This window comes from Cydia amplana, chromosome 8, assembly GCF_948474715.1.
Source record: "Cydia amplana chromosome 8, ilCydAmpl1.1, whole genome shotgun sequence".
NCBI lineage: Eukaryota > Metazoa > Arthropoda > Insecta > Lepidoptera > Tortricidae > Cydia > Cydia amplana.
The window spans coordinates 17,229,188-17,373,366 of NC_086076.1; the positions used below are offsets into that span (position 1 = coordinate 17,229,188).

A 144,179-nucleotide genomic window follows, 5' to 3' on the forward strand; every position below is an offset into this window, starting at 1 on the left:
CTTGACAAAATGTTCATATGACAGTATCGATAACTTGTCGGTATATTAATAGCTATGTAATTATTTCTACACAAGACATCATTAAGATATTAGCTTTTATAACCGACTTCAAATAATAACGATTGTTATACCTTTTTGAAGGTGCTCATGTTTAGCGGTAAATTTAAACTTCACTTTCCAACACAGTAAGAGTTACATTAAGATAAGTCTGCAACGATTTTGATAGCACACGCAGTGTAAGTGTTATTTATACGTCATAATGTCGTAGAATTTAAACGTTTAAAATAACACATTTGAAAAAGTAGTCGATAAAGCAATTAAACATCGACAGATTATTAATTTGTTGTAACATGACATCACTATTTTTGATCTCACATAGACAATTTACGCACACACTTGCATTTCATTTTTGGTCGCACTTTTGAAGATTGACAGTTGTTCTAGTCATATTAATTCTATGAGTAATTCACATACAGGAGATTATGTACAGTCACGAGCTTTAATTTGGGATCCAAATAAGGTTGAATATCGTGTAGCAAACTATTTAGAGCTAATATTTTAACGCAGTGTCATAATTCATTGACATAATGTTTACCATCGACATTTACTTACGTTTACGTTTCTAGGGGCAACCACTCAATTACGTCAATTTGTGAAATAATCATAGATATAATATTTGTAAAGATGAACCCTAAGCGAGCTGTCACTGTTGCCACTTTGTTTTTATGTACGATTAACAATATGTAACCACCTTGCTGTGGCCATGTCGATAAAGTCATATCGATAAACTATCGACATTTCTTGCAATTTGAATTTTACTTGAAAAGTTTACTGATACCTAAAATGAACAAAAAACCCTTTTACTCTTTATCGTGGTTATCAGATCACGATTTTATCGTCACGCCACAGCAGGGAACAAAGGGAAAGTTCAGATTTTTCATTAAAATACATAAATACGTACTAAAATATGTGTTCCTCAATAATTGAATCATTTTATTATGTTATAATATATTCATAATCCATTAGCATTTACATTTTGTTTATTTTTAACGAAGAAATTGAAGCTTTAATTAATCGCTTTTCCGTTCCGCTGTGTAGCGTTTATCGATATATAACATGATTAAAATCGACTTTTCACGTCCCTAAAAATGCACACATAGACGTTTTTACGCACACATACATAGCTTTGTAACCACCAAAATGGCAACAACTGGATTTGAAGTTCGTCTTGTCAACAGTATAGTTGTCCTTTTTTGACAAGTGGCATTTTCACAAGAGGGAGGAGAGAGAAGTGATACTAGTTCCTGCGCCGTCAAAGAGAACAGACACGTTGGGGCCTTGGAAATAATATTTTTGAAAAGTCACTTTAAACAGATTATAAAACCGAAGTGATAACTTTTTGCAATGAGGTTATCATTTCAAGGGGACTTTTAAATGTCTTAATTTGACATTTCAACACCATTGAACTGAAGTTTCAACCTTATTGCATTACGAATGTTCTAACAACATTTAATGGAAATGGGTCCCAAATTAAAGCTCGTGACTGTACCAGTTTTATAATTAATTAGGGTAATATTCCGATAGCAACTGTAGCTGCTTTACTTACTGTTGCGACATTACTGCGGCGGCTTTGATGCCACCGCTTTATCTTTCAATTTCCTTGATAAAATGAGTGACGGACTGAACCTCATAATCGTGACTGCAACGCGGCGCTGAACTCATGTGACAGATACAAAGGCGTCGTTGATGCCGCAGCAGTAATGTCGCAACAGTAATACAGCTGTGAATCAGAATGTCATATTTAGACGCGAAAACAGTTTCAATAACTACACGGATCGGACGAAGCAAAATTATGGGGCCTGCGCATTCATTAGACCTACTACAGCCAACATAGAAAAATCGAAAAACGTTATCTGCCTCATACCATTCATACCGAGACGTAAGAATAGCACTGCTACTGATATTTGAACTCACTGATTACTTACCAAACACATTCGACGGACAGTCGAACAATGCTTGTTGAACATGTCTGATCTCCAATTACTAATAGCTGTTTACGTATCTCGAGATCACTTTACAATGGCTTGTCTGTAGCAGAACTGGCATAGTGATCTTGAAATCAATTTCTATCATTATCTAGGTTACGATAAATACGAGTGCATGATACATTTAAACGGATAGACGATTGATAGTACAGTTGCCATCAGATATATCGGAGCGGCCAAGGCGCTCACAGATATCTGAGCAGGCCTCTATTGTCAGGGCATTAGAGTAACGTGCGTGTTCAGATATTGTGAACACCTTGGCCACTCCGATATATCTGATGGCGACTGTACAATTTAGTCGCTAGCGAATTAGGTATGTTAGTGTCAAACTCGTCGTGGTAAGGGTACCAGATATACCATAATCCAAAATAAAAGTTAGGGTTAGTAAGTAGGTAGGTTTATTCCTGGTAAACTAGAAAACACAAACAGTTAGAAAAGTTGATAGACTCGTTGCATAGAACGCCCTAAAATATGGACTATTCCCATCATAAACTCGACCAAGTTCCATGATACTCGTAGCACTAAACACATCACGGCTAATAAATCTTATAGTTGGGTGCTTGACGAGATTGGATAAGTTTTTACGAGCCTGCAAATTGTTTAATTAAGTCCGTAATGACAGTTGGCGCGTGTAAGCTTACCCACGTGGAGGCGAGTCGAGCGCTCAGTCAAAACGCGCAACAAGCGTAGCCGATAACATGAGAACACCCGTATGTAGCAAAAAGTTCAGTGCCAGCGCGAGCTACGCGCTACGAGCGCCGGCAACTCTGGCCGTGCGCGTTGACCGACCGATATGGGAAGCGGCGCTGACGCAAATAGCATCCCAAAATCAGTACTGTCCGTCTCCAATGGCAACAGCGTCAGGCCATCAGGGCCTTTTACCATCCGTACGGCTAAGGCCAAAGGGCCTACCGCAGACACCGAAGTCTTTCTCTGTTATTACTTTAATTACGCCTTAATTGGAGTAGAGAAGATGCCCGCAATTACGAATTTCTGTATTTGAGGTAGGCCCTCACATTACAAGTTATAAAATCAGAATCGGCCTCATGGTTTGCATGTGCATTCGACTCGCTTACGTTTGGTATGACAGAAACTTGTTTATGGTCATCCCCGCTTAACAACTATACATAATCAAATAATTTCATATCAGCATGGTTTCGTTCAACGTCGTTCAACAACTACGAATCTTCTTGTCTATACTACGTATCTATTCGAAAGCCTAGACAATAACATACAGGTAGACAGTGTTTACACTGACTTCAGGAAGGCCTTTGACAGGGTGGACCACCAACTGCTTCTTGAAAAGTTAGCTTTTAATGGCATACGTGGAAACTTATGGCGTTGGTTCAAGTCTTACATTACAAACCGCACTCAAAAAATCACCATAAAAGGGTACGAGTCACATGCTACTACAATTAGTTCCGGAGTTCCACAGGGATCCATTTTGGGAGCTCTGCTGTTCGCAATATTTATAAACGATATAAGTTCCTGCTTTAACTATTGTAATATCTTACTCTATGCAGATGACCTCAAAATATATCATACTGTTAGTAATTACAACGACTGTGAGAAATTTCAGCAGGACTTAAATCGCTTCACGGACTATTGTCATGCCAATAAACTTAGCCTCAATATGGACAAATGTAAACTTATCAAATTTACAAAAAAAAGATTAACCCTAGATGACTCATATTATTTATGTAACACCAAACTAGCCATTGTCCATTCAATAAGAGATCTTGGAATTACATTAGATTCAAAGTTACACCTTGATCAACATGTTAATAACGTAACCAGCAAAGCTTTCAAGATGTATGGTTTTGTAATGCGCTCTAGTATCGATTTTCGTCTCCCAGGCACATATCTGCACCTTTTCAAATCACTAATTCGCCCCCAACTGGAACACAATGTAGCTGTTTGGAACCCTTATTATAGTAAATATAACGAGGCCCTCGAGACCGTTCAAAAAAAATTTCTCAATACTATGTACTATCGTTGTAATCGCAGTAGATTATCTTATCCAGAGTTACTAAAAAAATATTGTATGTTAGATCTTAGTTCCAGACGCTCGTTACTTGAAGCAAAAGTATTATATGGCATCTGTAATAATCAGTTTGACTGTATTGCTCTTAACAACAAACTCAGTTATAGAGTACCCAGTCGCAGTAGGCAGCGAGAGGCGCGCCCGCACCAGCTGTTTGTAACCGGCCGCTGCCGCACGCACGCTGGTGAGCGCGCTCCTCTACGCAGACTTGTCTATACTTACAATAAAAAATTTAATCACGTAGATATTTTTGGTTGTAGTTTAAGTGTTTATAAAAAACGTATTATTGATGTTTTAACAAACCCTACAATTTAAGTAGGTACTTCTTACAGTTTCTTACTTATAATGTATTTCCAGTACCTACCAAATATATAAATATAACTAACCATTCTATGTTGTTGTTGACACCGGGAGCCCTTAAGACTAACGGTGATTAGTTTAGCTCTGAATGAACATTATTCATAGTAATTAGTGGTAAGCGCCGTGGGCCACACATATGGTAGATATTATGGTAATTAGTGTAATAAGTATAACTTGTAGTGGCTGTTTGTTTACCTAAATAAATGAAAAAAAAAAAAAAAAAAAAACCCGTGCGAAGTTCGGGTTCAGGCAAATTTGACTTGTTTTATGGCAGACATTAGTGAGAATGATTAGTGATGTCACCGGTCAACTGTCCATTTATGTATAGTAGACCGAGGCCAATCGGAACACAGGACAAATCGGGTCAGATTAAAAAATGTTGATAGGTATTGAAAATATTGCTTATACTGTATGACTGGCGTCGCACGCTATCAGAAGAAATGTACTAATAACAGTGAAACGCACTAGGTCTTGATTAAAGGATTTATTTTTAACTGGATACACGACAATGCCTTAGACCGACGCTACCATGGTTTTCGCGGGAAGCCATCTTGACAGAATGCCCCGATGACAGCTGCATGCGCTGTCATTTAGGGCTACGTTCGAAAATGCCGCTAACAGTACAGCGCTATTTTAGTGCACACATATCAATTCCATATTTTAAATATCAACGGATTTTCATTATGATTCCATTCACCCTGTGATCCGATTCGCCTCGATCGACCCACGTTGTATACATATTGCATTGAGTAATAACAAATGAAATTATTCTCGCATTTGTTCAATTTCAATTCACTCTACCTATAGATACACGTTCTACTCACTAGGTACATAATACCTATAGATACATTTTCTACTCACTAGGTACATAATACCTATAGATACATTTTCTACTCACTAGGTACATAATAGCACCAAATGTATGAAAATTTAGTGGTCCTTTGACTCCTCTGGTAGGTGTATAAGGGTGTTTTCTAAACTAAATATTGAAAACGTAAAAAAATCTCACAAATCTTGGTGTTTTAGGGTTCTTGTAACTTAGAATCACTAGCATATTCAATCCTGATACTAATAAAAAATGTCCCAAAAAATTGTATGAAAATTGTACCTACTTTCCACTACGTCGCGCATAAGTGAAAAAAAATCAGACTAAAATGCGACGTAATGGAATGGACATTTTGGGACGTCTTTTTTTAATGGTAGGATGGACAATGCTGCCGATTCTGAAGAATGAGCCCAAGAATGTCCAGATTTTAAAGAATCAGGTTTCAATATTTATTTTAGAAAACTACCATAATATATAAATGCTGTTTAGAACTTATTTCCGCCTTGCTAACAGCTTAATCTATTTTAATGAAAGTTGCAGTTTTCCAGTATAAAGCCGTAGCTCGCACCACTTCATTAAGACCTCTCGTTTAACGATAAATATTAAAAGACCTAGGAGCTTTGGCCGAGGATTAGATTAAGTCACTCTACCTATTACTTTGTTATAGATATTTGCATAATCATACTGTTCTTAATAATTATTAGTGCATAAATCGAAGCAAAATCTTTGTAGAAGACAAAGTGAATGGAAAACTAAATTATATGCCGTTTCCAAACAAACTTATACCGAATTGGTATGATCACATATTTAATTGAATTTTATAACAAATTCTATTTAACTAAATGAGCAATTTATCACATTATATTGCACACTTAGGCTAATTAAATGACGCTATATACCTAGGCTATTTTATTTTTATTTAAATGGCGGCTTGACAGAGGCTTTGTTCAGATATTTGTGAACGCATTGGTCGCTCCGATATATCTGATGGCGACTGTAAATCTGTGTAGGGAAATTCATTAAGGGCAACTCAACTTTTTTGTCACGCACATAAAATCGTTATCAGAATCTGAGATCGTTAATGTTTTATGAAAATTATGAATAATTTAATTTATGCTAGTGCTCAAGCATCAGTTTTTATACATCAGTAATTTATCATCAGAAAATACTTGAACACAAATGCGACAAAACAGAAATAATTAATTCTCCGTTTGCGTGATTTCATTTTGGCGTTGAACATTAATTTTATTGTATTGGTCATAATACGAAGGGGCAAAGTATGACTGTTAATAAGAAAATAAAATATTCTGGTCGTTCAGTTGATCAACTGAAACTTATTAAAACATTATTATTTATCGCGAATTTATTTTGTTACTTACCTACCTTTATTTCCGAAGTTTCTATACATTTTTCACTGGGCTCGTCGTGGTCGCGGATATAAGTTATCTAATACTTATAATTATGTTTTAATATGTGTTAAAAACATGAAAGTTTAAAATGTTATAATTGAAACTTGTTTATAAAATGTACATTGTAACACAGCTATTCGCCAACAGATGTCGCTAGTAGTATTGTCCTATTCACGCTAAACACAACAGTACCAGTGATAGTGCTGATCACCGATAGATGTCTCTGCCTGTATTTTAGATGGCGCTAACGTTTGTTTCCCGTAACTTCATGACCATCGGCTTTCAACCCAGTAAGATTTGTCCCAGTTGGTTACGCCGACATTGAGCGATTTGTAGTGACGTTCGGATGGCAACTGCAGCTGCATTACTGTTGCGGCCTTGAGACGTTGTTCTATCTGTCAATTTCCTTGATTGAACGGCAGTAATGCGGAGCGAACGTCCTCCATTTTATCAAGCAAATTACCAAGGCAATACGCACGCCGCTGCAGTAATGCAGCTGCTGCAGTTGACATCCAAATGACACCTTTATTATCGACGTTGCTGCTGCAACTGTTAAAAATCCAGGCATAAATATTGATTGACATTTGCAACCGCAATGCAGTCGGCAGAAATACCGCGCCGCAGAAACGCTGGTACAGTCTGTATCCGAATGGTGCCTGCAGTAGCTTTCGCGATAATCGCGGTCTTATTTACGGCTTTCATGTTTTTAATTATTACCTGTTACTTTGCATTTGAATAGAATATTGGTGCCCATTAATTAAAATTGAAATTTAATTTGAAATGCGACTATATTTGGAGGTTTACCGCGAGTCGTTAAACGGATGCGTAGTGGTGATTATGGGGTTTCCGTTAATTTATTGCAGTTTTAATTAAATTTAAAAGTAGTGAATGGATTGAATTATGAATAATTAATAATAATGATAATTATGTCGTCATTTTTGTAATAACTAATAACTGTTATTTATTCTCTATTCTATTCATATATTGTTTCTTGGTATTGTATAATTGTTTAATTTTAAGTTTTGAATTGTATACCGTTTTGGTTTAAACCTATTAGCTTAATATGTGTCAAATTAATAAAATGAAATGAAAGAGCGGAATCATCCTGAAAGATATAAGATAAGAATAATAAAATGTCCGGAGTGTGCAATATCGCCTCGCTGTCATTTGGGAAGTAAAAAACTGGCCAAGTGCGAGTCGGACTCGCGCACGGAGGGTTCCGCACCATCAACAAAAAATAGAGCAAAACAAGCAAAAAAACGGTCACCCATCCAAGTACTGACCCCGCCCGACGTTGCTTAACTTCGGTCAAAAATCACGTTTGTTGTATGGGAGCCCCACTTAAATCTTTATTTTATTCTGTTTTTAGTATTTGTTGTTATAGCGGCAACAGAAATACATCATCTGTGAAAATTTCAACTGTCTAGCTATCACGGTTCGTGAGATACAGCCTGGTGACAGACGGACGGACGGACGGACGGACAGATAGCGGAGTCTTAGTAATAGGGTCCCGTTTTTACCCTTTGGGTACGGAACCCTAAAAACACCCTAGATAAGCGTAATTATAATTATTATGGGCCCGATTCGGATTTTGTAATAGACATCTATTAGATATCTTTTAGACATCGCCAAGATACGATAAGGATATGTTTAAGACATAACCTGTCAAATTTGACATTTCCGCGATTCTGGATATACTCTTGAACGATTTCCACAAGATATCACTTAGAGCTCTAATTCACATCTAATAGATATCTAACACGATCTATCGTAAAAGTGACATTGGTTACCCGAATTGCGCTGCAAAAGAGAACTAGTTGAAATCTAAACTATAACGTATCTAGAATGGATCTAGTACGTGTCGTCTCTTGTGAATATCTTGAAGTTCGAATACGGCAGTTTGTCTTGTGTTATGACTCAATCATATAAAATGTTTACATTTTTATTATTTCTTCTGCCAGACATTATAATTTAAAGTTTCCGTATAAAAGCGGGTTGTTTCATACATCTCTAGTATCTCCATTGCGCTATTTTTGCCAGTTTATTATCAGACTCTGAATAATTTAGTTATCTGGTTGCAGTGAATTTTCACTGTAAACTCCGTCAGTATTTTAACTTTAGGTCATGACTTAGGTACTAGTTTTAATATATTCAGTATTTCATAGTATAATAATTTAACGAGTGTTCCATGAAATATGTTGTTTAAGAAGTTTAAAAATTCAACATATAAAAAGTTATGATATTTACTATTAAAGTATCCGTGTAAAATTTAACTAAGTTGACTACCATAACAAGCAAGTTTCTACAATGAATTTTTTCAGGCATGCAAATTAAAATTCAATGAGAATTCCAGAAACTTATATCGACCGGGATACCCGAAAACCCGTGGGATGTTACCCGTGCGATGAATGTAAGTGCGTCGAAATATCGGGAGCTCGAAAACAATACAAAGGTAATCACGGTTCATATCCCGGTCGATATAAGTCTAGTGAAACTAACCGTGATTCATTCAAAACTATTAGGATTTCACAGGATTAAATAATACTTATTTTCATAAAAAAGTACATATTTAAGTAGGTACTTCAAAATTAGATGACTTGATGATCATGGTACGCCTTACAAAATCGTAAAGCCGTTAGGCGACTACGTGTTTTTATGTGTCTACCGACAACAGCTACACTCAATAAAACGTGAAATTTCATTTCATTTTATTAATTTAACACATATTAAATTAACAGGTTTAAACCAAAACGGTATACAATTCAAAACTTAAAACTAAACAATTATACAATACAAAGAAACAATATATGAATAGCATAGAGAGTAAATAACGTGAAATCGTCACCTAACACGGTGAAAACAACCGTGACAATACCTAGTTATTTGTTTTACAAGGGGTCAAAGTTGTTGTTTGGCTCCTCGTGAAATATTTATAACTGAGCTAGCGAAATCCAAAATTAAAATCTTTAGCAAATGAACGCTATTAAATATTCATCATTAAAAATCATGAGAATACAACTCACTCTAGACTAAATAAAGAGAGCCTTTACGAGTTGGTGTGGTGAAAAAATAAAAAGAACAATAAAAGTTCCGTTCCACGGCAGTAGATTACAGCACGTATGTACGTGACTTTGGTAGCGATCCCCGAAGATGGTGGCTTGTGTGGTTTTGGTTGCATGTATGTGAAGTATCACAAGAGATTAGAAGGATCTTGTTTACAACTATACCTATAAGTTGTACTAAGGCAGTTGGAAATTGATTTCAGGACCATTTTACAGCGCTTAACTTGTACTTAACAGTTTTGAATGATTCACGGTCAGTTTCAATAGACTTATATCGACCGGAATATAAACCGTGACTACCTTTTGTATATATTCGTGAGAATATAGTATGTACAAGACAAGGGAGGCCTTTGCCCAGCAGTGGAACACAATATAGGCTATTTAAAAAAACCGGACAAGTGCGAGTAGGACTCGCCCACCACTTAGTATTTGTTGTTATAGCAGCAAGTGAAATACATCATCTGTGAAAAATTTAACTGGCACGGTTCATGAGATACAGCCGTGACAGACAGACAGACGGACAGTGGAGTCTTATTAATTTTTATCCTTTGAACGGAACCCTAAAAGACGAAATTTTGAAAATGCATTGAAGACAGGACACAATACTCGTGGAACCTATGGCCGATGGGGCAGGAAAATTAGAAATACTCGCCTTTTTTACTGCGACATTGAGTTCCCTAGCAGACTAAGGCCAATTCAAAACAAATGAAGTTTTGATTTAATGATATTATATAACCATAGATAAGTTATACTCATACTTAAGGAGAACCAAAAATACTGCCATACTTATTTCTGTGCCTACGAAGAAATCTGATATTTTTGATTAATTTTCTCATTCCATCCATCTTTGTCACACTCATTGTTAAACAAGCTCGTCTCTTTCTCTTTCGATGTGCGGGAGCTGGTTAGCACGTGCACAATTCTCGCTTGTCCAGCCGCGTATAAAGGCAACTTGTCACAAGGTAAGTAAGCGCTTCAATTTTGGAACGCCTATAACCTATCTTGAGTTATAAATCATTGTTTTGATTTAGTAGACTTAGCTTCAAGATACGACAATCACCATATCAACGAGAATGGGATAAAATAGAGTCGAAAATACATTTTCATTTGGATTTTGTATAAATATAAAATTAACAATGTATTTTTATGTGAAACGTGAGTGTTATGTCTATTAAAAAGTTTTAAAAACCCGTAGGGGTCGGATCAAAAACTATGTTCCTAATTAAGTCCGACTCACGCTTGACTGCATATTTTTAATAGGTTTTCTTGTCATCTATAGGTAAAGATCTATTTAGTGTATTTTTTTCAAAGTTTTAGACCCAGTAGTTTCGGAGATATAGGAGGGGGGGGGGGGAATAGTATTTTTTTTCCTATTTTCTTGAATAACTGCTGAACTATTTATCTTAATAATATAAAAATAGTTATTTGTACAACAAGAGATCAAAGTTTGATATTTCTTCAAGTGCTTATTTTGAGTCCCGTGCAAGCGAAAGATTCTATAATAGAATCTAATTTAGAATCTTGAGCGTAGTAAGGGACTCAAAAGCGCACGAGATGTAAATAACTTTGATCTCGTGTAGTACACAACATTTTTCACCTCAGCAGTGAGAACATATTAGAGAACCCGAAAAATGTATTCCTTCTTCATCACTTACCTCTATTCACTCATGTTTTCTTAAGATATACCAACAATTAAATTTTCACCTCAGCAGCTCGAACAAGGGTACTTTGCTACTTAAAAACAGTGAGCAAAATCGCATTTTACTCATTTTGTCTCACTCAGTGAGCAAAATGCGATTTTGCTCACTGTTTTTAAGTAGCAAAGTACCCTTGTTCGAGCTGCTGAGGTGAAAAAAATATATTTGAGATTCTTACAATGAGCGCTTTCATTTTGATATGTAACACGATACAGTTTGAAAAACTTTATTTTTTAATTTGCTCATCCCCCCAAAAGTGGCCTCCATATTTAAAATTCATTTGTTTACGTTACATGTCCGTCTTTGGGTCACAAATTGACATATGTGTGCCAAATTTTCAACTTAATTGGTCCAGTAGTTCCGGGCCAAATAGGCTGTGAAAGACGGACAGACGGACGGACAGACGGACGGACAGACAGACGCACGAGTGATCCTATAAGGGTTCCGTTTTTTCCTTCTGAGACACGGAACTCTAAAAAAACGTAAGGATACGAATAGTAGGTACATTTTATCCAATTAGAAAGTAAAAAAAAACTTAATTATTGAAACTCTTGAGGTTATGTATTTCTTCATCATTTTAATTAAGTATATATTTTTAGGGTCCAATTTATTGTGATAAATTGCTTTTGCTTGTTATTTATTATATATATTATCTATTTAACTAGATTATGTTACATTATTCAATATTTGTTATCATCCCTATTCTGTAAGAACGTCCCACGTTGAAATATATTATAAACGCGTTTAGAACCCTAAATTACTTACTAAACTTTGGAATAGTTCATCCGTGCACGCTTTCAATTTATCACGCCGTCATGGCTTCGGATGAGTTTAGAGGAAAATTGTTGTACTCGGACGTTATTTGAAATACTGTAATATAGAAAAGTTCAGTGTTTTGTTAATCCCTACTATGTCTACTACTTATAATATTAACTCTATCTATCTGTTAGTGTATAATCACTTCAGACGAAGTCGCAGGCAGAAGCGATTGTATATAAAATAAACGACAGTTAAATAAGAGAAATCACATAACATCTATAGGTAGGTAAATACCTAAGTTAACTTTAAAATTTACCGTGATACTTGTTGCCCAAATGAAACTGAAAAGTATATTGAGAATTTAAAATCAATAGATATAAATCGTACTATCGTTGAATTTACAAGAAATTTTTATCGCGATTGAACAATGTCCTTCAGAACGATCTTGGGGTTTTGAACAAGTTAGGATAATCACCCAGGTTAGACGAGACAAGATCTTAAAGTTATTTCAGAGCAACAAATTAAGTAATGCAACTGCAGTTGACATCCAAACGTCACCTTCTGTTGCAATTTATTGCTATGGCATAGACGCGAGCAATACTCACAATTTCTTTAAAAAAAATGCGCTGATCTCATTGCTGCACGTGTATCGCGATGTAAATGTTAAATCCGTCACTCAATTTATCAAGGAAAAGCCAAATGTACCGACTACACTACTGCCTACAATTCGCAGTTTTAATACAGTATATTTCAATCATTATTCAACAGTATTTTAAGTATCTGTTAATTAGCTACGTCTATCCCGTTCCATTATATTCACCTCACAATAGAAACCTCAAAGTTTAAAAATGTTGGATGAAATAATGAACGGGCTGAAATTTTCGCAAAGTTTGCAGAGAAACTTGCCATACCTAGCTTTTAAGGTAAAGATTGGTCGCTCGGTAAATTAGTTGACCGTCCGACTTGCGGACTGTTATTCCATCGCCCGACAACTTAAGGCGAACGATCGCCTTTGGAAAGCCATCATCTTTTGTCTTAGCCGAATCTGACCATCATCAACAAGGTGTCGAGATATTTTTTGACTTGCTGATTCGCAAACTTATCAATTTTTCACCACCACACCACACCACACAAGACACCAGTCTACAATAGAAAACTTCCTTCGCTGTATTTCTTTACAGCTAGACAGAGAGAAAGCTAAAATTAACGTACCATTGCCACGCATTACGAGGGCTGTTTGATAAGTACCCGTTTATGAAAAAAATAATCAGTTGTTTTTGTTTATATGCATTTATTTTTCTTCATAGTCTCCTTTTAACTCTATACACTTGTTCCACCTATATTCAAGCTTCAATAAACCATCCAAAAAGTATGATTTCGGAAAGTCATTAAAATAGGCCTCTGTGGCGGCAATGACTTCGTCATTTGATTCAAATCGCTTACCACCGAGCCATTTTTTCAGGTTGGGAAACAAAAATAAATCGCATGGGGTCAAATCTGGAGAATACGGGGGGTAAGGCAATAGGGCGTAGCGTAATTGTGTTAATTTAGCCATCACAACTCTAGACGAATGAGCTGGTGCGTTGTCGTGATGAGACAGTACTTTTTTATTTTTTAAATGGGGTCGTTTGTCCTTCAACCCAGCGTCAAATTCATCCAATAAATTGGCATAGTACTGCCCTGTTATCGTTTTCCCCTTTTCTAAGAACTCAATATGTATAATACCCTGCGAATCCCAAAAAACGGTCGCCATGACCTTTCCAGCCGATGGAACGATATTTGCTATCTTTCGCGCAGGTTCACCCGGTAAAATCCACTGCTTCGACTGCCCTTTCATTTCCGGGGGGTAGTGGTGACCCACGTTTCGTCTACGGTCACGAAACGACGCAGAAACTCCTTCGGGTTACGTTTGAACACGGCCAAACACTGCTCCGAAGTAGTCAGTCGGTTCCGTTTTTGCTCCTCCGTGAGTAAACGCGGCACCCACCTCGCCGATACTGTCTTCATACCCAATTTTTCTTCTAATATGTTTTGTACCCGCTCGATTGGGACATTTACAGCATCAACGATTTCTCGAAGTTCAATTCGGCGGTCGGCTAAAACGATATTTTCAATTTTCTTAACCATATCGTCTGTAGTCACCTCAATTGGGCGGCCTGGGCGATCCTCATCAAAGACGGTTGTTCTCCCCCGCTTAAACTCGTTAAACCAGTATCTGACGGTTGTCATAGAAGGAGCACATTCATGGTAAACCGCTTGCATTCTTACTTTTATTTCATCACATGTTTTTCCTTCTGTAGGGTTTTTGGTATTTAGCATACCTATTTAATTCGTTTTTAAAGTTACGGGTAGTTTGAAATAAGACCTAGCATACCTACTTAATAAGTTTTTAAAGTTAAGGGTAGTTTGAAATTGAAGACTGTTATTGGTTGGGTATAAAAAGAAAGACACTTGGCGGACAGCTCTCTTTGGTTGTTGAGTCGTGCTAGCAGGCGGTTGTCAAGAGAAGAGATTATTGTGAATTGGAAGAAGACAAGAAAATAAATGGATAAATATCTTCAAGGTGTTGTTATTTTTACACTTCAGAAGTGTGCAGAACGTAAGTACACGCCTACTGCTATTACTTATTGATTTAGTGAGATAACTGATAACATGACCCTTATTCTGAGCTTGGAGATAATTAATTAACTATACGAAATTCTAATGGATTACGTAAGAAATATGGTACTGGTAACATTTTTATTTAATTTAAATGAGTACCTGCATCATTTATTAATAATTGCATATCAGTTAAACTTAGGTTAGTTTGACCCATAAATGTAATTAAATGGACATAATATCAATGTGTAATCATAAGAATATATGCGTCAGTTGGTCGAGAATTCAAAGTATTTAACCACCATGCCACCGACAGCTAGGCATAATAATGTTCAGTTAACAAAATCAAGTACACGTGTTCTTCTTAATAAATAGATACGTGACTGTAGTTATTAACTTCTTTGCTACTTACTTACCCACACACATGTGGGAATTAGGCAGAATATGTTAACACGTGGGTCTTGATATGTGTTGGTTGGAGTATTCAAGGGTGCCTTAATTTTCATTATTTCTTCACTACGGCGCATAGTTTCAGAGATAAATTGATATTTATGATTTATAACCAGGTCTCGCAATTTAATTGAAGATTTTGAGTTTTGATTTTGATCCTTAATGTTAAAATTTGTGGAATATAAGTAGATGGCTTACTATGCAAACGGGGCATTGAATTTTCAGTCTTTTTTTTTTGCTACGACGCATAGTTTTTGAGATAAATGAATGTTTATAATTTGAACTACCATTAAACATTATTTTGTCATCATAATACCTTATTATAAGGTATTATGATATAGTATATAGGTATATGTAACACCGGATACTTTTACGTTTCATGCCGAGTTGTTGGAGAATATGGCTGACGATGACTCATGATGATCAACGGCGCTTGCGAACACCAGAAGCCTCGGTCTTCGCAAAAGGGAATGTAGCTGGAATAACAGCGGCAGTGAAAAAGGAATCCAGACCGAAGCAGAGTCCTGTTGTGAAAGTCGGGAGTAACCCCGCTTCGACAGCCTTAGCGAGAGGCACGCGCCACTGGACATCAGGTCATGTACACCTACTTTTACTATTATATTATGAATGATTTGATATGGTAATGTGTGTTAGATACCGTGAATTGCTTGACTTCATCTCGTTCATCGACATCTAGCACATATAACATAAGTATAAGATGAATATATTGCCAGAGGATAAGTTGAGAAAAATAAATTTGATGAACCGATAGAAACTATTACTTGTGTACCAATTATGAGAAATTTTTGCCTAAATATGTCAATGCGATATAATAACGCGTATATATCTTATCTTACTAAATAATAGATACGATCTATGAGTGGTTCTCAGCCGGTCAGACCTTTGACCAACTTTTGTGATTTCTATTTGAACTGCAAGGAAGCTCCACATTTATAATGCCATCTGATTATAAACAAAATTGGACAATAATTAGCTCATTAACGGCACATTTTCTGTGAATTGATTGATTTGTTGCTTTGTTTATTTATTGGTCGAGTATCGAGTATCGAGTATCGAGTATCGAGTATCGAGTATCGAGTATCGAGTATCGAGTATCGAGTATCGAGTATCGAGTATCGAGTATCGAGTATCGAGTATCGAGTATCGAGTATCGAGTATCGAGTATCGAGTATCGAGTATCGAGTATCGAGTGTCGAGTGTCGAGTATCGAGTATCGAGTATCGAGCGTCGAGCGTCGAGCGTCGAGTGTCGAGTGTCGAGTGTCGAGTGTCGAGTGTCGAGCGTCGAGCGTCGAGCGTCGAGCGTCGAGCGTCGAGTGTCGAGTGTCGAGTGTCGAGTGTCGAGTGTCGAGTGTCGAGTGTCGAGTGTCGAGTGTCGAGTGTCGAGTGTCGAGTGTCGAGTGTCGAGTGTCGAGTGTCGAGTGTCGAGTGTCGAGTGTCGAGTGTCGAGTGTCGAGTGTCGAGTGTCGAGTGTCGAGTGTCGAGTGTCGAGTGTCGAGTGTCGAGTGTCGAGTGTCGAGTGTCGAGTGTCGAGTGTCGAGTGTCGAGTGTCGAGTGTCGAGTGTCGAGTGTCGAGTGTCGAGTGTCGAGTGTCGAGTGTCGAGTGTCGAGTGTCGAGTGTCGAGTGTCGAGTGTCGAGTGTCGAGTATCGAGTATCTAGTATCTAGTATTGATAGTCATTTGGTTTATTGGATTATAGAGTCATTTGGTTTATTGAATTATAGAGTCATTTGGTTTATTGAATTATAGAGTCATTTGGTTTATTGAATTATAGAGTCATTTGGTTTATTGAATTATAGTCGTTTGGTTTATTGAATTATAGAGTCATTTGGTTTATTGAATTATAGAGTCATTTGGTTTATTGAATTATAGTCATTTGGTTTATTGAATTATAGTCATTTTGTTTATTGAATTATAGAGTCATTTGGTTTATTGAATTATAGAGTCATTTGGTTTATTGAATTATAGAGTCATTTGGTTTATTGAATTATAGAGTCATTTGGTTTATTGAATTATAGAGTCATTTGGTTTATTGAATTATAGAGTAATTTGGTTTATTGAATTATAGAGTCGTTTGGTTTATTGAATTATAGAGTCGTTTGGTTTATTGAATTATAGAGTCGTTTGGTTTATTGAATTATAGAGTCGTTTGGTTTATTGAATGATCGAGTCGTTTGGTTTATTGAATGATCGAGTCGTTTGGTTTATTGAATGATCGAGTCGTTTGGTTTATTGAATGATCGAGTCGTTTGGTTTATTGAATGATCGAGTCGTTTGGTTTATTGAATGATCGAGTCGTTTGGTTTATTGAATGATCGAATCGTTTGGTTTATTGAATGATCGAGTCGTTTGGTTTATTGAATGATCGAGTCGTTTGGTTTATTGAATGATCGAGTCGTTTGGTTTATTGAATGATCGAGTCATTGGTTGATTGAATTATAGTCATAATTCATAGTCATTGGGCTTGAATTATAGTCATTGGGCTTGAATTATAGTTATTGGGCTTGAATTATAGTAATTGGTTGATTGAATTGTAGAGTCATTGGTTGATTGAATTGTAGAGTCGTTGGTTGATTGAATTGTAGAGTCGTTGGTTGATTGAATTGTAGAATCGTTGGTTGATTGAATTGTAGAATCGTTGAATTATTGAATTGTAGAATCGTTGAATTATTGAATTGTAGAATCGTTGAATTATTGAATTGTAGAATCGTTGAATTATTGAATTGTAGAATCGTTGAATTATTGAATTGTAGAATCGTTGAATTATTGAATTGTAGAATCGTTAAATTATTGAATTGTAGAATCGTTGAATTATTGAATTGTAGAATCGTTGAATTATTGAATTGTAGAATCGTTGAACTATTGAATTGTAGAATAGTTGAATTATTGAATTGTAGAATAGTTGAATTATTGAATTGTAGAATCGTTGAATTATTGAATTGTAGAATCGTTGAATTATTGAATTGTAGAATCGTTGAATTATTGAATTGTAGAATCGTTGAATTATTGAATTGTAGAATCGTTGAATTATTGAATTATTGAATCATTGAATTATTGAATCATATTTTTAATTCATAGGTTACTGCAGTTAATGTTGCAGCATTACATTGAAATGATTTTAATATGATGATTTTAATATAAGCGATAATGAAGAGTGCATGGTTGAACCTGTAGAACTCACCACAATTAAACCGAGATCGAGGAGGAGTGATGGCCTCCTATTGGTTATATTTTTATGTTTAAATATTATGTTTAAATTAAGACTTGATAAAAATAGATGTACAATAATAAACATTATCTCATTACTAGATAAGCTGATATATTAAATAATGCATGAACTATAAAAAACTCGTCAAATAATAGTAGATTACCATTGAGGCAGTTTTTAAGAGATAATTTAATAATAAGAGATATTAATTTCAACTGGGAGGTTATTAAAGACACGTATTGCGGTAAAGAATTCACTTTTATACTTTACTTACTGCCGAACTTGAAATTTGATAATTATATTTATACTAGTGCGCAAATCGTAATTAAAAGATTTATTCTTAATATTTTATGTTTACAAAAAGGCGAAGCTCCAGTATGTAGATCTCAATTAACTTTACAAAAAGGCGAAGCTCCAGTATGTAGATCTCAATTAACGCAAGTATTTCCTTGAAGAAATCTCTGAGTGGATATTGGTGATACATGTTGCGTGGGCAGTTTTCTTACAACCTAAACATAATTACAACGTCGTCGTAATCACCCCAGTAGTTAAATGATACCATATTTCAGTTACAAAATATGCGATTCCATGGTATACATTTTTGATTGTATTCTAGAACAAGTCGGAAGGTACGGATAGGTAAAACATCAGGTTTTTGCAGTTCTATCGTTTATGTCTGCCATGTAACATTTGAAACGTATAATTTATTTAATTCAACGTGTAGAGAAAATATTACTGGTCCTTTTTCTGCGGAAACACGCCTATTTAGGTGCTATGTTTATTCCCGAACTGCGGGATTTGGTATGCTGTAAAGACGTTTAGTGAATTAATATACTGTTCAAGTCTTTCATAAAACAATATGCATATTATAAAAAAATCTAATAGTCTGAAAATCCCAACGCGTCTTGCAATTGATGGACTAAGTACTTTGTCAGCTTGGATAAATCCTAACAAGCTAGAATATACGACCTTCTCTGAAAACATTGGGAGGGGAGCTATTAGGTATAGGTTTTTAGTACCAGATGATTAATGCATTGATAATGGGAACATAATAGGTCAAGTTGTACACAATAATTACTTAATTATCGCTGTTATTCATCATAGTAATATTTTATAAATTATAGTCAGGGTTAAAGTTACTGAAAGGTTCTCGGGAAATATTCCTGTCTCAAGAGTGAGGTTTATAATTGAAGATTTCTTGACATGATAATGGAAAATGATGTTGAAGCCACGAGAATTTGATTTGATTCGTGTGCTGACACAGCTAAGTACCTACTACCATTTTAGAAAAGATTTGAACTGGTTCATATTATATATGGCAGGAAGATTGATAGTGCTTCAGTCACGAGAATTGAATTGGTTCGTGTACTCTGTTGTTTCAGTCACGAGAATTGAATTGGTTCGTGTACTATCTACCTGCAGATAGAGATGATCATTACTCATGAAAATCGAATAATAAATGGCAATTAATGATCTGTTACCCTGAATTACTAGTCAAGGTGTACACTGTTGTGATTATTAACCCAATGTTGGATATTTTTAGCAAGTTGAGCGCCGCACCTCTACCGACGTCCCCCGCCTCGCGCCGCCTGAGTCCGATGCGAGCCGTCTCCAGCAGGAGCCCGCCTCGCGCCGCCAGAGTCCGGTGCGAGCCGTCTCCAGCAGGAGCCCGCCTCGCGCCGCCAGAGTCCGGTGCGAGCCGTCTCCAGCAGGATGTCTCCGGCAGAAGAGTAACAATTTTAACCCTTCGTATGCTTTAGTCAAAATTTACCACTGAATTAATAACCTTGAAACTGTAAATTCTAGTCCAAATTGTGTGGCAGGCATACGAAAGGTTATTTAGATGATGTTTTTGAGATTTTGACATGCTGATACCTGATTGAAACTGTTTCGTATCCTATGCGATTAGTGTATCCACTGTTAAGTAGTATACGTAGTCTGTCGGCCAAGTGTAGGGTTTCCACCTGGCACGTGTATGAGGACATACACGGAGTCAGGATGGACGAGTGTAGGGTTTTTGGTATTTAGCATACCTATTTAATTCGTTTTTAAAGTTACGGGTAGTTTGAAATAAGACCTAGCATACCTACTTAATAAGTTTTTAAAGTTAAGGGTAGTTTGAAATTGAAGACTGTTATTGGTTGGGTATAAAAAGAAAGACACTTGGCGGACAGCTCTCTTTGGTTGTTGAGTCGTGCTAGCAGGCGGTTGTCAAGAGAAGAGATTATTGTGAATTGGAAGAAGACAAGAAAATAAATGGATAAATATCTTCAAGGTGTTGTTATTTTTACACTTCCAAAAACAAGAATCTAATTACAGACCGATACTGCTCTTTCTCTATTTTCACAATTTTAAGTTCACGCTTTCACTGAATCGCTGTCAAATGAGAAAAAAACAAAAGAATGCTGTTTTTTTTTAAATTTTCCCACCTCTGAAAAATGGCTTAAAACGATTGTATACATATTTTCGGCCCGTGATATTAATACATTTGGAAAACGGGTACTTATCAAACAGCCCTCGTATTAACGTACCATGCGATTGAGTAATCACCAGCATTACTTAGTCTGAATCTGAACGGTAGGTACATTTACATGTCTTAGTGGCGTATCACACTTCAGCTTATTATCCTGACTACCTTAAGAGTATTATTAATTTTTATTATTACACTATTCTTATTTTTACGCGGTCGCGGCAAACGTCGACTGCGCTAGCGAGATCACCTTGACGCATTTGACAGGAACTGGGGGAGACGGGTCAAGACCGGGATACGTGGAAAGGAGGGAGGGGAAGGGGGAGGCCTTTTCCCAGCAAAATAAATAAATATTTACTTTCCCGGATGAGATGACTACCGATAATTCTGTGTATTGTAAGGGTCCAGCTATAGGTCATGAATACCCTGGGTTGCCTTAGTCCACCGCTCTCTATCGCTAGGAATACAGACCGCCACTTGCTAAATTTACTACGGACTATAGACCACTAACTATGAACATTGGCCCGATAAGGGCAATTTGCTAAGTCTGCAACTCACGGAGTTGGTCCTCGATTTATGCAGTTATACCTCTCCTTATATTCTGTAGATCAACCACTTATCTCAGGCGGTTGGCAAAGAAGTTTGCGTGATTATTTCCTAATAAATGGTAGCGAGGTTTAGGATTAAAACTAAGTTTTCAAGCCTTTCGTTCATTATGATTTACGATTCTTTTATATTATTGTTTTTTTTTTTAACTGGCCATAGCCGTTATTATTAAAATCCGGAGACATTAACCTACAGAATTCCAACTATCTCCATAATCTTCCCAGCCCCACATCTTCTCAAGCCGGAAAGCCAAACAAGACGAATACTTCAGTCCGTAAACATCAGATTTCGTTAGACGTTGTTTCTTAATTACACATTCCAGACGGAAACTTGCCGCGACCGCGAAATCTAAGCGTTCCCGTAGTGATGGGATGAGTTCAGGGAATTTTCTAAGGCATGGGAATGTTAAATATAACTTATAAGGTAGAACGTATATAAGTAAAGGTAGGTACGATTTTAAATAGAATAACGGATGCAAATAAAATTACAACTGAAGATTTAAAAAACAAACCACTCCCTACCGTTCCTGGCGCGAAAGTGCCCATGATGCAGCATTTCCACGCTGTATTACTATGGACAGCCTTTGCACCAAGAACGACAAGGAGCAGTTTATTTTAATTAAGTACCTAAAATATTTTTTCCTTAGATTAAGTAGTTCTATATTCTTTATTATTTAATAACTCGATGTTGACAAAGGTTTCTTTTTAAGAGCCATATACTAAGAACATGACAAGATTGACAAGTTCATTTATTATTTATGAATGTCCACTAAAGAGTCACGTAATTATCTTGATGTTGACCAGTTTTTCGCCGTTGAAAACAATCAAGCGCTATCTGTCATCTTGCCATTTTCAGTAAAATTCAAGAGGGAATATTACGCGAAACTCTGCGCAGGTAGCGCCTCTCCCACAATAAGTCACAATCTAAGGGTCTACCGCAAACGAGAGAGTCGAAATTTTGTTATCTATCCTCTCTATCGCTCTTGCGTATTCGAGCTGTAAAGAGGCAGTTAGCCGAGTTTCGATTTTGCGTTTCCCGGTAGGCCCTTTGTGAACAAACCACCTTGATGTATCAATGTCATATATTTGATTGTCTGTGAAAACTTGTCAAAAAACAGTTTAAGGTACAGTATGTATAAGTTGCTCTATAGTTTACTAAAGACGTTAGTGCTGCTGCATTCTGGCAGTAAAACATTGTAGTAATACTCCCTATCAGAGAGAGAGATTTGATTTTGTCAAGCTACAGTATGACCCTACAATTGTAATAACAAAACAAACCATGGGACTTAAAGTAATATGTTTCGTCCACTATTCGTGTTTCCCATTTATCTGTCTTCTTTTTCCTTTTTTCCTCATGACTCCGGTCGCGACCACATGATGTCGTTATTAAATGTATGAATATATAAAAATAATAACATCCAGGAGAATTCGGGAATATTCCCAAGAATTACGTCACTACCTCTAACACGCGCAGTTGATCTTAATTAAATCATCAGTATAAACGTCACTCAATGCTGTGGTTAGAGATCGTGATACGTTACTGTCGTAGGTGAAAACAACAGCCAACTTGTACCCGGCATTGTTAAATTTACTCAGCTGCTAATAGTGGAATTCGAATGTGATAGTGGCAGCAGAAACTAGTGAATAAGAAAAAACTTATTGATAGTTTCGGCACAAAAAATCGTTCCCCTTAAAAGATACTTTCTTCATACAATTTCCATTTCAGGAGAAAAGTTTTCCACTAACTAAATCCATCCACTAAATCCACTTTGATTTGGATGTCGATCGCTTCAGCGTAATATAGTCTAGGTTTATAGGTTTTGCTTTTAAAATTATTGTTTTTTGTATTGCTTAATAACAAAAATGTAGTATATTAAAGATGGAGTACAGGATTGGTGTAATACAAAATTACCATTTTTAGCTGTCTAAACTTTACTAAATTTACAAATTAGATCGACAAAATCAGTGTTTTACGCGCGTTTACCTAAACGTCCATCACAAAAAAAATCATTACTCATTTAGTGAGTCTGTTTTCAAAAAAATGTGTTGGGGGTTAAACTGGAAACGGAAACTGTTGGTGGGAATATTGCGGTAGGTGTCAGCCAATGGTGAACCGCTACATCATCTGTCAAACAGCATCGCTATCTATTTAAATACGCTTCTTCTATTCAAATAAAGTATTTCGCATAATAAGCGTATTGTAAGGTAAAACGCTGTTATTGTTTGGCTTAGGGTCACTTGCACCATCCCACTAACCCGAAGTTAACCTGAAGTTACCATGGTTACCAGTACAATTTGACACTGGGTCAACGGTTTAACTGATTAACCCCGGGTTACTGGGATGGTGCAAGTGGCGCTTAAAGATGTAGGAGCAAGGATGAAAAAAGAAAATGCAATGTAAATGACAAAACTTAATTAACAAATTTTTAAACCGAAACATTTTAAACCTGAAGTATTTTTTCGTCATCCGGTGACCTGTGAAGTGAAAAATAAATATTAGTCAAATATCAAGTAAAACATTAGTTTGATAACGTTAAATATAATTAGTTTTACTAAGCGTGAAAATTAGCACAATTTATTAGATGATCAAATGACACACAATGCTTAAAAGTTAAATTATAATACTTCTAAAAAACAGCGAAGAAAGAATGCGGACAAAAAACTTATACAATTAACCTTTCGTATATGTGTTTGTGTGTGTGGGTTACTAAAATCGTTAGTTCAAACCTCGATCGTGCCGTATAGTATAGGGTAAAAAAGTTATTTCTAAAAAAAAAGAAAAGGTGACTTAACAAACAGGTACATACGAAAGGTTAAACTTTGACTGTGACAATGTGGTTGCGTGCTGACATCTTAATTTTGGCAATAGATTTAGTTATAACCATGGACCTAGTCAGAGTAGAAGGTAGCTTTGGACTTGATCAATGAAATTGATCAAACAAAATTCGAAAAAAAAAAAAACAATGAATTACCTACCTCATTATGTAACTCAATACATACACAACCAAGTTATCTATACGTTTTACGACATGCCACTTTAGCATGTAAAAAAAATAAAATAATAATATGACCATTCTAGCAGTTTGAATAATTATTGTTTGTCAAAGGACTGTCTCATTTCAAACATAGATAGAATCATACTATCTTTGTCTTACACTAGTACTAGCACCCAAAAGAAAAGGATGAGTATAGTTTATTTTTGTTCGTATTTACTGACAATTTGGGTTGACCAACTATACCTATATGGCTACTCTACTAAGAAGTTTAATATTGTAGAATATGACGTAATGTTTTTTTTTTGTGTAGCATTGGTAGATGATGATAGCTTTCAGAATATTTGAAAACCTAAATTATGTAAAACGAACAAATACACATCAACAGAAAAAAATCGAACCAGAATGTAGACTATTTGGATACCACGGTTCACTTTCGTGTGCTATTTACGGGTTTGTTTCAATCAAATTCGCTGCAACGATATTGTGTCAGCTAAGTGACAAAGTTAAATATTATAAGTTTTATTCTAGTTTATAGTTTAAAAATCTGACTATATTATTATGCCATAAATTATCTTTGAATTGTGTTTATTTTGCTCATACCACGACCGTTGTTGTCACAGTCAAAGTTTTTTCATATTATAGAAATATTTATAAAATCACCTTTACGGCTGAGTTACTCTTCCAGCAAATACTATGGTATTTTTTATTTGAATGTAGTATAAGAAACCATGGTTACATCTAAATATATTTTCCCGTTTTACTGATCTAGTTTCTATTACGACAACTGAAAATATAAAATAGAATTATGCATTACTGTGTGTTTGGTTATAATTTATTTATTTATAGTACTTTGTCTAATTTTAAATGTTCTATTTCGTTTTGTCATAAGTCAGAACCACGTTATCACATTCGAGTTCGTTTATTTTTGCATTATACGGATTATAATAGGCTTTATTATACAAGATCACCTTTAAGGTTTAATAACTCTTCCTGCAAAAACTACGGTGTTTTTCATCTGAATATAGTATAAGAAGCTATGATCACATCTAAATATGTATGTTTTGGGTTCTATTGGGTGTATTGATGCTGTAGCTCGGCCCGTGATAACTGAAAGAAGTCAATGTGTTAATTTTAATACTGTGACTAGGATCTGCTCCTAACTTGGTTCACGCAGAAACCTCTAAACCCAATTTTTACCCCCCTTGGGCTTGAAATTCTAAAAATCCTATCGTCCAAAAGAATGGAGCGTTTTATGCACTCGACGCAAAATCATTCCTGTATGTGGGGCTTGGACTTACAATTTTAACTATTATTTTATCGATCCGATTTTGGGAAGTTCGTTTTCATTTTAAATAAGGCATCTATTATCTATCCACCTGTCACTTATCCAGGTTTAACCTTAACTATTAACTTCCTTCCTACACTACATTAATAATAGTATTACTGATATATTTTTGTCTCGCGAATGTTATATTGATGTTATATTCTAACTAATCTTTGTTAATTAAGCTGTGCTATGTGGTACTTGTGTCAGCAGAGTATATAAATAATTCAAATACATAGTAGCAAATGTATATGAAACACATAACACATAAGTGATATTGGCACAAGTAAAGCATCAAACACCACATTTTATTAATTTTCCAAATTACCATTTCTTAGATATAATTTGAACGGGGCTCCTATTCAGTTGATGGTTTGGCAAGACGGCCTTCAAATGTAACTATATCCTTTACTAAAACATAGTAGAGAAATTCGTGATCCGCTCTAAATATCTTTGTCGATGGCGGAGGTGGTCCGACCGACGTGGTACCAACGCCAATTACTGAAAAAAGTTTAAATTTATTTCCCTAGAATATATAGGACCAATTGTCGAAGAAGTGGGATTGCTAAGACGATTACCTGTTTTTGAATAAAGTTTGCTAAATATGAATTCAATAAGTACAGTCGCCATCAGATATATCGTAGCGGCCATGGAGCTCACAAATATCTGAACACGCCTCTATTATCGAGGCGTTAGAGGGTGTGTACAGATATTTTTTATATGTTATAAATGGAGTTTAGCTATTTAAAAAAAAATGTCTTCGCGAGTTATATGCCTTAGGAAATCACTAAATGCAACCACATTGTCACCTAGGAAAACAGTTAATTGATATAATATTTTTTTCTCAAAATTAGGTGATCCTAATTTTATTTAAGTACCTATATATAGTAATAAGATACTGTAATATGGATGTACAGAGCAGCAATTAAGAAGCTCACGACTACTATAACTATAACGCTTTTATAATCGACCTTAATGACGAAGTGCCCCGCTGAATACAGGTACAGAGCGAATATAGATGTAGTAAAGGAAAGAGTGGTCTGCTCTAAACTCCTTTGGTGGTAATGGCGGTGCTCCTGGACGTGGCCTTCCAACACCGATTACTGTAAATGTTTAATTATCACAATAGCTAATCGTCGTGTAAAGCGTCTTCCTTGCTTGTTATCTGACATAGTTTTAAATATAATAGCTCGCAGTGCCCTTCACTCGGCTCCATAAAATAAAAAAATCATTCATGGGTAATTGTGTAAGATTTTATAATAAACTTCCAAACCATATTACTGAATTATCTATTAATAAATTTAAGAATTATGTAAAGCGTAAACTTATTTCTAAAGCTTATTATGCCACACAAGACTACATGAATGATAAAACAACGTGGGATTAATTGTTATTCGAAATGATTATTTATTTATTAGGTGTATTTGATTAATTATGAGGAAATTGATATTCCGATGTATGTACTTCTTTTGCTTTTTTTTTATTTATTTGACATTTAGATTTTATTCTAGAAACATTCTAGACTAGTATTTTTTTATAAAAAATTTTTTGTCATGTTTGACGACCCTTTTGTGAAATTCTCAAATTTGTGTTAAATTTGATTTGTATAATAATCCAATATTATTATGGAATAATAACATCAATAAATTGCTCTGATAATTAGCTTAAGATAATATGTATGTTAACGATTCATAAGTGCTTGTTGCTAGGCCTACATGAATAAAGTATATTTTGAGTTTGAGTTTGAGTTTGATTCTAATAGTATGGGAAAATATCCAAACCAAGGAAAAATTATCAAAGAAACTATTGTTATAATTTTACTGAAGGAATGGCAGTTTCCTCGCTCAACGACAGCTTTTACGAGTAGCTATCAATCATATTCACCTTACATTGTAATTTGTTTTAACAGATATAAGTCTAGTGAAATTTGTTTTATTTCGTTTTTTTGTTAATTTACTTTTTGTGTATTATGCCATCGATGTGTTATAAAATTATTATATTAATAAGGATTGGTTTCTCGCCTTAAAATGTATTCAGGCCAACATCTTAGTTTGCATATAGTAGTTTGCATATTCAGGTAAACTTTAAATGGGTTGAACACTAAGGTAAAATATTTAACTCTAGTTTAAAAACTCGAACACAATTTTAGAACTAAAATTTTCAACCACATTACAAAAACAAAAGAATTTGGATGAACTTGTTAAATAAAATTGTTGAAAAAAGAAACGGTCAAACTTAAACCATATTTCAAAAATTATAAAGTCAACGAAGGCATATTTTAAGCATTAGATCGACTTCTTCTGTTTAAAAAGGTACTGAACTAATTTGATAAGGCAAAGGCTGGCCATCGCTATCTAACGTGGCAACGCGGCAAGTGTCATGGGCATCTTTGCACCCGGTACAACTCGCGGAGGTCTTTTAGATTAAAATATTTTAATATTTAGATATATTTAACCGCCTAGCGTGGTACGGACATGTGATGCGGAGGGATGAAAGTCATGTGACGAGAAAGGTATTACGAATGAATGTGGAGGGAAGTACAAGGAGAGGAAAACCGAGAAAAAGGTGGATCGACTGTGTGAGAGATGATATGAAACGAACGCAAGTGAATGATGAGATGACGGGTGACAGAGAGGTATGGAAGAGGAAGACATGCTGCGCCGACCCCAAGTAAATGGGACAAGGGCAAGAGAATGATGATTTAGATATATTTAAGTTATTTTTGTATGATTTTTTATATACCATTAACCTTTTGTATAATAAATAAATTGTAAACCTTTTTCGGATGAAAAAAAAATTGATAAGAAAATTATCGAGACCATAATTTTACAAAAGCGTAACAACATTTGAGATTCTGTACCTACAGATTTTAACTTTATAACATTTTCGAAATTAGACACATACTGCAATTGTTGTAGATGATGATGATGATGATGAAATTTATAATAAAGTGAATCATTCTTGTCATCGCTGTGTTTTCATTGTTTATCTTGTATTTAAGAATATATGTATGGATAATAATTATACAGTATCATATGATTACCGTTAGCAGCTGCAGCCTCTGTTCCTACTTCACTAAATTCGCACCAGGCTTTTTGCCTGGCCGCAGAAATGCAGATATCTTCTGGTTTGGCCAGAATTCCCGATAGACCAGAGTTGCGGCAATCAAACCAATGGGTAATACCAGCCTGAAAAATAAAATTCGTAGTTTTACAGAATCCATAATATATATTTGTCACCCGCATTTAACCCATGGAATGTTAATTAACATTAATCCCTTTATTTAATGTGTTATCTGTGTATCAATTGGCTAGTAAAGGTGACAGTCCATTTCCAACTGCAGCTACACTACTGTTCATTTTACTATGGAAATTGACAGTAACGGCGACGCGTTCAGTACCAGTAGTGCAGCTGCGGTCAGAAATGGAATGTTACCTTAGAGTCACATGAATCCGCTGCTAAAAAGTCATTCCAATACAATCGACGTTATGTATATCCATGTCTGGTAATTTTCATTCCCAAAAATTTTTATATAAAGAAAGTAGAGGGAGTAGAAGTTTCTTTGTATAACAATATCTCGCAACAAAAACTAGTACCAGACATAGATATAAGTTAATTGAATGTTCATGGAAAATATCATGTTATTTCAGAATGTTGTTATAAATAATTAAGAGCGTAACTTTAAACGTTATTTAAAAGTTTGGTAGCAATTACTTAGAACTTCTGAACATAAAAAAAATATTATTCGTATTACCTTCTGTAACAATTCCATCAAGTCTGTAGTTGTACTGATGACAAACTTTGGTAAATACAGTTCCACTTTTTGAGGAGAGAGGCTGTCTAAGACTTTCTTCCAATTTGCTGTATCTTGCAGGTCTTTTGCCAAATGTATTGTGCCATTAATGCTGTTTGGCAAAATGATGATCGCGGAGCTCTCTTTGCCGGTGTAAAGTATTCGAACCACCTGTATGGAATAATATTATTGAAATAATAACGACGACAAAATCTAACTAAGTTGTAATTCGTTTGGTAAAAGGCTGTGTGAATTTTTAATACGTTATAGTATTTAAGGAACGTCATAAACATGCATTAATAATCTTTATATTTGAATATGGTCATATTTAACACGGTAAACGGTGTTTTTATTGAATTCCGTAAACTTAAGGATATTGCTAAGTACATTTAAGGATACTAAAGTACCTTTATAAAAAAGAAAACAATTAAATTATAATATCGAAAATAAAATCAACCATTACACTACATACATATATTATGTTATTAACTAGTTTACATTTAAGTTCAACGACATGCTTCGTATTTTATATTACCTTGCAATCCAAGGAAGGAACTTCTCCGTACTCAAGATCCTTAAACTCTTGAAACATCAACTTTACTTTCCCAGTTGAACCATCACTCAAATAGAAATCTTCTACTTTCGTATTATTTTCATTAAATTTGTATTTCCAATCACCCTAAAAAGGAACAAGCGCATGATATAATCGCATATTGAAAGAGTTTGTATTATATTGATTACAATATATTGAACTACTGTTACCTTGAAGTAAATAGCATTGACCAGTACAAGTCTTGTTAATGGACTTATCATATCTGGTGCAACTATATCCTTAATACGATTGTTAGTTTGACTCGCAACCTGAAAAATATGATTAAATATTGAAACATGTATACGAATCACTCTGAGAAAAATACTCTAAACATTGTTGTTTTATTATACATTTTTCCAATACAACTTTTTTAGTGGATGACTTAAATGGATCAAACTTTAAATGAAAAAAAAAAACGTAAACAGAAACAAATGAACTTTTAGTTTGGTCCAAACAAATATCTGATGTATATGTGTGGTGTCGTTTGTGTAATTTTTTATTTACTGTGTTCCATTACCCATGAGTTCATTATAGCTGCCGCTTCAGCGTTTTTGCTAAAGTCAAGATTTTGTGCAGCGGCGCGGAAGACGGCAATGACATCTTTTATGAAATCATCGCTCAGCGGATACTTATCGTTAGCATATACTTTAGCAGCAGTGGTAAAGTTAACACTGGTCACACCTTCGTATAAGGAGGAGAAATTGGCAAAGGTATCTCGGATCTGAAATTCGAAATTTAATTAGGGCAGAAAATAAGGTTCTTACTGTACTATTATTACTTAAATGTGTACATTGCTAAATAAATAAACGCACTAAACCTCTAAAAAATTTTAACAAACATTTTCAGCGACAGTTACTCCATATGAAAATCAACCAACTGTCATAGGGATAGAGTCAAATGTGGAGAAAAAAAGTCTTGTGCCAAAAGAACATAAAAGTTACGATAAACAATGAAGTAAAAAATATATATTTACATCTTGTTTGTCCTTCAGGTTAAGTATTTTGATGCACTGATCAAAGGCGGGACCGTTCGTGTACATACAAAGTTGGGCTATCGGAGTGAACACCGACATGGCTGACATTATGATGTTCTCGTTAGGTGAGGATTGTATGCGATCCTGAAATCAAAATACGTACTCCCTTATTCATAAACGTCTGCTAAGTAAATCAGCTGATGATCGTCGTTTGTCCCTCTCTATGGCATAACGACGGATAAGGACAAACGATGATCATCAACTGATTAATTTAGCAGCCGTTTATGAATAACGCCAGTAGTAACTTTACAGCCGTGAAATGCCAATTAATAAATATAAATGATTCACAAACCATAAACTGTGATTTTTGATAGATACAACTTACAAGACTCAGTTAAACTTATTGAGACTTACATAAAGACTTTTTCCAGTAAACGCTGTGATGCCATCGAGCACGCCTGACAGTCCAGAGCCTCTGTCACTAGCGCTAGTTCTAGTAGTAGTCGTAGGAGGAGCCGTAGTTGTTACTGAAGCGTTAGGACCTGTAAAAAAATCATGTTAATGTCCGTCTCATATTTGTCGATCGGTGTAATACCTAATACGTATAATATTTAAATAAGGTGCCTGCACCAAAGGAAGCCCGCGTGGTTTTTAAGCTTACCATCTTCCAAAATTTCATAATATTATGTATGTATTATGGATTCAAATTTTGCGTCCTTGTTCGATAGTACCATAGACAACACTGCAAGATTATTATTAAATATAAGAAAGATAAATAATATAAATAACGATGGACATCTTCAGTTAGGCACCTCAGTGCCTAATAAAGTATATTAGTTTCGCCCTGTTTATCGAACTTTATATTTGAGAGGGTCTTATCATATTATATTCTATTCAAATATCCTGGCGAATTGGCGGTGGTGCGGGTTTTAATAAATGATAATTATATATTTTCGTTTGAGACCAACCTATATTTGAAGTAGTCCATACTTACAGTTTTTACTCGGTATGCAAGTTCCTTTAACGTTTCTAGAATATCCTTTACAGCATCTGCACTGTGGAATGCATATTAATATTCGTTTGTTCGGCGGGCAATCACCTCTTCGGGGCCCTGTGATGTAGTCAGAACAGGTCTCTCCGGGGCACGGCAGAGGACAAACTTTATACTCTTCATTGGGAGGACATGGGAATGGTGCTAAAAATATTTGTTCTTTGAAATATTTGGAAACTCAGTTTTATTACCTATGCAAAAAAATCACTGAATAATGAACGACTTGGCGGGGGCACTGCCGTGCCCTCAGATTCAGAGATATTTGCCGATGTTGTCCTTAAAATATTGTTTCATTTCGTCATTTTAAACTACTTAATGCCTAATTGCATTTATTATAAGGGTTACGAATATGCCAATCATAAATTATATTTTTCTACAGTTTTTAGGACCTCCTATGTATCTACGACACAGAAAGTACATAAAGAAAAGATAATCTCACAAAAGAATACTTACGACAATCAGCTATTGGTATACATTTGCCAGTCTTCCTGTCTCTCTTTTTATTTATTGCGCACACGCATCTCGGCGGATCACAGACTATCCCGATCGGGCATCTTGTGGGCGAGTCTTTATTCTTTGCACAGTAATCCGCATCGCATTTGATAGCCGGACACCAGTTCCATACCTCGCCAGGTGGACATTTCCCTGTGGCTGGAAGTTTCATGAAATAAATAAATATCATAGGACTATTTTACACAGATCGAACTAGTCCCACAGTTAATATTATAGAAGTGGAATAAATATTAAAGAGGAAGAGATGCGGCGGGAAATGGACTTAATAGATCCAAACCAATGTAATGTAGAAACGGCAGAAAGTAATAAAAGGACGGACACCAGTTCCATACCTCCCCTGGTAGACACTTCCCTTTGGCTAGAAGTTTTATGAAATAAATAAATATCATAGGACTATTTTACACAGATCGAACTAGTCCCACAAATCATATTAAAGAAGTTTAAAGAGAAAGAAGAAGGGAGAAATGGACTAAATAAGTAATCCCACAGTAAATAAGAAGTTTAAAGAGGAAGAAATGCGGGGAGAAATGGACTTAATAAGTAAATCCAACCCAATGTAATGTAGAGACGTCAGAGAGTAATAAAAGGAAGAAATTATTGAATACGAGTAGGTATGAAGTCGAAAATTATGTTTCGTTCCGAAGATGGACTTCTAAACACTGAGCTGTACTATGTCCGTCTCTTGTATTCGTGCGAATAGATTTTCTTTGGTATAATAATGATTAAATAAATAAATTTTAGAATTTTAGATCATTTTCTATTATAATTTAGAAGGAAACTGGATTTAATCACGTCCGAAACGTCAGGCCAAATAATAAAAGTTAGTGCACGTGATCAATTTATTATTTTACTTTTGATGACTTTATTATTAAAATTTACTTTTGATCTAAAGCACGGAGTTGTTCTGCAATGTAAATTTATGTTGCTAGATGCATCGTTACAAATTTAAAATTATAATAATTAAAAAGTATAGGTAATGAAAACATGTGCAAACTAAAAAAATCACCTGTGTTGTATCAAGTGTCCTTAGTTTTGTTAAAGTCGTATAATGCCGGCATTATTTACATTATAATGATTTAATTTCTTATTTTTCACAAATAATTTATTAATTTTATTACTCATGGTAAATGAGGTAAACATTATCGCAAACTGGAATTAATTTGGTTTGTTTAAAACTTTATTTTCCCCATAAAATTAAAGCATCGTCGTTTGAATTATAAGCAACACGCGTGGCTTCAACGAATACACAGAATCACAAGTAAAAGCTAGTAATAACATGGTTTACATACGGCACTGTTCTTTAATCACGCAAATGTTAGATCCATTCCTGTATGCACCCTGCCTGCATCGGCACCCCGAACCGCCGGGGCATATGCCTCCTGGTTTCTCAGGGCACTGGTTCACTTTGCCCGTGATCAGCTCTTCGCAAGTTTGCTTCGAACAGTCTCGGATGCAGTGCACCCAGTCTTCGTTCCTTTGTTCACATCTGGCTGTTAAATAAGATAAATTGAAAAATCCACCAATAGGCAACGTTAGCGAAAAGACACGTTCCAATTTTTTATTCTAATTAGTCTACACTTTAGTCAAAAAGTTGTCTCGAAGTTTTGTAATTAACTTTATTTTTTATAGTGTCCCATGTCGTATCGTAGCAAAGAAACGGTAAATATCATTGGCATTTTGGTCTATTGCAGAAGGTTTTGGTGGCTGAAGACTGACCGATGCGAGACCGACATTTTCTTGATTTTCTACCACAGGGTACCTAACTAGAACCTTGCAAAAATAGATGTCCATTACCTACTTGTTTACAAAGTTTATACACTCTATAGAATATGACTAAACAGGTCCTCAAGTGGTCAACCAGAGTACAGAGTGCATGTGCCGGTTTGATCCTACAGTATTCGTTCGTAATCACCAAGGCTCGGAATTACCCTGTTCCCTTTATTACAATGCAGTAAGGTGAAAAAGTGGATACATCTCTTTATAGTCGACTGTACAACACAGACTTCTTTATACCAATGTCAATGATTAAATATGCCCCAATGACATCCGCAGACCGTAAACGAACATTTTCGACTCATAAATGGATCCTAATTATGATTTTTTCAAAATGACGGGCCTTTTTCCGAGCTTTGGTAATCACTAAAGACCAAGTTAGTTTTACTTACGACATTCGCTCTCTGGAATACAAGTGCCGGTCCAATCCCTGTAGTATTTGGCCAAGCATCTGCAACCACTGTTGCACTGTCCTACTATCCGACCAGGGCAGCTCCCCGGCGGTTTGCCCAACAAGTTGCACGACTGATTTCTGCAGTCCTGGATACAAGGCTCCCAATATTCGTTCTTGCCGCAGCGTTTTATAGCTGTTAAACAAAGCATTCCTTTTTAAGACTAATCCTGCTAAAAAAAACTAAAATTAATTCATGAATTATCTTACTATTGTATTATCATAAAGCTGCCTATGTTTTAACTGTAGTAAACATCGAAAATATAATCGACTTGGCTGGGACTTCAAGCTAATCCGGTTTACCTAAGTCGATTATTTTTCAATACCTTTTGCAGCGCCAATGTAGGTATCTGTTTCTTTCTGCTTTATCAGGTCTGCTTTACAGAAAAAGAGATGGTGATTAAAACTACTAATACCCAGTTTTTATTTTAGGTTTTTGACCTTTATAATTTTATTTCATAAAAGTATAATTACTCTGGAATTTGTCATCAATAGTCTCGGGAATACAGGAGGATACAGGTATACAACATTCTATAGTCTTTTTCGAACACTACCTACTAAAAATAGGTAAAAGTAAACCTGACACCCACCTATCCAAATGACTGACCTGACCTGGAAGATGCCCAGCAGAGGAAATATGGTCGTCTTTAATTTATAGCGCCGTGGAGCAAGAGTTGTGTGTATTGAGGATGGGCTGGGAGGAGGTTACCCAAACTGCTCTGGACAGTGGAAAATTTAGTTTTGAGCCCTACATTCCAACAGAGGGTAACATGATAGAAAAAATAAGTATGTACTTACGGCATTCCTTTTCCGGAATGCATATCCCTTTCTTGTTCCTCCAGTATCCTACATCGCACCTGCAGCCGATCTGGCATTGCGGCCGCTTGGGGCAGGTCCAGTTCTTCCCGATATCATCGCAACTCTGACCAACGCCGCAGTTCAGGTAGCATGTGTCCCAGTGCTCGTTTTTACCACATTGTTTTGCTGTGCGCAATATAAAATATTGTTTAGCTTACTGCAAATTACTCAAAGTCAACACTAGCGCTACCATTAATAAACTATAATATAACCTTCAAGTTCGTTTCAGCATACACAAGGTTTAATCATGAGGTGCGCTCTTTCGTCTGTTTCGTATGATCTTGGCACTCATCCGCTGCCGCCTTACATTTCTGTTAAATCTTTCCTTTCCACCATTTAGGAAGCATTTTCATCAATTGGGATTCATTTTCCCTTTAATATTTCATGTCTATTCTTGCTCATGATCCCTGTTATTCTTGGTTCAACGACCCTGATATGCTGCCTAACATGCGTGTTAGGCATTGTTAGGCTATGATAATGATGCTTGATGAAAACTATCCTACGTCCTTCCTCGGTCCTCCCACTATCACCATATTAAAATACCAGAAATCTGTCAGTACTTACCTATATCTAGAGGTACTTTCGTATTTATTAATATTAACTAGTAAGGATTTTATGATTGAGTCGATTGGTTTCCGATTGACGAATTACAAATTTGGTGGTATTAGTATTTAAATAGGTATAGGTACCTAAGACTTATTTTATTGTCTTTCTTGATCAAGATAGGTATAGGTAGTTGATGAAATAAAACTGTATTTTGATAAGTCTTGTAAATATATAATTACCTACTAACAATCTTATAGATATTTATATGTCTGAATTAAATAAATTGATTGATTGATTGAATATTTGTATAGTTGTTTTAATAGCATGCGTTTCCTTCAATAACAAAAAACGTTACGTTACGTACGACATTGTTTTTTCGGTATGCACCTCCCGTACTTGTCTCTCCAGTATCCCTCGTCGCACCGGCAACCGCTTTGGCACTTCAGTTTTGCGGGACAGTTCCACTTCTTCCCAATGTCGTCGCAAGTCTGGTTGCCACCGCAGCTGTAGTAGCATTGCTCATAGTGTTCGTTTTTACTGCATTTCGGGGCTGTGGGTTAACAGAAAATTTAGTGGGCGGCTAGAGTTTGAAACCTATTTAAAAATCCATCCATTGATTCTATGCGATCCTAAATAACACTGTTTGACATACCACAAATACTACAAAGATTTTATTTGCCCGATGGGAGAGGATCACTTGTTTGGAGAGCAAGTGTAAGATGCCCAACGGATAAACGTCAAGTTGGTCGAGCTATGCCAAGCCCTTAAAAATCGGACCGCTGTTGTAAAAGTCTACTTACCGAACAACACTTAATCCGATAGATTTTGATATGCCAAATAAGATCAGTATAAATACATTTTTGTAATTCTTTGGCATAGGACATCAAACTGCCCCGGAGCTCCTACAAGAATAGCAGTAAAAAAGGGGTAACAGACAGAGGGGTTTAAAGACTTACGGCATTTATCTTTGGGGACACATTGTCTGGCATCATTCCGTAGTTCACCGTCCTTGCACACACAGCTTGGCTTACATCTAGGATCACCATATACCGGATTAGGCAGGCATAGAATCACAGCTGGGTTGACGCCACATTCTTGAGGAGGGCAGGTCATAGGACAAGGATCATAGTGCTCGTTGTGTGGGCAAGGAAAAGCTGTAAATTGACGAAATAAGAATAATATATTTTCTACTAAATAAAGCTATCTTTTTATTTGTGATTAGCAGGTAAGTAGTTTTAATATAGTTTGCCAAGATCTCTCAAAAACATCATCGTCACGATCCTCAGACACGAGGTACTGACTAAAAGTAAGTCAGGTCAGCATGAACTTGTCAAGCAACAAAATGTAGCTGTGTCACCAACGTAAACATATTTGCAAATATGACTTTTCCACACTTTGTCACTGCCAAGTCGGTGCTGACAAAGCTTGATCTTCTGTCCAAGTTCCCCAAATTACATTTTTATCACAAAATTTCACTAGAATCGATTGAAAAATGCGACCTGTAGAACATGGCCCATGAAAGCATTCAGACCTTCGCTTACTCAACTAAAAAATAATAAAACAATAAAATTACGTTTTTCGCAACGCTTCTTCAGCACACAGGATCCTGTAGCATTCCTGTAATAGTTGTCAGCACACCGGCATCCGGGTTTGCACTCGGGGTCGCCGGGTTTGGGCGGCGCCCTGCATCTGATGAGTGCTTCGTTGATGTTGCACTGCTTGGGCGGGCAGGGGGCGGGACATTTGTCGTAGACCTCGTTTGGCCCGCATTTTGCTAAAAAATATTTAAAAAATTACAACTGCCTGATGGTAACTGATCCCATTAAGATGTTATTAAGATTTTTGAAATAAAATTCAGAAGTTGCAAAATATTATCATGTGTGCTACGCTATAAAACAAATAATATCAAACTACTCGTACCTTAAAAAATATTGTTTATTAATGAGTATACAAACTAACACTGTGTTGTAAGATTTTTAAATGCTTATCTTCTGTATATTATTTACCTTTTTCAAAAAGTATGGCAAGTATCCCACATTTACCCTAGCATATCTTTCAACGACACGGACATAATAACGTTAATCATAAACTAAAATTCGTTCGTTCTACTTAGTTGCTTTAATCTCTTAAATTAAGAAAAAAAAAATGTTACTCACTACAATCCTCCGGTAAGACGCATTTCTTTAGATTGGTGTCAAACACGAAGCCTTTTTTGCACTCGCAACCATTAGGTTTACAAGGTATACGGGGACAGATTGGATGTTTACCCTTGTAGGTGGTACAAGTATTGCCGCAGTGGTAACCACATCCTTTCACCGCGTTTGGATCGCCGTCACAACCTGTAACCAAAAAGCATCATTACTACTTATTTTTTTTTAAGTATGTATGAATTTCATTATTTCTGCCCGTCTTTGGTTGCGTGGACGGGAATTCGTTAAAATTATTCCTTCATTTATCAACCTAGGAAAAAAAGCTACTCCTTTAAATAGGTAATTTTACCACTTCATTGCCACATAATATTCAAAAGTAAACAAAAGGACCATGTACTTGGTAACTTAGTAACCTACACCTACAACTCAGCCGGCCAGCTCCATTGCGCACCATGTAATCGGATTTTCAAAACCAAGTTTGGCTTCGCAAGTCATGTCAGAGCATTCCATGTTCTTGATTAATCAGTTGGAGGAGTCGCCGTCGTCGGACACGGCGGGGAGGACTATATATATATATATAACTTAGTATCTATGCATTTATGTCGAATGACTGATCCATGTGGTTATTATTTATTAGACTAGAATAAACCAAACAAAAAAATATAAATTTTAAATAAACACAAACCACACTGGTCTTTAGGGACACAAGTTCCGTTATCCGCTCTCAGATATCCATCGGCGCACACGCAGCCTTTGATACACCCGCCGGGAGGTGGGTCCACGCATAATATTGGTCCTCCGAGTTGACTGCAATTTCTGTGGCCGCAGTATCCGTTGATGCAAGAGCTCAGTACCTCGTTAGGTCCACATGTAGCTGCTAAAAGATAAAAAAGTGTCATGAGGTTTTATTTATTTCGCGTGAAAACCCATGAGCTTGACATCTGGAGTGCCTCTCTTTTTTTGGATCCCCAAGAAATTTATTATGTTGCAAAAACCCCACATATTTATCATCCAGTGAAGGGTGATAACACTGTACAGCTTTTTTGTGCTATTTAACTAATAAAACGAAGTTATGTTGTTACCTAGCAACAGAAAGAATAGTTATAATTTTGTTTTTCACGATTTAAAATAAACTAATTGCATCATTACTTAAATACTTTCATTATACAGAGTGCTTCCTGTAACAGGAGCAATAAATTAAACTGTAGGCTGTACTCCTCAAACTGACCAACATTTGTTCAGCAACTTTTGAAAATAACTCGGGTTTTGGTTTTTATTACACTTTAAAGTTTATTCTAAGACGCAATGTATTGCAAATTTTGTTATGTTTGAAGCGTGACAAGCAACGTCAAACACACTGATGTCAGCATACATTGAAGGCAATATTTATTTTGTATGAAAAAGAGGAAGTCTAAAGGATTCATAATTTTTAAAAGTTGCTTAACAAATGTTGGTCAGTTTGAGGAGTACAGCCTACAGTTTAATTTATTGCTCCTGTTACAGGAAGCACCCTGTAGAAAAACGTGACGCTAATGGCTGAATAAATAATGCCAATACACATAAGTAACAACCGTTCAAACAGTTCGACAACTAATAAACAACACACTCATATCATATTATAATTATAATTATTTATAGCAAAAAATATTTAATAAACTCTACACCGTCAGACAAAATTTCTAGTGGTTCAAAAATTATAAACCAGCAAAGTAAATAAAAACTTAAGCGTAAAACGTCGAGGAAAGTTAGCTGGAGGAGATCCCTCAAATGGATAAGTTAAGCTACACAATGTATGGAAGAGATCGCTTCTTAGCAATAAGACCGACTTCTCTACTTGAGTCCCTATATAAGTATTCTCTGCACAGCCCGGTCTTATATGCAGACTGCATATAAGACCGGGCTGCTATTATAAAATGAACTCAAATAAAATTTTGCAATACTTCAGGATGTCAAGTATCTCCAAAAATCTTTCACTTTCTGGAGTTGACGACAATCTGAATATATTCGTATTTAATTTACTTACCTATAATACATTTCATTAAATTTAACTTTGCACAAGAGAAAATGTAACTTACTATTGCATTGCTTCTCTGGCACACAAGTTCCGTTCTTGGTCCTCAAGTAGCCCTTTACGCAAACGCATCCCTTGATGCAGTATTTGGGGTCTATTTTTATACAGGGCACCGGCTTGCCAAGTTGACTGCAGTTTCGTGCATCGCAGCCGCCATTGATGCAAGTATTATATTCTTCGTTGGCAGGGCATGTGGGTGCTAAAATAAAAAATAACAAGAGCATTAAAAGTCCATAAATATTTTTGTAACAGTTGTTTTTTTAACCTTCACCTTGTTGTTTTATTGATTGTCATGAGTCATACTAACATCAATTGTCGCGCACTCTTTGAAGATGACATTCAGATGGCAATTGCAGCTGTATTACTGTTACAACATTAGTCACTATGCTATTAGGCTTAACGCGGACACTGTCACAGTGTCACTGTCAATTTCCTCGGTAAAATGAGTAGAAGGATTGAATGTTCTAATCGCGGCAATAATGCGTCTACAAACGTATTTTTAACCGACTTCCAAATCTTAAAGGAGGTTATCAATTCGGTTGTATGTTTTTTTAACACCTGACAGAGCCCGCTTACGTCGCAGCAGTAATGCAGCCGCAGGTGCCATCCGGACATCACCATGACTCAAATAAGAGAGATTTTGGTTGCTTTTGGTATGATCTATTCATGTAAACAAAAGAACAGATCAGGCGCCCGTTTCTCAAAAGCTTGTAACTTGTAATACTTACAAGTCGAAGTCCCTTTCTAACAAAAGCTGTCAAAAAGTGACATTCGTTACTCGTTAGGCTTTTCGAAGCGAGTTTCAGGCCGCGCTCGCTAAACTTATTAAGTAGTTTTTCAATGTGTATTTTTAATTTTAATAACAAAATGATGCGTTTCTACCTTGCTGAAATTTTTCTCAAAGTAAAAAAAAAATACCTGGGCACTTATCAGTTGGGATGCAAACGCCCCGATTGTTCCGCACGTAGTTGTCCTTGCAAACACACCCAGGCCTGCACTTCTTGTCACAATGCAATGGGAAGCCGAGTTCAGAGCATTTTCGTGGTATGCAACCGCCTGTGCAGTTGTAGTACACCTCGTTTTTGGGACACTTTGGTGGATGACCTGTGGATGACCAATTCATAAAAAATAAATATAAACGATTAAATTTAATAAAAAAATATACATACAGATTTATTAAGCCCCACAGAAAGCTAAATAAGGCTATTAAATAAGTATATGTTTGTGAAAATTGTATTACTTACTTATTTACTTTCTTTATTAACTACAAGGCGGAGCAGAGTCGTCAAGGTTTGGTAGGCTCTGCGAAGCCACATTGTTCGCTTTAGCCCGTCGTTTTAACCCTTAAACAGGTACTGTATCTATAGGTACCACATAAAAAATGTTTTTTTTTTGACGAGCAGAGTAAATAAAAACACCACAAAATGTCATTGCCATAAAGTCTATAAAGTGGGTGATATCCGAACGTAAAAACATGGGAGGTGTCAATACAAATTTCTTTGACATTTTAGTTGTCAAGTTCAAATCGACAAAAAATACCAGTTTTTGTACGTTTTTCCCGCTATAAATGTTCATTACACCGAAAAAAATACTGTAAGTATTTTATATTGTATTTTTTTGGTAGATTATTAGATAATGTATGTGTAGTAGGTCATAATTTACCGTAGTTATTGTATTCTGATAAAATATTCACTCCAAAATTTTGTGGTACGTATGAACCCTCTGCCCGTTTGGGGCACGTTCTTCTGGTTTCTAAGTGGCCACTGCCCTGCAGGGAGTTTACATGAAATTTAAGGGTAAGATTTATTACTATGAAACAACCGTCATAGTATTAAAGTAATATATTTTCCTTTGTTTTTTTAAATTAAATACGTATTGAACGGTTAATCTTTAGAGCCACGACATCCGCGCGAGCCAGTTAGTGAATTTTGTGACACAAGTGTAAATGTGACGTGCATGCGATTTACCCTTTAAACTACTCTGTATGGCTAACAAGGCAGTGGCCATATATGTACCACGTAGCACCGTTGGTAACGGGCAGTGGGCATATAAACCCACCGGTTTTTTTATTGAATAAATGATAATACAAAAAAACAAGAAATTACTTTTCTTTTAATGCTATTATATGTGCCTTGTTTGTATAAATACTGTCTATTATAAATTTCACAGCGTACTAGTCCGCTGTAATGCTGTGTAAATTTTATGAATTAATAAAAAAAAATAAAAATACCCGAATCAGTAATCAAATAGTAGTTTATGCAACAGTGATATAATAAGGGTTCTTAAAATTCAAGGGTCGAAGTTACAAAACGAGACGTAGTCGAGTTTTGTAAAAAAAGACCCGAGAATTTTAAGAACCAATTATGAGCTGTTGCATACATTACTTTTTCTATGACAGCTGCAGCAAAAAAAAAAAAAAAAAAAAAAAGAGTTATTATTAAAAAAAAAAGAGTTATTATTAAAAAAAAAAGAGTTATTATTTAAAAAAAATTGAGTTATTATTTAAAAAAAAAAAGAGTTATTATTGTAAATGAAAACATACCTCTTTCAATCAAGATGATCGGAACTTGTATCTTTAAAAAAAATAAAGCAGTTGTATTATACTCATAAGATGACTGCTAGCAGTCATCTTATGAGCCTATAGACAAAGCATTCAAATGACATTGCTTTAGATATCACTGTCAGTCATTTAATTGACACATTTAAGTGCTGGAGTAGAAAAAGTAAAAAATGCGTCATGCCTGTTTAAGGGTTAAAATCACGTAGGAAGAACTTTTTTTTCCATCCCAAAGTAAAAAAAATGCAACCAAGTACCCCCACAATCACATGGTCCCGTCCCTCCAGTTGATCCTGTCCCACCAGTTGATCCGTTCCCACGAGTTAATGCCGTGCCTCCTGTAGACCCGGTCCCACCAGTTGATCCGGTGCCTCCAGTTGATCCTGTCCCACCAGTAGATCCCGTGCCTTCGGTCGATCCAGTCCCTCCGGTTGATCCCGTGCCTCCGGTTGATCCCGTGCCTCCAGTTGATCCAGCGCCCCCAGTTGATCCCGTTCCTCCAGTGGATCCAGTACCTCCAGTGGATCCCGTGCCTCTAGTTGATCCCGTGCCTCCAGTTGATCCCGTGCCTCCAGTTGATCTAGTGCCTCCTGTAGATCCAGTGCCTCCAGTTGATCCTGTTCCACCAGTTGATCCCGTGCCTCCAGTTGATCCCGTGCCTCCAGTTGATCCGGTGCCTCCTGTAGATCCAGTGCCTCCAGTTGATCCTGTCCCACCGGTAGATCCCGGGCCTCCGGTCGATCCGGTCCCTCCGGTTGATCCAGTTCGTCCGGTTGATCCCGTGCTTCCGGTTGATCCCGTGCTTCTAGTTGATCCAGTGCCCCCAGTTGATCCCGTTCCTTCAGTGGATCCAGTACCTGGGCATTTCTATTTAAAGTTGTACCATGACTCAATTGACGAGTTGAAAATATATTTTGGATTATTTGGTACTTTTTTATGTAATTCTATGAGTAAATTCTAGTTTACCAAACACTAAAGAGAATCGTCATATTTTTAGGATAAACCAGTTAAAATTAATATTTAGTAGGATGAGGGAGGTTTTTCGTGGTCCGTTTGGTTACAAATGGTTTTTGATGTAGTAAATAAACGACATACTTGAAGCAAATGTTTTTATGTTCAAAGCTTAGAACTATTAATAAACAAACTAAAAACAATCATCATTAACCGATTAAGAACAAACATTTTTCATAAAAGGGAACTTTAGATGGTTTGGTTACGAGGTGACCCCAAATCGTACCTTATTTTTAGGTTTAGTAGTTATTGGTATTACTGCCATGTGACGAATAACAATCATTAGAATTAACAAAACATGTGATTATTGTCAAAAAAAATAAATATTTTAGCTTTTAAAAATTAAATAAACAGTAAAAACACTTTTGAAAACAAGGGGACATTTCCAAATGGACACCCATGTAACTTAATGGATAAAGTAAAGACGAGATCACAATAATCAAAAATTTACACAAATACTCAGTGAATAAAAAAAGGACTATGTAGTTTTTACCGTGACTTTGTCTGTACTTATTTAATTAATGTGCAATTAATAAGTAATATTTCATGAAGTAATATTGAGTTTTTTTATGTTTAAAACTCTATCTACTGATTTTAGTACATATCAATATATGTATTTTAGTACATATAACTACGTATACTCAATGTGCATGCGACTTTACCGTGTCCGTTTGGTTACATTTTTCTAGTCCCGTGCCTCCAGTTGATCCCGTGCTTCCAGTGGATCCCGTGCCTCCAGTTGATCCAGTGCCCCCAGTTGATCCCGTTCCTCCAGAAGATCCCGTACCTCCAGTGGATGCCGTGCCTCCAGTTGATCCCGTACCTCCGGTTGATCCCGTGCCTCCAGTTGATCCCGTCCTTCCGGTCAATCCCGTCCCTCCAGTTGATCCTGTGCCTCCTGTCGATCCCGTCCCTCTAGTTGATCCCGTATGACCAGTTGATCCCGTTGCTCCAGTGGATCCAGTACCTCCAGTGGACCCCGTGACTCCAGTTGATCCTGTGCCTCCAGTTGATCCCGTGCCTCCAGTTGATCCAGTGCCTCCAGTTGATCCAGTGCCTCCTGTAGATCCAGTGCCTCCAGTTGATCCTGTTCCACCAGTTGTTCCCGTTCCTCCAGTTGATCCCGTGCCACCAGTTGATCCCGTGCCACCAGTTGATCCGGTGCTTCCAGTGGATCCCGTGCCTCCAGTTGATCCTGTCCCACCAGTAGATCCCGTGCCTCCGGTCTGTCCGGTCCCTCCGGTTGATCCCGTGCCTCTAGTTGCTCCAGTGTCTCCAGTTGATCCCGTGCCTCCAGTTGATCCGGTGCCTCCTGTAGATCCAGTGCCTCCAGTTGATCCTGTTCCACCAGTTGATCCAGTGCCTCCAGTTGATCCCGTGCCTCCAGTTGATCCGGTGCTTCCAGCGGATCCCGTGCCTACAGTTGATCCTGTCCCACCAGTAGATCCTGTGCCTCCGGTTGATCCAGTCCTTCCGGTTGATCCAGTGCCTCCGGTTGATCCTGTGCTTCCGGTTGATCCCGTGCTTCCAGTTGATCCAGTACCCCCAGTTGATCCCGTTCCGTCAGTGGATCCAGTACCTCCAGTTGATCCGGTGCCTCCAGTAGACCCGGTCCCACCAGTTGATCCGGTTCCACCAGTTGATCCAGTCCTACCAGTTGATCCCGTGCCTCCAGTTGATCCGGTGCCACCTGTTGATCCGGTGCCACCAGTTGATCCCGTGCCTCCAGTCGATCCGGTGCCACCAGTTGATCCCGTGCCTCCAGTGGATCCCGTGCCTCCAGTTGATTCGGTGCCTCCAGTAGACCCGGTCCCACCAGTGGATCCGGTCCCACAAGTTGATCCCGTACCTCCGGTTGATCCAGTGCTTCCGGTTGATCCTGTCCCACCAGTTGACCCCGTGCCTCCAGTAGATCCCGTGCCTCCGGTTGATCCCGTGCCTCCAGTTGATCCCGTACCTCCGGTTGATCCCGTGCCTCCAGTTGATCCCGTCCTTCCGGTCGATCCCGTCCCTCTAGTTGATCCTGTGCCTCCGGTCGATCCCGTCCTTCCGGTCGATCTCGTCCCTCCAGTTGACCCCGTGCCTCCAGTAGATCCCGTGCCTCCGGTTGATCCCGTGCCTCCAGTTGATCCCGTACCTCCGGTTGATCCCGTGCCTCCAGTTGATCCCGTCCTTCCGGTCGATCCCGTCCCTCCAGTTGATCCGGTGCTTCCAGTGGATCCCGTGCCTACAGTTGATCCTGTCCCAACAGTAGATCCCGTGCCTCCGGTCGATCCGGTCCCTCCGGTTGATCCAGTGCCTCCGGTTGATCCAGTGCCTCCGGTTGATCCAGTGCTTCCGGTTGATCCTGTGCTTCCGGTTGATCCCGTGCTTCCAGTTGATCCAGTGCCCCCAGTTGATCCCGTTCCGTCAGTTGATCCAGTACCTCCAGTTGATCCGGTGCCTCCAGTAGACCCGGTCCCACCAGTTGATCCGGTTCCACCAGTTGACCCAGTCCTACCAGTTGATCCCGTGCCTCCAGTTGATCCGGTGCCGCCAGTTGATCCGGTGCCACCAGTTGATCCGGTGCCACCAGTTGATCCCGTGCCTCCAGTGGATCCCGTGCCTCCAGTTGATCCCGTGCCTCCAGTTGATCCGGTGCCTCCAGTAGACCCGGTTCCACCAGTGGATCCGGTCCCACAAGTTGATCCCGTACCTCCGGTTGATCCAGTGCTTCCGGTTGATCCTGTCCCACCAGTTGCCCCCGTGCCTCCAGTAGATCCCGTACCTCCGGTTGATCCCGTGCCTCCAGTTGATCCCGTCCTTCCGGTCGATCCCGTCCCTCCAGTTGATCCTGTGCCTCCGGTCGATCCCGTCCTTCCAGTCGATCCCGTCCCTCCAGTTGATCCTGTGCCTCCGGTCGATCCCGTCCCTCTAGTTGATCCCGTACGACCAGTTGATCTCGACTCACCAGTTGATCCAGTTTGTCCGGTTGAGCCTGTATGTCCGGTTGATCCTGTGTGCCCGGTTGATCCTGTGTGGTCGGTTGATCCCGTCTGCCCAGTTGATCCTGTGGAACCAGGTGATCCCGTGTGTCCATTTGTTCCTGTTTGACAAGATGGTCTTTTGTCCAGGTGAGGAAGTGGTCTGACCAGGATTGTGTGATCTATAATTGGCGTGCAAAATAACAAGTCCAAAATATATTATAATGGCGAAGTGATGTCATTAAAAAAAATACAATACGTATACAGCGTGTATTTTTAATATTACCTCAAATTTTAACCAGACTTAGGCGTTCGTGCTATGAACCGATATTGCAAGAAAAAAACTCGTTAACTATTCATTTTTTTTTCCCATACAAAATAATTCAGCACGCAATGTATCGCTTCTTTGCCTTACTGGCGTGACGTCACAACTGATAACTGAACTTTTAACTGCTTTCAATAATAGCCGACATTGAGTTTGGTATAAGTTTGTAAACGTACTTACCCTACTATTTGCCTCGCTGCCTGTAAAGCTATGGCACGCCGCCCACTTCGTCCAGTTTCGCCATAAATTAAAATCATTTCGGCTAGTTCCTGAGAACTAATATTGATGGTCTTGGAATTGTGTGCGGAAGTTATCGACACCGATTTATAGCCTGACCAGTAATATATGATAATTGTCAAGAGGGCGCTGTTATTCTCATGTATAGGGTGACAATTCAGTGTAGTATGAAATAAATTAATTAAAAATTAAAAAACACGACTGCAGTTTAAAATCGAACTGAAAAGCTAAAAATAATTTTTAGTTATGTTAGGTACTCAACTTAATGAATGTAAAATAGAATATAAGTGTTCAGTCCGGGTCATAAACAGCAAACGGAAAAGTTTAGGCTCATTTAGGATCGTGACTGTACCTGCATATTTTATTTCTATTGCAGTCGGGGACCTTGATATATTGAAATTTTCCCATTCACAGGTCCCCGACTGCAATCGAAATAAAACATACAGGTACAGTCACGATCCTAAATGAGCCTAAACTTTTCCGTTTGCTGTTTATGACCCGGACTGAACACTTATATTCTATTTTACATTCATTAAGTTGAGTACCTAACATAACTAAAAATTATTTTTAGCTTTTCAGTTCGATTTTAAACTGCAGTCGTGTTTTTTAATTTTTAATTAATTTATTTTATTTTATACATTTTAGTGACCATACAAACCAACCACATTTTTTATGATTTAAGGAAATTTAGTTGCTTGAAGGAGCTTCCATCATGTTGATCTTTGATACGAGTATGTTAGCATAAAACGTGCTTAAAAACCTAAATAGGTCGGACCCAAAAACCAGACTTATTTAAAAGTGCTATGGCTTAATATCTCTGTAACTACATAATTATTTCCTATTAGTTGGCTTTCGGCCTTCGCAATTAAGATACTTGGGGAAGCTGCAGAATGCGTGCACCTTTCTTACGCTCCGGGCCTTCGGCCCTACGCGAAGCTCGGCCTTCGGCCTTCGCAATTAAGATACTTGGGGAAGCTGCAGAAAGCATGCACCTTTCTTACGCTCCGGGCCTTCGGCCCTACGCGAAGCTCGGCCTTCGGCCTTCGCGATTGAGAAACTTGGGGAAGTTACATAAAGGGTGCACCTTTCTTACGCTTTGGGTCTTCGGCACTACGCGAAGCTCGGCCTTCGGCCTTCGCAATTAAGATACTTGGGGAAGCTGCAGAAAGCATGCACCTTTCTTACGGTCCGGGCCTTCGGCCCTACGCGAAGCTCGGCCTTCGGCCTTCGCGATTGAGAAACTTGGGGAAGTTACATAAAGCGTGCACCTTTCTTACTCTCCGGGCCTTTGACCCTACGCGAAGCTCGGCCTTCGGCCTTCGCAATTAAGGAACTTGGGGATGCTGCAAAAACCATGCACCTTTCTTACGCTCCGGGCCCTCGGCCCTACGCGAAGCTCGGCCTTCGGTATTCGCAATTAAGATACTTGGGGAAGCTGCAGAAAGCATGCACCTTTCTTACGCTCCGGGCCTTCGGCCCTACGCGAAGCTCGGCCTTCGGCCTTCGCGATTGAGTAACTTGGGGAAGTTACATAAAGCATGTACCTTTCTTACGCTCCGGGTCTTCGGCCCTACGCGAAACTCGGCCTTCGGCCTTCGCAATTAAGATACTTGGGGAAGCTACAGAGAGCGTGCACCTTTCTTACGCTCCGGGCCTTTGACCCTACGCGAAGCTCGGCCTTCGGCCTTCGCAATTGAGGAACTTGGGGAAGCTGCAAAAACCATGCACCTTTCTTACGCTCCGGGCCTTCGGCCCTACGCGAAGCTGGGTCTTCGGCCTTCGCGATTGGGAATCTTGGGGAAGCTACAGAGAGTGTGCACCTTGCTTAAGCTCTGGGCCTTCGGCCCTACGCGAAGCTCGGCCTTCGGCCTTCGCAATTGAGTTATTGGGGAAGCTGCAAAAACCGTGCACCTTTCTTACGCTCCGGGCCTTCGGCCCTACGCGAAGCTCGGCCTTCGGCCTTCGCAATTAAGATACTTGGGGAAGTTACAGGAATCACGCACCTGCCTTACGCTTCGAACCGTCGGCCATATGCGGAGTTCGGCCTTCGGCCTTCGTAATTAAAATACTCGGGTAAGTTGCAGGAAGAGCCCATCTGCCGTACGCTCCGGGCCGTCATCCCTACGTAGAGCTCGGCCTTCGGTCTGACACTTTTACACCTTGTTCCGTCAAAGTGGGTGCAGAGTTATATCTGAAGACGAACTCTACAATCTCACTCTCTACAAAGAACTTTTACACTTTTCTATTCCTTTAGCGCAATTTAGAACATATTGGCTTGGTTTCAAAACAAGTAAAATATGATTAATATAATACCTACCTATGTATAATTTTTTTAATGATCAGCGGTCAAGCCACTTCCTTTGAATATCCCAACAATAGGATAATATTTGGTTTTTTAAGATTAGCTTTTCTTAACATATTTTGTGAATTCTTACTTTCTCGAAATTAGACTTAAACCCTCATATTGTATATATATTATTGATCGTCTTTCAAAGCGCTTCATTTTGATGCCCTACTCGATGGGTTTGCAAGATATTTTTTCTAAATGTTGCGCAATATGGCGTATTTAGTCCGCCATATTGTTTTTATAATGACGTCATATAGCCTATGTCACTCGGGATGACGTAAGGATTCCAATGATACATCATACATCTAAATCGGTTCAGGCATTTAGCTGCTAGAGTGGAACAAAGAAACTTACATACCCACAAACATGAACGCTGAAAACAATACACTCCTTTTTTTGGGCAGTCGTGTAAAAATTAGTTCCAGTGAAATTCCGCAACATGGCGCACCCTCAATAGATCCTGGTTCACCTATACAAGACAATCTACGTCAAAACAAATTATTTTCTTTTTTGTGCTTAATAGCATCATATCTTACCAGCCAGTAAACAGTAATGCGTAGTCTGTCGAGTTTGCTGAAATTAGTTATCTTTAGGTTGGTAGTTTGTATTAATACTTTACTTTAATTTTGAATGAAGTGAATACTCCTTGAACAAACTTTTTATTGAAGTAGGTAGCTATTTCTGTGGTAGGTATCGGGTTGAAGTGTGGCAGTGTGGTATTTACTATCTTCTTTACAGTGCTTAGTAATTTAAATTAATGCTAATTTAATAGTAGAATCATTGGTTTCATAGCAATTTCACAAGAATTAAAAAAAAAAATCTAGTATGAGATGAAACATTATGTGATTTGTTCGTTGCAAGACAGCGTTGTAATAAAATGGTAAGTATTGTCATGATTGTTTTCTAATAAGAATTCTTTGCCTTTCATTTGGCTAGTTAATATTATTAACATAAAAAATGTTTAAACGCAATAAGGATTCGGTTTTGACTGCCAAGCAGTCTCATGTAGGAAATACGTAACGATAATAACTAAACAATACTAGATCCTTTTCTTCCATGTGTCAAATAAGTGTACGCAATACATTGCTGCTCGATAAATTTTCAAAAATTCATTACGCTTTAGTGGTTAAGACTAACTTAAAATTACCTTGCAGTATCGGCTCATAGTACTAAAACCTACGTTTGGTTACGGTTTGAGGAAATATTAAAAATACACGCTGTATAAACTGACTTCAAAAAAGATGAAATAAAATTTATCATTTTAAGGTCACTGCGGCCAAGACCGTCTACAAGGGAAGTCCGTCTACACGTTATAACTTTTGAATTAAGAGTCGTATGCCGCTTTGGAGTCTAGTCGATTAATCAGTGTTACTAACGCAGTTCCCTCACTCTAAAACAGATGGCGCTGTGACAAACAATTTCAAAGCAATCCGCCTAAATAAGTCATTTCGTGTTTTGAACTCGAAGTCATAGTTCGACAGCCGTTCGAAAAAAAATTGTTAAAAATAGTTTTTGAAAAGATTGTGCATCAGAAAGTACCTACGTAAGAACCAGTTGTCTTTATTCTGTGTTTAAAATATCAGAAATTGGCTTAGTTTTGTAATTATACATTCCACCATTTATCACATTAAAATTTGACTAAGTTTGAAAGTCCGTCTATTATGTACAAGGCAAGTCCGTCATATCCGCCATATACTTTCGTTAAATCAGAGATTACCAACTGTTTTTGCGACTTTAATATTATAACGATTTGATAACGTATCGACAAATCCTCCTGACATTGCGCATGATGTTAGTTTCCTAAATTTTCATCTCAGTAAATTAAAAGAAACTAATAAAGTACATTTTAAAATTTCTATTGGTCTTTTATTTCGGAAATCCAAAAAATAATTACGTATAATTATTAGCCATAAAAGGTTTACCACCCCATTTTCGTAGTATATGCCGGACTTGCCTTTATATAGAAAAATGGCGTTTATTTCGAATCTGAACCCTATATTAACAAGTTGAAAGTACACTTTTCATTGTCTTGATTCATTCTTTTTAGGAATTCGACTACGAACATATACGCACCCATAGATTGGCTGATATCATTACTAGACGGACTTCCCTTAAACTACAAGGCAAGTCCGTCTACTCGCCGTCTTTTTAAAAATACTAATGTTTTTGCTTAATTTATGATTAAAATGATCTGTCACTATGGCTAAACTATTAATTATTAAATTCTTCATCGTATGCGATTACAAACGGTAACGTAGGTGAATAAGTAACGCAACTAGATCACTCCAAAGTTAAAAAAAAAAAAGTATGCCGGTCTTGCCCGCAGTGACCTTATATCTTGATATGTTTGTTTTTGATATACATGTTTAAAGTCGGTTTCATATAAAAGTGATAATTTTAAAGTGATGGTATTTTATCCATTTTGAAGTCGGTTTACCTTTTTTAAGATATATACAGGGTGTCCCAAGAAGTAGTGATATACTGAAGCTGGGAGGTAGAGGACCTAGAGGGCTATCTGAATCACCCCCATGTATGTTCCGCGATTTTTCGTATTTTCGGAGTTATATTTTATTTTTATTTTTCACCTATCGCCGAGTACGATGAGATTTTTATTTATGGTGACGTGAATTATTGCGGTAGATGCTTGATTTTCTTTGTGTGCTACGCTGATAGATAGGCCAATTCAGTATGGTAACATTTACTATCGTTAGATCTTTGAATAAAATTAAAAAAAAATTAATGCCAAGAAAGATAAAATTACCCAGTATGTTTTATTTTTCTAAGCGCCCTTGAAGTTGTGAACATACTGGGTAATTTTATCTTTCTTGGCATTAATTTTTACCGTACCTAATTCATGTGTAAACAGGCCGTAATGCCCGATTTACATATTGGCTGGTACGAGTTCGGAAATTTTCTACTAAAGTAATGTAGCAAATGTATGTGTCGCAGTCGGATCGTATAATCCGCCGTATTACATTACGGCTAGCCGTTTTCAAAAACAGGGGCGTTTTGAAATGCGGCGGTTCGACGATTAGCCGGATTGAATGCGGCTGAATGAAAATCCGCCGGAATGTATTCGGCGCCATACGTTCTTCAACACGGCTAGCCGTAAGCCACAATAATAATAAGCCGTAATACAGCGATTAGCCGCCGCTTTGACAGGTTTTAGTTCCCATTTTTAACACTCGTGGCGCTGCCTGACATAACAACAACAAACTATGAAAAACGCTGGGGTGTCCATCAAATCTGGAGTTCGTCGGACTGTTTCTTTTCAAAAAATATTTCCTTCGCAACTTAACTAGACGGAGCCGCGCTTCGCGGGGCTCCTATTTCTGAGCAGTTTGCCCTTCGGGCATCTGAAGCTACCTAACGAACCTAACCTGCCAACCTATTGATTTAGTGAGACGTCCGTGAAAACATTACACTTTGGGGAAAAAAGCGTTAGGTTCGTTAGGTAGCTTCAGATGCCCGAAGGGCAAACCGCCCAGAAATAGGAGCCCCGCAAAGCGGGGCTCCGTGTATTTAAGTTGTGAAGGAGATGTTGTGGAAAAGAAACACATGTAGTGCGGATGGGACCATGGTAAAAATAAATTAATTGCAAACATTGTCAAACTTCGGTTACGTAGGCGACCGAAAGAACTGGTCACTCTACAATATAAATAGTAGTACGATGCGGCTAAACGACAACGTAGGCGGGTAGGCCGCCTTATTGAATAACGTAATATCGCAATGACAATCCGGCTAATCGTCGAACCGCCGCATTTAAAAACGCCCCTGTTTTTGATAACGGCTAGCCGTAATGTAATACGGCGGATTGTACGATCTGACTACGACATATGTATTATGTGTAGACATAGAGATTTTTCTAGCACGAACGAGGCAACGACGAGGTGACTTCCTTCCTTTCGTTAGTCATAATTTGGTTTTTCTCAGAAACGCGTAACTTTTCAGGATTGCCATAAAACAAACCTAACCTAACCTAACCTATATCACAGGGCGGACACGCGGTCTGTACACGCGTCATTGTGTATCTGACGGATTTCTGGCATGCTCTCAGTAGAGCGACTTCCGCACACATTCATGTCGCGGCCAGTCGCGGGGCGAGGTAATCCGAGTCGGGGCAGGGCGGTGCGTGTCCGTTCTGTATGATAATACTATTACTTATTCTGTGCCTATATGTAGGATAACCATAGGAAACAGTGGCGGCGCGTCAAACATATCCATAGGCAAGCCGGGGCTAATTGGCCGTACATATTTCCTTTCTTCCTTTACAACTCTGCTCAAACGTCCAATACAAGGTAAGCCGGTGGGAATCGATACTGATAGGAAATTCCTGAAAGGAAAAGTCAACGGTTTCAGAACTATGACTAATGATAATCTGACAATCATTACATTATGACTTTCAATCATTATGTCAAACAAAGGGATCCGCTTATAAGTGTCATATACAATGACCACATTTAGAAATAAAGGAATAAGAATAATAAAACTCAAATTAATATTACTTTACTTCATACTTAAAACAAGCAACAACTGTTGCACTCCGGGAGTGCCGATAGAAGTGAAAACTCACCTCACTATGTTACCGACGCCCGGTAACACGATACATACGTTTAGCGGAGGTATTATATTTATTTATTATATATGTATTATTATCATTCTCAAATAAGATCACACTTTTTCATTGAATTGACATGTTTATTTACATACTGCCATGACAACGTCAAATTATTTTAACATAGGTAAAGAGTCTTGAAAAGGAGTCCGCAACATAAATGTCAAATAACATTGAGTTTTTCTTTATTGATTTAAGAGCCATTTAAATTATGAGTGGCCATCTAAACCTTACGCCCCTTACGGTCACGTGATCGCCTTACGCCCCTTACGGTCACGTGATCGCCTTACGCTGTCTCGAGGTTATCATTTTTTCCCCACCTCAAAAAGTGCGCCGCTAAAGAAGTTTTCGCTTCAAAAATCCATATTTATTATTTTTAGATGGACGTTTTAAAGGAAAATATACCCGGATTGGCAGGCCCAAAATGCTTATGCTAAAAAGAGCAATATTTTACAATGCGATTGATAAAATGGATGAACATTTGATCAAAAATCACGTCAAAATAAGAGACCGCTGTAGGGGTACTTATCGATAACAGGATTGTCGATGTTATTATTTTGTCAATCACTAACAACATGATGTTCGTGCTAGAAAAATCTCTACGTCTATTTATGTGTGTAAATCGGGCCTAACGGCACAGCGTAGCAACCATCGATGTGAACTGGCTGTTCACCCTTTTCTGGTCACGACATTGCACGACTCGACAGTAGCGCAATGTCGTGGCCAGGCCGTTATAGTCTCATAAGTACATTGTAATCTGCCTAAATTGAAGAATAAAGATTTTGTATTAGAACAAATTAAATTATTTTCAGAAAATATTTTAATTTGTTTTTATTTCAAGTAGACACACTAATACTTTATAAATTATAAACTTTAAATAAATGTCATATACTAAGAAAAAGTGACCAAGGCCTCCAGTGCTCCAGCCTGGGGCACTGGAGGCCTTGGTCACTTTTTCTTAGTATATGACAATTTTTAGGAGCTCTTTTAGGAGAAGAGATATATGTTATTATTATTATGGACCATACATCTGCGATCAATGGAAACTGCCAACTTAAATGTTTTTTTTGCATACCAAATTTTTTTTATTAAATAACTGAAAAATATTTTTTGTAAAATATTTAATTGAGGCAGTATTTTTTTTGGTTTCCGTAGCAAAAATGGCAAAAACGAAATCGTTATAGTTTCGTCATGTTCGTCTGTTTATTCATCTGTGTCGTATATATGAGAACAAATGACTGTATCTCTTATGGAAACCCAATTTTTATTAGTAAAAAAAGGCTGCAAATTTTAAAAATGTAGGCTACCAAGGGTTGATCACCAATATACATTTTCATGGATTGCGCCTTTTTCTTCTGAAAAACGTGGTTTGCCAGATAACATACAAATTGGATGTCATTCAAATTACCCGTCTCCATAAATTGCCTTATTACTTGGCTAATACCAACTATATTACAGCCTGGAAACCCAATTTTTTCAGTAAAAAAGGTGGCAAATTAGAAAAAAATTAGGCTGATAAACATGGTTTGCCAGATATACATTCGAATTTCCCGTCTCTATGAATTGCCTCATTATGGAGTAGGTATTACTTACACTTTATATGTAACTTTGACTTTATTTAAAATTGTAATTATAGGAATCCAGTACTTACCAACGATCGCTAGCACGGAGCCAGCCACGCAGGCCAGAATAAGTGCTTTCCACATGATGTCACAACAACTGCAGTAGCAGCAAGGGCGCTTCGCTCTTTTATATCGTATATGCACTTGTTTCAATAAAGATTAACCTTTGTTTGCAGTTCATTCATTTAAAGGTCATAATTTATGTACAAACATAATTATTGTGGATAACACGATCAGTTTTCGTTTGATTACCTAAGCGAGTTTACTGCGTTTGTTTCGTTAGCATTTTATAGTGTCCCACTGCTGAGCGAACACTTTCTCTACTAATTGTTTAACCAGGACTGACATTATTCCAAGCAGTTCAAATCCTGTATCAAAAGGGGCGTAAACTCGTAAAGCCAGGAAATCAGAAGGAATAATAGAGCCACTAACATAATAACTAGTGGTTCTGTGAGCTGTAGATCTCGCTTATTGGGACCGTGCACGACGACAGGCCACACAGCAGTTTGATCAATCAACAATACGAAATTATTAATTTGTTAAAAATAAAAAAAAAACAATACGAAATTAAAGTGTAAAAAAATACAAAAAGTTTTGTCCCAGCATAAAATCACTGGGGATTGAACCGGGGACCTTCCGTGTGCAAACAAAATAAGCTAGTGGTTGCAAAATGCACCATGATAGTTCTTAGCTAAGCTTGGCTAAGCTGACGATATTCGGCTACTTTTTCTCGAGTAAAAACTAAATAGGTATACCTATCTAAATATCGCCCAAACCAGCAATACAATTTTTCTGCATTTTTTGCCATATACTTTATGTTGTATTTTAGGTTTACTAATGAATGGGCCAAAAACGTTTCCCAAAGTATCACATCCCAAACTATGTTTCCCAAATTATCATTTCCCAAAAAAATGTTTGGCAAAACAACTTATCGCAATTTTTCAGTTAGCAATAGTCTTTTTTGGCAAGTTATTGTTTAGCAAATAATTACTTGGTCAATTTTCATTTTACCAAGTATTATTTAGTAAAATGTATCATTAAGCATAACTTACATGTCCCAAAATATTACATGGCATACAATTTACATACCAATAGAGGGCCTGCAGTATTTTTATTTTTGCTTTCATTTGAAATACTTTATCCCGACCTTGGTTTTTTTTTATCATTTTGGTTTTTTATGTTTTACGCAAACGGATGGAATTTAATAAAAATATAATTCCTGACCTGTTAAATTGATTTTTTTTTTCAATCCCAATCCACGCCTTTTCTGTTACATCTTTTCTGACATAATCTGGCAGCTTATAATTATACAAACATGGATAAGTTTCCACCTCCTGAACAAAATTAATAATAAAAGTTTGTTCCGCCGTCGTTTTGTGTACGACGCGTATACGACTCGAGTCGCGTGCGACCAGAGGGCCTACCGCGAACCACGTTCGACATGTTGCCTCCCTGTCACACTTACGTACGAATTTACAAGTGCGATAGAGAGGCAACACGTCGAACGTGGTTCGCGGTAGGCCCACAGAGGGCCTACCGCGAACCACGTTCGACGTGTTACCCCCCTGTCACACTTACGTACGAATTTACAAGTGCGACAGAGAGGCAACACGTCGAACGTGGTTCGCGGTAGGCGCTCAGACTACTGTCTTAGTAGCGTGCGATTGATATCAAACGTGTCGTCGACGCGTCTCGTCGACGCGACGCGGCTACTCACAAACGACGCGTAGGACACGCGTACGAAACACAAATCGCTTGAGAGTAGCCTCGTGAGAGAAGGGCCTAAGAATGGAGAAAGCTACTGATTCTAGTGAGTGAGTTTGTATGAGTACCTCATTTACTAAAATGAGGTGTTACAATGTCTTACTTCAAATGAGGTGAGGTACTAGCATATTTTCAGCGTCGACTATTCCATTAATTCCAACGGCGACAAAAATATTTAATGTATATACATATTTATGTATTCATCACTTCCTTTATAAATAAATAAATAGTAACATTTAATTGGAGTGCAATTCTGGAGGTTAAGAATAGAACTTTTAGGAGAAAGATAATTTTAGAATCAAGTAAAATGAATAGAGGAGTGAAGTAAGACATTTTTGCGGTACGAAGTACTGCGACAAATTAACAAAATGAGTGGTACAAATGAGGTGCCTCACGAGTGAGCGACTCAACACTAACTGATTCTGAGTAGTAAATATTATATAAATTCAAAATTCTAACAGAACGAATTTAGGTTCTTTAAATAGAGATGCCTATTTGCCAAATTTGCGAAGTGACAATTTGAGCAAACATCTTTTTGGAATATAATATTAGCCAATAAAAAACGTTTGCTAAATAAGTTTTTGTCCTAATAACATTTGACAAAGTAAAATCATGCCAAATGATAATTTGACCAAATAAGTTATATGCGAAGTGTAACTTTGCTAAAGGTTTCTTTGGGAAATGAAACTATTGCGATAAGTTTGTTGGGAAGTGAAATTTGGCGAAATGTATTTGGGCCAAACGGAAGTACACCTGTATTTTAGCCCCGCCAGACTGCCCCTATGGGGAAGTTTGGGAACCGTGCCCCACAGTCCCATGCGAAGGGGACAACTGTGCCAAAACTAAAGACTCGCCGCAAAGTTGTCCGACCGGAATAGTGTGCGATGCGTGTGTGGCTACAACAGGAAAAGAGCTGAGAACGGCACTTGTATACTAATACCTGACTGTTGTAATTGTAAACAAGAAAAACTAAGCGAGTAATACTTTTGAACTGAACGCTTTTATTAATCTTACAAGTTTTTCAGTTTATCTAACAAGCAAAATTGTAATAAAGGTTTGAACCAGTTCCTAATGACAAACTGTGCTATCATTTTAGCCTACCTTCAGCGCTTCATTGACAATACGATGTTATGGTACTTACCTATTTTTAATTAAGTTGGATTGTGGATGGTAACTGTAGTAGCGTTGGAATAGCGGAAAATGTGATATATCTCTGCCAAATTCATGATCCCATCGTTCATCCTTAAGTTCAACAATTTAAAAGTAAATAGCTACTAAGCTAGTATATTTAATTCTATTTTTTCAGCACCGTTTAAATGCGGTAAAAACAAAATGTACGTAGCTTGCTCATCAAACTGCCCAGGGGAGAATTGTAGCTATTACATCAACCAAACGAAATGTCCACCATACAGTATCGACACTATAGTAAATTGCCAACCGGCGTGCAAATGTAAGAAGGGCTACTACAGGGACATGAAAGGAAACTGCATTCTGGCTTGTGACTGTAAGTATTACAATATGTCAATCTGTTTCTTTTCGTGTGTTGAATTTTATTAGTACTCTTATATACTTTTGTTATTAAGTTTAGATACTGTATTGTAATTACCTGAATAAAAATAAATAAATAAATAATGTCGATTTTTTGATGCGACGTGTGTCGAACTGCTTTCACTTTGCGTCCGCAGCATAGACATGGTTCCAAAATATCGACACAAAGGACATCAAATCCTGCTGCTAATATACACTTTGCTCCCATCACCTTTGCTGGTGAACGGCACACCGCGGTCTCTTACCCACTGCGGTCTCTTACCCAGAATGACTCTATACATGTTAAATATTGCAGTGCCAACCCCAGCATTTTCATTAAAATTAATAATAATTAATATTAATAGTAATAGAACGTATACAAACCTATAATATATGGCTCAGAATATATAAATTCAATTAGTATAATTTTGAATGGTATAACGTGCAATAAGTATAACATGCGATACGTATAACAATGAATTCTATAATTTTATAATGTATAATGAACTTTACATATAATATCGTTTATGATAAGTATAAAAAGGTATAACGTTGAAATAATATAATATACAAAACCAATACCACGCAATAACCCTAACCTTTTATTTTTTTGGAGGGTAAAAGTTCTAACCTGACCTAACCTACTTTTCTGGCAGCAGTTTTTTCTGTGAGGGGTCACAGTTTTAACCCAACCTAACCTACTTTTCTGGTAGCAGTTTCTTTTTCTGGGGATTCATAGATCTAACCTAACCTAACCTACTTTTCTGGTAGCAGTTTCATTCTCTGGGGAGTCATAGTTCTAACCTAACCTAACCTACTTTTCTGGTAGCAGTTTCTTTTTCTGGGGAGTCACAGTTCTAACCTAACCTACTTTTCTGACAGTAATTAGTTTCGATGACCTATGAAATACTGAGCTATCCAAATAATTTTACTGATGCTTTGTTCAGATACATAAATGAGATGTTATTAATTATTTTAATTTATATGCATAATGAATGTTATATTCAATGTAATTAGTTTATATGTATGTTATACCAAACAGCGGTATGTATATTGTATGTTATACTAAACAGCGGTATGTGTATTGTATGTTATATTATTTATACGTTATACTTATTGAAAATATAGATTTAGTGCATTATACATAAGAATAGTATACGTTTTGAACGTTTGTAAACTGAAATTATACCAAAAGTGCGTATTCATTATGATACGCACTCCTTTAATTTGTAATACATATAATGACTCAATAAAAGTCAGTTGTCAATTTATGTCATTCATTCAAATTTTTTGCGGTTTATATGGGGTTTATCTAATCTAATACCTTTAAACGAGCAATTCTTGTTTATATATATATATATATATTTCGGGGATCTCGGAAACGGCTCTAACGATTTCGATGAAATTTGCTATATGGGGGTTTTGGGGGCGAAAAATCGATCTAGCTATGTCTTATCTCTGGGAAAACGCGCATTTTCGAGTTTTTTTATGTTTTCCGAGCGAAGCTCGGTCACCCAGATATTTTTAAATAATATTAATAATGTCGATACTGAGTGAGGTCCGCAAACTATTATTTAAGCTCGTAAATAATTACGACAATGTGCGAAGTCCACGTGTAGCGTTGTATAACGAAAAACTGCAATGTTTACAAGTCCTAAACAAATGTAAACAAATTAGGAGGTTATGGTGCTCTATAAATATTTGGATACTTAGCATTTAGCATATTTGGCATAATACTTGTGTAATTTTTTTGGTGATGGATTAATATTACGGTATTATAGAGCTAGGTCTTATTTACACTACATTTTTCGCCTTGTTGCAATGGTATATGGTGAGAAAGTGTAAATATATGTGTTTATCGTTGATTGTACAGTGGTAGAAATTTTATTTAACTTATATCCTTAGATACCTTACGTGTGCACAGAAAATCTAAAATATTTTCTAGTATCAAAGCTATAATTCCTACTACACAAAGTGTGACCAGCCAAACATTTGTGTAATATTTCAGTAGCCAGACTCTATAACGATTATAATAGGAACTGGCACTAATAGAATGTCTAGGAGGCATTCATAATTTTTCAATTTTCTTATTACACAAATTTCAGTACATGTTTCTTACATCAATCATATCATATCGCTTCAAGTAAATAAGTACAGAGTTATTGTATATGCTCACCCTCAATGTAATAAAACAATGTCTACGGTCAAAATGTGTTCAAATTTATTTTTACGATATCTTACAGGTCATTATAATATAAAACAAAAGTATAATTTATATTAATTTCCGAAATGGTCCAGAAGTGGCCTGAATGCGGTGAATGCACGGCGATGCTACGTACAGCCGCAGTGGGGACGGGGAGTAGTAGGCTTCGGCGTCGTCGGGGTAACTGGACCTGTTAATGTAAATAAAATAATAATATGTATTAGCATCTCAGTAGTAACTAAAATAAAAAAAACAACGGGTTGCACTCAGGGAGTGCCGGCAGAAGTGAAAACTCAATGACTAGTGCAAAATGCACTATGTATAATTGAGGTTAACGCCATCTAGCGTTAGTGTTAATTATGTGAAACCCCTAAGCACATCACTGTTAGTACTCGAGTTATATTAATACCAGTTAGAGAGATGTAACAGTTTTTCATGTAGGTAATGTCATTGAGTTTTTCTTTGTTGATTTAAATGTCATCAAAATGAGTGGCCATCTAAATCTTACGGTCACGTGATCGTCTTACGCTGTCTCGAGTTTAACATTTATTCCCCACCTCAAGTTCCCAATAGTTTTCATATAAAAAAGCCTTTACTAAGCTTTACTTTCAAGTTATTTTCCTATTTTTTGGACCCATGGTTCAAAAGTTAGACGCAATTATTTTCTTTCAGCACGATTAGTCCCGAAAATTTGTTTATCCAAAAATGGTTGGTAAAGACCCATATTCGTTTTGAAAGACCTATCCAACGGGTTAAAGCGAAAAACATACACCCCCCCTTTTCGTGAGGTCCACCTTATCTTATTTCTAGTTTTTATTTTTCAACTTTGTCGGCGTACGTGATTTATTTAACCATGCCGAATTTCAGCTTTTTAGGGCTTACGATCACGGAGCATAGCCGCGGACAGACAGAGATACAGACGGACATGGCGAACTATAAGGGTTCCTAGTTGACTACAGAGCCCGTAGGTACAGAACCATAAAAACAATCTAACTGTGTAACTCGATAAAATGGAAAGAAATGGTAATCAAATTCAACAAACGAAAAGAAACAGCTTGACATATTGTAATACTCATATTTAATTACACAAACGGGTCTGCCGCGATATAATAGCAGTACGGCTACCATCAGTTTGGTACTAATTACTTTCTATACATCACGTTTGCACTTATATGCGATTACGAGCGAGATGTATAGAAAGTAAATTACGTTCTCGATGGCGTTTATGTCAGTTTTGACACTGTCAGTGACTCATGACTTACGGGCTCTGGTGCAACTCAGCTGAAACGTGTAAAAACAATGAAATTATATCGCGGTAGACCCGTTTGTGTAATTAAATATATGTATAAAAAGCGAAAGTTTAAAGTGTTATATTGTAATACTTACAGTGACAAGCCCGAATGCAGTTTCCTTTCTTGTCCCTGCAGTAGCCTTTCTTACATTTGCAGGCCGGTTTGCAATTTACTGTAGTGTGGAGACTGTATGGTGGACATTTCGTTTGGTTGATGTAGTCGCTACAATTCTCCCCTGGGCAGTTTAATGGGCAAGCTACGTATATTTCGTTTTTACCGCATTTAAACGGTGCTGAAACAATACAATTAAATATATTAGCTTAGTACCGTCATTATAACTAACTTTGCCTCCAGGGAAATTTTGCCCAAAACGACAATTTTAAACAAATTCGTTAATGTAGAAAAATTTAAAATATTATGGCCACCCTATTTTTAGTAGAAAATAGGTTATATTTGTGACAAAACTACCAAACATGTACACAACACAAAAAAAATAGAGAACCCTTTGACAAATATTTCCGGGTTTCAGTTATAAAACATGAAGCATATATTATTTACATTGAGGTTTAATCTAAAAAGGCCTAAAGACACATAGTTTTGGCGGTGGGCAATCTAATTTAACCGGTAATTTACAGACCTATGGATGCCAACATTGCCCACCACCAAAAACGGCTTAGGGTTGTCACTTTTGACTAATTTACCCAACTTCGCAAGTAAAAGAAGGTTATGTTTGTACACTAAAGTAAGTTTATAAATATATTCCTAATTACTGTATTTAATTGGTCTTATTATCCTTTATTTATATGTTTTATCCCTTTAACGCTTGAAAAATACAGCAAAACTCAGATTTTAGGCCATTAAACAAATTGTAACAGGTTTTCTCTAAAGTGACAACCCTAACTTTTGTAAAATGCTTAGGTAAGTTTTGTATGGAAATGGCCAAAAACGGGTAGGCAACATTGCCCACCAAATTTATTTAAAAGTTTTTACACTTATCGCTAAGTTATTAACAGGGTATGCTAAGATTGCCCAAAACCTTTAAGTGATCCTTAGATATCATCATCATACGAGCTGTATTTGAACACAAAATTGACGTGGGCAATGTTGGTGCAAACCCCGAATATCTTTGCCCGCCCTCTAAAACGCCAAAAAAGTGGGTAAGAAGATGATTTAAACATTTTTTCTTCAATTAAACTGATGCGTTTGATCACTATGGACGTGCTGAGCAAAAAAAGTCATATGTCAGTCAATTCGAGTTTTTTTCAAAAACAGCGGGCAAAGTTGGCTATAATGACGGTAGCTATTTACTTTTAAATTGTTGAACTTAAGGTTAAAGGAGGGGATCATGAATTTGGCAAGAGATATATCCCATTTTCCGCTATCCCAACGCTACTACAGTTACCATCCACAATCCACCTTAATAAAAAATAGGTACCATAACATTACATTGTCAATGAAGCGCTAAAGGTATGCTAAGTTTGAGCACAGTTTGTCAATAGAAACAGGTTCAAACCTTGATTACAATATTTATTGTCAGATAAACTATAAAAACTTGTAAGATGAATAAAAGCGTTCAGTTCAAAAATATTACTAGCTTAGTTTTTCTTGTTAACACTTACGACAGTCAGTTATTAGGATACAAGTGCCATTCTTAGCTCTTTTCCTGTTGTAGCCGCACACGCATCGTGGTGGGTCGCACACTATTCCGATCGGACAACTTTGCGGCGAGTCTTTGGTTTTGGGACAGTTGTCTCCTTCGCATGGGACTGTGGGGCACCGGTCCCAAACTTCCCCATAGGGGCAGTGAGGCGGGGCTAAAATACAACATAAAGGTCAAAGAAACACGTGCTAGGCGAAACAGAAACACCGGAAATTAGTTTTCAACTGAATGGACACTTGAATAAAAAAAACCGGCCAAGTGCGAGTCGGAATCGCGCACGTAGGGTTCCGCACCATCAACAAAAAACAAGCAAAAAAACGGTCACCCATCCAAGTACTGCGATGACCCGGTCAAAAATCACGTTTGTTGTATGGGAGCCCCACACAAATCTTTATTTTATTCTGTTTTTAGTATTTGTTGTTATAGCGGCAACAGAAATACATCATCTGTGAAAATTTCAACTGTCTAGCTATCACGGTTCGTGAGATACAGCCTGGTGACAGACGGACGGACGGACGGACGGACGGACGGACGGACAGCGGAGTCTTAGTAATAGGGTCCCGTTTTTACCCTTTGGGTACGGAACCCTAAAAATCGGAGTTACTTGCACACGGAGTTACTTGAAGTTTGAAGTTTAACACGTTCGCGGACGCTCAGTCACACCAGTTGGACAATGGACACCAAAATTTTGTATGGAAATTTTGGGACTGTTATAGCATTCCTGTCATTACAAATATATCGTCGTCGTCGTCCCGATTGCCAAGAACCAAACAGGGGGATTTGTCATCATCACCTAACTACCGACCAATATCCCCTGGAACAGTACTGGGCAAGATATTTGAGCGGTTGCTGCAGCCCAGACTGCTTCAGACTTTGAGAATTCAAGCAGTCAATGAACTCTGCGTACTATTTGCTGATGACGTAACGATACTTTTTTCTGATGCAAAGTCAAATGTCTCAAATTTGGAGAACAACATAAATTGCACATTAAGGAAAGTTATAGAATGGTTAGGAAAACTAAACCTAAATGTAAATTTAACAAATTTAAATTTAAGTCTGAGCGAAGCGAAGACCAAAATAGTAGACGAGGGTAAAAATTGACATTTATGCCCTTGTTGTACACTCTGCTTTTCACTTCGATTGCGAGGAAAATATACATACAAAAATATCCAATATTTTAGGTTATTTTCCCGTATTTATTCAAGACTAAAGAAAATTTTATTCGGGCCGGTCGGGGGCGCGGGCGCGCCGGCAAGGCTGGCAGTTTGTATGGCAAATTTTGGACTTTATTGCTAGGTCAATAAGGGTCGCAATAGATGATTTTACTTTATGCTCTAGAACATAATAAGCAACTTTATGTCGTCTACGTACGACATAAAGGTGCACTTTTTGAGCATGAGAAGTGAAAAACAAATTTTATGCAGTTCAGAAGTTGCAATACAATCCGCGGGGGTCGACATTGAGACTGTGGACAGCATTAGATTTTTAGGAGTAAACATTGACCCACATCTAAACTGGAAATCCCATATAGAAAAAATCAATAAAAGCATATCTAGAATGTTTTTTAGTTGTCGTATAAACAGTTCAAAATATGTCTCACGAAAGTTTAATATCGATAAAAGCATATCTAGTCAATGCTATGCTTTATCTATACTATCTGAAACATGCTCAGAAGAAATCACTAGAAATGCATATTATGGGAATATCTATCCGTTACTTACCTATGGAATTATCTACTGGGGAAATTCTACAGATATCCAGTCTACTTTTATCCTACAAAAGAGGTGTCTACGAACCATTTACCGTATTCATATTAAAGAATCGCTATCCCATAGAGCCTACTTTAAGGAGAAAGAATTTCATACGCTAACTGGAATTTATATTCTAGAACTATGTAGTTTTGTAAAGAATAACGTTGAATATTTTGTTAAGAAGTCGGAAATTAAAAGTAACTTGCGTAACCAATACAAGCATGATTTATGATCATCATCATCATATTGATCGTCCTAGAGTCAAAACCTCCATTAAAAAAAAGTACATATATAAATGCATTTTAATTACTTACTTAACCTTAAGTACCAACACCTACTATGCTGTTTTGTCTAAAGGTTGACACGTAGAGAATGCCGTGTGCCATTAAGTAAATATTCTTTATTGCACCAATAATTATACGTTTTATATACATGTAAAACTACAAAGAAATTTTAACGGAAAAAAAGAACCAGGTAACAACAGGCGGTCTTATCGCTAAAAAGCGATCTCTTCCAGACAACCTGCAATAATCTCCCCGATGAACTAAAATGTCTAGAGGGCAATCAATTTAGATGTAAATTAAATAGTTGGCTAATACAGAGAGCATTTTACAACATTAAGGAATATTTTGAATATGATAGAGATAATATTGTATAACACCTAGCTTTTAATCTAACTATTAGTTCTAGGTAGTACCTAACTAATTAGTTTAAGACATAAATTGCATGTATGTAAATATAGGTATTAAATAGATGTAACTAAACATTGCATGCCCATGTCGGGTAACTGTTGGGACAATGTTCTTATTATATAAATGTCATCTTCTGTACACAGTTTGTCAATAAAGTGTTTCTATTCTATTCTATTGACGACGCGCAATTTGGTTTCCGTCCCGGTCTCTCGACCGATTCCGCGATCGTAAGCCTGAAACATTGCTGTGAACCATACATAAGTAATAATACATCGGTCAACCTTAGCCGTGCGTTTTACCTTGTGAATTATGAAATTCTGTGGGGTAAAATGCGCGGCTCGGAAGTACCTGAGGACCTGGTACGTGTCTTCGAGTACTGGTACGGAAACCAATCCAACTGTGTCAAATGGGCCGACACGACATCTAATAGTTACATATTAGAATGCGGGGTACGCCAAGGTGGACCTACTTGTCCGAACCTCTTTAGCCTTTACGTCAATGACTATGGGGAGGCTGAAGAGCACTGGAGTCGGCTGTCACGTGGGTGACGTCTGTGTGGACAGTTTCAGCTACGCTGATGACATGGCGCTGCTCAGCCCCTCCATCAAGGGTCTGAGAGAGCTGGTTTCAGTCTGTGAAAATTATGTAAATTCTCACGGGCTAATTTACAACGTAGCCAAGACAGAACTGATGGTTTTTAAGGTAGGAAGAGGTCCGGATAACATACCGGAAGTCAAACTGAATGGAGAGAAGCTGCTTATTGTGCAGCGGTTCAAATATCTTGGCCATACTGACGGATGACATGAGAGACGACAGTGACATGGAACGAGAGAGAAGGGCTCTGGCTGTTCGTGGCAACATGCTAGCCCGTAGGTTTGCCAGGTGTAACAGGGGAGTCAAATGTACATTATTTAATGCCTATTGTCTCTCCTTCTACACTTGTCAACTGTGGGTCAGGTACAGCACGAAATCGTACAGCGCCATCCGTGTGCAGTATAATAACATATTCCGGACACTGAGGCTGCCGCGTTCCTGCAGTACCCCCACCATGTTTGCGGAAGCCAGAATCTCTGACTTCTTCGTAGTGGTACGCGCACGTATAGCTTCTTTTTGGGAGGGAACCTACGCCTACGACAGTCAGGTATTGGGATACAAGTGTCATTCTCTGCCCTTTTCCTGTTGTAGCCACACACACATCGTGCTGGAGAGACGCCGCCGCTCGGGAGACTAGGTGTGGGATCTCCTTTAACTAGCAAAGGAACTGGTTAAATGAATAGGCAGGTTATTATTAAATTATTTTTTAGGTACAGTCCAGTGCGTGTTCAGATATTTTTGAGCACCTCGGCCGCTCCAGTATATCTGAAGGCGACTGTACATCCTTGCTGCGCGACAAGGTTTTCTCCAAGAACGAAAAACGATACTTACGACATTTATCTTCCGGTATGCAATTGCCGTTCTTGTCCCTCCAGTATCCCTTATCGCACCTGCAACCCTTCTTGCACTTGTCTTTCGGGGGGCAATTCCATTTTTTGCCGATGTCGTCGCAAGTCTGGTTGCCGCCGCAGTAGCATATTTCATAGTGCTCGTGTTTAGGACATTTTTTTGCTGTGGGTTAACATAAAACATTTACCCCCATATTCATAAAACTTAGCACCCTCTTAAGGGGCCACAGAATACCAGTTCGCCGGACGATATCAGCCTGTCAGTTATTCGGAACTGTCACCTTTTGCGACTAACTGACAGGCTGATATCGCCCGACGAACTGGTAGTCTGTGGGCCCCTTCACAAACCTCTGTTTTATAACGGTAAATGTTTTTTTAATTTTTTTTCAAAAAGTATGGTACATTTAACACTTATATTAGGTTAACATAAAATATTTACCCCCATATTCATAAAACTTAGCAACCTCTTAAGGGGCAACAGATTACCAGTTCGCAGGACGATATCAGCCTGTCAGTTGTTCGGAACTGTCACCTTTTGCGATTAACTAACAGGCTGATATCGCCCAACGAACTGGTAATCTGTGGGCCCCTTAACAAACCTCTGTTATATAACGGTATGTTAGATAGATGGCAGTCGCCATCGAATATATTGGAGCGGCCAAGATGCTCACAAATTTCTGAACACCCCTCTAAAGTCAAGGCGTTAGAGTGCGTGTTCAGATATTTTTGAGTACCTCGGCCGCTCCAGTATATCTGAAGGCGACTGTACATCCTTGCTGCGCGACAAGGTTTTCTCCAAGAACCAAAAACGATACTTACGACATTTATCTTCCGGTATGCAATTGCCGTTCTTGTCCCTCCAGTATCCCTTATCGCACCTGCAACCCTTCTTGCACTTGTCTTTCGGGGGGCAATTCCATTTTTTGCCTATCTCGTCGCAAGTCTGGTTGCCGCCGCAGTAGCATATTTCATAGTGCTCGTGTTTAGGACATTTTTTTGCAGTGGGTTAACATAAAATATTTACCCCCATATTCATACAACTTAGCAACCTCTTAAGGGGCCACATATTACCACATCGCAGGACGATATCAGCCTGTCAGTTGTTCGGAACTGTCACCTTTTGCGATTAACTAACAGGCCGATATCGCCCGACGAACTGGTAATCTGTGGGCCCCTTCACAAACCTCTGTTATATAACGGTATGTTAGATAGATGGCAGTCGCCATCGAAAATATTGGAGCGGCCAAGATGCTCACAAATTTCTGAATACGCCTTTAAAGTCAAGGCGTTAGAGTGCGTGGTCAGATATTTTTGAGCACTTCGGCCGCTCCAGTATATCTGATGGCGACTGTACATCCTTGCTGCGCGACATGTGTTTTCTCCAAGAACCAAAAACGATACTTACGACATTTATCTTCCGGTATGCAATTGCCGTTCTTGTCCCTCCAGTATCCCTTATCGCACCTGCAACCCTTCTTGCACTTGTCTTTCGGGGGGCAATTCCATTTTTTGCCTATCTCGTCGCAAGTCTGGTTGCCGCCGCAGTAGCATATTTCATAGTGCTCGTGTTTAGGACATTTTTTTGCAGTGGGTTAACATAAAATATTTACCCCCATATTCATACAACTTAGCAACCTCTTAAGGGGCCACATATTACCACATCGCAGGACGATATCAGCCTGTCAGTTGTTCGGAACTGTCACCTTTTGCGATTAACTAACAGGCCGATATCGCCCGACGAACTGGTAATCTGTGGGCCCCTTCACAAACCTCTGTTATATAACGGTATGTTAGATAGATGGCAGTCGCCATCGAAAATATTGGAGCGGCCAAGATGCTCACAAATTTCTGAATACGCCTTTAAAGTCAAGGCGTTAGAGTGCGTGGTCAGATATTTTTGAGCACTTCGGCCGCTCCAGTATATCTGATGGCGACTGTACATCCTTGCTGCGCGACATGTGTTTTCTGCAAGAACCAAAAACGATACTTACGACATTTATCTTCCGGTATGCAATTGCCGTTCTTGTCCCTCCAGTATCCCTTATCGCACCTGCAACCCTTCTTGCACTTGTCTTTCGGGGGGCAATTCCATTTTTTGCCGATGTCGTCGCAAGTCTGGTTGCCGCCGCAGTGGCATATTTCATAGTGCTCGTGTTTAGGACATTTTTTTGCTGTGGGTTAACATAAAATATTTATCCCCATATTCATAAAACGTAGCAACCTCTTAAGGGGCCACATATTACCAGTTCGCCGGACGATATCAGCCTGTCAGTTGTTCAGAACTGTCACCTTTTGCGATTAACTAACCGGCTGATATCGCCCGACGAACTGGTAATCTGTGGGCCTCTTCACAAACCTCTGTTATATAACGGTATGTTAGATTTGACAGACGTACTTATGTGAATGACGCCATTAGATGGCAGTCGCCACCGAATATATTGGAGCGGCCAAGATGCTCACAAATTTCTGAACACGCCTCTAAAGTTAAGGCGTCAGAGTGCGTGTTCTGATATTTCTGAGCACTTTGGCCGCTCCAGTATATCTGATGGCGACTGTACATCCATGCTACGCGACATGTGTTTTCTGCAAGAACCAAAAACGATACTTACGACATTTATCTTCCGGTATGCAATTGCCGTTCTTGTCCCTCCAGTATCCCTTATCGCACCTGCAACCATTCTTGCACTTGTCTTTCGGGGGGCAATTCCATTTTTTGCCTATGTCGTCGCAAGTCTGGTTGCCGCCGCAGTAGCATATTTCATAGTGCTCGTGTTTAGGACATTTTTTTGCTGTGGGTTAACATAAAACATTTACCCCCATTTTCATACAACTTAGCAACCTCTTAACCACTCACATGATTCCAGCAACTAGAGTTTCAAGATTGCACACCTCTAAAATGATCGTCGCAACTCGAGTTGCAAAACGGAGTGTATGCGGTTATTTATTTATTATCTGTGAAGGGCTGCACAGATACGGTATAAACAATTTTTAAAACACAGACTACCAACGTGACAATATTTAAAAAATGTTTCAACCATATAGACATAACCACAGTATTTCTTATCTATTTTTCTTTGCAAGTTGTTCAGGAAGTGCGATGTGTAAAAAGTTGCTGCGTGTTTTAAAATGCCTCAAGTATTCAAATTTAGATATTTCTATTAGTAATGTATATTAAACTACTAAGCGTTTATTGGTCTATTAGTTTAAAACTATATTTTAGACCTACTTAATATTGATGACCAAATAATATCACTTCAAAACAATAGTTGTGTAGATTTTTGACGTGTTTCTTATTTGAATGCCCTACATTTCTAAGATTACTAAATATATCTTGAGCAACCAATAGCCATTAAATAGTTCGATTATTAAGTTACATTAATAAACCATAGAATGTATTAAATCACTGTGTATTACACAGGATTAGCGATCAAAACATGTGACGGTAAATTGTAAGTACAAACCCGGCAACTGTGGTTGCTTAAAGCATTTCTGCATATCGTAAGGCATGTGGTGTACTAGACGCGTTGCATACGCGTTTTGGGATTTTTTTTACTACTTACTTATAATTTGTATTTACTAATATTTCTTTGCTATTTACATTGAATAAACTAAATAATTATACGATTAAATAAATAATTAATTAGGTATTAGAGTTTTAAAGTTCCTATTTCTGTTGAACATCTGCACCGCGCGCTGTTGTGTCTCCACCCTAAATGGGTAGCCATCTTTATTTTTGAGATGTAAGAGGTCAGTTTACCGGTTTATTTACGTTTGTAATCAGTATAATTTTATGTGTTAATAGTTATTATTGGTTTATTGTGCTTAATATGTTGTGAAGTGTGTGTTATGGTGGATGTACTAAACGTGTTAGTGTAGTTATACGTTAGTTCGGTTGTTGGTGATCGACAATTATAAAAACACCAAAATTTAGTAGGTACGTAGATACTCTTTTGTTATTTTAAGTTATATAGCTACTATCATCGTTATAATTGCATAAGGTATGCATTTTATTTCAAGATTATTAGTGTCTTAAACTGTTTTTTACTATATTTTAGTACTTCAGTGTCTAAATTAGCCACAAAAAAATCATGAACATAATATATAGTTTCACAGCAGATTGAGCAATTCGAAAGTTTCTTATCGGAATTTGAATTAGTTTTACTCTGCAATTTCATAGGTGAGCTATCAAGGTGTTTAGTACCAATTAAAAGCTTATTAAGTCTTCTTTAAATTGAATACAAAAAAAAGATACGTTATCGATTTATATTTTTAATTAAAAATAGTTTTCTACTATAACGCGGACATTATTTCATTGGGTAAACTTTGTGAATTTTTAATAATTATTTTTAGTATAACAGCACAATGCTATAGTAGTAAAATAAATTCTTTGTTTCTTTAACATTAAAAAATCAAAAGAATCGTTGCAAATGCTTTAGCAAAAGTAAAGTTATCGATTTTTGAAAATATCATGACACTGTGCCGTCGTATCTGCGAAATGGCAGAGCAGTTCAGGGCACCTTTTGTTAAAATCGGAATCATGTGAGTGGTTAAGGGGCCACAGATTACCAGTTCGCCGGACGATATCAGCCTGTCAGTTGTTCGGAACTGTCACCTTTTACGATTAACTAAAAGGCTGATATCGCCCGACGAACTGGTAATCTGTGGGCCTCTTCACAAACCTCTGTTATATAACGGTATGTTAGATAGATGGCAGTCGCCATCGAAAATATTGGAGCGGCCAAGATGCTCACAAATTTCTGAATACGCCTTTAAAGTCAAGGCGTTAGAGTGCGTGGTCAGATATTTTTGAGCACTTCGGCCGCTCCAGTATATCTGATGGTGACTGTACATCCTTGCTGCGCGACATGTGTTTTCTGCAAGAACCAAAAACGATACTTACGACATTTATCTTCCGGTATGCAATTGCCGTTTTTGTCCCTCCAGTATCCCTTATCGCACCTGCAACCCTTCTTGCACTTGTCTTTCGGGGGGCAATTCCATTTTTTGCCGATGTCGTCGCAAGTCTGGTTGCCGCCGCAGTGGCATATTTCATAGTGCTCGTGTTTAGGACATTTTTTTGCTGTGGGTTAACATAAAATATTTATCCCCATATTCATAAAACGTAGCAACCTCTTAAGGGGCCACAGATTACCAGTTCGCCGGACGATATCAGCCTGTCAGTTGTTCAGAACTGTCACCTTTTGCGATTAACTAACTGGCTGATATCGCCCGACGAACTGGTAATCTGTGGGCCTCTTCACAAACCTCTGTTATATAACGGTATGTTAGATTTGACAGACGTACTTATGTGAATGACGCCATTAGATGGCAGTCGCCACCGAATATATTGGAGCGGCCAAGATGCTCACAAATTTCTGAACACGCCTCTAAAGTTAAGGCGTCAGAGTGCGTGTTCAGATATTTCTGAGCACCTCGGCCGCTCCAGTATATCTGATGGCGACTGTACATCCTTGCTACGCGACATGTGTTTTCTGCAAGAACCAAAAACGATACTTACGACATTTATCTTCCGGTATGCAATTGCCGTTCTTGTCCCTCCAGTATCCCTTATCGCACCTGCAACCATTCTTGCACTTGTCTTTCGGGGGGCAATTCCATTTTTTGCCTATGTCGTCGCAAGTCTGGTTGCCGCCGCAGTAGCATATTTCATAGTGCTCGTGTTTAGGACATTTTTTTGCTGTGGGTTAACATAAAACATTTACCCCCATTTTCATACAACTTAGCAACCTCTTAAGGGGCCACAGATTACCAGTTCGCCGGACGATATCAGCCTGTCAGTTGTTCGGAACCTTTTGCGATTAACGAACAGGCTGATATCGCCCGACGAACTGGTAATCTGTGGGCCCCTTCACAAACCTCTGTTATATAACGGTATGTTAGATAGATGGCAGTCGCCATCGAATATATTGGAGCGGCCAAGATGCTCACAAATTTCTGAACACCCCTCTGAAATCAAGGCGTTAGAGTGCGTGTTCAGATATTTTTGAGTACCTCGGCCGCTCCAGTATATCTGATGGCGACTGTACATCCTTGCTGCGCGACATGTGTTTTCTGCAAGAACCAAAAACGATACTTACGACATTTATCTTCCGGTATGCAATTGCCGTTCTTGTCCCTCCAGTATCCCTTATCGCACCTGCAACCCTTCTTGCACTTGTCTTTCGGGGGGCAATTCCATTTTTTGCCGATGTCGTCGCAAGTCTGGTTGCCGCCGCAGTGGCATATTTCATAGTGCTCGTGTTTAGGACATTTTTTTGCTGTGGGTTAACATAAAATATTTACCCCCATATTCATAAAAAGTAGCAACCTCTTAAGGGGCCATAGATTACTAGTTCGCCGGACGATATCAGCCTGTCAGTTGTTCGGAACTGTCACCTTTTGCGATTAACTAACCGGCTGATATCGCCCGACGAACTGGTAATCTGTGGGCCCCTTCACAAACCTCTGTTATATAACGGTATGTTAGATTTGACAGACGTACTTATGTGAATGACGCCATTAGATGGCAGTCGCCATCAAATATATTGGAGCGACCAAGATGCTCACAAATTTCTAAACACGCCTGTAAAGTCAAGGCGTTAGAGTGCGTGTTCAGATATTTTTGAACACCTCGGCCGCTCCAGTATATTTTATGGCGTCTGTACATCCTTGCTGCGCAACATGTGTTTTCTGCAAGAACCAAAAACGATACTTACGACATTTATCTTCCGGTATGCAATTGCCGTTCTTGTCCCTCCAGTATCCCTTATCGCACCTGCAACCCTTCTTGCACTTGTCTTTCGGGGGGCAATTCCATTTTTTGCCTATGTCGTCGCAAGTCTGGTTGCCGCCGCAGTAGCATATTTCATAGTGCTCGTGTTTAGGACATTTTTTTGCTGTGGGTTAACATAAAATATTTACCCCCATATTCATAAAAAGTAGCAACCTCTTAAGGGGCCAAAGATTACTAGTTCGCCGGACGATATCAGCCTGTCAGTTGTTCGGAACTGTCACCTTTTGCGATTAACTAAAAGGCTGATATCGCCCGACGAACTGGTAATCTGTGGGCCTCTTCACAAACATCTGTTATATAACGGTATGTTAGATAGATGGCAGTCGCTATCGAATATACTGGAGCGGCCAAGATGCTCACAAATTTCTGAACACGCCTCTAAAGTCAAGGCGTTAGAGTGCGTGTTGAGATATTTTTGAGCACCTCGGCCGCTCCAGTATATCTGATGGCGACTGTACATCCTTGCTGCGCGACATGTGTTTTCTGCAAGAACCAAAAACGATACTTACGACATTTATCTTCCGGTATGCAATTGCCGTTCTTGTCCCTCCAGTATCCCTTATCGCACCTGCAACCCTTCTTGCACTTGTCTTTCGGGGGGCAATTCCATTTTTTGCCGATGTCGTCGCAAGTCTGGTTGCCGCCGCAGTGGCATATTTCATAGTGCTCGTGTTTAGGACATTTTTTTGCTGTGGGTTAACATAAAATATTTACCCCCATATTCATAAAAAGTAGCAACCTCTTAAGGGGCCATAGATTACTAGTTCGCCGGACGATATCAGCCTGTCAGTTGTTCGGAACTGTCACCTTTTGCGATTAACTAACCGGCTGATATCGCCCGACGAACTGGTAATCTGTGGGCCCCTTCACAAACCTCTGTTATATAACGGTATGTTAGATTTGACAGACGTACTTATGTGAATTACGCCATTAGATGGCAGTCGCCATCAAATATATTGGAGCGACCAAGATGCTCACAAATTTCTAAACACGCCTGTAAAGTCAAGGCGTTAGAGTGCGTGTTCAGATATTTTTGAACACCTCGGCCGCTCCAGTATATTTTATGGCGTCTGTACATCCTTGCTGCGCAACATGTGTTTTCTGCAAGAACCAAAAACGATACTTACGACATTTATCTTCCGGTATGCAATTGCCGTTCTTGTCCCTCCAGTATCCCTTATCGCACCTGCAACCCTTCTTGCACTTGTCTTTCGGGGGGCAATTCCATTTTTTGCCTATGTCGTCGCAAGTCTGGTTGCCGCCGCAGTAGCATATTTCATAGTGCTCGTGTTTAGGACATTTTTTTGCTGTGGGTTAACATAAAATATTTACCCCCATATTCATAAAAAGTAGCAACCTCTTAAGGGGCCAAAGATTACTAGTTCGCCGGACGATATCAGCCTGTCAGTTGTTCGGAACTGTCACCTTTTGCGATTAACTAAAAGGCTGATATCGCCCGACGAACTGGTAATCTGTGGGCCTCTTCACAAACATCTGTTATATAACGGTATGTTAGATAGATGGCAGTCGCTATCGAATATACTGGAGCGGCCAAGATGCTCACAAATTTCTGAACACGCCTCTAAAGTCAAGGCGTTAGAGTGCGTGTTGAGATATTTTTGAGCACCTCGGCCGCTCCAGTATATCTGATGGCGACTGTACATCCTTGCTGCGCGACATGTGTTTTCTGCAAGAACCATAAACGATACTTACGACATTTATCTTCCGGTATGCAATTGCCGTTCTTGTCCCTCCAGTATCCCTTATCGCACCTGCAACCCTTCTTGCACTTGTCTTTCGGGGGGCAATTCCATTTTTTGCCGATGTCGTCGCAAGTCTGGTTGCCGCCGCAGTGGCATATTTCATAGTGCTCGTGTTTAGGACATTGTTTTGCTGTGGGTTAACATAAAATATTTACCCCCATATTCATAAAAAGTAGCAACCTCTTAAGGGGCCATAGATTACTAGTTCGCCGGACGATATCAGCCTGTCAGTTGTTCGGAACTGTCACCTTTTGCGATTAACTAACCGGCTGATATCGCCCGACGAACTGGTAATCTGTGGGCCCCTTCACAAACCTCTGTTATATAACGGTATGTTAGATTTGACAGACGTACTTATGTGAATGACGCCATTAGATGGCAGTCGCCATCAAATATATTGGAGCGACCAAGATGCTCACAAATTTCTAAGCACGCCTGTAAAGTCAAGGCGTTAGAGTGCGTGTTCAGATATTTTTGAACACCTCGGCCGCTCCAGTATATTTTATAGCGTCTGTACATCCTTGCTGCGCGACATGTGTTTTCTGCAAGAACCAAAAACGATACTTACGACATTTATCTTCCGGTATGCAATTGCCGTTCTTGTCCCTCCAGTATCCCTTATCGCACCTGCAACCTTTCTTGCACTTGTCTTTCGGGGGGCAATTCCATTTTTTGCCTATGTCGTCGCAAGTCTGGTTGCCGCCGCAGTAGCATATTTCATAGTGCTCGTGTTTAGGACATTTTTTTGCTGTGGGTTAACATAAAATATTTACCCCCATATTCATAAAAAGTAGCAACCTCTTAAGGGGCCATAGATTACTAGTTCGCTGGACGATATCAGCCTGTCAGTTGTTCGGAACTGTCACCTTTTGCGATTAACTAACCGGCTGATATCGCCCGACGAACTGGTAATCTGTGGGCCCCTTCACAAACCTCTGTTATATAACGGTATGTTAGATTTGACAGACGTACTAATGTGAATGACGCCATTAGATGGCAGTCGCCATCAAATATATTGGAGCGACCAAGATGCTCACAAATTTCTAAACACGCCTGTAAAGTCAAGGCGTTAGAGTGCGTGTTCAGATATTTTTGAACAACTCGGCCGCTCCAGTATATTTTATTGCGTCTGTACATCCTTGCTGCGCGACTTGTGTTTTCTCCAAGAACCAAAAACGATACTTACGACATTTATCTTCCGGTATGCAATTGCCGTTCTTGTCCCTCCAGTATCCCTTATCGCACCTGCAACCCTTCTTGCACTTGTCTTTCGGGGGGCAATTCCATTTTTTGCCGATGTCGTCGCAAGTCTGGTTGCCGCCGCAGTAGCATATTTCATAGTGCTCGTGTTTAGGACATTTTTTTGCTGTGGGTTAACATAAAATATTTACCCCCATATTCATAAAAAGTAGCAACCTCTTAAGGGGCCAAAGATTACTAGTTCGCCGGACGATATCAGCCTGTCAGTTGTTCGGAACTGTCACCTTTTGCGATTAACTAACCGGCTGATATCGCCCGACGAACTGGTAATCTGTGGGCCCCTTCACAAACCTCTGTTATATAACGGTATGTTAGATTTGACAGACGTACTTATGTGAATGACGCCATTAGATGGCAGTCGCCTTCGAATATATTGGAGCGGCCAAGATGCTCACAAATTTCTGAACACGCCTCTAAAGTTAAGGCGTCAGAGTGCGTGTTCAGCTATTTCTGAGCACCTCGGCCGCTCCAGTATATCTGATGGCGACTGTACATCCTTGCTGCGCGACATGTGTTTTCTGCAAGAACCAAAAACGATACTTACGACATTTATCTTCCGGTATGCAATTGCCGTTCTTGTCTCTCCAGTATCCCTTATCGCACCTGCAACCCTTCTTGCACTTGTCTTTCGGGGGGCAATTCCATTTTTTGCCTATGTCGTCGCAAGTCTGGTTGCCGCCGCAGTAGCATATTTCATAGTGCTCGTGTTTAGGACATTTTTTTGCTGTGGGTTAACATAAAACATTTACCCCCATTTTCATACAACTTAGCAACCTCATAAGGGGCCACAGATTACCAGTTCGCCGGACGATATCAGCCTGTCAGTTGTTCGGAACTTGTCACCTTTTGCGATTAACTAACAGGCTGATATCGCCCGAGGAACTGGTAATCTGTGGGCCCCTTCGCAATCCTCTGTTATATAACGGTATGTTAGATAGATGGCAGTCGCCATCGAATATATTGGAGCGGCCAAGATGCTCACAAATTTCTGAACACGCCTCTAAAGTCTTGACTTTTGGCCTTGGCGTTAGAGTGCGTGTTCAGATATTTTTGAGCACCTCGGCCGTTTCAGTATATCTGATGGCGACTGTACATCCTTGCTGCGCGACATGTGTTTTCTCCAAGAACCAAAAACGATACTTACGACATTTATCTTCCGGTATGCAATTGCCGTTCTTGTCCCTCCAGTATCCCTTATCGCACCTGCAACCCTTCTTGCACTTGTCTTTAGGGGGGCAATTCCATTTTTTGCCGATGTCGTCGCAAGTCTGGTTGCCGCCGCAGTAGCATATTTCATAGTGCTCGTGTTTAGGACATTTTTTTGCTGTGGGTTAACATAAAACATTTACCTCCATATTCATAAAACTTAGCACCCTCTTAAGGGGCCACACATTACCAGTTCGCCGGACGATATCAGCCTGTCAGTTGTTCGGAACTGTCACCTTTTGCGATTAACTAACAGGCTTATATCGCCGGACGAACTGGTCATCTGTGGGCCCCTTCACAAACCTCTGTTATATAACGGTATGTTAGATTTGACAGACGTACTTATATGAATTACGCCATTAGATTAGATGGCAGTCGCCATCAAATATATTGGAGCGGCCAAGATGCTCAGAAATTTCTAAACACACCTTTAAAGTCAAGGCGTTAGAGTGCGTGTTCAGATATTTTTGAACACCTCGGCCGCTCCAGTATATCTGATGGCGACTGTACATGCTTGCTGCGCGACATGTGTTTTCTGCAAGAACCAAAAATGATACTTACGACATTTATCTTCCGGTATGCAATTGCCGTTCTTGTCCCTCCAGTATCCCTTATCGCACCTGCAACCCTTCTTGCATTTGTCTTTCGGGGGGCAATTCCATTTTTTGCCTATGTCGTCGCAAGTCTGGTTGCCGCCGCAGTAGCATATTTCATAGTGCTCGTGTTTAGGACATTTTTTTGCTGTGGGTTAACATAAAATATTTACCCCCATATTCATAAAACTTAGCAACCTCTTAAGGAGCCACAGATTACCAGTTCGCCGGAGGATATCAGCCTGTCAGTTGTTTGGAACTGTCACCTTTTGCGATTAACTGACAGGCTGATATCGCCCGACAAACTGGTAATCTGTGGGCCTCTTCACAATCCTCTGTTATATAACGGTATTTTAGATTTAACATACGTACTTATGTGAATAACGCCATTAGTTTGGAATCCACTTTAAACCTGATCATTAAATGTGTTCCAGCTCCATCGATTTTTTACTTGAACTTATATTATATTTTTGATATCTAAGACATATAAATATGTAAAATACTACAAGCACTTGAATAAGAATAAGAATAAGAAACCATTTATTGCAACACAAAAAGCATACTTGGCGGGCCATAATTGTGTAACTAAAATTATATAAAAAAAATATTACTTATATTCTATCCGACCCAGGCTATTAAAGTTACCAGTACATGGAGTAAACCATCTCACCCATGGGTATCAACATCTCATAGACTATCCTTGCTCATGAGCCCTATAAATCCTATAATGCTTGATTATTATTCATTTTTAGAGACCCCCTTCACTAGCGTATTTTGAGCGTCGGCGTCATGTCTTTTGAGCGTAACGTTGGCGTCTAGTTAGCGCTATGGAATATGGCGTCTAAGCAGCTATAATAGAGTTGACTAGACGCCGCCGCTCGGGAGACTAGTGTGGGATCTTTTTAAGTTAGCAAAGGAACTGACTAAATCAATAGGCAGGTTATTATTAAATTAATTTTTAGGTACAGTCGCCATCAAATATATCGGAGCGGCCAAGATGCTCACAAATTTCTAAAGACGGCTCTAAAATCAAGACGTTAGAGTGCGTGTTCAAATATTTTTGAGCACCTCGGCCGCTCCAGTATATCTGTTGGCGACTGTACATCCTTGCTGCGCGACATGTCTTTTCTGCAAGAACCAAAAATGATACTTACGACATTTATCTTCCGGTATGCAATTGCCGTTCTTGTCCCTCCAGTATCCCTTATCGCACCTGCAACCCTTCTTGCACTTGTCTTTCGGGGGGCAATTCCATTTTTTGCCTATGTCGTCGCAAGTCTGGTTGCCGCCGCAGTAGCATATCTCATAGTGCTCGTGTTTAGGACATTTTTTTGCTGTGGGTTAACATAAAATATTTACCCCCATATTCATAAAAAGTAGCAACCTCTTAAGGGGCCAAAGATTACTAGTTCGCCGGACGATATCAGCCTGTCAGTTGTTCGGAACTGTCACCTTTTGCGATTAACTAACCGGCTGATATCGCCCGACGAACTGGTAATCTGTGGGCCCCTTCACAAACCTCTGTTATATAACGGTATGTTAGATTTGACAGACGTACTTATGTGAATGACGCCATTAGATGGCAGTCGCTTTCGAATATATTGGAGCGGCCAAGATGCTCACAAATTTCTGAACACGCCTCTAAAGTTAAGGCGTTAGAGTGCGTGTTCAGATATTTCTGAGCACCTCGGCCGCTCCTGTATATCTGATGGCGACTGTACATCCTTGCTGCGCGACATGTGTTTTCTGCAAGAACCAAAAACGATACTTACGACATTTATCTTCCGGTATGCAATTGCCGTTCTTGTCTCTCCAGTATCCCTTATCGCACCTGCAACCCTTCTTGCACTTGTCTTTCGGGGGGCAATTCCATTTTTTGCCTATGTCGTCGCAAGTCTGGTTGCCGCCGCAGTAGCATATTTCATAGTGCTCGTGTTTAGGACATTTTTTTGCTGTGGGTTAACATAAAACATTTACCCCCATTTTCATACAACTTAGCAACCTCATAAGGGGCCACAGATTACCAGTTCGCCGGACGATATCAGCCTGTCAGTTGTTCGGAACTTGTCACCTTTTGCGATTAACTAACAGGCTGATATCGCCCGAGGAACTGGTAATCTGTGGGCCCCTTCGCAATCCTCTGTTATATAACGGTATGTTAGATAGATGGCAGTCGCCATCGAATATATTGGAGCGGCCAAGATGCTCACAAATTTCTGAACACGCCTCTAAAGTCAAGGGGTTAGAGTGCGTGTTCAGATATTTTTGAGCACCTCGGCCGCTTCAGTATATCTGATGGCGACTGTACATCCTTGCTGCGCGACTTGTGTTTTCTCCAAGAACCAAAAACGATACTTACGACATTTATCTTCCGGTATGCAATTGCCGTTCTTGTCCCTCCAGTATCCCTTATCGCACCTGCAACCCTTCTTGCACTTGTCTTTCGGGGGGCAATTCCATTTTTTGCCGATGTCGTCGCAAGTCTGGTTGCCGCCGCAGTAGCATATTTCATAGTGCTCGTGTTTAGGACATTTTTTTGCTGTGGGTTAACATAAAACATTTACCTCCATATTCATAAAACTTAGCACCCTCTTAAGGGGCCACACATTACCAGTTCGCCGGACGATATCAGCCTGTCAGTTGTTCGGAACTGTCACCTTTTGCGATTAACTAACAGGCTTATATCGCCGGACGAACTGGTCATCTGTGGGCCCCTTCACAAACCTCTGTTATGTAACGGTATGTTAGATTTGACAGACGTACTTATATGAATTACGCCATTAGATTAGATGGCAGTCGCCATCAAATATATTGGAGCGGCCAAGATGCTCAGAAATTTCTAAACACACCTTTAAAGTCAAGGCGTTAGAGTGCGTGTTCAGATATTTTTGAACACCTCGGCCGCTCCAGTATATCTGATGGCGACTGTACATGCTTGCTGCGCGACATGTGTTTTCTGCAAGAACCAAAAATGATACTTACGACATTTATCTTCCGGTATGCAATTGCCGTTCTTGTCCCTCCAGTATCCCTTATCGCACCTGCAACCCTTCTTGCACTTGTCTTTCGGGGGGCAATTCCATTTTTTGCCTATGTCGTCGCAAGTCTGGTTGCCGCCGCAGTAGCATATTTCATAGTGCTCGTGTTTAGGACATTTTTTTGCTGTGGGTTAACATAAAATATTTACCCCCATATTCATAAAACTTAGCAACCTCTTAAGGAGCCACAGATTACCAGTTCGCCGGAGGATATCAGCCTGTCAGTTGTTTGGAACTGCCACCTTTTGCGATTAACTGACAGGCTGATATCGCCCGACAAACTGGTAATCTGTGGGCCTCTTCACAATCCTCTGTTATATAACGGTATTTTAGATTTAACATACGTACTTATGTGAATAACGCCATTAGTTTGGAATCCACTTTAAACCTGATCATTAAATGTGTTCCAGCTCCATCGATTTTTTACTTGAACTTATATTATATTTTTGATATCTAAGACATATAAATATGTAAAATACTACAAGCACTTGAATAAGAATAAGAATAAGAAACCATTTATTGCAACACAAAAAGCATACTTGGCGGGCCATAATTGTGTAACTAAAATTATATAAAAAAAAATATTACTTATATTCTATCCGACCCAGGCTATTAAAGTTACCAGTACATGGAGTAAACCATCTCACCCATGGGTATCAACATCTCATAGACTATCCTTGCTCATGAGCCCTATAAATCCTATAATGCTTGATTATTATTCATTTTTAGAGACCCCTTTCACTAGCGTATTTTGAGCGTCGGCGTCATGTCTTTTGAGCGTAACGTTGGCGTCTAGTTAGCGCTATGGAATATGGCGTCTAAGCAGCTATAATAGAGTTGACTAGACGCCGCCGCTCGGGAGACTAGTGTGGGATCTCTTTAAGTTAGCAAAGGAACTGACTAAATCAATAGGCAGGTTATTATTAAATTAATTTTTAGGTACAGTCGCCATCAAATATATCGGAGCGGCCAAGATGCTCACAAATTTCTAAAGACGGCTCTAAAATCAAGACGTTAGAGTGCGTGTTCAAATATTTTTGAGCACCTCGGCCGCTCTAGTATATCTGTTGGCGACTGTACATCCTTGCTTCGCGACATGTCTTTTCTGCAAGAACCAAAAATGATACTTACGACATTTATCTTCCGGTATGCAATTGCCGTTCTTGTCCTTCCAGTATCCCTTATCGCACCTGCAACCCTTCTTGCACTTGTCTTTCGGGGGGCAATTCCATTTTTTGCCTATGTCGTCGCAAGTCTGGTTGCCGCCGCAGTAGCATATCTCATAGTGCTCGTGTTTAGGACATTTTTTTGCTGTGGGTTAACATAAAATATTTACCCCCATATTCATAAAATTTAGCAACATCTTAAGGGGCCACAGATTACCAGTTCGCCGGACGATATCAGCCTGTCAGTTGTTCGGAACTTGTCACCTTTTGCGATTAACTAACAGGCTGATATCGCCCGAGGAACTGGTAATCTGTCTGTGGGCCCCTTCGCAAAACTCTGTTATATAACGGTATGTTAGATAGATGGCAGTCGCCATCGAATATATTGGAGCGGCCAAGATGCTCACAAATTGCTGAACACGCCTCTAAAGTCAAGGCGTTAGAGTGCGTGTTCAGATATTTTTGAGCACCTCGGCCGCTTCAGTATATCTGATGGCGACTGTACATCCTTGCTGCGCGACATGTGTTTTCTCCAAGAACCAAAAACGATACTTACGACATTTATCTTCCGGTATGCAATTGCCGTTCTTGTCCCTCCAGTATCCCTTATCGCACCTGCAACCCTTCTTGCACTTGTCTTTCGGGGGGCAATTCCATTTTTTGCCGATGTCGTCGCAAGTCTGCTTTCCGCCGCAGTAGCATATTTCATAGTGCTCGTGTTTAGGACATTTTTTTGCTGTGGGTTAACATAAAATATTTACCCCCATATTCATAAAACTTAGCACCCTCTTAAGGGGCCACACATTACCAGTTCGCCGGACGATATCAGCCTGTCAGTTGTTCGGAACTGTCACCTTTTGCGATTAACTAACAGGCTTATATCGCCGGACGAACTGGTCATCTGTGGGCCCCTTCACAAACCTCTGTTATATAACGGTATGTTAGATTTGACAAACGTACTTATCTGAATTACGCCATTAGATTAGATGGCAGTCGCCATCAAATATATTGGAGCGGCCAAGATGCTCAGAAATTTCTAAACACGCCTCTAAAGTAAAGGCGCTAGAGTGCGTGTTCAAATATTTTTGAACACCTCGGCCGCTCCAGTATATTTTATGGCGACTGTACATCCTTGCTGCGCGACATGTGTTTTCTGCAAGAACCAAAAACGATACTTACGACATTTATCTTCCGGTATGCAATTGCCGTTCTTGTCCCTCCAGTATCCCTTATCGCACCTGCAACCCTTCTTGCACTTGTCTTTCGGGGGGCAATTCCATTTTTTGCCGATGTCGTCGCAAGTCTGGTTGCCGCCGCAGTAGCATATTTCAAAGTGCTCGTGTTTAGGACATTTTTTTGCTGTGGGTTAACATAAAACATTTACCTCCATATTCATAAAACTTAGCACCCTCTTAAGGGGCCTCACATTACCAGTTCGCCGGACGATAACAGCCTGTCAGTTGTTCGGAACTGTCACCTTTTGCGACTAACTGACAGGCTGATATCGCCCGACAAACTGGTAATCTGTGGGCCCCTTCACAAACCTCTGTTATATAACGGTATGTTACATTTGACAGAAGTACTTATGTGAATGACGCCATTAGATGGCAGTCACCATCAAATATATCGGAGCGGCCAAGATGCTCACAAATTTCTGAACACGCCTCTAAATTGAAGGCGTTAGAGTGCGTCTTCAGATATTTTTGAGCACCTCGGCCGTTCCAGTATATCTGATGGCGACTGTACATGCTTGCTGCGCGACATGTGTTTTCTGCAAGAACCAAAAATGATACTTACGACATTTATCTTCCGGTATGCAATTGCCGTTCTTTTCCCTCCAGTATCCCTTATCGCACCTGCAACCCTTCTTGCACTTCTCTTTCGGGGGGCAATTCCATTTTTTGCCGATGTCGTCGCAAGTCTGGTTTCCGCCGCAGTAGCATATTTCATAGTGCTCGTGTTTAGGACATTTTTTTGCTGTGGGTTAGCATAAAACATTTACCCCCATATTCATAAACTTATCACCCTCTTAAGGGGCCACAGATTACCAGTTCGCCGGACGAAATTAGCCTGTCAGTTGTTCGGAACTGTCACCTTTTGCGATTAACTAACATGCTGATATCGCCCGACGAACTGGTAATCTGTGGGCCCCTTTACAAACATCTGTTATATAACGGTATGGTAGATAGATGGCAGTCGCCATCGAATATATTGGAGCGGCCAAGATGCTCACAAATTTCTGAACATGCCTCTAAAGTCAAGGCGTTAGAGTGCGTGTTCAAATAATTCTGAGCACCTCGGCCGCTCCAGTATATCTGATGGCGATTGTACATCCTTGCTGCGCGACATGTGTTTTCTGCAAGAACCAAAAACGATACTTACGACATTTATCTTCCGGTATGCAATTGCCGTTCTTGTCCCTCCAGTATCCCTTATCGCACCTGCAACCCTTCTTGCACTTGTCTTTCGGGGGGCAATTCCATTTTTTGCCGATGTCGTCGCAAGTCTGGTTGCCGCCGCAGTGGCATATTTCATAGTGCTCGTGTTTAGGACATTTTTTTTCTGTGGGTTAACATAAAATATTTATCCCCATATTCATAAAACGTAGCAACCTCTTAAGGGGCCACAGATTACCAGTTCGCCGGAGGATATCAGCCTGTCAGTTGTTGGGAACTGTCACCTTTTGCGATTAACTGACAGGCTGATATCGCCCGACGAACTGGTAATCTGTGGGCCTCTTCACAAACCTCTGTTATATAACGGTATGTTAGATTTGACAGACGTACTTATGTGAATGACGCCATTAGATGGCAGTCGCCATCGAATATATTGGAGCGGCCAAGATGCTCACAAATTTCTGAACACGCCTCTAAAGTCAAGGGGTTAGAGTGCGTGTTCAGATATTTTTGAGCACCTCGGCCGCTTCAGTATATCTGATGGCGACTGTACATCCTTGCTGCGCGACTTGTGTTTTCTCCAAGAACCAAAAACGATACTAACGACATTTATCTTCCGGTATGCAATTGCCGTTCTTGTCCCTCCAGTATCCCTTATCGCACCTGCAACCCTTCTTGCACTTGTCTTTCGGGGGGCAATTCCATTTTTTGCCGATGTCGTCGCAAGTCTGGTTGCCGCCGCAGTAGCATATTTCATAGTGCTCGTGTTTAGGACATTTTTTTGCTGTGGGTTAACATAAAACATTTACCCCCATTTTCATACAACTTAGCAACCTCTTAAGGGGCCACAGATTACCAGTTCGCCGGACGATATCAGCCTGTCAGTTGTACAGAACTGTCACCTTTTGCGATTAACTAACCGGCTGATATCGCCCGAAGAACTGGTAATCTGTGGGCCTCTTCACAAACCTCTGTTATATAACGGTATGTTAGATTTGACAGACGTACTTATGTGAATGACGCCATTAGATGGCAGTCGCCATCGAATATATTGGAGCGGCCAAGATGCTCACAAATTTCTGAACACGCCTCTAAAGTCAAGGGGTTAGAGTGCGTGTTCAGATATTTTTGAGCACCTCGGCCGCTTCAGTATATCTGATGGCGACTGTACATCCTTGCTGCGCGACTTGTGTTTTCTCCAAGAACCAAAAACGATACTTACGACATTTATCTTCCGGTATGCAATTGCCGTTCTTGTCCCTCCAGTATCCCTTATCGCACCTGCAACCCTTCTTGCACTTGTCTTTCGGGGGGCAATTCCATTTTTTGCCGATGTCGTCGCAAGTCTGGTTGCCGCCGCAGTAGCATATTTCATAGTGCTCGTGTTTAGGACATTTTTTTGCTGTGGGTTAACATAAAACATTTACCCCCATTTTCATACAACTTAGCAATCTCTTAAGGGGCCACAGATTACCAGTTCGCCAGACGATATCAGCCTGTCAGTTGTTCGGAACTGTCACCTTTTACGATTAACTAAAAGGCTGATATCACCCGACGAACTGGTGATCTGTGGGCCCCTTCACAAACCTCTGTTATATAACGGTATGTTAGATAGATGGCAGTCGCCATCGAAAATATTGGAGCGGCCAAGATGCTCACAAATTTCTGAATACGCCTCTAAAGTCAAGGCGTTAGAGTGCGTGTTTAGATATTTTTTGAGCACTTCGGCCGCTCCAGTATATCTGATGGCGACTGTACATCCTTGCTGCGCGACATGTGTTTTCTGCAAGAACCAAAAACGATACTTACGACATTTATTTTCCGGTATGCAATTGCCGTTCTTGTCCCTCCAGTATCCCTTATCGCACCTGCAACCCTTCTTGCACTTGTCTTTAGGGGGGCAATTCCATTTTTTGCCGATGTCGTCGCAAGTCTGGTTGCCGCCGCAGTAGCATATTTCATAGTGCTCGTGTTTAGGACATTTTTTTGCTGTGGGTTAAAATAAAACATTTACCCCCATATTCATAAACCTTAGCAAACTCTTAAGGGGCCACAGATTACCAGTTCGCCGGAGGATATCAGCCTGTCAGTTGTTTGGAACTGTCACCTTTTGCGATTAACTGACAGGCTGATATCGCCCGACGAACTGGTAATCTGTGGGCCTCTTCACAAACCTCTGTAATCTAACGGTATTTTAGATTTGACAGACGTACTTAAGTGAATAACGCCATTAGTTTCGAATCCACTTTAAACCTGATCATTAAATGTGTTCCAGCTCCATCGATTTTTTACTTAACCTTATATTATATTTTTGATATCTAAGACATAAACATGTAAAATACTACATGCACTTGAATAAGAATAAGAATAAGAAACCAATTATTGCAACACAAAAAGAATAATTGGCGAGCCATTATTGTGTACCTAACTAAAATTATATTAAAAAAAAAAATCTATTCTATCCGACCCAGGCTATTTAAGTTACCAGTTCTTGGTACTAAACCACCTCACCCATGGGTATCAACATCTCATAGACTATCCTTGCTCATGAGCCCTATAAATCCTATAATGCTTGATTATTACTCACTTTTAGAGACCCCCTACACTAGCGTCTTTTGAGCGTCGGCGTCGCGTCTTTTGAACGTAACGTTGGTGTCTAGTCAGCGCTATGGAAAATGGCGTCTAAGCAGCTATAATAGAGTTGACTAGACGCCGCCGCTCGGGAGACTAGTGTGGGATCTCTTTAAGGTAGCAAAGCAACTGGCTAAATCAATAGGCAGGTTATTATTAAATTAATTTCTAGGTACAGTCGCCATCAAATATATCGGAGCGGCCAAGATGCTCACAAATTTCTAAAGACGCCTCTAAAGTAAAGACGTTAGAGTGCGTGTTCAGATATTTTTAAGCACCTCGGCCGCTCCAGTATATCTGATGGCGACTGTACATCCTTGCTGCGTGACATGTGTTTTCTGCAAGAACCAAAAACGATACTTACGACATTTATCTTCCGGTATGCAATTGCCGTTCTTGTCCCTCCAGTATCCCTTATCGCACCTGCAACCCTTCTTGCACTTGTCTTTCGGGGGGCAATTCCATTTTTTGCCTATGTCGTCGCAAGTCTGGTTGCCGCCGCAGTAGCATATTTCATAGTGCTCGTGTTTAGGACATTTTTTTGCTGTGGGTTAACATAAAACATTTACCCCCATTTTCATACAACTTAGCAACCTCTTAAGGGGCCACAGATTACCAGTTCGCCGGACGATATCAGCCTGTCAGTTGTACAGAACTGTCACCTTTTGCGATTAACTAACCGGCTGATATCGCCCGACGAACTGGTAATCTGTGGGCCTCTTCACAAACCTCTGTTATATAACGGTATGTTAGATTTGACAGACGTACTTATGTGAATGACGCCATTAGATGGCAGTCGCCATCGAATATATTGGACCGGCCAAGATGCTCACAAATTTCTGAACACGCCTCTAAAGTTAAGGCGTTAGAGTGCGTGTTCAGATATTTCTGAGCACCTCGGCCGCTCCAGTATATCTGATGGCGACTGTACATGCTTGCTGCGCGACATGTGTTTTCTGCAAGAACCAAAAACGATACTTACGACATTTATCTTCCGGTATGCAATTGCCGTTCTTGTCCCTCCAGTATCCCTTATCGCACCTGCAACCCTTCTTGCACTTGTCTTTCGGGGGGCAATTCCATTTTTTGCCTATGTCGTCGCAAGTCTGGTTGCCGCCGCAGTAGCATATTTCATAGTGCTCGTGTTTAGGACATTTTTTTGCTGTGGGTTAACATAAAACATTTACCCCCATTTTCATACAACTTAGCAACCTCTTAAGAGGCCACAGATTACCAGTTCGCCGGACGATATCAGACTGTCAGTTGTTCGGAACTGTCACCTTTTGCGATTAACTAACAGGCTGATATCGCCCGACGAACTAGTAATCTGTGGGCCCCTTCACAAACCTCTGTTATATAACGGTATGTTAGATAGATGGCAGTCGCCATCTAATATATTGGAGCGGCCAAGATGCTCACAAATTTCTGAACACCCCTCTAAAGTCAAGGCGTTAGAGTGCGTGTTCAGATATTTTTGAGCACTTCGGCCGCTCCAGTATATCTGATGGCGACTGTACATCCTTGCTGCGCGACATGTGTTTTCTGCAAGAACCAAAAACGATACTTACGACATTTATCTTCCGGTATGCAATTGCCGTTCTTGTCCCTCCAGTATCCCTTATCGCACCTGCAACCCTTCTTGCACTTGTCTTTCGGGGGGCAATTCCATTTTTTGCCGATGTCGTCGCAAGTCTGGTTGCCGCCGCAGTGGCATATTTCATAGTGCTCGTGTTTAGGACATTTTTTTGCTGTGGGTTAACATAAAATGTTTATCCCCATATAGTACTAGATCTAAGATCCCGTTTTCTAAGGGGACCTTGCATTTTGGAGACAAAGCAAACCGCTTGGAACAGGTGTTCCTGGGGGTGATCTGAGCTAATTTCGCCCGGTTGCCGAGAGGTCCTCCCCAGCAGGTGGGCAGGGGAGGGGGGGGGAAAAGTGCCTCCGGCGCGCCTCACTCTAAATTTTATATCTGCATACATCTAGCAACTATATCAAGTTTGGTGTCTTTTTCGTATAATTTGAGGACGGGGAATTCATTTCTGTGACTAAACTTTCACTCACCCATACAAAAAAATCGAGAAATTCAAAATTCAAAAAAAATCTTTACACTTTTTTTTTTGAAAATCCTCTACATAATTAAAACTATGAGGATCTGCTCTAAAAAAAAATACATGTGAATAGCCCAGTTATTCTACTATATAGAATAATAAACTTATCAACCATTTTTAACTAATAATTGTATTTAAAAAAATGTTTTGTGTCGCACGGCGGACCGTGCTGAAGTAGGTATACCTACACGCATTTAGTTTAGACACGCATTTACTTCAAAACATTATTCAGCATAACGCAAGTAGGTACAGAAATTAAATATTTAAAACAATAAAGGAATTTACAATAAGTACGATATAACTGAATAGTGGATTATCCTATGCAGAATGAGTTGTCTACCTACTGGATAGTTTCACGACAGATCAATTTTTTATTTAGCTATTGTGACCTTTTATCTTCTACGTCTTTTGAGATACTTATCTATGTATACATAAAAATTATACTAAATTTGCGTGTAGTGTAGGTATCTAAACGGAGGTGAATGCGGTGCAGTGCAGCGGCGCTCGCGCTCAGGGACCGTTGGTATTAGTTCCCAACATCTTTATTTAACTTCCGTTAACTTGAATCTTTTCCGCCGTCTCACTATCTGAAGGTTGTCTGGAAGAGATCGCTATTTAGCGATAAGTCCGCCTGTTGTTACCTACATTTTTATACCTGTTCATACTTTTGTAACATTTCTTTTGTAGTATGCAATAAAGCATTTTATTATTGGCTACAATAGTCCTGTCAGTGATGATAGATCGATCCCAATAGAGCGTGGCACGACCATTCTCGACAACAGGCGCAGGTAAATACTTGTAGTACGGTACTTCGCGGTCCACAAGACCATATAGAAAAGCAAGTTGCTGGTGAATAATCCTGGCTACGAGCTTGCACAGATTATGTCTATGCAAGTACTCGCCGTTAGCAAGATGAGAACAACCGGAAATGATATGCCTGAGTGACTCTCCGGGACGGCGGCATGCCCCACAAATGTCGACCGTACCGTCCTTCAGGATATATTTCCGATAGTTGTTCGTCATCATTACTTCGTCCGCAATTGCACAGGCAAAACCCTCGGTTTCTCCGAAGAGGTCCCCGAATCGTAACCAGTTCACCGACCCGAGCAGGTCCACATCGGGTCCCGTGAGGGCCTTGTAGAACCGCCCGTGTAGCACCTTACTCTCCCATGCCGCCTTGCGATCCGCAGTACTTAGTACCACAGGTTTGCGCCAGTTCTCGTTTGCCAAGGAGAGCGGGGTGAGGTTCCTGTCTACTGCCACCACAACACGATGCATCCCACACTCGTTGTTAAGGAAATAATTCCTGAGATTGTACACCTGGCGGTTGTGGAGATCCTTGGCGTTTAGGAAGCCTCGGCCTCCACACTTCCGTGGGATGTACAATCTCATAACTGACGAGCGTGGGTGTAGCATGCGATGCATGGTGAGCAGTGATCGGACCCTCCGATCTAGGGCGTCCAGTTCGGTCTGAGTCCACCTTAGTATGCCAAAGGAGTATGTGAGTAGGGGCATTACCCAGGCGTTGAAGGCGCGCACTTTGTTGCCTCCTGACAAAAAACTGTTAAGGACTTTTGTGAGCCGACTGAAAAAGCGCTCCTTCACCGACCGTCTAATACCCTCGTCCTCAATACCCAACGACTGTGACATACCAAGGTATTTATAGGTTTCTGATTCAGAGATAGATCTGAAAGCCATTGTCTCAGAGAGTTGTAAATTTGTTGAATTTACAACCCTCCCCCGCTCTACATGTATAACCGCACATTTATCGACACCAAACTCCATGTTGATGGCACTACTGAAGACTTCGGTAGTTTTCAGTAGGTTCAACAAGTCTTGGCTATTTTGTGCAAATAATTTGAGGTCATCCATGTACAAAAGGTGAGAAATGACTTCACCCTCTCTCCGAAGCCGGCAACCTAGTTCATGAGGAGATTCAGAGCTAGGCAGAACCACAGGGGACTCAGACTATCACCCTGAAAGATTCCTCGCTCAATCCTTATAAAATCCTGCGGGCCAGAGCGGTCATCCCCGCCTCCTGGTTGACGAAGGACTGTGGTCCACTGCCTCATACACGCGCTTAGGAAGGCTCTCAAAGCTGCATCAACTTTATACAGCTCTAAGTCCCTCCCCAGCCATGAATGAGGCACCGAATCATAGGCCTTCTTATAGTCAATCCAAGCGGCTGAGAGGGCCCCCTTGTTCCGCCGGATTTGTTGGCATATGGTCATGTCTATGAGGAGGAGCTCTTTAGTACCACGGGACCCAACCCTACATCCATTTTGAGCGGAAGCCAAAATATTGTTTGCGACAATGTGCGCATTGATTTTTGCTCTCAAAATGGATGTAAGGAGCTTGTAGAGTGTAGGCAAGCATGTGATGGGTCTGTAGTTTTTTGCTTCCGTGGTACTACCGGACTTGAAGAGCAGGAAGGTGACACCAGTTGTTAAGGAAGGTGGGAGAGAACCAAGCTCGAGGGCTTGTTGGAATTGTGCTGCCTCTTATTATTATTATTTATATATTTCATTTATATTTGCATATATATCACGTCCAGAAGTAATATATTAATGTAATCTACAAAAAGAAGCATAATAACTTATAAGAAACCATCAAAACATACTTAAAAATCCTAAAAGCTGCATACTGCTCTTACAATGCAGGTACGCCGCGCGACATAAATATTTTTTTTTACAGAGTTATAAAAGAAAAATGATTGAGAAGTTTACTATTCTATATATAAGGATAACTAGGCTATTGACAGGTATTTTTTTTGTAGAGCAAATCCTCGTAGTTTTAATTTTGTAGAGGATTTTCAAAAAAAAAAGTGTAAAGATTTTTTTTGAATTTTGAATTTCTCGATTTTTTTGTATGGGTGAGTGACAGTTTAGTCACAGAAATGAATTCTCCATCCTCGAATTATACGAAAAAGACACCAAACTTGATATAGTTGCTAGATGTATGCAGATATAAAATTTAGAGTGATGCGCGCCGGAGGCACTTTTGCCCCCCCTCCCCTGCCCACCTGCTGGGGGGGACCTCTCGGCAACCTGGGTAAATCAGCTCAGATCACCCCCAGGAACACCTGTTCCAAGCGGTTTGCTTTGTCTCCAAAATGCAAGGTGGTGGACCTTAGATCTCTTGCTAATATTCATAAAACGTAGCAACCTCTTAAGGGGCCACAGATTACCAGTTCGCCGGACGATATCAGCCTGTCAGTTGTTCAGAACTGTCACCTTTTGCGATTAACTAACCGGCTGATATCGCCCGACGAACTGGTAATCTGTGGGCCTCTTCACAAACCTCTGTTATATAACGGTATGTTAGATTTGACAGACGTACTTATGTGAATGACGCCAATAGATGGCAGTCGCTATCGAATATATTGGAGCGGCCAAGATGCTCACAAATTTCTGAACACGCCTCTAAAGTTAAGGCGTTAGAGTGCGTGTTCAGATATTTCTGAGCACCTCGGCCGCTCCAGTATATCCGATGGCGACTGTACATCCTTGCTGCGCGACATGTGTTTTCTGCAAGAACCAAAAACGATACTTACGACATTTATCTTCCGGTATGCAATTGCCGTTCTTGTCCCTCCAGTATCCCTTATCGCACCTGCAACCCTTCTTGCACTTGTCTTTCGGGGGGCAATTCCATTTTTTGCCTATGTCGTCGCAAGTCTGGTTGCCGCCGCAGTAGCATATTTCATAGTGCTCGTGTTTAGGACATTTTTTTGCTGTGGGTTAACATAAAACATTTACCCCCATTTTCATACAACTTAGCAACCTCTTAAGAGGCCACAGATTACCAGTTCGCCGGACGATATCAGACTGTCAGTTGTTCGGAACTGTCACCTTTTGCGATTAACTAACAGGCTGATATCGCCCGACGAACTGGTAATCTGTGGGCCCCTTCACAAACCTCTGTTATATAACGGTATGTTAGATGGCAGTCGCCATCGAATATATTGGAGCGGCCAAGATGCTCACAAATTTCTGAACACCCCTCTAAAGTCAAGGCGTTAGAGTGCGTGTTCAGATATTTCTGAGCACCTCGGCCGCTCCAGTATATCCGATGGCGACTGTACATCCTTGCTGCGCGACATGTGTTTTCTGCAAGAACCAAAAACGATACTTACGACATTTATCTTCCGGTATGCAATTGCCGTTCTTGTCCCTCCAGTATCCCTTATCGCACCTGCAACCCTTCTTGCACTTGTCTTTCGGGGGGCAATTCCATTTTTTGCCTATGTCGTCGCAAGTCTGGTTGCCGCCGCAGTAGCATATTTCATAGTGCTCGTGTTTAGGACATTTTTTTGCTGTGGGTTAACATAAAACATTTACCCCCATTTTCATACAACTTAGCAACCTCTTAAGAGGCCACAGATTACCATTTCGCCGGACGATATCAGACTGTCAGTTGTTCGGAACTGTCACCTTTTGCGATTAACTAACAGGCTGATATCGCCCGACGAACTGGTAATCTGTGGGCCCCTTCACAAACCTCTGTTATATAACGGTATGTTAGATAGATGGCAGTCGCCATCGAATATATTGGAGCGGCCAAGATGCTCACAAATTTCTGAACACCCCTCTAAAGTCAAGGCGTTAGAGTGCGTGTTCAGATATTTTTGAGCACTTCGGCCGCTCCAGTATATCTGATGGCGACTGTACATCCTTGCTGCGCGACATGTGTTTTCTGCAAGAACCAAAAACGATACTTACGACATTTATCTTCCGGTATGCAATTGCCGTTCTTGTCCCTCCAGTATCCCTTATCGCACCTGCAACCCTTCTTGCACTTGTCTTTCGGGGGGCAATTCCATTTTTTGCCGATGTCGTCGCAAGTCTGGTTGCCGCCGCAGTGGCATATTTCATAGTGCTCGTGTTTAGGACATTTTTTTGCTGTGGGTTAACATAAAATGTTTATCCCCATATTCATAAAACATAGCAACCTCTTAAGGGGCCACAGATTACCAGTTCGCCGGACGATATCAGCTTGTCAGTTGTTCAGAACTGTCACCTTTTGCGATTAACTAACCGGGTGATATCGCCCGACGAACTGGTAATCTGTGGGCCTCTTCACAAACCTCTGTTATATAACGGTATGTTAGATTTGACAGACGTACTTATGTGAATGACGCCAATAGATGGCAGTCGCTATCGAATATATTTGAGCGGCCAAGATGCTCACAAATTTCTGAACACGCCTCTAAAGTTAAGGCGTTAGAGTGCGTGTTCAGATATTTCTGAGCACCTCGGCCGCTCCAGTATATCCGATGGCGACTGTACATCCTTGCAGCGCGACATGTGTTTTCTGCAAGAACCAAAAACGATACTTACGACATTTATCTTCCGGTATGCAATTGCCGTTCTTGTCCCTCCAGTATCCCTTATCGCACCTGCAACCCTTCTTGCACTTGTCTTTCGGGGGGCAATTCCATTTTTTGCCTATGTCGTCGCAAGTCTGGTTGCCGCCGCAGTAGCATATTTCATAGTGCTCGTGTTTAGGACATTTTTTTGCTGTAGGTTTACATAAAACATTTACCCCCATTTTCATACAACTTAGCAACCTCATAAGGGGCCACAGATTACCAGTTCGCCGGACGATATCAGCCTGTCAGTTGTTCGGAACTTGTCACCTTTTGCGATTAACTAACAGGCTGACATCGCCCGAGGAACTGGTAATCTGTGGGCCCCTTCGCAATCCTCTGTTATATAACGGTATGTTAGATAGATGGCAGTCGCCATCGAATATATTGGAGCGGCCAAGATGCTCACAAATTTCTGAATACCCCTCTAAAGTCAAGGCGTTAGAGTGCGTGTTCAGATATTTTTGAGTACCTCGGCCGCTCCAGTATATCTGATGGCGACTGTACATCCTTGCTGCGCGACATGTGTTTTCTGCAAGAACCAAAAACGATACTTACGACATTTATCTTCCGGTATGCAATTGCCGTTCTTGTCCCTCCAGTATCCCTTATCGCACCTGCAACCCTTCTTGCACTTGTCTTTCGGGGGGCAATTCCATTTTTTGCCGATGTCGTCGCAAGTCTGGTTGCCGCCGCAGTGGCATATTTCATAGTGCTCGTGTTTAGGACATTTTTTTGCTGTGGGTTAACATAAAATGTTTATCCCCATATTCATAAAACGTAGCAACCTCTTAAGGGGCCACAGATTACCAGTTCGCCGGACGATATCAGCTTGTCAGTTGTTCAGAACTGTCACCTTTTGCGATTAACTAACCGGGTGATATCGCCCGACGAACTGGTAATCTGTGGGCCTCTACACAAACCTCTGTTATATAACGGTATGTTAGATTTGACAGACGTACTTATGTGAATGACGCCAATAGATGGCAGTCGCTATCGAATATATTTGAGCGGCCAAGATGCTCACAAATTTCTGAACACGCCTCTAAAGTTAAGGCGTTAGAGTGCGTGTTCAGATATTTCTGAGCACCTCGGCCGCTCCAGTATATCCGATGGCGACTGTACATCCTTGCTGCGCGACATGTGTTTTCTGCAAGAACCAAAAACGATACTTACGACATTTATCTTCCGGTATGCAATTGCCGTTCTTGTCCCTCCAGTATCCCTTATCGCACCTGCAACCCTTCTTGCACTTGTCTTTCGGGGGGCAATTCCATTTTTTGCCTATGTCGTCGCAAGTCTGGTTGCCGCCGCAGTAGCATATTTCATAGTGCTCGTGTTTAGGACATTTTTTTGCTGTAGGTTAACATAAAACATTTACCCCCATTTTCATACAACTTAGCAACCTCATAAGGGGCCACAGATTACCAGTTCGCCGGACGATATCAGCCTGTCAGTTGTTCGGAACTTGTCACCTTTTGCGATTAACTAACAGGCTGATATCGCCCGAGGAACTGGTAATCTGTGGGCCCCTTCGCAATCCTCTGTTATATAACGGTATGTTAGATAGATGGCAGTCGCCATCGAATATATTGGAGCGGCCAAGATGCTCACAAATTTCTGAACACCCCTCTAAAGTCAAGGCGTTAGAGTGCGTGTTCAGATATTTTTGAGTACCTCGGCCGCTCCAGTATATCTGATGGCGACTGTACATCCTTGCTGCGCGACATGTGTTTTCTGCAAGAACCAAAATCGATACTTACGACATTTATCTTCCGGTATGCAATTGCCGTTCTTGTCCCTCCAGTATCCCTTATCGCACCTGCAACCCTTCTTGCACTTGTCTTTCGGGGGGCAATTCCATTTTTTGCCGATGTCGTCGCAAGTCTGGTTTCCGCCGCAGTAGCATATTTCATAGTGCTCGTGTTTAGGACATTTTTTTGCTGTGGGTTAACATAAAATATTTACCCCCATATTCATAAAAAGTAGCAACCTCTTAAGGGGCCATAGATTACTAGTTCGCCGGACGATATCAGCCTGTCAGTTGTTCGGAACTGTCACCTTTTGCCATTAAATAACCGGCTGATATCGCCCGACGAACTGGTAATCTGTGGGCCCCTTCACAAACCTCGGTTAACATAAAACATTTACCCCCATTTTCATACAACTTAGCAACCTCTTAAGGGGTCACAGATTACCAGTTCGCCGGACGATATCAGCCTGTCAGTTGTTCGGAACTTGTCACCTTTTGCGATTAACTAACAGGCTGATATCGCCCGAGGAACTGGTAATCTGTGGGCCCCTTCGCAATCCTCTGTTATATAACTTTATGTTAGATAGATGGCAGTCGCTATCGAATATATTGGAGCGGCCAAGATGCTCACAAATTTCTGAACACGCCTCTAAAATCAAGGCGTTAGAGTGCGTGTTCAGATATTTTTGAGCACCTCGGCCGCTCCAGTATATCTGATGGCGTCTGTACATCCTTGCTGCGCGACATGTGTTTTCTGCAAGAACCAAAAACGATACTTACGACATTTATCTTCCGGTATGCAATTGCCGTTCTTGTCCCTCCAGTATCCCTTATCGCACCTGCAACCCTTCTTGCACTTGTCTTTCGGGGGGCAATTCCATTTTTTGCCTATGTCGTCGCAAGTCTGGTTGCCGCCGCAGTAGCATATTTCATAGTGCTCGTGTTTAGGACATTTTTTTGCTGTGGGTTAACATAAAATATTTACCCCCATATTCATAAAAAGTAGCAACCTCTTAAGGGGCCATAGATTACTAGTTCGCCGGACGATATCAGCCTGTCAGTTGTTCGGAACTGTCACCTTTTGCGATTAACTAACCGGCTGATATCGCCCGACGAACTGGTAATCTGTGGGCCCCTTCACAAACCTCTGTTATATAACGGTATGTTAGATTTGACAGACGTACTTATGTGAATGACGCCATTAGATGGCAGTCGCCATCAAATATATTGGAGCGACCAAGATGCTCACAAATTTCTAAACACGCCTGTAAAGTCAAGGCGTTAGAGTGCGTGTTCAGATATTTTTGAACACCTCGGCCGCTCCAGTATATTTTATGGCGTCTGTACATCCTTGCTGCGCGACATGTGTTTTCTGCAAGAACCAAAAACGATACTTACGACATTTATCTTCCGGTATGCAATTTCCGTTCTTGTCCCTCCAGTATCCCTTATCGCACCTGCAACCCTTCTTGCACTTGTCTTTCGGGGGGCAATTCCATTTTTTGCCGATGTCGTCGCAAGTCTGGTTGCCGCCGCAGTAGCATATTTCATAGTGCTCGTGTTTAGGACATTTTTTTGCTGTGGGTTAACATAAAACATTTACCCCCATTTTCATACAACTTAGCAACCTCTTAAGGGGCCATAGATTACCAGTTCGCCGGACGATATCAGCCTGTCAGTTCTTCGGAACTGTCACCTTTTGCGATTAACTAACAGGCTGATATCGCCCGACGAACTAGTAATCTGTGGGCCCCTTCACAAACCTCCGTTATATAACGGTATGTTAGATAGATGGCAGTCGCCATCGAATATATTGGAGCGGCCAAGATGCTCACAAATTTCTGAACACGCCTCTAAAGTCAAGGCGTTAGAGTGCGTGTTCAGATATTTTTGAGCACCTTGGCCGCTCCAGTATATCTGATGGCGTCTGTACATCCTTGCTGCGCGACATGTGTTTTCTGCAAGAACCAAAAACGATACTTACGACATTTATCTTCCGGTATGCAATTTCCGTTCTTGTCCCTCCAGTATCCCTTATCGCACCTGCAACCCTTCTTGCACTTGTCTTTCGGGGGACAATTCCATTTTTTGCCGATGTCGTCGCAAGTCTGGTTGCCGCCGCAGTAGCATATTTCATAATGCTCGTGTTTAGGACATTTTTTTGCTGTGGGTTAACATAAAAAATTTACCCCCATTTTCATACAACTTAGCAACCTCTTAAGGGGCCACAGATTACCAGTTCGCCGGACGATATCAGCCTGTCAGTTGTTGGGATCTGTCACCTTTTGCGATTAACTGACAGGCTGATATCGCCCGACGAACTGGTAATCTGTGGGCCCCGTCACAAACCTCTGTTATAACGGTATGTTAGATTTGGCAGGCGTACTTATGTGAATAACGCCATTAGTTTCGAATCCACTTTAAACCTGATCATAAAATGTGTTCCAGCTCCATCGATTCTTTTAAATACTTAACCTTATATTATATTTTTGATACTCAAGACATATATATGTAAAATACTAAATGCACTTACACAATTAGCTATTCACAAGAGGCGAATCTCGAATCTCGAAGTCTTCTATTCAATTTTTTTTTGTCATATCTGGTTCTGGTAGCTTATTATCATCATTATCAGTCTCATAAACAATAGGAAATTAGGAGTCCTAGGAGACTCTTAGTTTGTTCAGTTACATTTTATTCATTAATATTAATAACTATTAAAAATTTTACAATACCTACCTATTTTGAATTTCCAACAAGAACAGAGGACAGGAGGTGTAAAAATGTATAGTCATATAAATTCCCACAAGTCCGTCCTTTTATCATTTTGTTAAATGCCAAAAAAAGAGTTAATTTCATACTTACTGCAGTCTTTAGGCTTGACGCATTTCTTTGTATTAGGGTCATAGTAATATCCGGGCCTGCAGTCGCAGCCATTGTAAATGCAGAACAGTGGGCAAGGACGTGGTGGTTTACCAATGTCCGAGCAACTTCTACCGCAATGGTTGCCACATCCTCGTTGGGCATTTTCATCGCCACCACATGCTGTCAGATACAATATAATTGATTGATCTTGTAGGTAGTAAAAATAAAAAAAAACTAGTGAGACTTTGGTTGCTTTTCGTATAACTACCTATACACGAAATATCAGATCAGACAGGTGGTATCAGCATCGCTCGTCTCATTTGTTTAACGTTGATTTCTTATCTTTTGTATCATTCGGTATTCGTCACTCATTCGTCGAAAAACGAATAAATACATATTAAGAAAAAGACCAGTTTGACCAAACAAGATAATGACAAAAAACCTAATGTTCTTTTCTGGGGGCACGGCAGTGCCCCCGCCAAGTCGAGCAAAACAAAGAGTTTTGTATTCTTCTTCCATTATGTAGTGCACAATAAATCATATACTATATATACTTACATGGGCACTTCTCAATTGGGATGCAAACGCCATGATCGTTCCGCACGTAGTTGTCCTTACAAACGCACCCACGCTTGCACTTCTTGTTGCAATGCAGTTCGAAGCCGAGTTCAGAGCATTTCCGTGGGATGCAATCGCCTGTGCAGTTGTAGTATACCTCGTTTTTGGGACACTTTGGTGGATGATGGCCTGTGGATGACCAATTCATAAAAAATAAATATAAACGATTAAATGTAATAAAAAAAATTACATACAGATTTAACACCGATATAAACTTTCACGATTTTTACACATTATTAAATTGTACAACGGGACTTAATCGCGTATCGTCGGTGCGAATAATAAAATCGCCATGTATTTTTTAGCTACTTTACAGGAGACAAAAAAAACTGTTTATTTTCCTGTTTGTAATATATTTGTTGCACCTGTTTTTTTTTCTGGTAGATCAATGGTTTTTACATGATACTTATGCAGAATATAAACTGTTTTTTTCGTAAATTTCTACAATATAAATTATTTTAACCAGAATTTTGCTACATAGCGACTTAAATTTGGTTCACTTAAAATCGTCATGTGTAAAGTTTACTCATAGCGATTTGTTGCCAAAGTAACGTAGCACGAGAAATGATACATAGCGGATTTTAGGGTCAATAAATCGCCATGTGCAACATTATCGCCATCACCCTCGACGGAAAACAAGGCATTTAATTACGTTATGTGCAAAAAAAATCACATAGCTATTTTTTGTAAGTTATTTTCAAAACTATATAGGTCGACGGGAAATTGAAAAAGGAATTAAAATATGCCAAAATAAAAAATCGTAAAAAAACACAGCGATTTTTTTATTCGCACCGACGGTATATAGGTTTTAAGATTTATCTCCGACGTTTCGAGGACGGCGTTGTCCCCGTGGTCTAGTGCGCATAACGTTCAAGTTGATAAACAAGACCAAGTGCGGGTAGTTCGAAAAACTCGCGCGGTTAGAAGATGCTGATGTCAACTTAAACCAGTCTTCTCCGAGACCACGGGGACAACGCCGTCCTCGAAACGTCGGAGGTAAATCTTAAAACTTATATACGCGATTAAGTCTCGTTGTACAATTTAATAATACATACAGATTTATTAAGCCCAACAGAAAGCTTAATAAGGCTATTAAATAAGTATAGTAGTAGGTAATAAACAATAATGTTGCTTTATAATATTACTAGCTGAGGTACCCGGCTTCGCTCAGAGAGTATTAGACATGTGACTGTGTGGTAGTTGCAAAAATCAAATGGTGCCCAATATTCCAGAGTTCACAACATTCGAGAGTGTTCTGGAACATTCGACAACACTCCAGAATGTTCTTAAATGTTGTGGAATGCTCTCGAATAATCTCGAACGCTCTGGAGTGTTCTAGAAATGTCTAGAGGGCGAAATTATCTACTCTTATATCTTCAAAAGCACCACCCTTCAGGTAAAAACAGGAACCTTCTTCATGGAAATATATTCCAGAATATTCTGGGATGTTCTCGAACATTCGAACCTCACGACGGATCTTGCTTTATATACACCTACCAATAGGTAGGTCCGCTCGGACTCTATAAAAAGCCTTCGAATGGTCCATGAACCTATAATATTACGGACAGAGTTTCGCTTACAACACAACTGTGATTCCAACATCCACCAGTTTCTAAGAATTTACGCGTGACACACACACATTGACAGCCCACATCCACCAGTTTGCCGTCAGACGAATCGAAACGTCATTGAAGTAAACATGTCGAAGAAAAATATAAAATATGCCGGCATGCGTAGTTAAATCCTGCTAGAATTGTACCAATCGAAAGAAAAAAAGTCACGGAATAACTTTTCATACTTAAGTTTATCAATTAATACGTAAAATCACGATAATTTGTTGTTTATAAATTATCAAACTGCAAAACAGGAGTGTGACCAGTAACATGAATAGAGTAATTTCCCGAAAGTGGGGTAATTGATACCCTTCTTATTAAATCATTATGTATCATTATGTGTGTTGGACTTATGTGCTTATTGTGTCTTTTTTCTTTTTCCTTGTTTGTTTTATTTTGTTACTGTGTTTTGCGACAATAAATGACTTTTTATTTATTTATTTATTTCTTAGGTAAATGGTTAAATTATTGATTGTGCATTTCAAACTAGGTCGGTATGGTAATTTCCCGATACTAAGAGGCGATACTTAACGTTTGTTTGATATGTATTATAATTTTTTTGTTGAAAACCAGATATGTTTCAAGTTAAATGTATAAATTAAAAAAACATGACGAACTGATTTCATTACGATGCTTAATATCATTAGGTATTGAAAATAATGTTTGCACAAAGTAATTGTGCAATATTGCGCATTTTCAAGACCTATAAAATCAGATACGTACACACCTTTTTTATTGTCTAACGTAAAACTGTCCTAATTTTTTTATTTGAAAACAAGGACGATATTAAAAATAATTGTTTCACCATTAGGGGAGAATTTGTGTTACATGGTAACACTCGTCTACACGCACACATTCAAACCGTCCGCCATTGCAGTGTCACAGTTTGTCTTAGGTGACAGTCCGTCCGTAATATTCTAGGTCCATGGAATGGTCCAGAACATTCGAAAGTGTTCTGGAATGTTCCACAATGATCTAGGCTGTTCTCAAACATTTGAAAACATTCCAGAATATTCTGAAATGCTGTGGAATGCTCTCGAATTTCCCCGAATTTTCTGGACTATTCTTGAAATATGTCTAGCCTCCGAGACCCGAGACACCACCCCAGGTACAAATTTTTGAAGGTATATGTTTCACGATCGATTCTGAACTTTCGTCTATTAAGTTAAGGTTCAATATTCAATAGCAATATGACTGCTTCTAAGTCTCGGTGTGGGCGAAACTTTCAGCCCTTATATCTTCAAAAGCACACGCTTCAGGTAAAAACCAACGGGAAACTTCTTCGTGGACGGGAGATAGAGGGCTACCACACCATATAACTTCATCGATCGTATCGGGGCTGATTACTGAGTTTTAGCGACACGCACATTGTACACTTTCTTTTATAATATATATTGATGATTGGAGGCTGTATAGTTTTATATGTATTTCGATCTGACAATAAATTTTTACTTACTTACTTACTATATAAATGTTTATGAAAATTTTATTAGCTACTTACTTATTTACTTTCTTTACAAACTACATGGCGGAGCAGAGTTTTCGTCAAGGTTTAGTAGGCTCTGCGAAACCACATCGTTCGCTTTAGCCCGTCGTTTAAAAATAATCTAGGTAGAACTTTTTTTTACCATCCCAAATTTAAAAGAAATGCAACTACTTACCGCCACAACCACATGGTCCCGTCCAATCAGTTGATCCCGTGCCTCCGGTTGATCCTGTGCCTCCAGTTGACCCGGTCCCTCCGGTTGATCCGGTGCCTCCACTACCGGGTCTACACCCGGTACCACCAGTTGAACCTGTTCCACCAGTTGATCCCGTGGATCCCGTACCTCCGGTCGATCCAGTACTTCCAGTTGATCCCGTGTCTCCGGTTGACTCGGTTCCACCAGTTGATCCAGTCCCACCAGTTGATCCCGTGTCTCCAGTTGATCCTGTGTCTCCGGTTGATCCCGTGCCTCCTGTTGACCCTGTTCCTCCGGTTGATCCAGTACTTCCAGTTGATCCTGTTCCTCCGGTTGATCCAGTGCTTCCAGTTGATCCTGTTCCTCCGGTTGATCCCGTGCCTCCAGTTGATCCCGTGCCTCCGGTTGAACCCGTGCTACCAGTTGATCCGGTGCCTCCAGTGGAACCCGTGCCTCCAGTTGATCCTGTATGACCCGTTGATCCCGTGCCTCCAGTTGAGCCGGTCCAACCAGTTGATCCCGTGCCTCCAGAAGATCCCGTACCTCCAGTTGATCCCGTGTGCCAATGTGTTTCTGTTTCACACAATGGCCTTTTGTCCAGGTGAGGTGGAGGTCGAACCAGGTATGTGTCATCTAAAAATGGCGTGCATAATACAAAGTTATTCAAAACGAATGTTGTGACCTATTAGTCCCTGGCGCACACGACAAAAAAGTGCGATTTACGGCAAATGATGATGATGGAATTTCCTTTTGCAGAGTTGCTCCTTTTGACTCACAGATCGATTTAGGAAGGGGAGCCAATCGAATTTTTGATGCAAAATTTTGACTTCAAGGGGGGTGCTCTCCGAAATTTGTAAAAAATAAAGTTTTGCTATTTGGTCAAGTTTGGTATCATTTTCGTGTAACTCAAGGATGCTAAATTCATTTTTGATATTTAATTTATATGGTTTCATATAAATAATTTGAAAAAAAAAATGCTATTTAATTTTTTTCCGAATAAATGCCAAAAATTTTCTTATTTTAATATATACACAAAAAATAAAAATTTCATGAAATAGCCCTACTATTCCTCGTTATAAAAAGTATAGGTATCCTGCAAAAGGAAATTCCATCATCATCATTTGCCGTATAATTAAGTCTGCACCAGGGACTATATATAAAACGACTTCAATAAGATACATGAAACTGATATTATATTATGTTTGAAATCGGTGCCATAATTATAATACGGATAATACAGTCGGATGACTTCAAAATAGTGCCAAATAGTTATATGTACTACATTAACTCCGTTGTTAATAAGCTGTAATTTAATCATCGCTAATCAATATATATATATATTATAAAAGTGTACAATGTGCGTGCTCAATCAAAAACTCAGTAATGAGCCCCGATACGATCGATGAAGTTATATGGTGTGGTAGCCCTCTATCTCCCGTCCATGAAGAAGTTTCCCGTTTTTACCTGAAGCGTGTGCTTTTGAAGATATAAGGGCTGAAAGTTTCGCCCACACCCAGACTTAGAAGCAGTCATATTGTTATTGAATATTGAACCTTAATTTAATAGACGAAAGTTCAGAATCGATCGTGAAACATATACCTTCAAAAATTTGTACCTGGGGTAGTGTCTAGGGTCTCGGAGGCTAGACATTTCTAGAACAGTCCAGAACATTCGGGGAAATTCGAGAGCATTCCACAGTATTTCAGAATATTCTGGAATGTTTTCAAATGTTTGAGAACAGCCTAGATCATTGTGGATCAACATTCCAGAACACTTTCGAATGTTCTGGAATATTCTGGACCATTCGAAGGCTTTTTTATAGGGTCCGAGCGGAGCTACCTATTGGTAGGGGTATATAAAGCAAGATCCGTCGTGAGGTTCGAATGTTCGAGAACATCCCAGAATATTCTGGAATATATTTCCATGAAGAAAGTTCCTGTTTTTACCTGGAGGGTAGTGCTTTTGAGGATATAAGGGTAGATAATTTCGCCCTCTAGACATTTCTAGAAGACTCCAGAGCGTTCGACAGTATTCGAGAGCATTCCACAACATTTAAGAACATTCTGGAGTGTTGTCGAATGTTCCAGAACACTCTCGAATGTTGTGAACTATGGAATATTGGGCGCCATTTGATTTTTGCAACTACCCACACAGTCACATGTCTACTCTCTGTGAAGCCGGGTACCTCAGCTAGTTTTCTAATAAAACAAATAATTAAAGTCGGGGAGTGTGGTTAAATACTAGAGATGCCCCGAATAGTGAATTTGGCCAAATACCGCCCCCTCTCGGCCGAATACCGAATATTCGGCATGACATGCGAACATTTTGGGTCACAATTATTACGAAAACCAACAAAGCACAACGTTTGCCAAGATATATTTTTATGTCGTTTAACCACAGATAAGTCAAAATGATGAAGACAAAAGATTATTAGCTAATTGAGGTTTGTAACGCGTTTATGAATAAGGGGGTAAGTATGTTAGGATAACCATGTGAAGCCAAAAATTGGATTTATAAATTAAAACTTAAAAAAAATACTTTTGATTATTTTAAACTAGCTGAGGTACCCGGCTTCGCTCGGAGAGTAGACATGTGATTGTGTGGTAGTTGTAAAAATCGAATGGCACCCAATATTGCAGAGTTCACAACATTCGAGAGTGTTCTGGATTATTCCATAATGATCTGGGATGTTCTCGAACATTCGACAACACTCCAGAATGTTCTAAAATGTTGTGGAATGCTCTCGAATGCTCTGGACTGTTCTAGAAATATCTAGAGGGCGAAATTATCTACCCTTATATCTTCAAAAGCACCGCCCTTAAGGTAAAAACGGGAATCTTCTTCATGGAAATACAAAAAAGGCTATAAATTCCCGAATATTCTGGGATGTTCTCGAACATTCGAACTTCACGACGAATCTTGCTTTATATACCCCTACCAATAGGTAGCTCCGCTCGGACCCTATAAAAAAAGGCTTCAAATGGTCCAGAATATTCCAGAACATTCGGAAGTGTTCTGGAATGTTCCACAATGATCTAGGATGTTCTCGAACATTTGAAGACATTCCAGAATATTCTGAAATGCTGTGGAATGCTCTCGAATTCTCCCGAATGTTCTGGACTGTTCTAGAAATGTCTAGCCTCCGAGACCCGAGACACCACACCAGGTACAAATTTTTGAAGGTATATATTTCACGATCAATTCTGAACTTTCGTCTATTAAGTTAAGGTTCAATATTCAATAACAATATGACTGCTTCTGGGACTGGGTCTGCGCTAAACTTTCAGCCCTTATATCTTCAAAAGCACACGCTTCAGGTAAAAACGGGAAACTTCTTCATGGACGGGAGATAGAGGGCTACAACACCATATAACTTTCTCAATCGTATCGGGGCTCATTTCTGAGTTTTAGCGGCACGCACATTGTACACTTTCTTTTATAATATATATTGATTATTTAAAAGAATGAGACTTAATTGAGGGGCTTAATTTTGGGACGATGTGTGTAAAACATTGATTTTGTATTACCAATTTGAAGTCAACCTGTATATATTTTTTATCAGGAGGAAGAGGGGGGAGGCCTTTGCCCAGCAGTGGGACACAGTAGATATGAGCGCCGATAGGCATATAGCCGGCGGCGGCGCGCCGGTCAAAATTGGTCGGCGGCGGCGGCGAATCGGCGGCGTGGCCTTGAAACACCTTCGATTAATGAAAATAGAATTCAAACCAACATTTTACCGAAAAAACATGTTTTTGCTGTAAGAAAGTTATGAAATAAATGCATTTTTTATTTTCAAGGATTATTTATTGAATAATGGTAAAAAAAAAATTGATATCGTATAAACTGTGGATGCGGAGGCGGTCTTAATCTTGACGAGGCTCTGGTCGGAAGATCTTAGCGATCTTTTGTGCTAAGTTAAAAATTGTGGATTGACTGTATCAGGGAAACGTCGACTGACGACAAGCAGTCCAAAGAAAATCGAGCTCCGTCATTAACCAATATCGATTCAACAAAACCGATTTATGTTAAAAAGTGAGGCCCAACGCCGAGCTCCATGTAACACCGAAGACTTGATTTCGACGCCTCCCAATGCGAGGCCAGAGGATGAGCTGCAGGTAAGCATACAGCTAAGAATCGAACGCCAAGTGTAAGCTTGGCTGACGGCCGAACGCCTGGAGCGCCGATTGCGGCGCGCTTCTGTGCGAGGCCGGGCTGCAAGAGAGCAGAGCGAGGGCGCAGGCCGATAAAGACTGAAGCCATAGTGTTAAAGATCTGGAGCTTTTCTGCGGGCGCATTCGTGCGACGCCAAAGGCCGAGCTACAATGGAGCTAAGATCGGATAAGGACCAATGCTCAAGCGTTTTAAAACAGGCCGAAAGTTGAGCTCCAAACAGGGCCAAAAACTTGCAGGTTCAGATAGCGGCTTAATTCCATGCGAGCCATGCAAGGCCAAAGATTGAGCTCCGAGAGAGCAAAGCTTGAAATTTGAACAGTGGCCAAGTTTAATTGAGACCCGATTTCGACGCCCTTCCGTGCGAAGCCAACGGACGGACATTTGGACGTGGAAATGCTTAATATCTCAAAATTAACCCTATTTAATACCTTTTAAAGACGTTTAACCATGCTTGCAATGGTTAAATTCGCGGTAAATGACGGATGGTTAGCTGGCAAAATTAGTTATGCATTGGGATCGGTAATCCAAAGATGTGGGTTCGAGTCTCACGTTAGCCAGAGTTGATCACAGTTAATTTTTTCATTGTGATTGACATATGTCTAGTTTATATATACAATCTATAAATTGTAATGTGGAACGTTCCACAATAAAAATGGAAGGAAATCAGTATGTTTATTACAAGCATATTGATGTTAAAATTGATATTAAATAATTTCGTTTTCCCAAGACTAGTAGCGCGGTTACTAGATATATAAGTTTGCATTTGCCTTCGATATTTTTTAATTATATGGGCCTAAAATACCTTTTGAATGCCTATAAACTATTCGAAGTGGCGCCGTTAATGATCTAAACTCGATTAAAAATATATTATCTGATTCCGAAAGTAGTAGTAACTACCAAGGTCACGCCGATGCCACGCCGATAGCGCAGCGTCGGCGGCGGCGGCGCGAAAATTTTGTCGGCGGCGGCGGCGCGCCGGCGCGGCGCTCATATCTAGGACACAGTGGGCTCTGAATAATAAAATAATTAAGTACTCTTTTTTTATATCTCGGGACCGTAGGGTCTGACCATGGAAGGAGTCATGCGTGGGGCCGAAGCCGTCATCGCATCGCAGAGGACCTTTAATACTAAGTTTGATGTCATGTAGCGTCTGCTGGAACCCATTCACGGGTACCGCATACAGTAATAAAAACTCGTGAACCGGTCACAACAGGGGCTAAAATACTGTATAAAGGCCGACTCACGTTAGACCGGGCCGTGTCCGGGCCGGAGCTTCCGGCGCTTATTTGTCTTTGACATTGACACGACAGGCGACCACGTGATGCTTTCCATAGAAAACGAAGCGCCGGATGCTCCGGCCCGGACACGGCCCGGTCTAACGTGAATCATCCTTAATAAATAATCTGGCAAACGAATGCTTCATAAAAACTAAATGTAGACGGCCAACAACGGTTGATCGGGTGATCAATATGAGTATTGTTTAGGTTTCTACATTGAACTACAGCTTGGCAAAAAAGAGTAGAAATTAAAAAGTGACAACACTAGTGTCGTCCCGTTTTCTTATATAAATTGGTTTGAAAGGGACGACACTACAATGTTGCCACTTTACTCTTTTTTGCCAAGCTGTATTTATTACTATTAGGAGGAAAATTGGGACCACGTTTTTATGGAGAAGCGGTTGTCCCCTTTCCCCTTTACCGCCACGCAGTAACCTGACATCTTGGAAGGCAGGATTGAAAAGACGAGAGAAGAAGGGAAACCTAGAATAACTTATCTTAGCCAAATAAAAAATGATACGTCGTATGAGGAAATTACAAGACTGGCACAAAAAAGAAATGATTGGTGATTACTCCACCGACAAGAGCAAAGCTCTTAAGTTATGATGATGATGATGAGTAACCTGACGGTAGATCAACCTGAATTGAGGATCGGCTAAGACGTTCACTCCCTCAATGCTGAATTAATTTCGTACAAAGCAGAGACGACTGCTAACGATTCCACAATATTTGAAATAGGTAAAAGAGAATTTGAAAAATTCACTGCTTTACGAGACTCGGATTCGCGACTCCTAAAGTCTATTTTTTTATTCGGTAGACTAAAATGACATTTCATAGTATGAAATGAGACATGATGTTCATACTATGAAATGTCATTTTAGTCTACGGAATAAAAAAATAGACTTTATGTAAGACCAATATTCTACGCTCTACGCCATGCGAGTAACTAAAATGAGACAAATTGGAGAACCGGTCCCCTTTTTAGGGTTCCGTAGCCAAATGGCAAAAAACGGAACCCTTATGGATTCGTCATGTCTGTCTGTCTGTCCGTCCGTATGTCACAGCCATTTTTTTCCGAAATTATAAAAACTATACTGTTGAAACTTGGTACGTAGATGTATTCTGTGAACCGCATTAAGATTTTCACACAAAAATAGAAAAAAACCGGCCAAGTGCGAGTCGGACTCGCGCACGGAGGGTTCCGCACCATCAACAAAAAATAGAGCAAAACAAGCAAAAAAAACAAGCAAAAAAACGGTCACCCATCCAAGTACTGACCCCGCCCGACGTTGCTTAACTTCGGACAAAAATCACGTTTGTTGTATGGGAGCCCCACTTAAATCTTTATTTTATTCTGTTTTTAGTATTTGTTGTTATAGCGGCAACAGAAATACATCATCTGTGAAAATTTCAACTGTCTAGCTATCACGGTTCGTGAGATACAGCCTGGTGACGGACGGACGGACAGCGGAGTCTTAGTAATAGGGTCCCGTTTTTACCCTTTGGTTACGGAACCCTAAAAACAATAAATTTTGGGGGTTCCCCATACTTAGAACTGAAACTCAAATTTTTTTTTCATCAAACCCATACGTGTGGGGTATCTATGGATAGGTCTTCAAAAATGATATTGAGGTTTCTAATATCATTTTTTTCTAAACTGAATAGTTTGCGCGAGAGATACTTCCAAAGTGGTAAAATGTGTCCCCCCCCTGTAACTTCTAAAATAAGAGAATGATAAAACTAAAAAAAAAAATATATGATGTACATTACCATGCAATCTTCCACCGAAAATTGTTTTGAACGAGATCTAGTAAGTAGTTTTTTTTAATACGTCGTAAATCGCCTAAATACGGAACCCTTCATACTCGTACTCATACTCATACTCATATTTTAATAATAATATAAAAGAATAAGAATAAGAATATTTATTTAACAGAAAGCCTTATTAACAATTAACAATGTCCTGTGGCCCCACACTAGGCTATGCCTGTCACGTGGTAGCCGAATTCGTTATTCGTAAGCTAAAGGTTTAGTAAGATATAAATTACAGGTCAGGCTTACATGACAAATCTACATTGTAGGTAGATAAATACACAATTTTCATATTCAAACATTTGAGAAACATAATTAAATTAAATTTACAAGTCAATTATTGCAACATTATTTACTGGCATTATTATTTATATTATTTAATTATTAACATTATTTCATATTCATTTAACCACTTATAAATATTTACAGGTCAAATATTCCTCGACACTATAAAACGGCCGCCCAATAAGCCAATTTTTGAGTTTAGCCTTGAAACCTACCTGACTAGGCGCATCAGTTATGGATGCTGGTAGGTTATTATACACAGCGGGGCCCATAACATGTATAGATTTAGCCGTTTTGGCTAGACTACGTGGCACTGCCGCTAATTTGTGTCCATAGCGAGTTACACGGGCGCTTTTTTCACCCCGTCTAGGATATTTATCGAGATTCTCCCGTGTGTATACGGCTGTCTGCAGTATTAGGAGACCCGGCATTGTGACGATTCCTAAGGCGGTGAAGTGTGGCTTTGCCGACTCATGCCATGGTACTCGAGCCAAAGATCTTACGGCTTGTTTTTGGAGCCGGAAAACACGCTGCCAGTCGGCCGCGCGTCCCCATAGCTCAAGTCCATATTGTATAATGGACTGTATGCTGGCGTAGTAGCAGCTGCGGACTGCCTGCCGCGGGAGAACAGTCGTCAGCCTACCTAAGGCGTAACAAGCTTTTCCTAGTTTTCCGCACAGCACAGGTATTCGATGTGGCTCTCCCACGTTAGACTTTGGTCAATATGAAAGCCCAAGAACGAGGTGCTATTGAATTGACCGATGACACCGCTGGCAAGTTCTACATGCAGAGGGCGGCGCCTGCGTCCGGACAAATCGAACTGAATGAATTGGGTCTTGGTTAAATTTAAAATGAGACCGTTATGTTCAAACCAGTCCGATAATTGCCCGGCAACCGTGTTTAAATTCGCCTCCAGTTGGTCAATGCTTGGAGCGGTCACAATAGCAGCAACGTCGTCCGCGTACATATATACCTCGCCCCCACTAACCGCCATGGGCAAGTCGTTGAGAAGGACGGAAAAAGCCACATTTGACAAGGACGATCCCTGGGGGACGCCAATGGTGGTCGACAGCCCATTTGAGTTCAGACTACCTCTTTGGCCGGTTACGTACTGCGTCCGGTCGCGCATAAAGTCTGACATCAGGTCTTGCGCAGGGCCCCGAACACCATAATGGCAGAGCTTTGAACAGAGTAAATTGTGGTCAACTACGTCAAAGGCTTTCGAGAGGTCACAGAAAAGGACTGCGACCTCGAGCTTTCGTTCACGCGCTTGAAGAATAAGGCGTACCACTTCACGGGCCATCATTGTGGTGGATCGTCCTGATCTATATGCGTACTGGCGTTCTGTACGGTTACCATCAGTTTGTCACTGTCATAAACGCCGTCGAGAACGTAATTTACTTTCTATACATCCCGTTTGCACTAATATGCGGGTGCGAGCGAGATGTATAGAAAGTAAATTACGTTCTCGACGGCGTTTATGTCAGTGACAAACTGATGGTAACCGTACTGATACGCAGTTATTGTTCGACAGGAACTGAGATAGACGGGTTGTTAGTCCATTCTCGAAGATCTTCGGTACTACTGGTATAATACAGATCGGACGATAACAACCAGGGTCTTCTTTCTTCCCCTTCCCTTTGTACAGAGGGCTGACTCTTATTTCCTTAAGGGACTTCGGGTATCTCCCAGTTCGCAAGCATTCGTTGAAAAGTTTAGCTAATGGATGAGCGAGTGGAGTGGCCGAAAGTCTAATAAGTTCTACTGATATACCGTACAGATCTTGGGTGGGTTTATTTGCGATATAGTTCACTATGATTTTATGCACCTCTGCCGGTGTGAAGTGCTTAAATAGCAGCGAGCGGCGGCACATGCGTGCGAGAGCGAGGCAAGGGCGCGCGGGCGCTGTGCAGGTGGCGCTCCGCACCGACTCGCGGCCCACACAAACTGCTCGTTCATAGTGTTTAATAAATTTAACTTACTTGAAAATTCGGAACCATCTGGTTTTTTAATTATCTCTGTAATGGGCGAGTCCGACTCGCACTTGGCCGCTTTTTAGTTTTATCATTCTTTTATTTTCGAAGTTACGGGGGGGGGGGACGGACACATTTTACCATTTTGGAAGTGTCTCTCGCGCAAACTATTCAGTTTAGAAAAAAATGATATTAGAAACCTCGATATCATTTTTGAAGACCTATGCATAGATACCCCACACGTATGGGTTTGATGAAAAAAAAAAATTGAGTTTCAGTTGTAAGTATGGGGAACCCCCAAAATTTATTTTTATTTTTTTCTTTTTTTGTGTGAAAATATTAATGCGGTTCACAGAATACATCTACTTACCAAGTTTTAACAGTATAGTTCTTATAGTTTCGGAAAAAAGTGGCTGTGACATTCACGGACAGACAGACAGACAGATAAACATGACGAATCCATAAGGGTTCCGTTTTTTTTCATTTGGCTACGGAACCCTAAAAACAATAAATTTTGGGGGTTCCCCATACTTAGAACTGAAACTCAAATTTATTTTTTCATAAAACCCATACGTGTTGGGTATCTATGGATAGGTCTTCAAAAATGATATTCAGGTTTCTAATATAATTTATTTCTAAACTGAATAGTTTGCGCGAGAGACACTTCCAAACTAGTAAAATGTGTCCCCCCCCCTGTAACTTCTAAAATAAGAGAATGATAAAACTAAAATAAGAGAATAATAGATACCCCACACGTATGGGTTTGATGAAAAAAAAAATTTTGAGTCAGTTCAAAGTATGGGGAACCCCCAAAATTAATTGTTTTTTTCTATTTTTGTGTGAAAATCTTAATGCGGTTCACAGAATACATCTATACTTGGTCAACCAGATCTTGACAGTAGAAAAAGGCGGCAATTTTGAAAAATGTAGGCGCGAAGGGATATCCTCCCATAGAAAATTTGAATTTCGCGCCTTTTTTTACTGACAAGATTTGGTTGACCAGCTATAATTACCAAGTTTCAACAGTATAGTTCTTATAGTTTCGGAAAAAAGTGGCTGTGACATACGGACGGACAGACGGACAGACAGACAGACAGACAGACAGACATGACGAATCCATAAGGGTTCCGTTTTTTGCCATTTGGCTACGGAACCCCAAAAAATTTATGATGTACATTACCATGCAAACTTCCACCGAAAATTGGTTTGAACGAGATCTAGTAAGTAGTTTTTTTTAATACGTCATAAATCCCCTAAATACGGAACCCTTCATGGGCGAGTCCGACTCGCACTTGGCCGCTTTTTTGACAAATTTATGACTATACAAAACATTTGAAAAGTAAGGGATTCAGATCGAAAGTCATTGGTATTGGCATTTGAAGGGAGCCACATAATTTATTAGGAATCCAGTAGGGCTAAGATGGCCGGCTCTTTATCATTTGTCACCATGGCTGTCACGTTCTAACAAATATGTAAGTGCGAAAGTGACGCATGACATGACAGGTGATAAAAATGCAACCGTGATAGCTGGCCAGTACTCACCAACGTCCGCTAGCACGCAGCTAGCCACGCAGGCCAGAATAAGTGATTTCCACATGATGTCACAACTGCAGTAGCAGAAAGGGCGCTTCGCTCTTTTATATCATTTATGCACTTGTTTAAATATGAAAATTAACCTTTGTTTTGTATTTATTTCATTTAAAGGTCATAATTCATGTAAAAACATATTGTGGATAACACGATCAGTTTTCGTTCGAGGGTAATAGGCGAGTTAACCAAATCAATTGCCCACAAATGTTAGCAAGTATACAGTTCCGTGCCGTAAACCAACCAGAAGCAAAAACCTTTAATTGTTCTTCTCAAAATAATGACCAATATGCTGGAAAGCGAGCTCCGTTAAGGATGACATGTTAGACCGGGCCGTGTCCGGGCCGGAGCTTCCGGGGCTTACTTTTCTATGACAAGACAGGTGATCACGTGATGCTTTTCATAGAAAACGATGCGCCGGAAGCTCCGGCCCGGACACGGCCCGGTCTAACGTGAGACATCCTTTATACAGACTATGTAGCCACCACAATACATTTCTAAATGAAATTGATATTCTCGTACTCCGGGAGCTCCCAGTTCAAGTCTGCTGTTACTAAAATGTATCTTTAAATATTTCTTATTATTCTTCTGTCATCGGTAATTACAATATCCTAGCTTTACCCTTTCATTCCCTAAGCATACAACGGTTCAGATACAAACTTTGTACCTTCTATACGAGTATATAGGATATCTAATAAAGTATCTCGCCCTGCGGATTTTTCGAATTTACTTTATTGCAATTTGCAATGTCTGCAATGCAATGATAATTACGCGTTTCATCAAACAGAAGAAATGTACGCACATATGACTGGAAAATGTAATTAAGTGCAGACACAACAATGAGTCGTACATGTTTTTTCAAAAACATAATTTTATTTATTCAAGTGTACCTTATTATTGAAAAATACTTACCTATTAAATACTGGTATTGTTTTACTAGACGGTAAATAACTCTGAAATTACCTAAGCAGTTCAAATACTGTAATAAAAGGGGCGCAAAGAAATCAGAGGGAAGCAAAATATACAGGGTGGATTTTCTTTTTGGGTCAGTGAGGGCAGCTACCAGATCCCGTGCTGCTACGAGAAAACTGTCTAAGAAGACCTTCCCTCGATTTCAAATTAATGAAGATTGGCTTTTACAGATTTTGGAAAAAACATACAGGGTGCGAGAAAAGGGTCATTTTTGACAAACCTTTTTTTTGATGCCAATCGATCCCATTCCTATTAAGGATCAAAAGCTTGTATGGAACCAAAAAAAAATTTCCGGCTAGAAAAGCCGCAAATCGAGGAAAACTTTTCCCATACAATATGTATGAAAATGAAAACTTGTATTTTTCACATGCTATTTTTGTATGCCAATCGATTCCATTCCTACAGTATCAATAGTTTCTTAGGGGGTCAACTTAACGGTAATGTACTAAAAACCCACAAATTAAAGAAAACTTTTTCATATATTTGCTATGGAGAAAACGTTAAATTTAATTTCACATTTTTCTATCTGGCCAATCAGTCCTGTACCATTTAAGGACCATAATACTGTATGAAGACATTGCTGTAGGACTGATGGGCGAGATAGAAAATTGAGAATAACATTTAACCTTTTCTCCATAGTAATACCTAAATGTATGGAAAAAGTTTTTATTAATTTGTGGCTTTTTAGAACATTACCGTAAGTTGACCCCTAAAAAACTATTCATACTGGATAGGAATGGAATCGATTGGCATACAAAAATAGCATGTGAAAAATAAAAGTTTTCATTTTCATACAAATTGTATGAGAAAAGTTTTCCTCGATTTGTGGCTTTTCTAGCCGGATATTTTTTTTAGTTCCATACAAGCTTTTGATCCTTCATAGGAATGGGATCGATTGGCATCAAAAAAAAAAAGTTTGTCAAAAATGACCTTTTTCTCGCACCCTGTATGTTTTTTCCAAAATCTTTAAAAGCCAATCGTAGTTAAAACCCCAATTACGTAGACTCTAACGTAGGTACCTATAGTCAGTGTTGACACTGTCAGTGAGTTCAGTGACGGTCATGGTACGGGTACTGGTGGTAACCGTAAAATGCCAATTTTGAAACGTATTTGTGTGTGGGTTGTTTCACGTTTGCAGAACCACGTCAATTGATGTACCTAAATACAAATAAATATGGTTTTGACATTTTAACGATTAAAAAACATAGTTTTTTTTTTTTGGATTATACTGCATTGTACTATGAGTTCATTTATAAGCATTGAAGAATTATGAAATTTTATATTATTTCCAGTGAGAATCACGAGTAGGGAATGCAATCTCGATCTCGCAATTTCGAGATCTCGCGAGATCTCGCACGAATTTGCGAGATTCAATCTCGTTGATAGGGAATCTCGATGTATGTAATCTTGGTCGAGATCTCGAACGAGATTGAAAGATTGATCTCTGTGAATTACTTTGTTTTGAGTAATCTTTTTACCTTAGATTCATGTTGTTCAGGCAGTACTATTGTGTGTAGCCAGCTTTAGCCGACTATAATAGCACTGTGGCGCACTCTGAGCGGAATATATGCGCACTCTGAGCGGAAAATATTAATGAGCGAGCGTTTTCTGCTGTTGGCCTTTTTGCAACAAACAGGGGCCTATCTATACCACGAAACTTACAATTACAATTTACAAGTTACAAATATGTATTTAGTACAACTGGGCATATCACAAAATTTACAAATGACAAAATTGTAATGGAAAATTTATACAAATATGTAAATTGTCGCGACAAATCTACAATTATGAGTATCACAAAATATTACAATTTACAAGCCATTTTGCGGAAAAATTGTCAATTTTGTAATTGACAAATGTGTTTCAACTAATTAAATTTGTTGTTTTTATTTTCAATACATAACATGGTGTAGATACCCTAAATAAGTAGGGTTTCTTAGAGTTAGATTAGGACATTTTTAATTACTTTGTATAATCTCGATCTCGTCGAGATTAATCTCGATCTCGAAAGTCTGACGGTCGAGATCTCGAAACACCCTATCTGGATTCAGATTTTTCGTGCGAGATCTCGAATCGCCAATCTTGGTGCGAGATTGCATTCCCTAATCACGAGCTCTTTCGACCCTAATACGAGAAAAGTGTGTCCCCAATAAGTACTTCATACAATTTTCTTTGTCCCATATGTTATGGTTATAGAAGCTGAAAACGTATCTCAATGGAGCAAAAAATTGGGGACATTTATTATCAGTAAAAATGGAAAAAGCTCCTGATTCAGAGTAAAAATAATATATAAATTCAAAATTCTTCACACAGCAAATTTAGGTATAAATACAAATAGAGATGTATATTTGCCAAATTTGCAAAGTGACAATTTGATCAAACATTTTTTTAAATATAATATGTAAATAAAAAACAATGCCAATAAAAAACATTTGCTAAATAAGTTTTTGTCTTAAGGCTCCGTTAACGATTTTAGAGCCAAAATGTAAAATTGATAGATTTAGTCGTTGAAATTGTACTCCTTTTGTTACGTAATATCTAAATAACAAGTATTGGTTTCTATTAACACGTCTTCTCATCTTGCCTTTTAATAATAAGGTCCCGAGCGTGCGTCACCGGCAATATATGACGAGAAGGGGCAGTTTTTAAAAATTCATCAAAAAATTATAGTTATAAATTATAAAAAATGATGTATAAGAACAGTTTCAGGAAATGTTGTATGTAGATTGTTTAAATGTCAAAATTACGTTGAAATTAAGTCGATTTTCACGAAAAATGTTCACTTGTTTTGAAGTAATTTCTGGTGAAAATTGATTTCGTCTAACTTTCATTTACTCTTGTTCAATATCATATAACAAAAATATAGTCTATGCAAGTTGGAGTACAGGATATGTGTAATACAAAATTACCATTTTTAGCAGTCCAAACTTTACGAAATTCACAAATAAGATCGACTAAATCAGTGCTTCACGCGCGTTTACCTAAACGTCCATCAGAAAAAAAATCATTACTAATTTAGTGAGTCAGTTTTCAAAAAAATGGTCTGTACAAATGCAAGATAAGAAGATGTGCTAGGTACACCGGAAACGGAAACGGAAGTACACCGAGAAAACGCTAGTGGACGGTATATAGACCCTATGACGGAATTAGCCACATTGACCTGATTGAGTTTAGGTACAAATGCACCGGAAAATCTGTTAACCTCTACAGGTTGCTTCTCTCAAAAGATTCTCGTATCGTGTGAGCTATGAAGTTTCACGAGGTCTATAAATCATAGAGCCACTAGACATATTAATTAAATCGATTCTTGAACTGATTTCTAACAATAGCTAAGTAAATTAAACCCCACCCCTTTATTTTTCAAGGCATCAAAGCTTAACATGACCATAATAATATTACCCTCAGGTACATTAGTTAAAGTGGCAATGTGCTTTCTTAGCTTCACAACTCATTCGTTTTAACGCTATCGGTCATGTGAACGTGCCCTTAATGTAACAAATAAAATGCGAGCACTCGTAGTATAACGAGGCAGTGGTTAGAGCATGCTTGAATGCTCGATTCAAAAAGCGCGTGCTTGAATCAGATACGACCAAATGAACTTAAGGCCCATTTACATGTCACGACCCAGGGAGTAGAAGAAATAAGAATAAAAATTATTTATTTGGTGTGAACAGAATACAAAAATGAATACATATACAGGAAATAATTAATAACCACGAAAATGGTTAACTCTGTATGTATCAGGGCGGGATTCCCCGACGCGACGCTGATTTTCAGGCAAACTTAGACTTGGCATTCTCCACTAGTCAACTATCAAGCTAAACAGAGACATATAAAAATAATGCAAGGAGACTTAAAACTAAACTAAACTTAAACTAACTAATGACCAACTTCATCATCTTGTCAATTGAACATAAAAAACAATTTTTCCTTTTATAGTAACAACTAGTAGGTATACGATATTTAAATCAATGAATATCTTTTCAAGTAATAATTATAAAATGAATTAGGCTGTGTCTTGCGACTAAAATTATGCATTTTATTTTAGAGTAGCTTCTCGTAACGATATTAAAATACTAAATAAAATTAGGTTAGGCTTATAGATAATTAATTGTTGTGAATAAACGCCGACAGACGGCACGATTGTGCCAGCCTGTGCCCGTCTGTTGATAGATGTGCCAGTAGACCCCTATTAACAAAACAGAACCGACTTCACAAAAAAGATAGCAATCATTTAATGATCCTAACCAGTAGATCCATTGTAGTACCTATCTATTGTCGCTTTGCGAAAGGAAATGCACGATGAGTGGTGAACGCGTTAAGTAATTTGAAGTTTATTGTTACGTAATTAATAAATTAATAAAATATTATCTTAGTGTGTACTTACAAGGTATATTGCTCTTATTATTTGGATCTTCTTAAAGTTAATTTTACATACACTCCATTCTAATTTAAACATGTAGCCTGATCCCATTTTCCAATATGCTAAATCGTATGCGTCACGTATCCGTTGCGAGTAAGGGAACTTTGAAACAAAGGGGCGTCCCTTACATTCGTTTCAAAACACCCTACAACATCATTTTACCCATTATATTACTCTGCAAAATCAAAAAGTCGTATGTATATATAAATTTCATTAAAAGTTACAACATTTTGTAATAACAGTGAAGTTTATAAATGAATTGTAGGAAATGAGAAAATAGGTAAAACCAATTATAGGCCTGAAAAATTGTATATTTACTTACATCGTTGATTGACAACGACGACGTCGTTGGTTGACTTACATTGTTGATTTGATTACGTCAAATCGTTGACAAATGGCTTGTGTTTATTTGTAGAGGTTATTAATGGAACTGCTAGAAATGTAATAGCATTAATATTAGAGTCCATCTAGGCTAACTTTGCACCGAATTGAACAGAACAAAGCGGGGGAGTGTTATTATAAACGTCATACTTACATAGAAATTTGAATAGGTACTGCAGAAAAGCCTCTTGCTATTCATTAATTGGCCAGCCTGTTATGGTCTTAATAAACGCTACGATTTTTCAAACACTGGTGGCTGAACCTTCAGAAATAGAAAATACTTATTGTTGTGCTGAGTTGTAGGCTCGCCTGATGGTTAGCGAACACTGTATGGACGCTTGCAACTCCAGGGGTGTTACATGCGCGTTGCCGACCCTAGTTTGAGTAGTGGCAGTTGATTGTTTGTTGAAATATAAATGTAGTTGGGCCATTTCATTTAAAGTTGTCCCCTACACTTTTTTTAATTTGTGAATTTCTATGTTATTGCAACTCAGAATCACGAGCTCTTTCTATCCTAATAGGAGAAAAAAAGTGTCCCAAGGTTTTTTCCATTTCGTTACCATTTTTCATAGACTTTGTATGGCGGTCACGGAATGGAAAGATCGAAAAATATATGGAAATGTTGGGACACTTTTTTTCTCCTATTAGGATCAAAAGAGCTCGTGATTCTAAGTAGAAACAACATAAAAAATCCCAAATTTGAAAAAAAGTGCAGGGACCACTTTAAATAAAATGGCCCAGTTACGTTAGCAATTTTCGTACATACATTAAATTTCATCACTAGCAGCAGTAGCAGCCCGAACGGGACCAATCATATTTCTTAAAGCTGAATACTGGAGGCGTATTAACGTATTACGTCTAACCATAGAGAAAAAAATACAAAGTTCCGGTCGGTGCTACATCTGTTGTCAAGTAGCAGTACTGATAGTTCCGCTACTCGATGCTAGATGTAGACACTGAAATTAATTAGTCTTTTTGGTACCAAAAATGATCTATGGAGTGAGCACTCTTGTCTTACTATATTTCTCTATGGTCTAACTGACTGCAGTCCAATTAGGTAGGTACTTTACCGATAAACACAATGCTGCCACCGCGATGTAGTGTTTAGAAGTAAATTCAATCATTAATTTGCTGTTTTATTCAGCGGTGATCGATTGGGGCTGTATAGTTTGATAGATTACCCTGTAGCTAACTATACCGGAGACAGCCGGTTAATTTGTGGCCTTCCCAGACTATTTAATAACTCTCTCATCGAATATTGGTCCCTATGACAGCTCCTTGCCCTTGCGGTCTCATTTGGTTGAGCTTAATTTAATATGATTGAAGAAATTATGTTCTTACCGTATATTTATAACATAATTGTTACATTTCCACATTGTAATTTTGACAGAGGTGAATATATTTTTCCTCAGTCTCCCGTTGACCGCGAACGCTATAAGGGTTCGAGACGTCAGGATGTAATAGATTTACTAGGTATATTCAATTCAACTTTACTGTTATAACTAGCAATCTAAAGTACTATGTAGTAGGTTTATTCCCTGATCCCTATAAGACAGGTTTACCTAGTTTAGGGCTCAGGACACTATTCCCAGTCTGTCTAACAATAGAATACTTACTCCTAAAAATGTAATACCCTTCTACTATGTAATAAGCTGCATTTTTGATGCCTAAATAAATCATTTTTTAATTTTTCATATGTGTACTTACCTAATAAAATAATGGAAGATTAATATTATCTCTCGACGGGTAAGTACAAAATCCAAATAAAAATAAAAACACATCGCAAAAACAGTCGTCGAAACGCGTGACTGATAAAATACTTGTTTATGATTTTTTACCTACCTAACCAATTTGATGATAACATCCGGGTCAGAAATGTTAAAAGTGTCGAATTGATTATTTGGGAATTCATTGGGAATTCGGCGCTGTTTTTATACCCCGAAAATAAAGTATAAATTGACCGAGCGTCAGCGAAGATCTCCGTTTCAGCTTGGGCAAAAATGCTTGCGGGTGCGTTCGTCCAGATGTTCTCATCTACAGATCGCAATCCTCAAACTATTCTCGTGAAATTTTGTAAGCAGGTTTATATTCATATATATGTATATATTGATCAATAGGTGTGTAATTTACAGTAGGTAGGTCAGAAATATATACAATTAAAATCAGTTTATCATTGGTAAATCAATCGGTCGAATAGTTTCGGAGATTGGCTGTGATAGACGAACAAACGGTAGACAGATACACGACGAATGATCCTATAAGGATAACGGTTTTCCGTTTGGGGGTCTAGAACCCTAATAAATGAATATTGGTACCTACTTATCTATCATGGCAACGATTCTTCTTGACCTTCTGGCCTGCTCAGCGTCTTTATCTTCATATATACCGCTGGCATTATAGATCAGCATTCAGTTTATACATTTATTTCGAACCGTACGCTCAAGCATGAAGATTTTCCTGTTTGTGTGCGTGCTGGTGGCATCGGCTGCGGCCGCGCTCAGCGATACCGGGGCCCAAGAACACATCAATGTCTATCCAACTATACACGCCCATCCTACAGTTACTTTCGTCGGTAAAGGAAACGGGGATCTAGAGAGATGCAATCGAGAAAATCCTGACAACTGCGAGATTTTTCATCAAACCAGTAGTCAAATTTACTCTTTGCTTATTAGTGGAGAGTATATTTATGCAGGTTTAGATTCCGGCACAATTTTAAGATGTCATATAAATGCCAAAAATTCGTGCGAGACCTTCTATTCGGGCAACAAGCAAGTTTGGTCTTTAGTTAATGCGAGGGGACATCTCTATGCGGGTCTTGTGGATGGGACCATTCTGCGCTGTGAACTACACCAACCAAGTTGCCAGCCCCTGCATAACCTAACGTACTCAGTTAATTCTTTAATTCAGATCGAAGACAGTATTTACGCTGGATTGGCCTCCGGAGAAGTGATACGCTGTTCTTTAATAGCCAACAACTGCAGAGAAGTGTATGAAGCGAACGATGGCATTTCGGGTATCGCAAACATCGGAGAGAGTGCTTACCTTTTGACAAACGAAGGAGAACTGCTCAAATGCTCGAATATAGGTGGCCTTGGAACTAAATGTCTAACCGTTGATTCGAAGATTAAAGATGGTAGCTTATGGGACTTAAAAACATTCAACGGGTCTTTGTATGTATATGGAGATGACATAGGAATTTGTAAATGGGTGAACGAGGATATATGTGAGAGCTATATCGACACATCATCGGCATGGAGTATAGCTATCGCTTACGGCACTTATGATTTGCAGAACCAGTTTAAAAACGAGCATGAATGTAAGCAACAAAGTGATGCGTGTCAACGTGTGACTTATTTCAATGAACAAGAGAGAGCCGCATTTGAAGTTAACGTTGAACGTGGAAAGCTACGTCATTCAAACTATTCTTTGGTGAACACCCTAAACGACGATGAAGATGAGGGTCCGGCTGCCATTTTTGCTATGGCGCCTGATGGTAAAATATACCTGTCGAAACATCAGGGAGGAGTACACACGTCTAGCTTCCTGGCCGGTGGGCCGGTGTCAGGGGCTGGAGAAATTGAGGTCGACAATGGGATTATTAAGAAGATAGTTGCCTGCTCTCACCATTACAAGCCGGATCTTGAATTAAACAAACAAGTCATCCAATCGCTACGTACGCAGGGATATACTCAACCCATTGTTTTAGAGAAGTGTCAGTAAATCGCAATACCGCATCAAAAATGTCTGCAAGAAACTAAATAAAATTCGTTTAATAATTATGGTAAATAGGTATGTACTTTTTTGTTTAGTTAACGTTTTATTACGTTTTTATTATTTATTATGCTTATTATGTGTACCTATCCATTATTCATTGAAAAATAACCTATATATGTCTAATAAATAACCTACCTTTATGTTAAGTTTTAGAATAGAAGACCTATGCCATTTATTGTGAAATGGAAACTTTCCTATTGTGCAATTTTACTTGAACAAGTGTCTATTATTCAAACTTTTATAAACTTTTGTACCCCATCTACGCATATTTTTTTACTGTGAACCTTTATGAGTAGTCCCACCACAGACAAGAACAAAATTCGACAATCAATGAAGACAATTTTAGTCATATACAGATAATTCTGTTTGTTTAAGTCGATATATTTATATTGTGTAACTCAAAGCCAATATGCACACAGAGTCTTTAACTCTCGGAACTTGATGAGCCACGAGCATTCTGTACCTTAATATAGCCAGTAAAATGTAAACATGTACACCTGTGTACATGTTTAACTAGTTGTTTACATTTAATCATATTATTGTCCTCCAGTGAATAACAATAACCACACAGTATGAGGGCATTTTCGCTTTAACTTGTACTTACACTTTACTGTATTTGTACTTGTCTGTCACTTTCTTGACGAAATGTATGGGTTTTGGCATTGACCGTCAGTTTTGTGACTATTGTTAACGAACCGTTAATAAGTGAAAACGCCCATGAACAAGCGAAACCCGCGACCATCGATCAGTCTCAACAGAATAAGCTCTTGTTTATCCGTTCAATCAGTACCAGCTACTTGAATGATTGATTTTTAAACGTCTGTACCGGTGGCGGCCTGGTACTATTTACCCGTATAGGTAATGCATTGTGTCCACATTTGTTATAGATGAGCTTTTATGAATAGTTCTTCATTTCATTTAGTTCTCGTTTGAAATTTTAGTCTTACATGAATCTGTCTTCTTTCTGTTAAAGCATTTCCAAATGAAGTCAAAGTCAAAGTCAAAATATATACAGGAAGGGTCATGATGCCACTTAATAATATAAGTTTCAACGATTTAGTAATAACTAAAAATGACATAGGTATACTCAGCAACATATAACAACACACCTTTCTCACCATAGGAATAAACAGGATGTACATATTACTTTGCCATTGAATTTAGAATTCAAAATAGGTATTTTAGGCATCAAGCTATGAGTCGTTCCCCGAATAAACTGAACCAAATGTACACTCGCGTAGTACTAATTTAAATTCTATTGTACCGTATGTGCTCGATGCAATTTCAAATTAGTCGCATAATTGCATTGAAACACTCGAATAACCAATTATGAGACCTACTTGCAAACGACTAAACACGAATTCTAAAATGATTTAACCTATTTAATAATTTATATCTAATTCAGGATTGTGTTGCATTTATTGGGCCAGCTTTTTATTATTATTTTGTGCGTGTTTTAAGTATTACCTATGATAAAAATTCTGTGAGCTAGATGATGCTAATATTTTATATCTGTATTTCTGAATCAAAGTATTAAACATTATTTATTTAAGGATAGTTTAGGAACTTGGCCGTTTCGCTACACCGTCACACGGGTGTAACAAATTTATTTCATAAATTTTCTGTTAAACTATAGTTCTCGTAGTAACGAAACGGCCAAGACACATATTTTGACTAAAGTTTAGAATTGTGAAGTTAGGGCTTGTAGAGTTAGAGGCTTGGCTGTACTTGAGACCTGGTAATTTCTTAACAGTGCGAGCCATAGGGTCTCGTCTTGGCAACATTTTACATGAAAATGTTTTTGGTGGAATCAAATTGTCGACAAAGAACTTATTCTGATGTAGGTACGTATTATTCGCAGCTCGACACGTCATTTACAAAAATGAGCCTATTTCGGGTTGAAAAGTGCCATTTTACGTGTGCTACGGCCATTTATTATTCAACGACCGCGACCTACTTGTTAAATAAATGTTCACTCCGATTTCAGAATAATTAAGAATTAGCCGTTAGTACTGGACAAGCTTGATTTGTTTTTATAAAAGCACGTGACTTGACAATTTTGACATAGATAGGAAATTATAATATGTGCGAAATAAAGTGAAAATTATATAGCCAAATTACCGATGAATAATCGTGTTAATAATTAAAAGGCACGTGCAATAATTAAATATTCCCTCGAAATCATAATACTGTTATGTGTAGTAGCAGAACATATTAACAAAAGTAATTATCAGCACCCAGATTCATATTTCGTTGAATAAATTTTCGACTGCGTTAATAAAGTTGGCAAATTTGTATACGGATGCAAAATTATCCCCGTGAATTATTGTCAAATGTCTGAAAGAACGATTTATACGCAATACCACAGCCGAGTTATTGAAATATATGTCCCAAAAGACAATGCTTCAATAGTCAGCTTCAGTTAAATGAGTTTAAACCTTAAAATACCGAGAGAGAGCATATTTTTGGTTGTTTGATGGCAAATAACAAAAATAGATTACGGCAGAATCCGAATAAAAAGGGAAAACAAAATAGAAATGAGTCGCTTTGCGCAGAGGCATAAATTTTACAAGCGGAGGTTTCATACATAATGCGGCCAGTTAACTTTTTGAGGGTATATTTTAGGCTGGTATATTCTTGAAGTGAAAACTTCTTTAACGGCGCTGTGCCCTTTTTGAGGTGGGGAAAAATGTTAAACTCGAGACAGCGTAAGACGATCACGTGACCGTAAGACGGTCATGTGACCGTAAGACGGACACGTGACCTGATCGAAAAACTGTTACATGTAATGTCATTGAGATTTTCTTTATTGATTTAAATGCCAACTAGTGAGTTTCGATCTAACTGGTATTAATATAACTCGAGTACTAACAGTGATGTGCTTAGAGGTTTCAAGTAATGCGACGAAATAACGCTAGATGGCGTTAACCTCAATTATACATAGTGCTGCAGAAATTTTGCAATACTTAGTGATTGAGTTTTCACTTCTGCCAGCACTCCCTGAGTGCAACCCGTTGTTTTTTACGTATATTATAGACCATGTGCATAATTCGGTCGACTATAGAGTCGACGTCAGAATAATGACCAAGAAATAAAATTACTTTCCTAAGGGTTTATTTAACAAAAAAAATATATAAAGAAAATACAAAAATACTTATTCCCGAAATGATTTCTATACGTACATTTCCAATCAATCAAGCGAAATGTCATTAAATATAATCCCTACTAACCTAATGACTACTCGAGGAAGGCTTTGAAATCTCCCTTCAGTCATTTCCTCCTTTTGTTGTCGGCAAATGAAGTAAGGGCGGGCTTATTAATTGTACTTAATGGTTATTGGCAACGATACGGAGACCGATTCAGATTTACAATTTGATATGGTTTTGATTTCTGTGGCCCTAGTGAATGAGGGTACAAGTCTTTAGTAAAATGGTGTATGTTCCACGTAACAATTTTGCCTATTTACACCTAACCTCTAGCCACCCAGAGACCTATAAAAAGGTCTCCTGTTCCATTCTAATTTGAACTTTGTGGTGACAAAATAAAATTTCATTTTGCTTGGCAACGTATGACGTATGGGCGGCTAGAGGCTAAGCTGAGCGAGACTTGTACCATTTTTCACTAGATCTACAGAGGGCCTACCGCAAACCACGTTCTACATGTTGCCTCCCTGTCACACTTACGTACGAATTTACAAGTGCGACAGAGAGGCAACACGTCGGACGTGGTTCGCGGTAGACCCTCGGATCTTGCGATGCGATCTTGAAGATCGGGGTCAGATTTTACAATTGCAGACCAGTTAGAACTTACACTGACATCGAAATGATATTTGAATCAATGTTTAGTTATCGTGCCTCTCGCCCACGTTAATACATGTACGGACAAGTACGAGCGAAATGCACGATAACTAACTAACATGATTCAAATATAGTCTAGTCAGTGTTCCTACATTCGAATTGGCCTGATAGTATCCAGCGTGGGCAATGGAAGGAGCTACGCTCGGAGTTTCTCTGACGTGTCAAAAATAAACTAGGTAGGTACCTACGTTATTCCTCTTCCTCGCATTGTCCCGGTATTTTGCCACGGCTCATGGGAGCCTGGGGTCCGCTTGGCAACTAATCCCAGTAATTGGCGTGGGCACTAGTTTTTACGAAAGCGACTGCCATCTGACCTTCCAACCCAGAGGGTAAACTAGGCCCGTATTGGGATTAGTCCGGTTTCCTCACGATGTTTTCCTTCACCGAAAAGCGACTGGTAAATATCAAATGATATTTCGTACATCGTAAGTTCCGAAAACTCATTGGTACGAGCCGGGGTTCGAACGCGGTCGCACGCTCTTACCGCTAGGCCACCAGCGCTTCAGCGCAGCGCAGGTACCTACGTTATTATAAGAGGACATTTTATTATACCAAAATGCGTGTCACGGAAATGAAGATGCTGCGGTGGATGTGCGGAGTTTCACGCAAGGATCGCGTCCGAAACGCCCACATCTGGGGTAGTCTTGGCGTCCGTGACATCGCTGACAAACTGCAAGAGTGCCGCCTTCGTTGGTATGGCCACGTCTCGCGCAGACCGGCAAGTTACGTGGGTAACAAATGCCTGGCCATGCCGCCTCCTCCCGGTACGGGAAGAAAAGGCCGGCCCAGGAAGCGATGGCTTGATGTCGTTTAGGAGGACATGCGTGCCAACGGACTCACCACCAGGGACGCCGAAGATCGGGTAAAGTGGACACGAAGGAGTCGGAAGGCGGACCCCGGGTCCTCGCGCCCCGCGCGGGGGCACAGCTGGGATTGACGCCAGGATGATGATGATGATGATTTTATTATACCAAAAATATATTTTTCAAGAGTACAAAAATTGGTTAAAAAACATATAAGTTACAGCGACTAAAAATAGGCTACTTAAGGTTCCATTTGTATTGTGATTGCAGCAGCATTGCTGCAACTTTACTACTGCCGCTACAGGGTAACATCAGCGGAACACTAGTGATGTAATTGTCAATTTCCTATTTAAGTTGCGTTGCTGTCATTGCCACATTGCTGTCGTGATTGTTGGAACGCTCAAGTCCGTCGCTCACGTCACGGAAACCTTTAAGGTACCGTTCGGATTCAGCCTACAACAGCACTGCAGCAGTAATTCTGGTGTAGTATAGTTATACTGCACTGCTATACCGCTGCTCAAATATTTGTATTACTCATATGGCCAAAAGCGAAGCACTTAATTATATGCATGTAACATCTGTTTGTAATATCACCTGCTTTTCGGCAAATAAATGAATTTAAATTGAAATAACAGGTGATCCTCGTCGCTCTTAAAAACTTACCTCAACCTTTAACATACCGTAAACCGGGGTGACTTTCAAATGCAGGGGCGACTTCGATATTTCAGTTTTTCAGCCGTTACATATTTTTATTCGGATTTTTTAGTAGTAGGTAAACAAGTATGTATAATAATCTAACTTGTTACACGAACAGTTCGAGAAAATAATGAATAATGATAATTTAGTGGCAGTTTTAAAACTATCAAAGTATCCCCAAAATTTCCTAACGTCACCTCGTTTTACGGTACTTAGTTCATTTTAACCAAGTTTTCCTGTCATCTTTCTCTATGTCCAGTTAGTGACATCAGCACAGTAGAGCACAGCTGCAGAGTTGGAGATAGCCTGCCGGGCTAGCACATGATTGGCCGGAATCTTGCCACGAGATATATTGTCGCGCCAGTCATGTGCTAAGGGTGCTGCTACCACTATTTTAACGCTGCAACAGGGTCGTTGCTGCAGTCACAATCCGAACATACTTATAAGCTCCAAATCAGTTGACTGTTCTTGTGCACATAGAAAACTAGTGGGTAAGCACTTAAATCAGCAAAAGACAATAATCCCTCAGTCCGTTGGGATTATTTCCCACATCAAAACAATTGTTTGGCTCAACGGCAGATGTTACTAAATTTCCCAATGCTTTTAAGTGTCATATCTTAGAATTGCGGGATGATGAGGGTTGTCATGACACTACCAAGTCTCCAAAAGTGTTGCAAGTCGAATTTGTATGTGACAGGATTATAATCTTTATTGGTTATCCCTATGTACTAAAATAGCGTGCACATTCACACAAATTAAGATTATTTGAGGTAAGTATACGAATAGTTTCAGTAACTTTTATGGATACAACTGTTTTAGAATGTAATTTTGGAATGCGACGAACCGTCGCAAAACATTTGCATTGACAACAGTCATTTGTTTTAGCTACGGTAACTTGTTTATTGTTTATTTATTTATTGACTAACTTACATTTACAGTTAAACCAGACATGTAAGTTATTAAACATAACAAATTATTTAATTACTTAGTACTATACTATAATATACATGACTAATAAATTTAATACTAAATTATGAGGGTATAGTCGTGGGTGTGGAGATCGACTCCAAATACCGAGTTGCAGTGGCTAGGAGTCTCGGTTCCTTCTGTGAGAATATGTCTGTCTGGGGGTCGAAGAGAAGAATAATATTCTTATAAATAATATTATTATTTATGTGGCTAAGTTGTGACAAGTACATAATTATAACTGTAGTTGGGTATTGAGGTTATTCCGAAATCTAAAATAAACCCTGAATTAAGAGGAACTGATACAACAGCAAAGTCTAGATACCATATTTTACATTTATATACGTTAGCTGTAATTATAATAATTATTCAAACGCCTATCTTAAATGATACAAAATAACAATAATATTATTATGTATTAATTTCTTATTAAAAATGCAGTTTTGCTTAAGGTTTGTTATAAAGAAGAAAATTATGAAACTTGCTGGACTTTTAAACACCTACTGTTCCCAGTCATAAGTCTGCTACAGCTTATAAACTGAGTTCAAAACTCATCTCTCAAGTTTCACACGTAGCATAAAATTCTAAAATTTCCGCTTAGGAAACTATTACACTTTCCTCTGTACGCCAAAGTAACATCAAGTAGCTATAACGCACGTTGCCCTATCAAACTCGACGAACAAAGCCGACTAAGTCTTGTATTATGCAAACAAGCATCATGTAAGGCGTGGATTTATGAGGCAAGTTCTGCGATCGCGGCGCCCATGGGAAGACCCGCCTCACTATTGCTGCATATATTCAAATTTGGGGTTAGTGTAAGTGGGATGTATCGAAGTAAAACGACCGTGTATAGCTGTTGCTGATTTAATACTGAATAAGAGTGGTTTGACAAGGTTTCGGCGCAAGCGCATCAGTCTATGCATCTATACATACGATGTAGGTACATGTATACACTTCATCCCTCACACACTAGTCTTGAACCCTGTCAACAATTAAAATAATTATTAAAACTTAATTTTATTTACAATCATCTAATCTTATAATCTACTGGTTGTCTCGGGCAGGGATCGGAACCGGTTTTTTGCAAAAACTTAGAAATAACCATATTTTTCGAATTATTTTATACTCGAAATGTAGGACTCAGTTGTGGTTTTAGGTTACGACTTCGTATTATTAGATTGCTCAATTAGAAATGAAGTAATTAGCAAAGAACGAAAAAATACCGTTCCCGTTCCCATACAAAAAATACCGGTATCCGATCCCTGGTCTCGGGCGCAACTGGTGCCGAGGCACGGGCTGCGCGGCCGCCGGCGGCTGCACAGCCGCAGGCGCTACCGGTTCCGGCGCCTGCGCCTGCGCGCCGTCTGCGGCGGCGTCCGCCGGCGCTTGGGCCGTGGACCCTCGCTCTCCGACGTCGCCGTCGCAGTCTATCCACACCTCCTCCTCACCCTGGACTACATTCCTCTCTCCCTCGGAAACATTCGAATCAGGAGCAGGTAGTGAGGCTACCTGGGGCTCGGTTATAACTGATGAAGAAGGAAACGTTGGTCCCCGGGCCGAGGACACCGAATCCATCGGTGGAATATTAAATCTAACATTGCCTTTGTACTTAATTAATTGATCCGTATGTCTTATACAATAAGACTCAAACTCGAACATGTACACTTTAAACATTCTATTACCTACTTTACTCTTAATAATACCATGTTCCCAAGTTTCATTTCTTGCACTGTACCACCGGGCTAAAACAACGTCACCAATCTCGAAACTTCTTCGATGAGACGGAGGCTCAGAACAATTTTGTTTTACGGGTGGCAAAATTAAATCAAGTCTCGTTCTTAAATTCCTACCGAACATAAGCTTGGCCGGTGTTTCGCCCGTGGTGCAGTGAACAGTGTTTCTATACTCAAATAAATAGCCCAATAACTTTTCGTGGACTAATTCCAGTTTCAAATTTTCTTTTAAAATACATTTTAGCATTTTTTTGCAAATTTTTACTGAACATTCGGCCATTCCGTTACTAATCGGGTGATAAACGGGTGACGTAATATACTGAATGTTGTTACTGGAACAAAATGTTATAAATTCTTTACTATTTATTTTAGCATCATTATCTGAAACCAATGCATGAGGTAACCCAAAAATAGCAAATAAACGCTTGAGTTTCGAAACTAATTCATGCGTTGTCGTACCATTATTCATATAGATACATTCCAGCCATTTGCTGTATGCGTCCACGACTACGAGGTATACCCTTTGCCCTATTGACATGTAGTCTATATGAATACGATGGTAGGGACCGGGCGGCCTAGGCCAGGGCGCTGGAGCCTCTCTCGGCGGCGCTGACCTCAGCGCGGTGCATGTGACGCAGGCAGCGGCCCACCGCTCGATATCGGCATCGATTCCTGGCCACCACATCCGAGCACGCGCATTGGATTTCATTTTTATTATACCTAAATGTGAACTATGCAATTGGAATAACATCTTTTGTCGTAGCGTACTAGGAATTACGACCCTATGCCCGCGCAGTAAGGTCCCATTTTCAATCTGCAAGTCTACTTTACATTGAAAATAAGGTTTTATGGATTCACAACTTACCTTACGTGGCCAACCTTTATAAACATAATTTATCACTGTTTTCAAAACAGGATCTGTTTCTGTCGCCTGCTTGATATCACTTGCGGTGACCGCCGGTAAAACCGAATCTAAGAACTTTAACGAACTAAATTTATCGTATTCCTCATCCGTAGCGGTTACCGTTTCCGCTAATGGAGCTCGAGAAAAATAATCTGCTACTACATTACTTTTGCCAGTCGTATACTGCACAATGTAATTATATGCTGATAATATGATTGCATACCTTTGAAGACGAAGCGCCGTGGTCACAGATATACCTGTATTGTTATTAAAAATGGAAACCAATGGTCGGTGATCCGTCTTAAGGATAAAAGGTTCGCTACGGCCGTAAAGATATTGGTGGAACTTTTTCACACCAAATATCAAGCTCGTAGCTTCCTTTTGTATCTGACTGTAGTTACGTTCACTTGCGGTCAGTGACCGTGACGCAAAAGCCAAAGGTCGCTCGAAGCCCGCTCGGTCCTTCAAGGAAAGTACAGCTCCAAGACCCGCGGGACCAGCGTCACATGCCAGCGTCAGCTGTGCCGAGGGCTCGAAGTGCGCCAGCGTCCGCTCGGAGGCCAACTCCTGCTTGACCCGCTGCATGGCTCTGCGCTGTGGCTCGCCCCACTGCCACGCCACGCCCGCTCGCGTCAACTCGTGTAGGGGACTCATAATGCTAGAAGCGTTAGGAATGAAATTCCTGTAGTAGTTCACTACACCTATAAAACTTTGGAGTTCAGTTATGTTTTTTGGTTCTGGCGCGTTAATAATAGCCCTAACCTTATCAGGGCACGTATGCAGTCCCTCTTTATTTATCACGTACCCTAAATACGTAACACTCTGTTTGAAGAATTCACATTTTTCCTGTTGTAATCTAAGACCCGCGTCATTTAGCCTAGTTAGAACTTCGCGTAACCTACTGATGTGAGTTGTTTTATTAGGGCCGGTTATGCATATATCGTCAAGCCAACAACTTATACCTTCGATTCCAGAAAGAAGTGTTTCCATTGATTTCTGAAAAATAGCTGGTGCAGGTGCTAAGCCATAGACTAACTGAGTGGACGCTCGAGTTGGGCGTGCAGCAGGGCGGGGCGTGCGGCGTGCATGTTAAACAAATGCAAGCGTATAGGAGCGGCCTTAGTACACGCTGCTCAAAGTACTTGTGAGCCCGACGCCACGCTGCACGCCCCGCCGAACGCTCCGCTTCGAACGTCCACTCAGGCCTTACACTTAGTGTAAGGCCTGAGTAGACGCTCGAGTTGGGCGTGCAGCGGGGCGGGGCGTGCGGCGTGCATGTTAAACAAATGCAAGCGTATAGGAGCGGCCTTAGTGCACGCTGCTCAAATCACTTGTGAGCCCGACGCCACGCTGCACGCCCCGCCGAACGCTCCGCTTCGAGCGTCCACTCAGGCCTTACACTTAGATGGAGCACTTTCGCGACTACCCCGGGGCTTGCTTGAGTGACAATAATTTATGATTTAGTGCGTGACGTATTATTTTTTTGGTGCGCAAAATGCACAAGGGTTATTTGATTCCTTAGTTAGAGTGATACTACTACAGGTTCTAGTGACGTATTATTTTTTTGGAGCGCAAAATGCACAAAATATCTTTAGGGTTATTTGATTCCTTAGAGTGACACCACAAGTCCTAGCTTTCAGTAGGGCGAAGGTAACTTTGTAACAAACCATACCTAAACAACCGTTTGTCTTGCATATTAACTGGTCATTTTCGTTAAATAAAATGTTTGTTTTTAAGCGTTTTCTTTTGGCATTATAATTGTGTTAGCTAATTAAGGTAAACTATGTCATTTATATTTAATGAAATGTGACCACATAACGTCATTTGCAATACGTTTTCAGTGCTCACATTTTGAGAAATCATACATTTCGGATGACTCACGCTAGACCGCGCCGGGGCCCTGAGCTTCTGGCGCTTCGTTTTCTATGGAAAGCACCATGTGATCACCGATCAGCCGTCATTGTAAATGACATGTCGGATGCCTCGGCGCAGGCCAGGCCCGGTCTAGCGTGAGTCACCCGTAATATTTTAATTTATCTAATACAACATTTATTCGTGATTCATTATAATTCATTAAAACCGTTATGTCTCATCACAAATTCATGTATAAAGAGTATAATAATATCTGAACCGAAAGCCTTTTGAAACATCCATCTCATTCCAGGAGATCACGCAACTCCGCGGTAAATCATACTTAAGCTAATTTATATAATTACACTTTGCAAAGTAATACGAGCGTGCGTCTTGAAAGTCTAAATGTTTCAAGCTTCGTATTTCGAGTAAGTGAAAATTCCTTTGGAGAATATTTCGATGAGAGTAAAACGCTTCGTTATTAATTATTGTAAAATTAGCCTATCTTTTCATTGATGTCTTGTAGCATCTTGATGTAACATTTATCTTATTACATAAATTAACATGTATTTTTGTCATTCCCCTGTTGATAATAATTGTGCCAATGACGACAAGAATTATATTTATGATGAGAATTAGAACTTAAATTATACATAAATAAAAAATATATAAAATTATGGCAATCACACATCTTACTAACTATTGTTAGAATAAAGTAATAGTATTAAATATTATTACTTAGGTACTTTTTGCTCACCTGTATTTATTTCAACTTTATTGCAGAAAATACAAAAAAGAAATAGGTACTAATAGCGGACTTAATGCCTAAAGGCATTTTATACCAGTCAACCATAAAATGGTGCAAGAAAAAAGTACCTAATCTAAGAGAATTTACTTTGGAACTGCAAACAAATGAAAAACATAATAAACTACATATACAATATGCACAAATAAAAATACATATTAATATATACATAATTAATATACTACTACACTACTATTATAGTCCTACTACTCTACTTATTAATATACTACATACTATACTACTACTGTATTTTCTAGTTCTAGTCCTTAGTTCCATAACGGACGACAATATCCGTAAGGTCTCCAAATGTATTCCGCACACCATCCGTTGTGCCAAGTTCTCTCTGCCCCTGTCACTGCACGAACTTCGCCGACATTTGCATGTAGCACTGTATTAGATAAAGTTATAAACTTTGATAGCTTCGGCTCACTACAACAGTTATATCTATTGTACTTCCTTGATATAAGGGCTTAAATCGGTTGAAAATTATAACCTCTTGGGACCTTTTAAGAGTAAAAGCTAGCATTGTTCTGAAGTTGGACGTTAGTGCAATCTGAGGAACATACCAATGTGACTGAAACAGCTTCAAAAATGAGTTTCTGTAGTGAGACTGGATTGTGTTGAAGTTTAAAATAAAAGAGTTTACTTAAATGCGAAACGCTCGGAAGTTTAATAAAATGTAGAGGACACAAAACTATTAGGAGCTGCGAGTAAACGGGACTGACTTTTCACTTCCTCTTTTAGTCGGATTTCTATGTAGCGAGTCGACTGGAATTGTAAAAGTTTATGTACAGTTTTCTCTGTTATAGTGCATGTTACACAAACATTAGTAGATTTTGGCAAGTGTAAGCATTTTCCTCTCTGATAATGATGCAATTTGATGTATATTGTAAAGGGGGTATATAATTAGATATAGTTACAATACAGCTTCATATACCTATTCACTATTACTCAGCTACAGTACAACACGACTATAATTACACGACTTATAGTACTGATGGTTGCCTCTCCTCCCGCACATTCGAAGGGGCATAGGCATAGCTAATAGTTTGATACAATAAATTGTATTAACATATTTTGAAAGTGAAGGAAGCGAAAGGGGTATTATGTCTTGATCGTAGCAAGTGGCAATCCGTGGTATCTGCCTCACCCTCCGGGAAATAGGCGTGATTATAATGAATATATTTTTTATGGTGTAAATCCTTCCCATCCCCTCTCCTTTTATGAAAAATATTATACATTACCTATATGCTCTAATAATTAACTTACAAAAGTATTTATAAGAGCAATCAACTCATAATATAACCGCTTGTGCCTCTATACATGTATATTTGATTCCTTTGAAAATTTCGACCGTGAACACTTAAGGTTTCTCACACGATCCAATATTAATTTCCCATGAAGCATTATTCGCAAGAATTTGACTTTTGTTTGGTTTCTTTCATTACACATGAACGATCAGCTTGTTACACGGAATATAATAGATACGGAGGTCGATTCTAATTTAACAATTTGCTATGGTTTTGATATGATTTTGATGATCGTCTTGGTGATTGGTGTGCGTCTCGGGCACGACTTTCTCGTAATATTAACACGTTACATGAGGGTGTAAACTGAAATAAATGTCAATATACTAAGAAAAAGTGACCAAGGCCTCTAGTGGCCAAGGCTGGAATCGAACCTCCTCTCGAGCGTTGAGCGTCCTCTGCTGCGTCGCGGTAGGTGCCTGAGTCATTTGGCCACCAGCGGTAAAGGTCGAGTTTTTCCAAGTATATGCATTTCTTACTGAAGGCTTATGGACATGAGGGTGTACCTATGAACGTGTCAAAGGTTACCAATATTTGTCATCCCACACATACGTCTTCGATTTAATTTCCCCAACAACTTGATTCAGAAAAGCCTTGCGTTCCAAAGAGTGCACATAATTTTTCACTTCACTTAACTTCACAACAACTTCGCGCCTTTTGAGTTTCTGTTGTTGTCGTTTGCTTCCCAGTGACTCAGCCGCTCGAATTTATTCTTTGTACGTCGCGAAACGACTCCGTGCCACCGTAAACTTGCCGAGTTTCACAAAACAATAAAACATAAATTTTCGTACCTTTATTCTTTGCCTTGCCTGTCCTCGGAGGTTACGGGTGAAGAATTTGACATAGAATGTGCAACTTGTGCACAAAGTATTCCAGTGAATCTGGTTTTATTCGTCTTATTCATCCAAGAAAAAGGGCATTATATTTGTCAGGTTTGTTATTACACGTTTTAACACAAATTTTGTGATGGACAGATTTTGTCTCTCCCATCCTTCAGTGCCCAAATGATTGGTCTATTAGCATAAAATAAAAAATATACGTAAGGAGTCTGTCAAGAAAAAACTCGTTTTCTGACCCGTGAACGGTCTAACAGTTTAAATCGGAATGCGCGTACACCAAAGCTCATCACTAGGGCCAACGTTATTAAACAAGAACTAGGGACGTGTGAATTTCGTTAATTACTTACTAAATTAATTTAATAGCTTGCAAAAGTTTCAAAGAAAAACTGACCTTACAGTAATTATTACAAAGGGTTAAATTAGTAAGCCACATACGTTTTAAACGCTATAATAATAGAACCCCAACAGACATGATGACGTCATTAATCTGTCCATAATGGCCGCCGAATGCGGACTCCCGTCACGGGACATTTGGTAAAGTGACTCGGTTACATTAGATACCTGAATACGGGCTGGTTGGACAAATTCACTTTGTGTAATAGAAAGGGAATGCTTTTGAAATATAAGCGCCTTTTGCCGACTAGTTGCCTTTGGAAAAATAGAACCCTTTTCCCAACTATGGTTGACTTAATACTAGCATTTATCGTCGTGGATAATCTGTACCTACTTCGCTGAATCTTATTTGTTAATAAATCAAGTTTGGCTTGAACACATCTGCGGTGATTTAGGTAATTCAAAAAATAAGTAATAAAAACAATATTTCAATGTTAAAAAAAAACAATGATAAATAGGCAGGGGTCGGACAAAAAGTGCGGATGACGTAAAAATGACGTAATCTTGCACACAGGATGATGTTTGAGTTTGTATTTAAACTTCCGTGTGACATGTAGCAGGGATGTTGCGGATGCCGATTTTTTGACATCCGCGGATGCGGATGCGGATGCGGATTTTTAAAGGCTCACATCCGCGGATGCGGATGCGGATGCGGATGTCAAGATAGGTACATAAAAAACGTCAAATATTACATTTTAGTAAGCGAGGCCAAGTGCGAGTCGGACTCGCGTTCCAAGGGTTCCGTACAATAAGTCCCACTCACGCTTGACTGCTAATTTCTAATAGGTTTTTTTGGCTAATTACTAAATTACCTAGCAGTCTAGCACTTCCGCCGATGCTAAGACGTTCCTGTACCGAACTGTTCCACATCCGCATCCGCATTAAATCCGCATCGATTTTATGCGGATGCGGATGCGGATGCGGATGTTGAAAATAATGCGGAAGTTCCGCGGTTGCGGATGCGGATGCGGATGTTCGCAACATCCCTGACATGTAGTAACAAAGTAGTATTAATGAAGTAACAAAATAATCGTAAATAAATCCATGGAATTAATAATACAGGTGGTAGGGTGATGTAGTGAATAAAATAAATTTAACGAAACTTGTTACCATAAGGTATAATTATTTGAAATTAGTTAGAACACTTAGAACAAGTCTGTGGGATCCTCAGATAAATAGGTTTAATAGTCAAAAGTGAGAACAGTAGGTAAGATTAGTAAAAATAAAAAAAGATAATTTGATGTTATTATACTTTTATAGCTAAATTTTAGCTAAATATAATCGTGAAGATACAATAGCTAAACAATAACGAAGTCAATTTATTGTTCATCTGATTGACAATGTGTCAGTCAAAAACGTACTTACTCATTTCAAGTGGCGATATCGTTTAATAAAGAGGTTGATAAATGATAAGTGATAATTGTTCATGAAAATCAAAAATACTATTTGAAATCATCCTATAAGTGGTTTGACGTCATCCGCACTTTTTGTCCGAACCCTGTAAATAGGAATATACCTACTTCATTAATTTGTCAACTACTGTTCATAATTTTAATAATATATTTATTTTATTGTCACCGTTCTTATATATTTTGAATAAAGAGATTGAATTGAATTGAATTGAATAGAAAACCTTTCTCTTCCTTCTCTCTAACTTCTATTCTAAATGCTTGTCCACTCTGAAACATAATACAATGTACAAAACAAATACATCAAATAATCCCATTTGAGCCTACCATGCGTTTAATTGTTGCATCGATTTCAGTCAGCTCTCGGAAAATAGTAGTCTAGTCAATAATACAAATAAAGGCACAGTTACACTGGGGTACATCATATACAGGAAATATTTTATAATTATTTATAATATTAATGTTTTTTTTTTGGATTTTATTGAAGAAATATAAAAAAAAGAATGTACTGACACTATTTATTAGGTATTAAGTTAAGATACACTAACGAAATCCATGGATTCGAAAGAACTCTCTCTTCTTCCTCGCGTTGTCCCGGCATTTTGCCACAGCTCATGGGAGCCTGGGGTCCGCTTGGCAACTAATCCCAGGAATTGGCATGGGCACTAGTTTTTACGCATGCGACTGCCATCCGATCTTTCAACCCAGAGGGTAACTAGGCCCTTATTGGGATTAGTCCGGTTTCCTCACGATGTTTTCCTTCACCGAAAAGCGACTGATAAATATCAAATGATATTTCGTACATAAGTTCCGAAAAACTGATTGGTAAGTACGAGCCGGGGTTTGATCACGCGACCTCCGGATTGCAAGTCGCACGCTCTTACCGCTAGGCCACCCAGCGCTTCCTGAATTTTGAAATCTTCTTAAGAAAACCTTCACAATGGATCGAGATACAACATTACTTGTCGTTACCAATAGTGACGTCGACAATACCGAGTAATGACAATACCGCCGTCGATTCCATCTCCATTTAAGCTTTCAATATTGCTTCCCTGATATATTATCATCCCTTGCTGTTAACATATAATAGAAACGAAACATCAAATGGGTATCCATAGTATTTGGCAACCGATTGAATGCTTCTATATTATTATGGCGTTGATCAATAGTAACAGATCGACGTCAGAAAAATTAAAAACCGGCCAAGTGCGAGTCGGACTCGCGCACGGAGGGTTCCGCACCATCAACAAAAAATAAAGCAAAACAAGTAAAAAAAAAAACAAGCAAAAAAACGGTCACCCATCCAAGTACTGACCCCGCCCGACGTTGCTTAACTTCGGTCCAAAATCACGTTTTTTGTATGGGAGCCCCACTTAAATCTTTATTTTATTCAGTTTTTAGTATTTGTTATATAGCGGCAACAGAAATACATCATCTGTGAAAATTTCAACTGTCTAGCTATCACGGTTCGTGAGATACAGCCTGGTGACAGACGGACGGACGGACGGACGGACGGAGTCTTAGTAATAGGGTCCCGTTTTTACCCATTGGGTACGGAACCCTAAAAAATGACTGGTTGTTGCCAACTCAACCTTTATTTGTATACAATCTCAATATATTCCTAATGCAGTAGCTAAACGCAGCCGTCGAGCTCGGCTAGTATACGGAAGCTTTTTCTAAAGCACCACACTCTAAAAAATGAAGACCAACTAAGAGCAGTTTTCTCTTAGTTGACGTTAAGTTAATTATAACAATAACGATCTTATATAAATCAAAGAAAGCTGATTACTTAAAACAATAAGTGTATCTGTGATTGAACTAATAAAGTAGGTATGTTATTAATCCTAACAATTGTATACTTTGCATCTATTATTAACGTGTTGGCATAATTATGTAACGTAGGTTAATTCAATCCTTAACAAATTAATTAAAACAGATAAATATGTTGATAGTTATGAACATTTTAATAGTTTATGTGATTATTTTGTCTTTGTTGATTTACATAAGACTTGGTATTTTAATCAACTAAACATATAATATTTAGAACAACGAAGATAAAACATTCAATCCCATTATGATCAAGTTATTGTATTAATTACGAAACTAATATTCTATTCTATTAAGAATTATTTGTTAAATCGATTTTCTTCATAATTAAATTAAATAATCAGTTAATCCGTTCAATCAAGAGATAAGTAGGGGGGCGCCTGTGCACCCGCGTTCCTCCCCGCCCGCGCCCCTGCGGCGTCTGAGATCGTGCGAGCAGGACTAGTCTCAACCTCAACATTCAACTACTTAGTCATTCAAGTACGCGTCAACGAAATAAACTTTACTTTTGCCTTTATTTCACGGCAAGCCTGGAACAGTGAAGGTGTTACCTTTGCTTTGTGTACCTAATGTATTATAGTGTATGTGCAAATGGAGGAAGTGCTAATCTAACCTAACCCCTTA

The 144,179-nt window shown here is 39.2% G+C and overlaps 1 protein-coding gene across 1 annotated transcript; it reads right to left on the bottom strand.

The window, feature by feature from the left end:
- Window positions 1–26,186: 26,186 nt before the first annotated feature.
- Window positions 26,187–105,195, bottom strand: LOC134650496 (zonadhesin-like). The gene is made up of 21 exons (XM_063505453.1): window positions 105,174–105,195; window positions 102,154–102,342; window positions 101,596–101,775; window positions 40,649–40,843; window positions 38,580–38,762; window positions 37,997–38,197; window positions 37,380–37,577; window positions 36,788–36,973; window positions 35,818–36,003; window positions 34,961–35,155; window positions 34,085–34,285; window positions 32,736–32,933; window positions 32,226–32,426; window positions 31,646–31,773; window positions 31,232–31,375; window positions 30,776–30,979; window positions 30,429–30,527; window positions 30,202–30,345; window positions 29,628–29,837; window positions 28,917–29,061; window positions 26,187–26,374 (listed from the first exon to the last, which is right to left on the bottom strand). The coding sequence occupies exons 1-21, from the start codon at window positions 105,193–105,195 to the stop codon at window positions 26,232–26,234; spliced, it is 3,552 nt and encodes a 1,183-aa protein (XP_063361523.1). The 3' UTR covers window positions 26,187–26,231.
- Between the last annotated feature and the right edge of the window lie 38,984 nt (window positions 105,196–144,179).

Coding starts and splice junctions, on each gene's coding strand:
- LOC134650496 (XM_063505453.1), bottom strand. CDS start 105,195: ATGTGCGTGTCGCTAAAACTCA. Junction 38,198..38,579: donor CGTCTTACCGGAGGATTGTA/GTGAGTAACATT, acceptor AATATTTTTTAG/CAAAATGCGGGCCAAACGAG. Junction 36,974..37,379: donor TGTCCCCAAAGATAAATGCC/GTAAGTCTTTAA, acceptor GTTAACCCACAG/CCCCGAAATGCAGTAAAAAC.